The sequence below is a fragment of the Labrus mixtus genome, chromosome 24 (genome assembly GCF_963584025.1).
Source record: "Labrus mixtus chromosome 24, fLabMix1.1, whole genome shotgun sequence".
Taxonomy (NCBI): domain Eukaryota; kingdom Metazoa; phylum Chordata; class Actinopteri; order Labriformes; family Labridae; genus Labrus; species Labrus mixtus.
In genome coordinates this window covers 1,733,305-1,877,483 of record NC_083635.1, presented here as the reverse complement: position 1 = coordinate 1,877,483, position 144,179 = coordinate 1,733,305, and the positions used below count along the sequence as shown (strand labels likewise).

At 41.4% G+C, this 144,179-nt stretch overlaps 2 protein-coding genes and 1 long non-coding RNA gene across 5 annotated transcripts; 2 read left to right on the top strand and 1 right to left on the bottom strand.

The window, feature by feature from the left end:
* The first annotated feature begins 56,064 nt into the window (after positions 1-56,064).
* On the top strand, positions 56,065-120,601 carry kcnh7 (potassium channel, voltage gated eag related subfamily H, member 7). Of its 3 annotated transcripts, XM_061032179.1 has the most exons (18): positions 56,065-56,290; positions 57,201-57,431; positions 78,690-78,845; positions 86,641-87,120; positions 88,547-88,567; positions 90,677-90,700; positions 91,424-91,638; positions 96,252-96,677; positions 102,184-102,415; positions 102,496-102,663; positions 103,066-103,265; positions 105,284-105,527; positions 108,413-108,618; positions 109,858-109,939; positions 111,084-111,365; positions 113,240-113,399; positions 116,352-116,541; positions 117,997-120,601. In XM_061032179.1, the coding sequence occupies exons 1-18, from the start codon at positions 56,215-56,217 to the stop codon at positions 118,288-118,290; spliced, it is 3,687 nt and encodes a 1,228-aa protein (XP_060888162.1). In that variant the 5' UTR covers positions 56,065-56,214; the 3' UTR covers positions 118,291-120,601. The 3 variants fall into 3 exon arrangements, with proteins under 3 accessions (XP_060888162.1, XP_060888163.1, XP_060888164.1); XM_061032180.1 differs by lacking the exon at positions 90,677-90,700; XM_061032181.1 differs by lacking the exons at positions 88,547-88,567; positions 90,677-90,700.
* A 4,610-nt stretch (positions 120,602-125,211) lies between these two features.
* On the top strand, positions 125,212-126,147 carry LOC132959655 (uncharacterized). Its single transcript, XR_009667056.1, has 3 exons — positions 125,212-125,377; positions 125,766-125,988; positions 126,093-126,147. It is a non-coding gene; the product is annotated as an uncharacterized LOC132959655 (long non-coding RNA).
* An 8,236-nt stretch (positions 126,148-134,383) lies between these two features.
* On the bottom strand, positions 134,384-140,611 carry LOC132959489 (grancalcin-like). Its single transcript, XM_061032526.1, has 8 exons — positions 140,447-140,611; positions 139,166-139,393; positions 138,213-138,282; positions 136,707-136,750; positions 136,364-136,511; positions 136,065-136,178; positions 135,802-135,860; positions 134,384-135,254 (listed from the first exon to the last, which is right to left on the bottom strand). The coding sequence occupies exons 1-8, from the start codon at positions 140,468-140,470 to the stop codon at positions 135,228-135,230; spliced, it is 714 nt and encodes a 237-aa protein (XP_060888509.1). The 5' UTR covers positions 140,471-140,611; the 3' UTR covers positions 134,384-135,227.
* Between the last annotated feature and the right edge of the window lie 3,568 nt (positions 140,612-144,179).

Genomic DNA, 144,179 nt, shown 5'->3' with positions numbered 1-144,179 from the left:
AGGTCTTGTTTACTGCAGTTGGTTTCAGTCAAAAATAGCTGTAATGGGTATCACAACTGGGATACAGAAGTGTGGATTGTGCAAAGTTGCCCTGTCACTCACAATGTTACCTGTATTTGAACTGGATTAGCTGTAGAATGGGATTCAACTGCTGTCATTTTTATGAGACTGAGTCACTGGTCCCCTACATCTAACATACCTATATTTATTACACAAGTGGAAAATCAGGAGTAAATTGATGTTTTGCTGGAGACCATAGGTCATTTGATAATAGTGATTCTAATTGATTGACATCTCTAAGTATTGGCATTACTGCTGTCCAACCAGTGCTCAGCTAAACTGTAAAGTTGTATTTTATTTGTGATCAAACAAGAATGCCCCAAACTAACGAATCCGATTCAAACCCATGTCAGTATTCTTTTTGTATGCGACTGTTTTTTCAGAGTGTTTTCTCTCTATTTACACAGATGGCACAAAACATGCATTCAAAATGTATCTGAACGCATCGTTGACTGAAAAGCTTTGAAACACGAGTAAGGAATTTTGGCATTAGTCTTAAAAGTCATTCATCCCTGAAGGCTACCCTTCGCCCATTGTATTGCTTTGGAATGTATTTTTGTCTCTTCCTTGCCGTCCTTTAGCACTGCTGTGGTGACATGGAAATACTTAAGATAGTTTAATGTACGTGCACTAAAAGCATTTTGTGTGTAACTTTTGTTTTCTGGCTGCGCTTGATTTGTTTCGTCTGGTATTTCTTCCTCAAAGAGGTTTCATTTGCCAGTTTAAGATTTTCATTGCACATCCTGTTGTATTTTATTTTTTATCATTGTAGAATAAGGAGCCACATATTGTACTTTCAGGCCCACTCTGTGTTGCTATCTCTGGTCTGAGCACCATCAGTGCAGCACCTGATGGGGGGTGGGTGGGGGGGGGTTCTGCTGAGCGTCAGCAAAATTGACGGAAAGGAAAGACAGCCAGGCAGCGTGGCGGCAGCACAAGGGGAAAGCAGAGTGGTCCGTCAGAAAAGCACCCTCAAAACAATCTGTACCAGAATTCCTTCTGTCAGCAAATCCTCTGGAGAGAGAGTCCCTTTAGACTGAAAAACCTACTAATGCACTTCAGAGCACACATCAACAGCACAGGCGTCTCTCTCTCTCTCTCTTTCTCTCTCCACAGCCGACGAACAAACGACTTGAAACACACCGGTCAATGCTACGCTTGTTTGTTATGTGTTTTGTGGTCCTTCTTTTGTGTCTTGACCTTTTTTTTCTACATCGTGTTCAAATCTAGCTTTTTTTCTTTCTCTGGAAACCTTTCCTCTTCAATGGACGCTTGAGCTCCTCTTTAAAGCATTTCTACCTCATGGCTACAAAACACACGTGGTATTTGATTTATGTCTTTCCAAATGTCAGACATTTGTGAAAAATGCATTGAAAATTTCAAAAAAAAAAAGAAAAAAAGAGAAGAAGAAAAAGAAGGGGAGAATAACACCATGAAGTTTTGCGCAGTCTACCTCAGATGACTGTACTTAAAACATTTAGCTGATGGTGCAACCGCAGGCTGCAGCATTGCCTATAGCGTGTGTGTGTGTGTGTGTGTGTCTCTGTCACTGTGTGTCAGATCCCAGCTATAGGCGAAACACACACACACACCTGATAACTCTGACATCAAACACACACTCACAAGCGACTTGTGAGGAAGGAACAGTTGGGGTCGACCTAAAGGTGACCCGGAAATGTATAATCCAATACATTTGCTTTAATCTTTTGTGAACTACTGTGGTTGTGCGCGTGTGAATGTGTATATACGTGGGCACACTCTTCTTTTTTTTATTTAGTGTGTTGAATTTTATAAATTGTTAGTATATATAACACACTTGCACAACTTTAAACCAGAGTGTAACGTGTTTCTGTTGTACATACCTATACATACAATACAAAATGCACCACTTGTTTATATGTGTGAATATGTTGCCATACTTGCAGTCAATGTATTTTCATGTAATCTTAGGTACAAGCAGCAACAAACGATTCATTAAAGACATTTTCTTGGGAGATTATATTGTGTATATCTTGTTTTTTTTCATGTCCCTTTAAGACTCTGAGAAATTAATAAAAAAAATAACAATTTATTTACAAGTAGATTGGAAAAATAAATGCATTGTCCTGCCAAAAAATAGCCCATCTGAAAAATCGCCTTAATGAGCCTTGAGTTAGTCACCCTTGTGTGCAATTATAAAATCATCCGTGTTGCGCAGGAAGCCGGCGCCGTCGCTTCTCTCATTAAAATGTAACAATTCATTTCTCTTGCTGTGGTAAGAGTGGCAAGACTGAAAAACATTAAAGCATTAATTATCGTCCTCCATCACAAAGAATTCGGATTATGTGAGTGCTCTTAATGAAAATGATGTGCATTTGCCCACTACACCGCCAAGGTATCATTATATAGCTGGTAGCAAGGTGTGGGAAGCTGCTGTATAGCCTCTATAATTATCTGTGGAAACTCAAACGCTTCACAAGAGGTTAGAGTGCATCGAGGGCCTCTGTTTTCTTGATTTTCTCACTTTGAAACATGCTATAGCCATGATCAGAAATAATTTGTGACACATGCTTTTCCACACAAAAATGTGGTGTTATCCTCTGGACTTGAAATATATAAAACAGGCAGAGACAGAGAGTTGATAGTTTCACTCCTCTTGGTTTGCTCTAAGCTTCATAAATACTACAGCAGCAGGCTGGTCAGTAAATGACCTGTATCCACAACCCTGCAGAGGGTCTCAGTGGGGGGAATTAATGCAGAAAGTAGTAGCCACAAACTGACCTGCAAATCTTTACTCTACATATAATGGAACAGCTGCACTGTCACGGAAATTGCATGTAAATTGATTGCATGTAAATGCTAAAAAAAAATGTAAAGGTTAAAGAGGATCGAGGGCTGCTGTGTCTTTTCTCTTCCACCTTCAAAGTCATGATCAGAAATTATTTTTGATTATAGTTTCCAGACATAAATGTGGAGTTTTTCCCACACACTTCGAGAGTATTTAAGAAGACGTTTGATTATCATTATCACTGAAAACTACCGTTTTTAAAAAGTTTAGAGGTCATTTGGGGCCGCTGTTTTCTCTAATTTCCCACTTGAGAACTAACTGGACACATACTGGTTTTTCCTACAGATTTTATTTATTTTATTTTATTTATTTGTTAGGGACAGTGCATATTAATGAACAGCTGTAACAATCACAGCTGTAAAAATGCCAGATTGTAGCAGAAGTGTTAGTTTCCATCTGTTGTCTCTAGGCAGGTAACAGAGAAAGACAAATTACAAATAAAATACAAACACAAAGGCACAAGTGACACAAGACAATAATAGAGGTTAAAGGGTAAAAGTGGTCACAGACTTGGTTTTCTTTTATCCACTGTTTGAGGTGTGTTTTGAAGGATGCATATGTTTGTGAGTCTCTTATTGTGAGTGGGAGAATATTCCAATATTTAGTTCCTTTGACTGACAGAACAGTTTCTCTGAATGTAGTGCGTCTGTATGGGACCTCACCGTCTCCCACTGGCAGACTTCAGCTTTATAAAGTCCTTCAAAGGAGGACACAAGAAAGTAAGAGACTTAAAGACAGGGCTGGACACCCCCTTCCCTCTGTGCCCCCTCAAAAGCCACGCCCCTCACTTACATGCACGAGCTCCAGAGGCGGACCTCAGCTCATCGCTTGCATTGTGTAGAAACTACGTCATCTCATGTGTCATTCAGTGGTAAGTAAACACAAACCTTTATTATAATACATGTAAAAAACAACTATTTTACTAATCACAACCGCCAACAACAAACTCACAGTATGATCGGTGACACGCTTTCTGTGTGGTATGGTATAGGAGCGTAGTGTCTGAGGGAACTCTTGTGTTATTTGACTGCTAAGTGTTTCTTTAAAGAACCGAGTGCGTGTGCCGAGTTCAATCCGTGTGTGTCCACCCCGAGGTTATCTGCCACACCACCACTGTGTCCCCTTCACTTTAAAGGCTCCTCCTTCCATAAGCCTTCGCCTCACACCTCTGCTCACTCTTTGCACGACAATTAAAATATGCTAAGTGATCATTTTCCTTAAGTAGTCTTAAATGTGCAATCCATTCAAATATGAGAGGAAATTGCCCACAGCTCGCAGAAAAAAAACAGAGGTGGATGAAGAAGTAAGGGGGGTAAAGAAGGAATAAATTATGCAAATAACACAAAGGACTTTACCACTTGAAAGCCTAATTTTCCTATAATCAGCACACTGTCGCCTAATATTCTTCCCCCCTCCTCTTATTAAAAGTGACTGTTCTTTTGCCGATCATCAGATGGCTCTATCTGTCACTGCTCTGTGAAATGACTGCAGCCTGCCAGACTAAATGCTAAAGCATTTTGCCGGAGCTTTTAGATGATGGTTACATTCCCACACAAGTAATTATGCGTCGCAGAGTCCAGAAATAAGGTTTAATTATACAGTAATCGTCTGTGATGGACACTAGGAAGTGGTGAGTAGCGCCAGACTGCAATCCATCAATGACAAACCTCTGGCCAGTTTTAATTCCTCCTCATTTGCATCCTAACCTCCACACCAAGTTGCGCAAACGCTGTTAAATGTTAATAGGAGCTGTCTCGCCACTCAAAACGCTTAAGCCATTTTTAGTCACTTTTCATCTCTTGTCCTCTCTTTATCTACCTCTAAAACCCACTCCTTTACTTTTATTCCTCCTCTTTATGCTCCTCTCCTTTCCTGTCATCCCTCCTACAATCTTTCACTCCCTGCAGCCGCCTCCTCCCTCCTCCCTCCTCCCCCTCCTCACGCCGTGGAGGAGGCACAGAGCGGTCACTGATGCACTAATTGGGAGCAACACTTACAGTTTTATCTCCCCCCGCCACTAATAGCGGTCTGCACTGAAGCAACTCACCTTAGGATGAGGAATGAGTGGATGAGTTGGGGGTAGGAGGTGGTATTTTGGGGGAGGGGGGTGGGGGGAGTCGAGGCCTTCAATGAGAAATTCCTCCATGCAGACCGCGGTGCAGACTCAGTGTGGGATTGGGCCCTGAAGCCATCACGGTTAATCCATATCCCGCTGGACCTCGGACTCAATTCCCTGCTTCATTAATTGAAAATGATGGCCTTTTTTTTATTTGGTGTGAGTGAATAAAACTAGAAGCCATTTATGAAAAAAACAAAACATTTTGTCTGGTTTTGTTCCTGAAGTGGCTGCAATCTCATTATGCCTCTGTGCTGCATTTCAAAACGTGCTATCATCTTTGTCTTGATTGTCTCCCAGCGTCGAGAGAGAGATAAATACACGGCCGCGCCGACGCCAGGACTGTTTTTCAGTGAATCATTTGAAGTCTTATCAGCCTTTATGGAAATAAAGCCTTTGCCTAATAAACCGTTCCACGCAGGCTTTGGAAGAGTAGCACATAAACACCTTTTTTCTCCCGACAACGCCATCATTAGCGCATCTTGTTCAATGCTTTACACATAATTGGAATCAACATCTATTGTTCGTGTTCTTGACCTTCCACTTGTTTTCCAGCAGACACTCAGAAACATTGTATTACTGCTGAGAGGGAATCTTAACTAGGAGAACACATGCTAAGTGTCTTTGCTCTGTTTTATCAGGGGCACATTGCTTCACTTTGAATATAACTTGAAAACCCAAACCTACTTGATTTTAATGATAACAACCCCATTGTGTATCCCTACACACAATTGAAATTAATCACATTGTCTATTTTCTGTCACATGTTGATGACATCTGTCCTTAACAGATAACAGTAGACCCTCACAGTGCAGTAAAGTAGCCCATTACTCGTATTAAAATCTCATTAGCTGCACCACAGTGTCTCAGAAAGGGGAAATATTGACAGTTTTACTCTACAGCAGGTCATACATTCAGTTGTAGGCGTCCTACCTGTTAAGGAAAGCACCTGTGAGGAACTTGTGATGCCCATTTTGATGACCTCTTTGGACATAGCCGTACCTATATCTCTTTGCTGATTCTGTACATGTATGTTGTATTTTTAAACACAAACTCTCATCCTACTTCCCTATATCAGCTCAGTGAGAAGCTTTAAAGTGGAAATAAACTGTCAGTCGAGGTACCTTAGAATCGAATGTTTCCTGAGGAGACAGATTAAGAGATAAAGGGAACAAATAGAGTCTTGAAAATCCTTCAAATGACTCGGCCATTGCATGCCTGCTATTTAAACTAACACGCATTAGTTAAGCAACACATTTAAAAAGGAATGTCGATGTTGTCTTTGCAGACAGTTGTCCCCCAAAGTGGTGGCCACGAGTGACAATAACTAGATACTAAATAATGCTAAACCTTGTATGTGTGTGTAACAGCCACAGTTTGAGACGAGTCATATAATCAGGAAACTGCTAAATGTTTGCTAATGTTAAAAATAGCAGCTGTTAGCCACCGCTAGCTAATACCAAGTAAGAGTAGCAGCACAGTAGCTTGTGGTCTTTATTAAAGGCTTTATATGTGATTTTTTGATCCAGCAGATGTCGCCCTTGAGCACCAGCATGAAACCAAAACAACTCGCGCTGCATTGTTGTGTTAGCATGCTAATGCTAGCGATCTTTATTATGCTCGTATCTTCACACTCCATGTAAATTTACCTGAAATGAGCGTGATCTAGAAACACAGTTAAGTAGTGAGTACAGTATGTTATTCTTCTTTTCTCTAGTCCCTCAATTAAACAACTTTTATACACGAGGGAGGAGTCAGCCGGCCGTCCGGGCGATGTAAACAAAGTGAAGAAAGGACTCTGAAAACTCTGAAAACAGTGGGACTCGGGTGTTACACCCATTGTAGACAGTCATGACTCACAGAGATATTTTCAGAGGAGATACTTGATTTATATTATATTTAAGTGTGAAAAAGTGCGCATATAAAGCCTTTAAGGAGGAGTGTAATTATTACATTATTTCATTATTTCATTTGTCTTCTTAGTTAACGGGCTCTTTTTGAAAATAAGAACTGACCCAGTATGGAGCTGTTACGTCATCACTGTAGATTGCATATGATTGATTTTTTCGTTATGCATCATTTTCAAGTCAAATTTGGGATTAAAGTTAAATTAGTTAAAACTTTGTTATATTTTGTTACATGCTTTAATCGGGTATAATGCATTTGATGTTCTGTGTATTTGTACGTAAAATCTAAACCTGAAAAATAACATCTGTCAAACAGAACCACTGTGAAATGGAAAGGCTCAAGTCAAGTGTAGTTAAAAGCTGCTGTAGTGCTGGTGTTTCTGTTGGAGCGTATCCTTTCAGGCGCCCTTTCCAACCCTCTGTGCAGTAACTTAAGAAATCTTTTTTTCAGACAAGACGTCAAGCAACAATGGTGCGAGGAGTACAAATTCAGACGAGCAGACACTCTAAACTCGGGGTCTGCACTGCCTCCATTGAAACAGGATAATGAAAGAAGGAAACTAAGCCGGGCTGAGATTTTACAAAGCTGTGGACCTGCTGCAGATGAAGATGTCACACAGACTGAATCGACTTCACCTTTTGCTGATGCATGGAGATCCTGTGTGGTTTACAAGCACACTTCCCATGCAAATTCTGCAGCTTGATTATGCTAATATATTATTATGCAAATGGAGTCTATCTTTAATAATGCATGATGTTGGCATATTGATAAAGCATTGCATTTTTTTTGTCATGCAAATTACATGTAAGAAGGCAATTAACTGACACTTATTAGAGATTCCGCTTTGATTTGGTTACAAATGATCATTAATAATGTGATTTTCAAATAAAATGCACGTCTGTCCATTTCTGATCACAGTAAAGTCTCCCATCATGCTAGATTCATTCATTTATTGCTGCCTTGATTCAAAAGGTATCACTCATGATTCCAGATTGTTGGAGATTCAAAGGCGCCAAAAAAGCTGATCCATTTGATCGCTCTGCCCCCACGCTAACAGGGAGTCAGACGTGACTCATCCTCTCTCCCATCGCCCACCTCCCCTCGGCTGGAAAAACTTAAAACAAGCTTTTTTTTCCCCCGGCCTCACAGGAGGGTACCTTCAGAAACACTTTTGCTGTGTTTTTTTGTGGTGTGTGTGTGTTGTCAGATTCACAGGCACTTGGGGACGGGCTGTCGTGTTAGCGGTGAGTGGCAGACCGACCGACTGACAGGCGGCAAGGTTGTCTCGAGAGGATTCCTGCTGAGGAGGTGTCGCTGAGTGAACTATCAGGGACTGTGATGTGCATTAAGAGACCTCCACAAGGATTTTATTAGCAGGTTTTTTTTTTGTGATAAATTCATTAGCTGTCTACCTTTTCCTTCAGATCATTACTCATCAAAGCATTTCCTCTTTCTTGACAGTGATTGACATGTTGAAATAACCCAAATCCTACCTTTATTTGATTGATTTTAGAGCCGCACAAACCGTTCCAACACCTTTATCACATCACCGTCGATTTTATTTTTCTTTACTGGGAGGAAAATCCCTTTTTTTCTCCATAATGTATCATATTTCTGTGCAGTTTCATATGTGATTTTCTCGCCCTACATCTAGTATAACTGAAGAAAAATGGAGACATCCAATTAATAGCCAGTCAGGCTGTGTTAGCTTAGTTAAGAACACACACCTACGCACACACACACACACACACACACACACACACACACACACACGTGTCGCAGATGTATAAACACACACACACATGCAGGAAAGGGATGGATGCACACAGGAAAATGCACACAACCACTTGCTGTTTCCACATGAGTACACTCAGTAAAGATGGGGGATGGGAGACCGGGAATCGCAGCAGCAGTGGCGGCGGCAGAGAAGACAAGGATTGTGGTGGTGTATGGTGGCAATCTCACCCAATCATGTGCACGGGGAATGACTTCATTAGGAGGCCCCCGAAGAAAGTCTGGTGCCCGGGAATTGCGTTTGCAGCGGGGGATTGGAGGCAGGAGCGAAGCAGGAATGAGTCCTGAATCCCCTCGTTTTTATCTGCCGTGTGATGGAGAGATCCAAATCAACAGCTGTCAGTCAGGTGGGCCCCAGGGTGAAGGCCTCCGGCGGTGGAAGAGGGTGAGGGGTGGGGGTAGCATGGGGCTGACGGGGAGATCTGGTGGGAGTCTAAAGGAGGGGTTGGGGTAGGGATGGGGTGAGTGTCAACACTGGTTTCTTCCGCAGGTTTATCACATCATCACCTGCTGCACACAGGTCGCTGATGCTAATCTGCATGTTCTGGGCTTATGTTCCTGCAATGCATTGTGGGATACTAACACAAACATGAGTGGCACAATCCTTTTAAAAGTTTTTTTCTTACATGTTGGGGGTTTTAAGCTTTTGGTTTTTTGGGTTTGAAAATCTTTTGCCAGGCAGAAACCTCAAGAGAACCAGACGTATTCATGTACAGCCATCTGCCACCTTCTTGTTTTTGAACTGTGCCTTTACTAAACAGCTTTCTAAACGCTTATATTCCTCATTACAGTATAAGAGCATCCTTTTATGAACATCAAATATTTCTCTTACAGAAGTTCTTGTAATAAACCCAAACATTCCCTGCCTTTGCTCGGAGATGAGAGGGAGTCGAGATGCAAAAAAAGAGAGAGAGAGAGAGAGAGAGAGAGAGAGAGGTGAGTGTGTGAGGCAGAACGAAGGTCACTCCGGATTGAGAAGTTTGTCAAAATGTGATGACATCAGCAGTCTGCAAACTGTTATTGGCCCTTGCGTCCAAACTGTCTGAAATTACGAAACAAAACACACACACACACTCACACACACACACACTCACACTCGCACAGACTGCCACCACTCTCCCAGAAATGATTGCCTCGGAGGTTTCTTTTTTTTCTTCTTCCCCTTGTTCACCATCCCTCTCCTCCTTCTCCTCCTCCCCTACAAAAACACAACTCCCCATCCCCCTGCCGTCTTCCCTCCTCGTTCTCACACACCAGTACTGTAGGAGCTCAGATATTTGTACGCTTCCAGGAAAGACGGGAAGGAAAGAGAGCTGGATCTGGATTTAATGACATTAAACATGGTTTTTATGCTCAATAAGAGGCCCCCTATTATGATTGATCCGAGACGGTCAACACTTTATCTCGACACAAATGGAATCGTCTGTCACTGAGTCTATTGAGTCATCAATATCCGCTGTAGTTATTCCTCTCTCTTCCCCCCCTCCCCTCCCCTCTCCTCCTCCTGGATCGTTTACAGTGAGTAATCATCTGTCTGGTCGCCCGCGTCTCGGGGGTTTGATCGCTTTTGAACAGCGGCGGAAAACCTGCCTGACAATCCAACAAGCCACTCGCTGAAGATTGAGAGGGCCCCATTATGTCGGCTGCCTGTGGCCATATCACAAGGCTTTTTCTTCTCCCCTTGCTCCCGCTCTCTACATAACACACAGCGGTAAATAAATCACAGCTCCGACTCTGTTTATCGATCGGCCCCGCTCCGAGCTTCTTCTTTTTTTTTCCCTCCCGTTCTTCTCCGCAGGATGAATTGTTGTTTTGTGTATTGAGGAGGGCAAGATTGTCAAAACACGGAGGTGTACTGTACAGAAAGAAGATAGACAGAACATGGATACACTCCAACTGCATGACCTGATGTGAGGCGGCATAGTTAGCCTCGATTAGCTTTGTATTAATCGAAATCATTTCAATTAGGGCAGGGTTTGAGTTTGGTTTCCTGGAGGGGAAGGCCTGCGTCCTGCTGGGACTACTCCACTGCTGCCATTGTTTCAGGCGAGATCAATTAGTGACAGAGAAGTAATTGAACCCATTGTGGAGACTTATTTAAGCGATACATGCGTACAGCTCAATTAAGTCGGCCTCCAGCCAAAAGTGACAAAATCACTAAAAAATGAGAACAAGCTTTGCTGTTTGATTGAGACTGGACATCACTGCTTGAGAGACTTCAGTTTCAGTCACCATCAAAGCCATACATATGATTATTTACTAGTATTAATATTGTAGAGTTTGAAAACTAGCATTATCGTGAAAGTAGCATTTCCTTGTATATCCATAGTTAGGCGCGGAGCTGACTTGATTGACAGGTGGGCGCGATGTAACGGTTCGTCCAAGAGGTTTAAAACCCGCCTCAGCTCCAGCTCTCAGCCTTGCTGTTAGGTTGACTGAAAGTTAGGTTGAGACAGCATTTCCAGCATGGCGGCTGCTGACCGTGAGCCTCAGGAGCCCCCTGATGGCTGACGTCACTCAGGCTCATATTTACAGTCTATGATCTCTACACCCACACCCTCCCCTCTGTGCTCCCTAAAAGTGCATCAGCCAACAGAAAACAATGAAACTAGAGTTTACTGTGCTCATTAGACACTCCTGAATTAGCTACAGGCGTTGACCCTCGCTCCTCTATAGCACCATCCTCTAAAATATGGTAACTTCTGGCTCCAGAAAACCAACATGGCAGCCATAAAATGAGACTCATCACGTCCATGGTTTAGACAAGATACACGAAACTGGAAATGATATTTAAAGTCCTCAAATTTGGTAAGTGGAGTCAAAACTGGATTCATATGAAATAAAATGTTATCAAACCCCCCCATCTTTCTTAACGCTATACTCCCTGTTCATCTGGGAAAGGGTTAAGTAAGGTGGCTTCCCGAGGCAGAAAACGTCCTGTGACTAGCAATCAGCGCTAATAAGATCCATCTCCTCTTAAAAGACTCAGTGAAAAGCCCTAAATCCATTCTGAACACATTCAAAGGGGAGATAGGAGAAGGAGCCATGTGCTGTGATGTTTTTCATGTCCTTTTTCCTCTCTCCCTCTATCTCTTTCTTTCCCTCCTTCCACTTCATTATCATTCCCAGGTTATCCTGGCAGCCTGAGTGAATCTGGAGCACAAATGAATTAAGGGGAGAATTAAGGATGCCTGTGCAAAGTGAAGCCTTTCCAAATCTCTGTGCGGATGAAAGGTAGACCTGGGTACACACTCAAACACCTGCTCTCACACTCACACTACCAGTGTGCAGAATGTAGCAGATATGCGCCTCAGATTTGTGGATGTACGCACGTGTTTGTTGGGAGTGTTTGTCCTCACCTTGCTTCTGGGCCTCGTGCCAAACGCAACTTCCTGCAGTCCTCCGCCAAGGCAACACAATGGCGCTTAACTTCGCCCAGCACCCTCCCAGCATATTGTATCTGCTGAGGGAAAAGTTATTCAAAGAGTGGACAAAGACGTTCACGTTTAATTCTAAAGAAACATGCACAGGCACAGCATAGAGTTATATAAACAGTATTGTACTGTAAATGCAATGTGTTAATAGTGGAGTGACGGCAGTGACAGTGGAAAGTGATAAATAGTGTGTTTTCATTCCTTCATACAAGATGTAGAGGACACAGCAGAGAAGTCTGACATTGAAAGTGTTCACTGGAATGTGACAATGTGCCTTTCCCACCAATGACCTACAGTTTAATTCCCAGATGATACAAGTTTTCGACCACAAAGGTTTCCTAAACATATGCTTCATTTCTCTGAACTAAACATGTTTAAAGCTACTAGACGTGTCATTTGGTCGTTTGTTTGTTTTGTTTATTTAAATCAGGAGTGTAGCTTTAAGGACATGTTGACATTTTCAGATTAAATACCTGGTAAATAACTTTTATTCTATATATAGAAATATGAATTATACTATTATGTTTGAGGGTCTGCATTTTAAAAATAAATAAATTAAGAGGTAAAGTTGTGAGACAGGGGTCAGATCGCTCAATTAAATACTTACATGTGCTTGTTAAAACTGCAACATGCTAATCAGATTTGTAAACAATGGCTCAAGTGACAGTAAATGAGGATATGTTAAGTGTAATAGGCCTCTACTGCTTTCACTAGTGTTGATTGTAACCACAGTAGGCGGCCATTATCATTGACAAAGCTCAGATAAATCCACTGTTCTGTACCTGCTAATCAATAAACAGTAACAACAAAGATAGCAATTAGCTTGTGCATGTTAATGATCTTTAAGTGCCCTAAACCTTGATATTCTTTCAGAAACGGCTGCAGGACAAAACTAAAGCAGAAAGAATGGAGAATATTGGGTTTACAATGTCTTCATGAATGGTAATGTTGATAGCTTAATATGTAAAAAGCCAACTGTTTTGCTATCGTTTTTGCTGGTCCAACTTAAAAGTGGCATGTTTTCTGTTTAAGTCATTTTATAGCAGAGAAATTCAGCCCAAAGCTTTCTAGCTCAGTTTTCCTGTCACGTGAACGCCTCAACACTACAATATGTGACAGTCATTTGTCAAGACCCAGCCTTAGCAGCCACCTCATTCACATCTTTACTCCGCTCAGGAGGAATCAAAAGCAGGAAAACAGACATGGATGAGGGAGCTTGAATTTCTGTAGTTTCATTCTTTCTTTCAGTGTTTCAGACCTCCATGTTTCCCCTGTCTTGATTAGAAAATAATCTGTTTTGATCCTGTGTTATTTCTCCAGTCATTATTATCTCATGTCCTAATGATACAAACGTCTCTGGAAGGGCTGGAAAAAGCTGTTTCATTGATCCTGCAGGAATGCAGATTGATCCGGCTGAATTTGCATGGGAATCCATTCTGTTGGAGCCGAGAGATCATAATCGATCAGATGGGATAAAGTCCGCTGTATCTGGCCCGCTTGCCTTTCAAAGGTTAAGGTGAAAATTAATTTGCTTGTTCGTTAGTTACATTTCAATCCTGTAATTAAGTCTGGCAAATGATTAAAATGTAAAACAATGGAACAATGAATGTGACTTTGATTGCTTGTTTTTTTTATTCGATAACTTGATCTGTTTGCCTGATGCTTACAGAATCCTAATGAAGGCTTGTGAGCTGCTGATGGCTTATAGAAATCCTCTTTCTTCATGTTGTTTTGTTGCTACTTTTCTCAAAGACAATTTTCTTTCAATTTCTCCTTGACAGCAGTAGTTGCAACACGGCTCTAAAGTTTATCTCCGAGAGAAGGTTGCAGGAGATGTAGCAGCGGTGAAAAACAGACTAAAAGTGTTCTCAGTCAAAAACACGGAAATAAATCAAGGTTTTAAAGTGATTGGCATGACTTTTAAATCCCTAAAAGATGTTTGCATAAATTAAAACACATTCCTGCTCTAAGTTATTGGGTTTTTAGAAGCATGGTGATCCAACTGCTTTCCTGCTTTTTAATTATATATTCCTCCACAAATGATCACAGTAAGGTAAAAGTGCATTCAGCAGATCTGCTTAATCCACATGAGACATTCATTCAGGCTGCAGCCATAAAATCTCTTCCATAGCTGCAGCCAGCTACAATGTGGGGTGACCATACGCTCTGATTTGAACGGGACCGTCCTGTTTTCAAGCTTTGTGTCCCTACAAATATCTATAAATCACTAATACGTGTTTGGAACAGTCCCGTTCCAGGTTTTAACCAACCAACACAGTACACCATGCAGCACTGATTTGTCTGTCTATATGTCAATCAGTGCAGTTGCTAAGGCTGTTTCTGTTTTAACCAGTAGAAAAATTGAGTCAAAAGTTCAATACCGATTTGTCCGTCCTTGTTTCAATCCATCTCTGGGTTGCGGCTGTTGCTACGCTAGCCTAGTTTATCATACTAATGTAAGATTTAAAAGTGAAGTAAATTCATGTATTTGAGTTAATCCATGTATTTAAGTTTAAGTTAAAAATATGTTAACATTTATACAGTGAGCTATTTACATATTTGAGTTTACAAAGTTAATATTGATATACTTGTTTTAATGTTTGCAGTAGCACCTAGTAACTGTGACCACATGATATTGAATCTACCAAATCTGTGTTTGTCATAATGTTTGCCTTGAGTTTAATCATCCTAACCTCTGATTGGCTAACGACGGGACATGTGATGAGTAACAAGGAAGTGCTGTGGTTGTTGTGTAGCAGAACAATGTGGATGACAGTGAAGTGCTGCTGGGAAAGTTATCCGTCTCCATGCTTCTGCTTCTCTTAACTAGAGTGATCCATCCAGCACACATCGGACCCTCACGTTACACAAACAGCGACAGGTAGGCTTAGCTGTCATACTGCAACGTAAGTCAGCATTTTCCAAAGAGCTCGAGAAGAGTTACAGCTTTTTAAGGAACATGACTGGAACAACTAAAGCTACATGATGTACAGTTTCACAAGCAGGCAGGAATGTTTCATCAGCTAACTTTTGAATACGGGAGTGAAACCAAAAGGCCGAAGAGGTGTTTGTGTTATCGACTGTTGGACAAACGCCACATGTATGCGAGGAAGTTCTCTACTTTGAGGGTGTGCATCTGTCTGTGCGTGTGTGTGTGTGAGTGGGAGTGTGTGTTTGTGCACAAGCTCGAAGCCTTCTGGACAGGGCCGAGGGTGAAGGGGAGTGCTAACACACTCTCCTTGTCAGCGGCAAGGGTAATTACTCCTGGCTGAAATTACTCAACATTTGTTTATAAGCTCCCCTGAGCACACTGTAAATAGATTGTCTGCTCAAGTCCAATGCCATTGAAGCCCTGCTGTCCCCAGCAAACCCACACACACACACACACACACACACAGTCTTTATGTTCACTTCAATGCCATCTTTGCCCAATCAGTCACATTGAGACAGAAGCTTTTTATGCATTTTCCCTTTCTTTAATGAATTGGTTATGTTAAAGACCTTGGCGGAGCTAAATGTTGCTGCTCTCCTGCGGGGTCGAGTGTCTTTCTTTATCCCCTCATTGGAACATTTCAGAGCTTGGCCAAGGCTCTTGATATTTTCACTCGTATAACTTTGCATGTGGCGGAGTAGAATCTATTAATCCAGTATTGATCTCAGCTTTTTACGCCCTTTTCAGGATTACGCTCTTCACCTTCTCTCTCCCGTCTCTCCATCCCTCCCCTATGTCAGTACCAACAATAGGCGAGATCTTTTTAGCATGTATATGAAGAGAGGAGAGAAAAGAGAAAAAAAATGAAAGTGCTCCAAGTCAAGGTCCATCCATGTAGTTATTGTATGAGATGGTTCCTGTCAAAGATGACAGTTTGAAACACTTGACCCACAAAAATGAATTCTTGGCCAGGGCCAAGTGACAGCCCAAAGTAATTCATTCTTTTGAAATGTTTAGGGAGATGGAGAGAGGAGTGAGGAGAAGGGGAGTGACATGGAGAGCGATAGAGAAAGAGACAGGGAGGAGGAGGAGGAGGAGAAGAGGAGCAGAGAAGATGATAGAAACAAAGACAGAGAGATAATCAAAGACAGTAGAAAAACGGATAGCAATAATGGACGAGATAAATAATGAAAGCAAGGAATCTTATTCATTAAGTTCAAGGTGAAAATAGCTTTACCGTAATCATTTAGCATTACATCAATTTAAGGGTCAATGTGCATACTTTTGACGTTTATTTTTACGTTTATTTTTGGGCTTTTTATGCCCTATATTTGGAGATGGGGAGGGAGAGGGGAGAGGGGGATGGACATGCAGGAAAGGAGCCACTGGTCAGATTTGAACCTGGGCCGTCTGCTTGGAGGACTCTGTACATTGCGCAGTAACCACTTGACTAGTCTACCAGTGCCCCACCTTTGAGCCTTTTATTTGGAGCATGTCCCAGTGAAACATCAGAAAGACTGCCAGACACCAGAGGTTATACTCACTATTAAGAATAAATAACCAATCATTCTATTACTACTAACAATAACCTATTCAGCCCAATACTTCCTTTGAACCAGCTACCATTGCCAGTCACAGTGTATTATGGGTAGGATTGTTGACCTTTCACTACTAAAACAGCAGACTATATGACTACATGAGCTTACAAAGAACAGTGAAATGAACTCGCTCTGATTAATGTCGTCCTTCTCCTGAACTGTCTTGAGGAGCTTTCAGCGACTTGAGCACATCGATGTATTCTTTTCGAGCGCCTCACTTTCAAAGTGGTGTGAGCCTGCAGGGTTAAATGTGAACAATATAAAAAGCGGTAACTGGAGCAAACATTGATGTTTGTGTAGTTGTCTAGCCACTCTGGTTTTTTTTTTATGTCAGTGTTTTGTTGTTTGAACAAGTTTATGTGAGCGAGACAGAAAGAATCAAGTTGTGCAATCCCCGTTGAATCCAACATCACCATCCCCAGCAGAACACTAAGATATTATATCGTGTACATCTGTCTGTTGAAATGTGTCAAACATTACGACAAACTCAAGAAAAACAGAGAAGAAGAGAGAAACAAGAAGGAATGAGGCTAATACATTCAAAGAAATCAACCAATTTATTAATCTACAAGGGCTTCGGGCTGGAAAATGGGGTTCTGTTTACTATAAGTGATTTGCTAATGATGATTTTGATTGTATTCTTCTGTACACAAACCTCCCAACATATGTTGTTGTTATTGCAAGCTGCCATCCGGGCTAATTTGTCTTAATTACACTGAGTGTGTTTGCTGCCTACCATCGCCGTCCACCGAGAGAGACAGACACGTTAGATAGAGTGGAGGGCGGGGAGCGCAACATCTGTCTGCTGAAGAGTCCAGACACACACACACACACACACACACACACACACTCACACAAACATGTTCATAATTTCAGAAACACATGCACTCACAGACACGGGCATTCACAGTAAAATACAAACACACACACACACACACCTCTCTAATAAAAACCTTGGTCTCGGCACCTCACTACCATCCCTTAGCCCTTACCTCCCATGTCCTGCTAATGGTGGCCACCACAGAGGTGACTGTGTGCAAATAGGGCCGTAGCGCCGATGGCCATCCATCACAAGGCCCCGGAGCAACATTACACCACTCTAATGGCCCACTCTGGCCTTCCTTATGATATTAATCCACCGCCTCACAGCACTGATTTCATTTGTAAAGTGGTGGGGGGAGACAAACCGTTCCTTTTTTTTTCCACGGGGTGCTAACGGACGTAGCTGCTGTGGTAGCAAACACCTGCGCTCTCAGACAACAACACAAACATGCAAGCTCACACACATGCCCTGTTGTCACCTTGGTCTCCAGCATGCACAGGTACACACTAATACACTGAGGCATAAAAAATAGACCCTAATCCCACCATTAGAAGGAGCCTAATTATATAAAGTACAACAGCAGGCTGTACACATCGCAGGCTTTCTCAGCAAGGTTGCTAAAGAGAATTATCGGTGTGTGAGAGCTTTTCTTTGCACTCTGAAAGAAGCAAAGATAACAACAATTAAATTGCTTAGTGTTCCTTCGAGACTCCAGGATGCATCCATCCTCACACGAATATTTACTTTTAGAATGGTAGAGGTGTTTGCTGCTAGATTTCAGACTGGAGGACGCTGTAACATGCATTTACACTTTACATTTCTGCTCTTTCTGTTTCTCTGTAAAATAGAAAAACGGCTGCAAAATGTAAGAGCATTCGACACTGCTATCTTTTCTGTCTGCACTTTCTTCACCAGGTTGACAAATAAAGGACTCCAGGTAGCCTGGTAGCCAGTGTTAACCTAGCAACACCAGCAGCAGTGCAAAGTAAAATGTGTCCAATATGTTGGTATATGATCAAATATCTCCAGAAGAAGCCGACTTTGTCTCTAGGTTTAGTGTGAAAGTGTTAGCTGTGAATGTGCCACTGATGGTAAATGGAATTGAGTTTATAGAGCGCCATTCACACCCAATGATACAATATGTAACTGTATGGTGCGGTGCGTTACAGTACGATATGACGGCCTATCTTACCATGTGATGCGATGTAATACGGTATGTTACTGTATGATACACGTGTAATGGTCGAATATTACAACAAATAAAAAGAAATAGAAATGGGGGTTAGGGTTAGTCCTGTCTGGCGAGACTGGATTTCAAAGCAGCTAAGAGCCTAGCAGTAGTCTTAGTCTACTTTAGCTAGCTGAAGCTCATCACCTCAGATTTCAGCATTTGTCTGTTATCAGCTGAAAATAAAGGACCCGTTGTAGAGAATTGTACATAACAAATCTGAGGTTCAGTGGTCATTGTGATGTAGATCCATGGTGATGGTGTTTTTTAGTAAGAATCTGTGTCCTGACAAATGCCTGCTCTCAAGGTTACCTCAAGGTGTTTTTTTTTCGGTAAGTTGCCAGACAGTACAGTCTCGTGCACTAAAGAGACGTGTTTAAAAAACGGCTGTTTGGGGGGACAGTTGAAGTAGACTGAAAATCAGAGCTCAGTCTCTAAGTGCTTCACACATCAGTGCATATTGAAACCAGTTACTAAGCTTGCAGGCAGGAAGGGGGGGTGGTTGGGTGTGGGTCTGGTGACCTGGGGAGCAGATGGTGGGCTGGGAGGACGGTCTGCTGGCTGGACGTCAGAGCTTGAGACGTTCTTTGTTGCTTTTTTTTTTTTTTTTTTTTTCCTTCACCAGACCACCGCTGGCACCGGCAAGACGTACACAGATACAGACACCTAGTTTACACTGCCACACACACACACACACACACACACACACACACACACATGCACACACACATGAATGTCAAAAGCTAAAAGTGTCATCCTAAAAGGACACAGAGAAGCAAGCCTTCACGTTTCCCTCAAATATCACTGTACATTTTGCACAGGGGGCATTTTATGATACAACCCCCGACACACATGAATCCAGGTATCGTCCCTCCTCACGCACACACATTGAAGGCAAGCCTTCACAACCACAACGACAACCCGGCAGCGTGCATCTTTTTTTTTTATCAAACATGAAACATAACATCACACTATCGTCTTAGCTATCCGTTCCTGCTCTCGCCTATACTGTGATAAATTATAAAGCAGCCGGTCTGTCCTATGTAAAAATTTCATCGCTGGCTGCGGATGAACAGAGCGGCTGCAGACAAGCGGAGGAGTGGAAATGAGGAGAGCAGAGGAGCGGTGATGTCTGGCGCTGAACGTGTAGAGCCAGAGGTCAGCCCAACTCCGGCGAAAAAACCCAGAAACAATAACACACAAAGATGTGCACACACTCACTCTCACACACACACTCACACTCATATTGTGTGCTTGTAAATTGTTCTATTCACTTACTGAAAAACACAGAAATTTCAATAACCCCTGGTCATGAAAACAAACTTTGTGAATACTGAAAGATTTTGATGCCTTTATTAAGGATTGACTACGCTTTGAGTTCATCTTGTATGATGTCCATGAAACTTCTAATATGTTGTGAATACTAATGGCTCGGTGGGCAGTGTGTGATAAGCGATGAAACATCTTTGAATGCAGCGCCGTCCTTGGCTGACTGTTGGGTGCTGTTTCATTATGGTTTATTCACTGTACTTTGAAAATTAGCAAAACCTGGCAGGTATCAACAGCCTCAAAAGCTGTGTCTTTAAGCGCTCCTCTGTGTTCTTCGCAGCCCTTGAACTTAAAAAAAAAAATGGAGTGGATTGAAGACTCATAAGAGACTGAAGTGATATTGGTGAGCAAAGAAAATTAATATAAAAGTGAAACACTTAAAATACAAAACTCTGTTGCCAGAGGTAAAATAGCTGTCAGGGATGGCCTTCTAGCCTTAATGACAGGCTGGGCTCATGATGAGAGAGAGACAAAGACAAACACAGGTGGGGACAACACATTTCTATAGACATACTAATGAAAAGATGAAAGAAAGAGGGAACAAGGGAAAGAGCTGGCACTTTACTGTAGTATGCTACATGCGAGACATGCTACAAGAGCACAAAAGAAAGCAGTGACAACTGGAGGGAGGATGAAAAAGAAGGGGATTAGTTGGAAAATATGAAGGAAATTAAAAGTTAGACTGTACTATTGAAATCAGAGAAACCCTCAGCAGAGAGGCCAGGAGGCCAAACCAAATATTCCTTGACTTAACGTCTAATTCTGAATCTGAATATCAGCCAGCGAGGTTTAAAATGTAAATATGCCATTATGCTGTCATTACAGTGTTCACATCCGCAGGCCCACGGGTCAGCACAGCCACTGTTAATTTTGCAGGCGAAAGCTTTTTTTTTTTCCTCCCTCTCCTCCCCGCGCTCTTGAAATGTTAATAACTTTCTATTAGTTAATGTAGCGTGACTAAAATTCCGATTAGATATAATTCATTTTAATATCTGTGACTGGCCGGGCCTGATCATTTTCCGCCGCGTTCCGCCGGCCCGCATTACACGATTCTAAATTGGACTCATTTACATTGGCTGGTTAAATCAAGGCCTTTCTCTTGCAATTTAGCTGTCATCAAATCAATTTTGTAATTTTCTTTGCTCTTTGAGGTACGACTGTTTCCGAATTGAATAATACCAGCCATCACATTTAATTAGCCGTTATAGCATGTGTCAGAACAGGAGGGGATGCAGCAACGCCTCAAATGCAACGAGACAGCGTCGGCAGCCACAACTTAGACCGATTAGATACTAGATTGCGTCGGACAGGCGTTATTTACCCTTCATTTGAGTTTAACCAGCAACTTCTGCCTAATTATGCAGAATGTGTTGCTTTTTCATGATTAGAAACCTAGATTTTGAAAAGTAAAGTCAATAGGTAGGCTACAGCTGAACACTCCTGGTCCAGTCTGACCTAGTCCCTTGTCCATCTCTTAGTTGACACTTCTTCTCTAGTTCCACAAAAGAACAACACACCGCACAGCTGGCGTTCAGGGAGTTTCAGCTAGGAACCTCTGTGGGTTAGGGGGACGCCGGAGTGGAGCTCCCATGTGGCTTTGCTCAATGGTGACTGAACCATAAGAACAGAGGGACAGAGGGCTTGCACACCGCAGGGACTCAGGGAGAGCTCAACCTTCTCTGGGAGGACCGCTGCCGTGGGTAAGTGGTCGGTGTCGCTCCAGATCAGAGGACAGCGAGGCTCCAAGGGGGGTGGAGCCGTGGGGCAGGGGGGGGAGATGAGGGTTTGCCCCAGCAGTGAGGACTGGGGATAGGAGGGTAAACCACATAGGGAATTGCAGTGAATAGGTTGGTTTTTCTCTGACTGGAGCTGGTCTTGTATCTGTGGCTGATAATAGAGCAGAAATTGATATGCAGGATTTATGAGAGAAGTATCATGAATGTTCAAGCGGCACAATAATAAATGACTTATTCAGCCTGTGAAGTCGGATTCACTTTTCAAATGTCACACCAAACATTTCCTTTTGTTGCTACAACACAAAGATTTATAAAGTTTACCAGGAATGGACAAAATGATGCGAACACCTTGCAATGAAACGTAACCTTTTTGAAAGATTCTTTTTTTGCTTAAAATCCTCCTCCTGTGGTTATTCAGGAATGCCTGTTGATAATGGGAACATGGCAGTCATTACAACTGATGACACCAGGGTCATATCCATAGCAGCTTAAACTAAAACTTAGAGACTTGTTACACAAACTTTGTGTTGTGACTCAAAGATTGGGGAATGTAGTAATTTAACCGTTCAAGGAGAGTCCAGAGAAAACTGTATTTTGTAGACCCTGACCCATACAAAGATCTACAAGTGGAGTGATTTTGGCCTCTGCGGCTCCAATTCTGACTATACTAAAAAGCAGTCCACTTAATAGATCCTTGGATTTAATAAGAGTACAGCGTTGAGGGTGCTGGAGTGCTTTCAAATGTATGCCTAGCTGACTGTATTTTCTAAAAGGAGCATGTAGCTTAGTTAGCAGTTAGCTCAGTCCTTCACAAATATGCATGATGGGAAATAGGCATGATGGGCTGACTCCACATTATACTGCTAAACTGAAAAATTACTACAGAAAAAAATCTTATTCCTCAAGTTACTTCCTGTATTTTCTGTATAAAATGTAACCCCAAGATTTGTAAACTAGTATAAAGACTACTAGTGGAAAGTGTATTACATGATTGCCCACTTAGCTTTGTGAAGGACATTTCTTTAGATGCAGTATCCCTCAGTGTTTCAGTCAGTGAATACACATTAAATGTAAATTGTCACACCTATATGTACCCTTTAACATAAAGATAACTTTATTTCTTTATGTTAATCATAGTTTGACTTCCCTTTGTAATTATGATTTGAGTTGCTTCAAAGCTCAGTTCCCATTTCAACTGGTTCAGCTATGTTACCTGTGTCTTTCAGCTTCTTGAACAGTATGCACCTGGGCTCATTGAAGCACTTGAGGGATTTGCTATCTAAATCTCCCTTCACTGAGATACATATCAAAGCCACAAATGTCAAAGGAGATAGCAACATTGCAGCGCTGGTAATCCACTGGCTGTTGTAGACTTACGCAAGACGGTTCGAGCTTTGTGAATATTCGTGTGACTATTGAAAATGATCCTATTCCCTCGTGTGTATACAGTTAGTGTGTTGGGGATATTATGTACAATGAAAGACAAATGAGCCCCTCTTCTGACGCCTTATTCCAGCTCATAAAATGATGTACAAACCTCTCTTTTAATCAAGAACATAGGCAGCTGATAGAACTAAACTCTCAATCCCTTCATCTTTTTTTGTGATCTTGCCTCCCTCCCTTCTTTTTCTCTCTTTTCCGTCAGCGTTGCATAGAGAGCGGCTGATGTTTTAATCATGGCCGCGGGGCTCATTGTGATGTGCAGCCACCTCTGGGGTCTCTAATTGTCTCAGGCCAGGCTGGCTCTGCTGATCACCCTGCGTCTGGAATGGCTAATGACTCACAGCAGCGAGGTAGAGAGACATATAGAGCTCTATCTGTTTAGTGTGTGTGTGTGTGTGTGTGTGTGTGTAAGGGAAATCATTCACCATGTGCCTATGCATGTAAGCACATAATGGAACAAAGAATTAACTGCTCACAGGGCTTGATTACCGCCACTCTCAAATCAAGGCCGACACAGCAGCAGCAGCAGCAGCAGCCCTGGATTTGACGCTCCCTCCTGCTGCAGACTGACACTGACATGCTGACTTGGATGACACTTCAGGTGGGTTAACTTATGACGTGTACTTCACATACAGAAAAAGGAATGTATTTTCACTCTTTTGTCAAACATGCTTAGACAAGGCGTTCCCATGGAATAAAATTAAATATGTTCATTGCACTTATTGAGGATTACATGATTTAATTAAGTCAACAAAGAAAAGAGAAAATAATGTAAATCCCGACATAAACATTAGACATGTTTGATGAATTAGCTGTTGAAGGACATTAAATAATTACATTTCTTACATGTTTTCATTCAGGGAAGACCTCCAGATCAACATTAGCTATAATATAACTGTAGATCTGGGGTTACCAACCTGGGGTTTAAGACCCCCATAAAGGTCACAAGTTGAATCCAAGGGGTCGCAAGATGATTAAATGAAACAACTTTAAGGTCATTGTTTCCTATTCAGGGCAAAACAAACTATAAAACAACCTGTCGTGTCATTTCAATAAACAGGCTCAGAAATGTTCTTAAACAGCTTGAAGTTGTTTTCTTGTAAAAGGAGGAAGTTGTACATTTGAGGTGGACTACTTTCAGCTGTGGATGAATCTACATTTGGTGCTCTGGTGAGTATCTGTGGTATCTGGACGATGTATTTAAGACTGAGTCCAAATAAACTGCTATCTGTTTAAAATGAAATCAAGGAACAAGCCGGCTAGCTGAAATGTGTGGTAATCTTTGTGTTTTGATGAATTGTGGACAGCAGTGGACATGTGTGGAAAAGATATAAAAATACAAAAGGTTGGAGGAAAAAATCCTACACACACTGTGAAATTTTAACAGCCAGACTAGAAGTCAAATGAATTCGAGCCAGGGGTTAAATGGTTAAGACATTGCTGCAGACATCACATTAGGAAATGATGCTTTATGAATGATACATTTCCTCCTACACAAGATCCGGACCTTAATCTCCATCTAAGCTCCGAGTGGCACTCCAGGTCTGCACGACAGACCCCGCAGATGATGTGGTCTTACGTTAGAGGGCCTGTTGCTTATGTTGCTGATTGTACACCTGTGAATAAGGCTTTCAGGTGCTGCATACAGAGAGCCCTAAGCCCCTGGAAGCCATCGATCACAGAATATAGAGCTTCCTCCTTACAGCTTATTTCAATTGACCATATGCTCATGATATTTAGAACAGTACTGCTTTATACCAGGTCGTTACAGTTAGCTAGGAGTTAGCTTAAAGCCTACTGTCTATCACTGTTTGGTATAGGAGAGGCTTAACTTCCCAGCAAACATGAATTTGACCTGAGAACAAATCACAAGTAAATGAACATTCTGGTTAATGTAATTATAGCTAACACTGTTATAAAGGGCTTGCTTGAATATTTGCTTTATCTCTCCCTGTTTACTACTGTAAAGCATCCTTGGGTTTCTTAAAGGGTGCTACAGTATATAAATCCAAGCTATTATTATTATTATTATTATTATTATTATTATGGTGGTGACAACTTTTGTCATGTAACTTTATTTATAGTCACATACAACCTGGACTACAGCAGTACGACGTAAGAGAACTTCCTACTGTGAGGGTGAGGTTCAGAGGAAATGTCCAGCGAGTGAATACGGTGAATTGTACAATATCCTGATCCTTTCTGCATCATTTGAAACCTCTCTTTGGCTGCGATTCTTCTTCCACATCACGTCTTCTGTAGCTCTTTTTCTTGTTCATACAGCACTCAAAGCAGAGCTCACCTGAAGAAAGGGCTCAACAATAAATCTCTCGATACCTCATGCTGATTTACCTTCGAAAAGAAATGCAATTTGGTGAGAAAACATCTCATCATAGTGCAAATAATGTCAAGTTTTTTTCTAAAGATTGCATTTAAATTCAAACCTTTTTCAAAGTCGTAGTTACTGGACAATACTTACATACCACCTTGTTCTGAAAAACCAACAAATTTCAAAACCATTCAAGTGTTAGACCCTGAACATTAATAAGCAGCAGCAACTCAAGTGTTGCGTACACTTAATAACAAAGCATGTCTCCAGTTCCCCCTTCCCTCCATCGCTGCCCTTATTAGCATACAATCTGAATGCTGAGAGCGCCGACAATGGTGAGGTCAGTGCCGCTGGATGGGGTCAACTCTGAGGACGGCTTGGCAACACGCTCTGTATGTGTCTTTGCATACTGTAGGAAATCTATTGCGGTGGAAAGTTAAGTGGCGTTGAATGCCAATGGTAGACCTTCCAGACTGGCTTCTTGAAAACACAAAGCATGGACCCCGCCAATGGTGTTCTGCTTCATTTTACCTTTTGAAGAGGCAATCCAAGAGTTTAACCCCCAGAATATTATCTCTCTCCCTTCTCCTATGAGCAGAATGGCCAGCACTCATCACTTAAAAAAAAAAAAAAAAAAGGAAAAATACAATTTTGTTCTGTCCAGCCTGGCGATAATCCGAATCCACTTTTCGAGCACTGATAAGACAACCTATTAAATGTAATTATAAAGCGGGTGGTACAAATTGTTAGCGCTGTAGCTATCTTCAAAATGTCTTAATGTCTTCAAATAGCCCTGGTGATTTAAATCATTTTAGCATTTCCTTGCAATTAGCTTCCACATAATAATACTGAAGCTAATTTCTGCACCACGTCTGACATTATAAATGTAATTGGCTCCCATTCACATCCCCACTGTGACACATCTATCAAGCCTCATGGGCGACATTTATGTGTGTGTGAATGTGTGTGTGTGTGCAGTGGAAAAAAACAAGCGCTAACTCTTTCCTCTTTGCTCCCCTTCCATAAACAGTCATCTCTTTTTTATTTTTTCACCCAAATCCATCACTCTGCATCGTTATAACGACTCGCCATTGATTGCACGCGCTCCCTCTTTCAATTTAACGCTCCCAATAAAAATAAGAATCCACAATGCATTCTAATTACACTTCTTAGGTGACCTATGTAACGACTGTTTCCCAATGAAGGCTCATTAATTGGCCTGTCACAGTTCAGTTGGAGGCTATTGTGGCACTGTCCTTTTCATAGGCGTGCCGGCATGACCAGCATCACTGAATGCTCATATATAAGAGCTCCAATAACAGTTAAAATGCTATTAAAGAGGATGAGGCACGGCTATGCTGCTGCTCTCTCTAATTTGAGACACTGACTGGAGGGCTGTGTGGAATACCCTCTGGGGAAAACTATTCCCCACTGACTCCAGCATATGTTGTGATTGCACACATACACATGTGCACAGTATGCACACACAAGCAGGCTTTAAATTGGCATTGGAGTGTAAACTGCAGCTGATAATGCGATGGGCATAACATCTCTCTCTTAAACAAATAGTCCAATGCGTTTGCACACATATGCATGCTTGTAAACCAAGCGACTAAAAGTCTACTTTTATGATGGAAAAGGAGTTTTTCTTTCAATTGCTAAACAGCCATCAGCAGCTTAATATATTAATAAAGGACAAATAAAACGAGTTGAATAGATAAGAGTGTATTGAGTAGCCGCCGATGGTTCAGGGACAGCATAAATTAAAGGCTTCTCATGAGTAAACAAGTGATTTTTCTTCACTAGACTACATCTTTCAGAGATTTTATAACTTCCAGAGGTTTTTTTTATTCTACAGAAATGAATGGTCAAATAATGTGGGTATATTTGAATACAAGGCAAGGTAAGCCTTTGATACAAGGTGGAGCTCTTTGAAAAGCACTGGCTCTTGATGGATTATTGGGTAATTTCAGACCGCTGTTCATAGAAGCTAGCCTTGCAAGGGATAACAAAGCAACGCTCTCGGCATATGAAAATTATTCTGTTTAAGGGCAATCTGGGACCAAGTTTTCAAATGAAATGAATAAGAGAAAGGAAGGTTGTTTCTCTAAGAGAGATGCCAGTTTTAAAGAAGCACTCCTTGCTAACCAAAGCTCCATTTCCAAAGGAAATGTCTGTCTTTTATTTGTGATTTGAATGGAGCTCAATTGAGTTGATGTTGACCAATTGATTTCAACCAAAGGATGTGAATTACTTGTTCCATACTGAGAAGAGAAAATGTGAAAAAAAAGTTTAAATAGAGACAATTAGCTATTATAAAGATTCAAATCTAACCTTAGTCCTCCTCTCGTCTTCTCTAAAGAAAAACACACGGAACAAACTAATTATTTTTAATGTGTATATGCTTGGTCTCATTTCAGTATCATCCTTTAATAACACAGATTTAATGGACTGGTATTTAGAAAAAGGCTACTCCATACATACTTAATGCCATTACTGACCAAATTAACCCTAAGTAGATCTTAATTACATTTAGTTCCATTTGGTTGGTCATGCAATTCACACAGCTCAGGATATTTCAGATGGACAGGGGGATGATTCCTGTTTTCCATAAAGTTTGCTTTGCACTCATTATATAAGTTATGAGTAATAAAAGGATAAGTCTGGTCAATATTTTAATTGTTGTCAGCAAGTTATATGCAGACCCTAAACTTTAAAATGTACGAATAAATGGAGCTGTGTTGGTATCAAGACCTTAAACACCTCCTTTCTCTCTGTCATAGAGTTCTATTGTTGTCCATAATGATGAAAAACCAACAAATCTATTCTAAATCTGTTCTAAATTTCCAAATTCAGACTCTAGGTGTCACTGTTGTGTCACTTTGCCACCTGCAGGCCTGTATGGTCAGGTAACTTAAAAATTGTGAGACTTCAGTGAAAAGCATCTAAGATATCGATAATAAATTTGCAACATCCACTTTCAAATAAAAGCTTTTTTTTGTTTGATGCAACAATCATTTGGACCCCAAAATGTACTTTTAAGTTCCCCTCTGATAAGTCCAGCTCCTAAACTCCCATTTTTTTGGTAAAAATATTTATAATTCATTGTGTATAGGTTTATACGTAAATACATGAGATATATCAACTTTTGATTATGTAGCCGTGGTAAACAAAACCATTTGAATACAGTAGATTCATCCTATGCAAGAGGAGGAGCTTAAAGCTTTTAAGTCCCCTGTGATAATGCTAAGCCCCGCCCCTAAGCTCAATCTCCAGTAATTTTTCTTGTAAAAAATATTTAGACCAAGAACTGTAATTTATAATAATGTAGACAACTATCTGGCTTATTTTATACAAACAAAAAAAGTAATGTTTTTGTATGTAATGATTTTCAAGTGACGTACGTGATGATGACGTTGACCTCTCCTGCTTCCGGTGTTCCTTGTTTGTTTTGTATCCTGCCGGTCGATTGTGTCTGTGTGACAACAACATATGGTTACACTTCACTATAAGTTTCTAGTCCAGAAGTTTCCACAAGTGTCGAATCGTTCGCAAAATACAAAACTTTCGTGCTAACCCGTCCATTAAGGACCTTGTTGTTTTTAGTAAACAAGCGAGATGCATGAAGCTAATTCAATGATGCTAACATGGTGGAAGATATAGTGATGCTTCACATGAGGATAAAACGAAAGATGAGGAGGACTATGAGGCAGATTACTGTCTGACCAAGCTGCATTAAAAGTGAGTACTTTGTGAGCTGAAAGCAAGATATTCTGTCTGTGCTGTATCCCTAGCTAACGTTAGCTGTTAGCTAGCAGCGGCTGTTTGTTGCTGTGTCGTTATAATTCAACACAAAACAATATGAAAGTTTATGTTAAAGCTTCTTTCTGAGTTCAGCTATTCCTTTGTTATTTTTGTATTTTTGTTATTTTGGTATTTTGTATTTTTTGTTTGTACAACCCCTCACGGTTATAGCAGGGGAAAACACACACTTGGACTAAATCTTAATTTTTCCCATCTGCACAGCTGTCCCAAAAGTCATCCTCTAGTTTGACCTCAGTTTACCTCAATTACTTAAATCACACCTTTAATGTTTGCACTGCCTGTTATTTAATGTCTGTTTTGTGATAACTCTGCACTATCTGCTTTTTAAACATTGCTGTACATATATAAACAACACAACTTCAGAAGGTCAGCACTTTTTTATTTTATTTTTTTATTTTCAGGTCTAATAAAATATTTTTTTCCTCAACTGTTTAAAGGTTCTTGTTTAAATTACACATATATTTTTATCCCTGCACGGGTTATGTACATTTCTTGTATAAATCTATTTTTAATTGCACAGTTTAAGTTTGATTCATCTAGAGGTATTCTTCAAATCTTTTTTTTTTGGGTTAATATATATGGGGGGGGGGGGGGGGGTCGGTTTTGTGGTTAATTTGTAACAAATGTTTCATGTCATGTACGTCTTTGTAACCTGCTACTGGATGCTTTGAATTTCCCTCGGGATCAATAAAGTATCTATCTATCTATGCTTGCTTAGTTCATACAAACTTTTCATTTAATACTATTCTACTATTGATTTGTATTCTTACTACTAAATTTAATATATTTTACAATTTTCCTGGTTTCGAAATCACACAAAATATAACTGCTAAACCAGTCAGTGTGGTCTATTTCTAACATAGCACTAGCTAGAAGCAGCAGTAAACATATAAGCAGATTAGTTCTCAGACAGATTAACTCACTAGCAGGTTAACTCATTAGCTGTAGTGCAGTCTCAGCTAACACTATTAGAGTCTCTCCTAATTGTGGCTGCTGGCTAGCTAACTTTGCTAATGGCATCTGCAGATGTAAACAAACACCAGAGGAGCTAAAGGTGTGTCATGACATATTTGGTCACTCTCCCTTCTTTTACAATTTATCTTGATTTTCCACTTTTACATTTTATCTTTAGAAATGTCTTTTGTTTGTTGATTAAAAAGTGTACGTTTCTTACTCTGCTAGTGAGCTAAGAAATCATTATTACCATTGTATAGTCGATGATTCCAGTGCTGGAAGGTTGCTAACTGGATTTTGGGTTTTTATGAGACATAAAAGAGATACAATGGCAACCTTAAAGTTACTAGGCAGTGTTAACGTCTTTATGATGGGCTGAACTAAGTATTATTAGACAAAACAGGAACATGCAGTACCAGTGGTTTGCCACGCAGACACATCAATTTCTGCCTGACACTATCCCCCCCTTTGATTGAAATTCACTCCATGACAAGCTCTCAACTGCCACTCACCCGGTCATCTGTCACAGTGATTCAGTACTATACAATATCATTCAAAAGCATACTTGAATCCTAATGAGAATCCCATTGACAAGTTATTGCTGGACCCGCTGATGAACATTGATTGAAAAAAAAGGCTCTGGTTTGGAGTGGTGCCCCGCTTGGTCTAACCTGAGCTTGAACTTCAGCAAGGGGGGGGGGGGGGGGGGGAAAGAACCGCCTACATCAGAAAAAAAAGTCTCTGCTTAAAAGTCAGGGTGGATGAGATTAATGATTAGAAAAATAGAATTCATATTTTGTTTTACTTTATTCAACTTTCTTGCAAAAATACTGTTTCAAAATCATTGCATTTCTTGTGGTCCTGTTTGTGTATCACTCTGAGTTTACATGTGTGTTTGCTTACAGCTTGTTTATCTGACTGCTTGAACGGGGTGTGTTCTCATACTTATGGCCCCTCCAAGTCCAAGGCTGGCGTGCAATAACGAAGACAGCACTTTCAATAACCTTGACGGACAGATTAAAAAGAGGATTCAATAGCTACTCTTCCCCATGAGCACTCCATCACCGAGGCGGCTATCCTTCAACGCCGCTCCTCTCTCCCTTTATCGTCAGCTCCTGTCAATCACACGGTGGCTTGGCAAAATGGCCTCTGCTGCGTCTTAGGAGCTGCTACTGTGTTCCTCTCTTATCCTTTGGTTGTGGGTTAGAGAGAGGTACAAGAACAGCAGGTAGAGCCTTATCGTTGGACTGAAGGGCTGGCGGAGTGTCTCTCACCAGGATATCACCCCACTTACCACACACAGGGGGTCATGATGACGTTTCTACGTGGAGGGCAGCTTGCACAATCATATTTGTGCGCATCATGTCCTTCCCATGCAACTGCGGACTCCTTCTCGCACGTGGGTGGCCTTGTCAATCCCCATTACGAGCCACAATTTCTATAGTTTCTAAACAATCATAGCCTCCTCCCCATTTGCCATCCCTTTCAGCAGCAGAGCTCCGCAGCTCACTAGGCTTAGATCCCCCCTCTCCGAGTTTTTCTCCTTTTTTTTTTTCTGCGGCTTTACTTGCAGCCTTTGAAAGTTCACAGCCTGGCTTGGAGGCAAAGAGAGGAAAATCAAACTGCTCAAGGCGGGCTCGGATCACAGGTGAAACCCTCTGAAAAAAAAGAAAGAAAAGAGAGAAAAATCTGATGTAAATTCAGGAGACACATTGCCTGAAGAGGGGGCACAGAGTTGAAAGAGTATTTCTCAATTCCAGGCAACGTCTCAAAGGTTCGATTACTTATTTCTTATTGTCTGCCATTATCATTTGCAAGAGTGTTATGTCATTTTCCAATAACGTTTGGGTTCTTTAAGGTGGAGGACTGAAGCAGAAGGTGGCAATTATAACACGTCTTAAGCTTTATTGGAAAATGATGAGGAAGGAAAGTTGTCCAGAGGTTATTTCCACCTTATAGTACACATTCTATACCAACAATAGTGTAAGTGATATATCGGCTAATTAATGGTTCCAACCGCTCCCTAATTGCCGTGCCCCCTGACCCCACTGTTACCTCCTAGGAACTGGACTCCGCCCCAAGGGCATCAGAGACGCACACGCTCAAGAGGACACACTCAGGAACACTCACACACACATACACGCGCACAGCGAGCTACCCCTGTGATCCCTGAATGTCAGGCTAAGGGCATCCAGAGGCCAGCGGTCCTCTCAGCGCGGCATACCAGGAGTTGATAAAGAGCATGAAAACACACAGTGGGCAGTTTAGCCACTATAATCTTGGGGATTACAGGTCAAAACGATTCCAGACACACGGGGGAAAAACAGATTTGAGACACCCTTTGCTGCAGAGAATGAATAAAATGTCTGATGCCACATACTTCACTCTTATCTGTAGTTATAGATGATCAAGTCAGAGCTGAAAGTAGACAATAATAGGTTCACATTATACTTAACTGAGCTAAGCTAAGCTAACCACATTCTGCTTAATTTGATGCATAGACATAAGACTAATAGTACTCTCTGCAGAAAAGCACATTAGCTTATACTGAAAATAATTCCTGAAAGAGCAGAAATTCAATCAATCAATCTTAACTCGTATAGCGGCAATTCAAAACAAATGCAATCTAAAGACACTTTACTAAAAGGTCCAGATGTTACTCTTTGTTATATTATTTACAAAGACATTGATCCAGTTGGCAACATTTAGTAAAGGCAGAAACCTTGAGCAGAACCAGACTCATATTTAACAGCCATCTGTCGCGATAGGATTCATAAAATTAAGGTTAAATTAGATTTCTTGCATAGTGGCTCAACAATAATACAAGTTATTAAATGTACAGCAAGACATTAAGAGTAATGCTCAAGATTGATTTGAATTTAAAAAAAGACTGCTGCTGGAAATATGTCCGTGTCCATTTTCAACCCCATTAGATATCACTGACTGATTACATTCTGCTGTTTATGAGAGCACTCATGGGATTCAATGCATTAAACCATCCCTTCAAAACTTAATCTATCGCTTAATTAAAGTTGTCCAATGTGAAAACGGGACCAGCCTACTAAGAATTAACTTCAACTCTCCATTGTCCCCCCATCCCGAGCCGCAGACACTCGTGAACCGGCTAATGAAGACGTGTTAAGATACAGATTCAGGTCCATTTGCATGCAATTACAGCACATTGCTTAAACGCCATGAGCTGTCAGCATCCATGCGTCCAGATATCCTGCATCTGCGGCTCTCCGGAGAATTACGGACAACCCCCCCACCCCACCAATCCTCCCCCATGTTCGCCAAAGTCATTGCTCTGCCTCTGCAGTTTTGTGGCGAATGGCTGTAGTCCATTCAAACGTGTGAAATTGTAATCATAGCTGTCTGTGGATGGGTGTAATTAATGTGCTCTATCAGAGAGATTTTGATGGCCGGCGTGCGAGTATGCGGGGAGCCAAGCCAGCGAAGGACATCGGCTAAATGATGTGCTATTATATGGAGTGTTTGGTCATTTGTAATAGCATGCAGTGTGGAATGCATGATGAGCAAAGAGGAATGTCCTCACGGCGCCATCATCATTGTGTTCATTAATTGCTTTGTTGATGGTGGTTGGAAACACAGCAGGTCAGATGTGATGAGTGTTTATGTGACAGGAATAGCTCACATTCCAGGTAATGTATATGAGAATGTCTGCGGGGGAATTTACCTGGCATGTTTTCAGATAACTCTTGATTTCTTTTTTGCAGTTTTATTTCTCAAGATCTCCCTAGGTGTCTGCAGATTGATAGATTTTACAGCGCAGTCATTAGTTGAACAGATATTAGAGGATGTTGGGTTTAACTGATGGTGTCAGTAAACAAGGGTTCAACTCAGAGATAAGAGGAAGACTGATAGGACGACACACAAACAACAACATATCCCATCAGTCTGCGTGTCGGACCCCGTCCGAGCTCAGACAAATTAGGATTTGGCGTCCTGAGACAGAATAAATACATCTTCTCTTTATAATGGATTCATCACCCATGGGTGTACACTTGAGGAACAAGCATTAGTGTCATGAGAGCTGAAGGGGGGATGTAAAGGAAGATAAGGATGGATGGAGGGCGGTGTTCAGCTGCAGTTGTGTGTGTGTGCATTGGTGTGGAATCTTGATGTGTCATGGAGGTAAAAAAAAAAAAGATTCCAGGTTGGAGGGGGTTTCAGTGGATGGTGGTCAGTTATGTTACATCTTGAGTCTCATTCATTGATTTCATTTGCTAAAGCAGGGTAAAAAAGGGAATTACCGTGGGACTACTTTCTGTGACAATTAATCCATTTTTGGTGCACTAGTTAGTATTTGGGGCAGCAGGATGGTTTATTTAAGACTGAGTCAAAGTCAATTACAGTGTTTTGTTTTACGCATCCTGTTCTCACCCTTGAGTCAAATATGGCAGCTTGATTATGGGCCTTATGCTTCAAAAACGACCCAGGCACACCTATAGCATAATTATTTTACGCTGTCTTTCTGCTTATTGTTTTATGTCATGTTCAGTCAGAGGCTTACATGTGTGGGATAAAGGTTACTACAAATGTGACATTGAACTCCAAAATGTTTGTCTGTAGTAGCTGATTGATTATAAACACACTTTTCCTTTTTCCTGTAATCATGAGAGAAAGAGGATGATGTCGGTGAGGGGTTGACGACCACGGACTGCTAACACCAGCAACAAGTGTGCTAACGCTGTGCAGACTTCATGGTACCACACATGGAGGAGGAGAAGGATGATGATGATGACTGTGAGTACGCATTATGAGCTGAATTTATGTTGCAAGCATGTTTTTTTTTTTACTTAAGTTTTGGATGTCCTACATTTCCCAGAATGCCTTTTTAAAACAAAGCTGACGGAACCTGCTGCTTGAATCTGTGAGTTTGACACAGAGCAGTGAGCAGCAGTGCTGGTTCTAATGATGGCAGAAGTGAAACCTGTGACTCAGAACATGTCTTTGAGCTGTGCTGCATGCTGCATCATAAAGGCTGCTCTCTGTGGATACATTTTTATCTCTGCCTCCTCTCTGATCTGTCTCTGTGTGTGTGTAATTGTTGAATGTTGGTGCAAAAAAAAAGTGATGAAAGAGGCCATTAGTCTTTGATTCTGGAGGACTGACACCAAAAGCTGACATTTACAGCTGATGTTAGGACGAATGCAAAATAAAAGAATTAATAAAAAAAGCCGTACTTAAAACATCTAACAGTCTAACAATGGTGAGAGGTCTGCAAGAATAAGTAAATAGGCAATAGAGCATCCACATCGGGCAGCAATGGAGGACGTAATGAGAAATTGGGGTTTGAAATTTTCTTACTTGGAGATGTAATATTTCTGTCCCCCCCAGGTTTGGAGCCATCAGAAGAACGGAGGCTACATGAAGGAGTGTGGTGGTGTAGGAGGTCAGTGTGTGTGTGTGTGTGTGTGTGTGTGTGTGTGTGTGTGTGTGTGTGTGTGTGTGTGTGTGTGTGTGTGTGTGTGTGTGTGTGTGTGTGTGTGTGTGTGTGTGTGTGTGTGTGTGTGTGTGTGTGTGTGTGTGTGTGTGTGTGTGTGTGTGTGTGTGTGTGTGTGTGTGTGTGTGTGTGTGTGTGTGTTCTGTTGAGGGCTCTGTGAGTGAGGAGAATTGAATAAGGGATGGGACAGGGAACCCGTGGAGATTTTGACAGACAGGTGTGATGTGGTCACAGGAATTCTGACTGTATTGAAGTTTATTTAAGACTTTGGATGATGTGCTGTAAAGGATTGAATCACAGAATTCTAGTCTGGATGTGAAAAAGGCATATGTTAGTGTTTCATCAACAGAGAAGGGGAGTAAGGGGCAGAGGGGGGGGGGGCTATGTTTTTAAGGAGGAAATACGCTGTTCTTTGTGAGCTGGTATTAAAGGAGAGCGTGTCAGAGTGAAGTATTTATTACTGCATGCTTCACTGCATTATAAACAAATATAACACACAGCTTTGTTAAAGATTTAAAGTGTAATCAGGTCACCAATGTCAGTATGAAGTTAACTCAGGCATTCACTTTTTCTAACTTTTTTTTTAAACCACCAAATGGGTCTACAAATTATGAAACACAAATTTGATCATTGTTAAAAATATAAACGTGAATACATTTTTGATGAAGAGCTTTTCTCCTTCTTCATCCTTCTCCCGTCTTTACACCACAACCCCGTAGATTTATCCTGTGACCTTCTGATGCCTTGCTTGGGAACAACTGGAATGGACTGGTTTAAAAGCTGTAACACAATGAAGTGCTTCATTAATAGTAAAATTATAACATATAAGCAGGGAGTCCTTAACTTTTTCCTCCACCTTACAGTACATTTAGCTGATAATTCTCCAGTGTTTTTCTACTTGTAGGATTTTGAATCACTTCTTTTAATGGCGTATTTTGACATGATTGTATTACTGCTATTACTTTTATCAACACCTGTATTGTATAGAGTTATCGACACAAGACAGGCAGAGCAATTTGGACCAAATCAGATAACGGTTTAATTTCTGACCATCAAAAGAGACGAAACAAAGCCAGAGTTGAACCGACTCTTCCTTCAACAGCTTCAGCTCCGGCTGTAACAAGTGACACGTACGGCAAAGGCAATTAGGATACCTGATCTCACTTCTGCTAATAAAGACGGTCTGCCGAGGGTATTTAGACGTCAGTGGGATTAGGGAGATCTTTGTCATGTAGATCTCTGAAACGGCCCCTGGCGTCGGAGATAAAATGAAGACGAAATCCTTAGTAGAGCAGGAAGAATAAAAAAAAAAAACAGAGGGAAGGGAGTGGAGGACACAGAGCTCTCAGCTAATGACAGGGCGACTCTGCATCACTGCACTGACTAATGAGCACTCCAACAAGGGGTGAGCGCCAAGACCAGAGTGTGTGTGTGTGTGTGTGTGTGTGTGTGTGGCCTGTGCAGAAATATCCTATAGTATATGTGCGTGCATGAGAATCTTGCAAACTTCCTAAGAAGGAAAAAGAGAGAAAACAAAAGGAGGGAGGAAGCTTTTAATAATTCACATGATATTGATTTTGCTACCTTACTTCCCGCCTCACTCCCACGCCCTGGGAGAGAGAGAGAGCCCACCTGTAGGTTCCTGCTTCCCCCCAACCTTTACAGGAAGACTCACATTAATGCAAAAAAAAAACCAAACAAAGACAATCAGCTTGATGACCAGGAGGATTCTTTAAATTGCACCTGTGTGGTGAAAACGGCGTCATTAGCTTGATGATAATAATACGCACCATGCCAGTAATCATTCTTAACGTGTCACATTATGGCTTTAATGGCATCTTAGGGTGTCAGAGATGCAAATCTGTCTGCTTGTCTATATTATTTCTTTCTTTTTCTCTTTCTAGTGAACTCTTAAGGCAGATGGCTGACCGCAAACAAATCTGCTCACGATATCTAGTTTTCACAGCTGCTTTTGCAAAGTGTTTTCTAATAGTTGCATTCATGTTTGGTCTTTGTAAACAACATTACAAAAGTGACAGCCTGGAGATGTTTTTGGTTGTTTGTTATTTGAGTATTTATGTAAAATTTGAATGGTTTACAGTACAGGTTGAACTTGATCTGTGCATCCTGCATACCGTGCTAGTAATCATTGAACATGTCACATTATGGGTGTCATGACGTCTCAGGGTGTCACAGATTGGAGTTAGTCTGTTGTTGTCTCCCTCTATTCTTCTTTCTTGGCAGATGGCCGCACACCAACAAGTCTGTTTGTACTGGAGGTCTCTGCCTGTTAAAGGTATGTTTTCCTTTCTTCTGTTGCAAAGTGTTTGCTTATAGGTGGAGTGGCGATTGCTCTCTGTGAATAATATTACAAAGAGAAATATTTTAAGGTCATTTCAGTTTAAATGTGTGTGTATGGATTTAAAATGTGTTCATTTCGACTGGTTTTAGTGCGAAAGAAAAACAGAAACAGTCTTAAATCTCAGCTATAAAATCTCCTCTGTCAACATGTGTTCTCCATCCCATCTCATAACTTCAATGTTGAATTAGTTAGCCTTTAGCGCCTTATGAATGCATCTCGCTCGCACATTAGAGCGGAGTTTAAGGAGGACTTAAAAAAAGTATCATTTGTCATTTGACTCAAGTATCAGCAGCTCCTTATTCCATCCACTCCTTAATCGCACAGGAAGAGATCAGGCATAGGAGTTTTTTATCCACTTTTTTCTCTCATGTAACACAAGTGAAGCAGTCCTATTTGGCCACTTTGTATCCTGATGTCTATCGCCACCTTCAGGGCATGCTGGTTAAGACTTCAAGTGTAGCAGGGCCTTTAGAACACTAAATACACCATTTGATGGAGATGAATGCAGCGTTTCAGGGGAGTGTTTCCAACAGAGTAACTCTCATCTACCTCGAGTAAAGACACCTCTATATGTGTTGAAATTGCAGCATATTATTGGCTGTTAGTGATCTTTAAATAAAGCAGCATAGATAGTTTAGTACAGCTGCAGAGCTCTCCATGTCATAAGGTGTATATACCACTCTTCTTCTCGGGGAGTTAAAGGACTATTATGTCAATGTTGAGCAGAAAAACGCCCGTTAAGACTTTGAAGCACGATTCCTGAAAGCTGGGAGTGTAGGACAGATTTTAGCAGACATAAGAAGGAGAAATTCCTACTAATCAAATTCAGTTTGCAACACCAATATACTGAGCTTATGGATATATTTGATAGATATGAATAGATTCTTTATTCACCATGCAGCGTGCAGAACATGTCTACTAAAAGCAGGTTGATGTGTTAGTTACTGTGGAGACTTTCTATTTATTAACAATATTGTCTTCAAAAATGTATGAAAGACTGTACATAAAAGTTGCAATGGAAATGTTTTATTAGAAAATAATGAATGCCAAGCTATTGTTTTTGTTTTTTACAATAAAAAAATGTCTCTATACTCTAAAAATGTAACCACACAAAGCATGTGACACATGCTTTGTGTGGTTCTTTGCAGAATGCTGCTTTATCTGCTCAACATGTTTATGACTGTATATACATATATATATATATATATTTATATTATAAGCACATTATATGTAGCAATTACATGATGAGTTTCTACAATGATAAATGTCAAATCAAAGGATTTATTTCAGGAGATACGGAGGGATTTTCTTTTTAATTGTTCAAAATATTGTTGCAAATTTTGCTCATGGCAGCCATTAAACCTTTGTTTCAGTTATCTCTTGTAGCAGGAGTAATTCAAGACAGGAACAGCAGCTGCCTTCCAATCAGGTGAGCTAGTTACTCTGCATGCTGCCTAACTGGAGAGGCTTACGTGGAAACACTAAATATATGTATTTATATAAAAGAATAGAGCTAATGTCTGAATAGAAATAAATAAATAAAAATCAGTTAGATGACTGAAATCAAATCCTCCTATAGAAGGTATTTAATATAGTTGATCATTTCAAACATTCAGCATAAAGAACAGAATCTTATGGAGCTAATCGTATCTGCAAAACAGCTTAAAAAGGTCAGTTCATAAACCAGGTATCCTTCTCTCTGTATTTACTTTAATTTAATTTTATATCCGATTCCTATTATCTTCTTTTTATACATGGTTCATGTATACACAACACAGATTTTAGAGGACATTAGAAGAAGAACATTTTCATATTCAGTTCAGTTTAAAGAAAAGTCTGAATTTATTATGTGCATTAAGATTTCAAGCTATGGTGTCATTCTGATAACACCAACATGCATTCGGTGGATTGAATCCTTTTTTATTCTGCTTGTGCATCATAATTACTACAACTGTACGGGGACATTGTTGCACGGAGCAAATCGACCTTAAACACAGGCTCCAAAATCTGTAAATCATGAATATGAATAAAGAAGAAACGAGTGTGTAAAAACATCGGTACACACACATACAATTTCTAATAACTAACTCTCACACTCCTAAAACAATATTTATACACCTCATATTTAAAAGATAAATCAAAGGTCTTATACCCAGAACAATGTGCAGCCCTCTCTCAAGATGTCACCAATGTTTGTGTTCTCTTCCTCTGATGATGATCATTTTCTTCAGCCCTTAATTAATGTCACTTTTACTCTTTAAGGTTTCCCATCGCCCTAAAAGAGCAGCCACACCAAGCCCCTCATTGGATTGCTTTGTTTCCACACAGGTATGATGAGAAAACCTGATACATCTTTATTTAAGCTGTGGCACTTCTAGAGTGTTTCTTTGTGTAAGTCAGTTGTTTGAGGGTTCAGTATTTCATATTTCAAATGTTTTTATTAAGGTTTAAAACATTTACAGCTTTAAACATGTGAAGGCAGCCGGTGTTTGGACACAAAAACACTCATTCATTTGTATTTTAAAGAAAAGAAAATAGCATCGAAGTTTCTGAATTTGGTGAAAATGTTCGTCCTAGGCAGAAAGAAATAAAATAAAAAAGCGAAGTGTTGGTATTTGAGGTGTTCTGTTACAAGATGGCATTGATTGTTTTCTTTATCATTCATGCTAAAGGAGCGCCATCTGCTGGTGCACAGTGTAATGGACAGTCTTGTGTTTAAATCAAGTGCAAAACAAATCAAATCATATCTTAAACTTCACTCTAATTGTTCTTCTTTTATTTAATTGAGCTTCATTCTTTCCTTTATCACATGACATTTTCTTTAACCCCGTCAGTCTTCAGTAGTCACAAAATGAACTCATTTCTAAACGGCCTTATGACCGTCCAAACGCTGAGTGATTGACGGGATGTTTTTCGCTGAACGAGGCAAATGTGAAGAGGTTTATCATGCTAATATTAGATGCATTGTTTTGTCATTTCTTCGACATCTTTTAAAGAACCCTTGACATATTTTATCGTACGTGCACAAAATAGCCCTTTGAGCTTTGTTCTCGTACTGCTTTTAGCATCCTAATTGATCCCTTTTTTACAACTTAAGACAAATCAGCTGAATTTAAAGTTGTGAGAACGCCTTTAATGATTCTCTTACATGACATTCAGAGTATTAGAAAGATGTGACAGTCAGACTCTGGTTTAATGCAACTGTCTACGGTTAAATCCTGCATTGTGCTGTGTTGTGTATACTGTATTAATCCATGAGGGGAAAGTCTGGTTTACTCTCTGTTACTGAAAGATATCACACACATAGGTCTGACATATTCATGTGCACAAACATAACCAATTGACATGCACTAAATGAGAGATGTCAGAGAGAAGGCTGCACACAAAGGGCGCCACCAGCAGTCGAGGTTTGGTTCTTTGTTCATGAAGCGAACTGGCACCTCTCCAGTAACCAATTTACATACTTTGGTCAGAACCAGGACTTGAACCAGCGACCCTCCAGTTCCCTGAGCTACTGCGGCCCCTACTCAGGAGTACTGATGCATGAATTTTTGAAAAAGAATGGAGCAAAAGTTTATTATTTTGCACTTTAACGCCTTCTTGATGGTTGAAAAAGTCACACGTTTTCCATAAAGCTGCAAAATTAGAAGAAAAATAATCTCAAAAATATTCCACAGTTAAAACTTGTTTTGTCTACAGTTTAAATATTGAACTCTGAACTCCACACTTCTTTTTTTTTTGCAGAGTCTAATCCAAACACAAACAACATCACATAAGCCGCCACAGCCCAGATTAGGTTCCCTTTCACCTCTCGGGCCCCTTCTCCATTTGCCTGAAAGTGACTCCCACCTCCTCAGATCGTTGGAAAGAGAGCTTACATGCAAGATTTTGATTGACAGGTGTGCTCCAGCCTGAAAACAGACACGTTACAAAGTGAGGTACGGTAAGCATTCTTTTTAAAAATCTTTAACCCCTGGTCACTTAGACGTAACCCAGGAGGATTAGTGTCAGTAAACTTATAGCCCATATACTGTTAGTGTGCATGTGAGGGGGAGTCAAAGGAGCAGGCAGTGTAGCAGGAAGGAGGTAGAGTTTGTTTACTTTCAAAATGACGAAATGTAACATTAGAGCAGGCCGCTTTAGTCTGCCTTGTGTTTCTAACTGCCTCAAAAGAGACTTTCCTTTTCCTTTAAAAAGCTACATTACATCAGATTATTTTACATAAAAAACCTTGATTAAAAAAAAATGTATGAGGCAAAAAAATATTCAAACACTCGTCACCCTCCTTCTATTACCCTAGATCATTACTTTAAACCCAAACCTATCCGTTTAACCAACATCAGAAAGTGTTACTGCATATTTTCTAACATAAACGCGATTACAAAATTGGTTTGATAGAGATGCTATGCACCACCACGCTGTTGGGACACAGCCACAGACCCACAAATAGGTTTTTAAAAATAACCTTAATATTTAGTATGCCTTTGTCTTTATCTTTGAACTTGAGATTTAACTGCAAACAGGACTACATCATGTTTATAAAGACTCTACTGAGTGACACAGGGAAACTAAAACAGAACACTTGACTCTAATAGCTTAAAAAACGCCCTCTGTGTCTTTAAACCTTCACTTTAAGAGCAGTTTGATGGGCTGTAACAGGCACTGATACCTGTAAAGCTCCCAAGTGTGACAAATGTGTTTTTCTCAGCTCAGCTACTTTTGAGAGGAGGAAAAAAAAGAAGCTGCACAGCTTCTCTTAAGAGGCTCTTGGGAATCGAGCTTGAAGGGTGGGAGATAGAGTGAACTAACAGGGCACTTAGGCGCTATCTGTGGCTAAACAGGGCTACCACAGGCTCTTATTCTCGGCAGAATGCTGCGCTAGGATGTCTTGACGAGAGCTCAGACCAGTGCTCATCCTCTAAGTGGTTTAGATCTCTGCAGACATGACAAGGCCTCTCATCCCAACCGGGTCCTGGTCGGGGTCTACGGTGCAGACACACACACTCAGACACACAAGTGATTCAGGCCGAGTAATGGAGAAAAGGAAGCAGACAGAGTGAGCAAGCCAGTATCAATCTGGCAGGTGTATTCCTCTAAGTTTACTCCTCTAGTTCCATTCCTCCCCTGCTCCTTGGCCCTTAGTTGTTTATAGTTAATGACATCAAGTGACACTCAGTCACATTGGCAGTGGGCCCGGGACGACACCAGGTATACTTTGACAAGGTGCGCTAAATGTTTGATTGAGACACAAGTCATATCTCGAAATCAAGCTTGCCCTGAATTGTGTCCTTACAGCCGAGGTCAGCGGACACCTGTGATTGTGTATCCGCGCTGCCTGCCCTTTCAGACGACGTGAAAGTCGTGGCTCCTCTTTCAGACGGGTCGTATGACGGCTTATTGTGTTCCACCTTGAGAACAAGGCTTGTAAATGATCGCAATTAATCAAATTAAGGCAGCAGAGATCCGGGTCAGACTGCTTTCAGAACCTTTTTCAGTGTGCTGTTAGGTGTCTTGTTGAATGCAGTTGTGGATGTAAGATATGTTTGACTAGTTGCTGGACCTTTTAAGTACCTATACTTAGTTTATTTTTTCCCAAGAGTTGTAAGAAGAATGACACCGCTTTTAAGGCTGTAAACTAAATATTCAGCTTCAGCCTGCAGAAAGTAAACTTAGCTTAGCATAAAGCTTGACATTTTGGGGAACAGCGAGCATCATGGCTGTTAGACCTAAATGACTGAGAACCTACACAGATTTCCCATGTTTTGATCACTGCTTCCTTTCTTTATGTTTATGTAATCAGGTAGTTGCTCCAGCCTACTAGATTTTTTTTAACAACCAGCCCGTTCTACGTGCTATTTATGTACTTTATAGCTTTAAAATGTTGCATATGGAACTTGATGTTACAATAAGCCCTGCCTCAGCCAGCTGCACCTTTTATAACAAAGTTGCATGAAATTATAATAATAAAAGACTAATAAGGGCCACGCTATTTTTCTTTGTGCTCCCCGGATGCACAGAAGAGATTTATTTCTCAGTTCTGATAGTTGGAAACAGATATTATTGATATAATATGAGAAACACAGAATGATAGGTGTGTTTCAAAATATAACCAACAGAGGGCGATATATACTTATTGTTTTTCTATTAGATGATATGTCATACAGCACATTTCTCTTTCTACACTGAATAAAGCTGTTAAATTCATACCTACCATACATAGTCACCTGTAACTATTGCAGTGCTTCCATTTCCAGCTAGATTGTTTCTCCCAACAAAGCCTTAGGTTTCACAGCCAGACACCTCGTGCTTCATATATATATATATATATATATACACTGGCAACCACTTCATAAAATATTTAAGGTGAGGATAAAACCATACAGTTGGTCATCTTTATAACTACCTGGAGACTTCTTTAAAGACTGATTTGCTTGAAGCTCATGGCGTTTTAAAAAGCAAAACCACAGGTGTGTAAAATGATCCTGGAGTTTTTCCAGGTGACATCCCTCCTTACCTCAATATAACTTTGTAACTTCTAATGAGGCCAGCTGCTCTTGGAGGTGCCCTGTAAGAGAAACTGAAACCCACTGGCGCCATAGAAGTCATTGTCTAAATTTATTGGACGCTTCTATAGTTTCCTTTGCCCTCGATAAGCTTTGGCTGATGCACAGGCTCCTGTTACAGGGAGGCCGTTTGAGGTGCACCAATGGCGTCACACCATCAGATGCCGGCAGCTCTAATTAATTGCATTTAATTACATCATTATAACTTGAGTATAGGAAGATTTAGAGTGAATGTCTTTGGTTACAGACAACTGGTTGTTTTGCCCCCTTGTTTAACTGACACTGGGTTCATCAGACAAATTAATTGCCTGGTGGAAACAATGGCCGTAGAGGCTTCTCTGCCTTGTCTTTTAGGCACAATGTAGGATTTGTTGTTTGAATAAGACACCAACAAAATGGACCAGACAACTTCACCTGCAGCAGAGTAGAGAATGGTAATATTTAGGTGGTAGGTCAACACATTTGTGGACACTTTCTTGCTCAGTCATAAGAACAAAATCAATACTACTGTAATGTATGTACACTATATAAGAGCAATACCTGTGTACTTTAGGTTTATCACAATTTCTGTTTACAACATGTTTTTTCTAAATCCAGAAAAAGCCAATAAGCATTTTTATGTCCACTAAATTTACACCATATAACCAGGGGTAGCTGATAACTAGCTTACGCTTCATCTGACGGCATAAAAATGGTGGGAAACATAGCCATGCCTGAACCCAATGAGTAAAATGTACGCATGTGGATTAGAAAACATTATTTTCTTATTTGCCAACTTTTTTTTTATGTATTGCAAAAAGTAGTATTTTTGCAGCCCTATCTAGTTAATAAATTTTCTTATTCAGATGCACTAAAGCAGTGTAGACATGCTGAGGTTTGATACCTCCTTATTCACTGTCCCAATCTTCCAAATCACTCAGTCACTGATACATTGTAAAGAGACATCCAGAAGCAATCCAATAAATGTCCTCATAGATTAAAGCTACATTCTATATTAAGCCCTTTATACTGTCAATTAGAGGGCGGGTAGCTTTACGATCCCAAAAATGATTCTCAGTCAGCTGTCTGTCACTCGATACATTCTGTCAATAAGCTAAATGTAGGAGCTTTTTGCCGTCATCTCTCAATGTCATTAGCCATAAATCAATGGAGGAGATCGATCAGTGGGCAACTTCACCTTGTATGACATCTTTTAAATGGATTGTCTTGTCAAGATATTAGACAGGTTCAATGATTAGTGTGTGTGTATGTGGAGTAGTGCATAGTGAGAGATTAGTGTTTGGGTTATTCAGATATTTTTTTTAAAGCCAGGAAAATGTTTCTAAATTGAGATACTTTTCAGGAACCCCAGGTGATTTGATTTGTCAGGAACAACCAGGCACACATTCAGCTGTTTCATTTGGACCTTGGGGGACCGGTGTGTTGACTCCCAAAGCAGGGGGTGTTAAATTGATGCAGCTGAAGCCAGCACACGTATACTCACTCCCAGTTCTGTTGGGCCTAATCTAAAGTGTTGCAGTGATCAAAGTCCTTTTTATACACAGTGTAGAATGGTCTTTGCTTTGAACCTGCGCGCTGTTGAAAATATATTCATGCGCCAATTAATAACCTTCTTCCAACCAACTTCTTTGATCAGCCAAATTCATCATCTGAATTTGGCAACGACACTCATAGTCACGACATTTACATGCAGTCAGAAAAAGTTGATTAAAGTCTTCGTTCAACTAAAACTGCCCTTTTAAAATGCATGTAAAAGTGTTAGTCCAACGGAAAAGTCAGACTAACACAACTGAATAATGCAGTTAGGGATCGATTAACTCTTGCAGGAATACACCTCAATTGAACCCAAACCTGCCCTGGCGTTCTGCACACTCCACAGTCACTGCACAGGGCTTTGACCCAGAAGGTTAAGAATGCAATGATGCCATGGAACCTGCAGATTGTTAGCATGCTGAGCAGCAAACTGCAAAAGTAAACATGCCAATAATAGCATGTTAGCATTAGTATTTTTTGAGTCTTTGCTTTTGCCCATGCATGTGTGTGCCATCCACATACAGTATCTACTCATTAGTAACCAGTCCTGAAAGCTACAGGTGGCAGGTATCTAATTCTACCCTGGAGAATTCCATCCAAAGAAGCCACTGACTTCAGACTAATGTCTTGCCAGAGGAGGAGGCCTGATGGGATATCCCACTCGATCGGGCTGACCCTATAGCTCCACTTGCACAAGCTGATGAAAAGGCTTATTTCATCTGACTCTGCTAGCCACACAGTATGTCATCTCCTCAACCTGGCTGACTCAGGGAAACATTGAGACTGATGAATAGAGAGTGAAGAGAAATAGAACAAAAGGATAGATAAATCAAATGGCAAATCGAGGCGGTAAAGGTGTGCATGTCCTGTGTGTGCATCAGGGGGAGGGAACACAATCAGGGGATGATCCATCCAGCGATAGGGATAGGACAAGTTGCCACGGCAACCCTGGCTCCTGATCCCCTAGACCAGCTAGAGCTGGCAGAGAGTGAGAGCATGCATGTAAGTGAGCGAGAGAGATAGAGAGAGAGAGAGACCTGAGGAGAGGAAAAGGATGTAGGAGAGATGGCTTTACAGGGCTGGATTCTGCCAGAGATTTTGACAATAGTGTGTTAATGAAGAGGACAGATGGAGCCATCGCTTAGAAGGCCAGAGACTCTAGAGGACTAACCGCTGAACAGTTTGGTCATCTGAAACCATCAACCCTTCATGTATTGATCGAACAAACACACATCAAGTACACATGTACTTTGACAGAACATGACATTTCAAGTAGTTGCAAACGGACAGACATTTTATTTACAAATAAACAAACAAATCTCTCAGACAGATTTACAGAAGTATAAGTACACTATAGCGGCCAGCGGGATATGGGTCACGGGCAAGCAGCAACCTCTGTTCTTGAAAAGGTAGCCAATGTGGGAATGCAAAAGATTACATAGCCACAGGAACATTTTTTCTTGCACAGTCTATTTTGGGAACACACACTATAACCACATGAGCCCTAAATATTATTTTCACTTTGAGATTTGCCTTAAATGTGAAGTGCATGTTGAAAAAATATCAAGGAGGTAGATTAGGAAAAACTACTGTACTGGCTTCAGATCATAAGGGAAGTACAAGGGATTACAGGGATAGAGAGTAATTCAATAGGTAAACAAAATCTAAAAATACCTCAGTCCCTGTGTGCTCTGTCAACACTCATTGCAATTCATAATGATGTTGGTCTACTGTGTGTGTGTGTGTGTGTGTGTGTGTGTGTGTGTGTGTGTGTGTGTGTGTGTGTGTGTGTGTGTGTGTGTGTGTGTGTGTGTGTGTGTGTGTGTGTGTGTGTGTGTGTGTGTGTGTGTGTGTGTGTGTGTGTGTGTGTGTGTCTGTGTCTGTGTGTGTGTGTGTGTGTGTGTGTGTGTGTGGTATGCGCTGTGCTGAGAGTGTGCCGTAATATGATCCTCATTCAGTCTCATGAATTTCTGGTCAGTTTATTGGGGGGGGGGGGGGGGTCACCTCAATTACTACATAGTAAAAAAAAGTTGAGTGAGCTTTTCATATATTTTACAGGCTTATAACTATTCATTTTCTGTTTTTGTAGAAAGTAGGCTATGTTGAAATTTTGAATGTTTCCCAGAGTAGTTCTGGTGCCAATTGAAGAACCTTTTTACAAGACTTTCTAATGCCAACTCACTATAGTTGCCAGAAGATGATTCATGTGACTTCTTAGCTGTCAAACATCCAGCTACTCTCATAAATAGATGCAATTGCGCCATCTTTAATGGCAAGAACTGCTTTGTTTAATGGACTGCAACTAGAATGAAAGTCAAGTGATCACCAAAGCAACAACATTTCATCTTTAAGGAGGCATGAATGTCTGAAGAAGACGTTACAGAAATTCATCCACTAGTTGTTGAGACATTCATTGCCCAGTTTATTGACTACCATCCAATAGTTGTCGTAATATTCAATTCCCAAGAACTCAGGGTTCTGACAGCTTTATTTCCCTGGGCCATACTCCAAATATACATTTTTAAAAGTGTGTTTTATATCAATTCAATCAGTGGAGACACAATAAAACTGAAACAATATAGTATTCTACTGCCTGGGTGTGTGTTAGGATAAAGCTGCTATTTTTAGTGTGCTGTTGTCCTGTACCTGATTGGAACTTGCTAGATGGACTAAACAGCCAATTGCTGCACTTGGGCCCAATAGTCTTGCCTAAATAAAAAAAAGTCAATGTGAAAACCAAAATGACCTTTCTCAAATGGACTAAAACTCATATCTTTTCTCACAAGGACAGCCTCATAAAGCACAGACACACACAGCGATACAAACACACACTTCTCTGAGTAAGAGTCAGTTCATTTTGCCACCTCAAGTGGACCAGCAAAGAGACGGATACATGAGCAGGGTGATGCATCTCGGGATGACACCTCTTTTTGGTGATGAGCTGTGTAGTCACAGGCGTTTAGCTGTGATGGCGACACTGACAGAAGACAAAGCCATGAGTTTACAGAGAGCCGCCGGCGGTATCTTTGAGTGACACGTGGGTTATCGTTGACACGCCAACACCGCGTCCCTGCCGCGTATTTCCCATGAACCTCTGAACTGAACTGCCTGGCTCCCAAAAGATAGCAAGGCAGTAGATGAGGAAAGGTGAGACATTTATCTGTAGAAGGGGCCTGCCGTGGAAAAAGTCTGGGACAAAGTTGAATGGCTGACTGCAGAAAAAAAAAAAGAAACTCCAACAAACGACATTGGCTAATTTTCTTGTTGGTCCTCTCATAAGTACCTATACCCATCTTCTACATCCATTCTGTCCACCTTACTTTTGTTCAGCTGTGATGTATCTGCTGGTCAGTCTTTTCCTGGCTACGGGCCAGAGCAAAGATCAAGGTCCAACAAAAACAAGAGCAGGCAAAAAATAAACTGAGAGACAATAGAGAGACTGTAAGAGTCATTCCTGGATGTAAGAAGCCATTTGCCTGGAGTGATCCGTGGATTAGGGGCCAAGGCCTGCCCGCCCGCTCTAAATTGCTCCACATACTGAGGAGATTAAGCTAAAAATGAATGGACCTGATAGAGTCAGGCTTTCAGGGGGATATTCTCCATTCAAAAACACTCCCAGCAGCAGGGGCAGTAGCACTGAGGCGAGAGGCACATATCATTTGTGAGAACAACAAAGATGGGATTTTCTTTTCTCACTGAGGAATGGCATCGATGCTACTTATCTAGCATCATGGTTATCCCAATTACTTTCACCATCAAGATGGATCATCGATTGTTTAATGCCACAATTATCTTGATATAGCTTATCATCATTGAGACTTCAGTCACCATGGCCAGTGGGTTTATCTGTTGTCTTGGCTTTGATACTGAAGGAACCATCTCAAAGACTATTGGAAAAATCCCCACATCATTTTTAAGAAACATTCATAGTCCTCAGAGGATGAATCTTTCCGATTTTGGTGATCCCCTGACTTTCCCTTACTGCCCAGTGTGACCTTTATGTTTACCTTAATTCTCAGAAAAATACGTCCTGACAATTATCAAATCATTTATGGTCAAGACATTTGGTTCAGATTTCCATCGCACCCTCAGTACAAATCTTGCTGACTTTGACAGTCCAATTTGTGTGTTCACTAAGGCCACCAGCTGGTCAAAGTTTTCATTTATTTTAGGATTTAGGTTTAGCACAGAGATGTGTATACAGTAGCTATTCATGTTCCTCCATAAATGTATCATTTTGACTCTTTCTGTGTGGCCATGATATTCAGAATTTGGTTATCACTGAAACGTCTTGGCAACCACTGAATGAATGGTCATGCCATATGGTGCAGATTTCTACGGTGCCAAGGGGGTTGGACCTTATAAACTTTGGTGATCCCTTGACTTTTTGTCTCTTGCAACCTGCTGGTCCCTAAGTTTCCTAACCAAGTGTAATATCTCAACATCCTCACTATGGATTGACACAATTGTTTTCTAGATATTGATTACCCCAAGAGGATTGGTCCTAATTACTTTGATGATTATCTCATTTCTCTTCCAAGGCAACCATTACTCTGACATGTATTACATTTTAGTGGAATGTCTTTTAAAAAAGATTGAATTGACTGCTCTCACATTTTTTGCAGAAATGTATGTTACCATAGGGATGAATTTTAATAACTAGTGATGTCTTGTGTTTTCATCTACAAAAATAAAATACATTCTGGCTTTGATTTGTTCTTTTCCTTTGGGATTGAACAAAAAATATTTCTCACATTCGTGCTATTTGTGTTAAGAACATTTCACTTAAACAGTTATTAGTTGTAAAAGCAAATGTACACATACGGTATATATCACATATATAGATGTGCTCACTATGTATTCCATTTTTTTTCAGATTATATAATGAAACTCAGTCTCCAACATGCCACCCAAAATGACTTTCAGTTGGGCAATGAAATTGCAGTCAAGAAATATCCGGATTCTCTTATTATAACCAAATGCTTACAAATTGGCATTACCCTCACTTACACATCAACTATTCATTCCTCTCTGTGGTCATGAATGAGCTGATGCTGAGTGGATTATGCCACGTGGGGTTTATTTAATGACTGCTTCACAGGCTACAGTATACACTGAGCCTCTCTCATGGGCTGAGGTCAGAGAAAATGCCTCATAGTAATACAGATCTTTTACAACCACCGGGGGAAATCACTGTGGGTTTGTGGGCAGCCCATGTAATTAACTGTTAGATTTCTTACACTCACAAAATCTGAAAAAATAAACCTGACAGGTCTTAACCTTTATATCCTGTAAGTCCATTGGGGGCTATTTGACAGCAGACAGCAAACCTTAATTCCGCATGACAAAGCTAATTTTAAATGATTTAGCACTGACAGTGGAGGAGGAAATGATGTGATATTCTATTGATTGAAGGGGAAAGTTCTCATTTGGCTGAACATCTTTGAGGAGCAGGTGGGAATTCAGTGTCTGCTCTTGCCCTAGGATGGTTCAGCAGGATGGATGTTTGCTGTCAAGTGGACTTGAACCCAGGTTGAAGGACAGTCTCCCCACTTGCCTACACACCGTCTGAATCGCTGTAACAGTCTACCACATGTAATGCTAGATGTGGACCTTTTGGCTACAAGAGTGACAGCCTGTCAGGAGCTCACAGTATTTGGTATTAGTCCATCTAATTAGAAGGGCCCAGGGCAAGGTTGGACTCTACAGTAATAACCATTTTTTTCTTTCTGCAATACATCATAATGATGGTGATGATCCCAGAGGGCAAAGTTGTAATCATTCACCTGCTGACTCAGCTCCAATTATAAAACTCTGGTTTCAGCGCTATCCTTTTTCAGACTTCGGCATGTCCTACAAAATCTCTGCAAAGAACATCAATCCTTGTTGAAACAAAGCCTTTGCCTGAAACCAACTCTATAGATTTTGCCCCTGAAGGTCTCATCAGAAAATGCATTCAAAACCCCCACATTTTGACAGAAAATTCTAAGTAAGTAAGTACATTTTATGTATATAGCACTTTTCACAGACATTAACCACAAAGTGCTTTACAAAGACATAAAATACAATAAACAGTAGTAATAATGGTGTAGTTAGAATTACCATTATAGGAGGAATAACAACAAGAGCACATAAGAAAAAAATTAAAAGTTAAATAAATAAAAACAAAAAAATTGTTTTCCCAAAATTGAATGAACAGTACGTTCACAGCGCATTAATTGATTCTGATTCTAAATTAGTTAGTCAGAGGAAGAATTACAGCACAGAGCAGATAGATATAAGCTAGCAGAGTGTTCATCGCTTCCTACACTACTTGACTCCTGAGAAAATATCCCGACAGAATAAAAGGGTTTTACCATGTCTTGTTAACAATCACCTTGTACTGCAGCACGTAAAGCTGAACTCAAAACTACATTAAATATCTCTCCTGAAATATTCTCCAATTGTATCGCTTTACTTCAGAATGACATCACCTGTATTACTACTATGGCAGACATCCTTCTTGCATTGTTTACTTTTTATTCCGGTGTATTTCCAATTAAAGGTTGAACCCAGCGAACTGTCTACTGTGCTGAAAATGACTTGTAGGTTGTAGCGTCTAATGCTTTATTGTGGTCTTTTTGGAGGACCCTATGGCAATATTGGGTTTGTTTACTGAATTTTCCCTTGGTTTTAGTGTTGCAAGTAATGACATAATAAAGTTTAAAATTGAGTTCTGGGCTCTGTGAGCTTTTAGTGCAGTCATATCTCTTCTTGATGGCTTGTGAAAGTGTCTGAATGGTTGTTTTGTTCGTCTTTTGGAAGCAGGGATTCCCACACCAGTCTTGCAATCAAAATTCGATATCAGGGTTTTCTCCTAATTTAAGTCGATGAATTTTAATGTTTACAGCTATATTTAATAGGTAAATTCAGTCTACTTTGTTTATATTCCAAGAACAAGAACATATGCATTTCTACTGTGCTGAAGTACAGTAGTAAAATAGCTAAGTTAATTGTTATTACAGGAACTCCACTCTTCAAAAATGGTTGTCACGACCACCTGTCCATCCAGTGAGCATATTATGAGCTAGAATACAATTAAACTATGTTGTCACTCCCTTAAATGTGAATATGACTCAAGGGCACGCCTACCCTTTATAGAGTCACTGCTGTGAATCAGTGAGTCGTGCCTGCTATGTGACAGAGACAGAGAGAGTGGGAAATGAAAGAAACACTAAATGATTTGTGATATGGATTTACATGCTTCATGGATTGAACTATCATTACTATAAACTGCTTTGAGAAATTGGATGTGTGCAGCAATCAAGAGATTAATACTGATAAATATGCAAAAGCAGCCAATAGAATCTTTGCAATATGCAGGCCACGAGCCACAGGGGGGGAGAAATTACGCATGCTGAATCCAAAGAAAGCTGTCGTGTGGGACAGAGAGGAAGGTGTGAAACAAAGGCTGCCTTCGCATGGAAGCTACTGTATTCATGGTTAAGAGAAAAGGTAGTAAAAGGAGCATATGCCACCTTCTCTCCTACCCCCCCATGCCTGTGTTGTGTTGAATCATTTTCTCAATGGAGCAGATGGAGGGAGAGCTGGTGTATGGCCAGGACAGATGTTTCACTAGACACTAGGTGTGTGTTTGTTCGCCCGTGTGTACGTCTGAGAGTGAAGCATCGCAGGAGACACAGTGGTGGAGAGAAATTGAATCTGAAAGGAGAGTGAAACTAGGTGAATCAATTCAGAGGAAGGGCTAGATGCATGTTTGATTCTCCAGTCCAGATTGCATTCCTTTGTTTAAACAGTGCAAGAGGATCATTTTTTTTACACACATTTTATGTCACTACAATTATCTGACAAATAGTTTAGTAGTAGCCAGTTGAATTCCATTTCCATGTGGAGATGTTATTACTATGTATTACCATCTCTTCACACGTGTAATTTACGGATATTTGACTGTAAAGATAAACTGACTTTGTGGGGGAAGTGTGTTCATTAAGCTTAAATATATCACAATAATCTTGATGTATTAGATCAGGGATGGGCAACTTTGGTCACAGCAAGGGCCACATTCATTTAATTCTCACTGCTAGAGGGCCAAATTGTAGGATACAAAAACGATTACAGTCAATTTTGTCTCCAATTTAACTCAACATATACCAGTGATCAAATATTATTATGGACATACTTCTGGTTTTCATGATTTCATGGCAGATTTAGTCATGTTTTCTTCATATTCCCAATTAATTGATATGTAAAAATTGACCTGAGGGCCACCTTGAGGGTTGATAGGGGCCCTGTATTAGATGTTCTCCTTTACCAAGCAAGAGCAACAGCTGTTGGCTTAGTGCTTGTTGTGGGACTCCAGGTCTCATCTTAAAAGAATGCAACCTTACAAGTATTCTATCGATTTCATTATGGTTTGCTTTATTGCCCTAGGCCAAGTCACCTAGCTCGTATCCTGACTTCCTGAAACACCACTGATGGGAGTGAAAGTGAAAAGCCTCGGCAGCACCATGGCCAGCGCCCCTCAACTCTGAAAGCAAAGTCAGCGGAAACTCTGTCACGTTTTATGCAAACAATGTGTGGAAAGCAAAGCGGAACACTGGAGGCTGGAGAGGACATTTAAAAACACGTCCGTCCCAACTAATGGTGGCCACGGGCTGTTCTTTAATGAGACACGCTGCGATACACCTGCGTACGTCGCGCTGACGTCACTCCTCTGACACAACTGGCCTCACAACTCAGAGAAAAGTCAAAGGTGCGCTAATTAGAATAGAATTACTTTATTGATCCCAAACTGGGAAATTGTGGCGTTACAGCAGCAGGTTATCCAAACACACAATATTAGCAAATAAACACAATATAATATTAAATACAAAGTAAATAAGCTCTAAAAATATCAAAACTAAGAATGAGAATATATACAACCAGGATTTAACTTAGCATTACTAGTCTAAAATATGAAAGATTAAATGTAAATGTGCAAAAACAGAGTTGTAAATGGACAGTATTGACATAAGTTAAAGTGCATGAGTGTAGACATGTTATCAGCAGAAACTATTCAATATAACGGCGAGTAGACAGCCAATAATGAATTAGTCATTACTGTGTTGTCTTTTTCGTGAAAAACGCAGGTGTTTGGCATCATTTCCATCATAAATTAAAGCAGGAGTCTTCGACAGGTAAAGTTAATTTAACTGGCAGATACACTTCAGCTCAAATGTCTCTATTTACCTGGCTGTGTGATGATATAGTCGAGAATTTACAAGAGGTGAGGTTTTTTTTTTAATTAATAAACTTAATAAAATAAAAGAAGATGGTTTCAAATTGTTGTAGCTGTTAATTATAAGCTCGCTGGTTAAACAACATATGGGGTATGCTTGTACCGCGTTACAGTAATTCATTACGAGTCAGGCCAGCCTCCTCTATCTCTCCGTCTGCCGCTTTGTCTACGGATCCATGTGGGTTTTCCCTTCTCAGTGTCGCTGCTGCGCCTCTCCGCTCCGCCAGCCTCTCAGCCATTGGCCTCAGAGACCATCACTCTTCCTTTCACAACAATAGACCCCCGAAGCGCGCACACACGCACAGCCACTCACGCACCGGCACAAACGCGCAGAGAGCTTTCGAGGAGCGACGGTGAAATGTTGGTGAAACTGCGCTTTGCCGACTCCTTTCTTTTCAGCTTCACATCGGCGAGGAGCGCAGGGCAGCCTCTGCGATGCGCTCAGGCGGGGACGCGTCGGAGTTGAAATAAGGGAAACACGGGGGGTTTTGGGGGGAAAACAAGGCAGAGGGGGGGGGAGATTTTTCTGGCGAGGATGACTGACTGGTGACAAAGAAAACGGGGAGCCCCTCTGGCTTCGGTCGCTAGAACTTGACGGAAGCGTTTAGGGGGACCGGCTTGCTCTGACTTGGACAGCCAAAGGTTTTTTATCATCACTATTTTTTGGAGGGGAACCATGCCTGTCCGGAGGGGTCATGTTGCGCCACAAAACACATTTTTGGGAATTATTATCCGGAAATTCGAAGGACAAAGTGAGTACCTGTCCGTGGTGCCCAGTGCTGTGTGTGTGTGTGTGTGGGGGTGTGTGTGTGTGTGTGTGTGTGTGTGGGTGCGTTGTTTGGTGCTGCCTCTCTTTTGTGTCTGTCCTGCTGCATCCTAAATCACGAGAGCAATTATTGCATCGTTTGTATATAGGCCCTATTTTTTTTCAAACAGCAAGGCTTTTGATGCAGATACACTACAACAGACTCATTCCATTTTCCAGTCATTTTGATAAAGCACATGTCAGAGGTCCATTAAAAGTCATTACAAGTTAATTATCCTGCCACCTTATCGAGCCCCTGGTTTGTTTAATAGTAGTGCTGTACCCAGTGAAAACCGTAGTTTAAAAAAGCTGCCTGAGAAACGAGGGTTAAAGGACTTAATTACTCTCAGATCTTATCCTACAAATACCTTTATTGCCCATATTAAACCCTCCACTAACGTTTAGAATTTTGGAGTGTGTGCAGAGCATTGATGCTGCACACCTATTAAAAGAAAAAGAAAAAGACAAAAACATCTTCACCTGTGCAGATAGAATCTGTAAATATGGGGTAAATGGCTTTTGTTATCGTTATAATTAACATGAAAGGTCAAATTGAATGCTGCCTTAATCATATAAGATGTAATATCAGGCTTTGATAAGCACATGATTAGTGTCAACAGATATAAAACAATCTGCCTCAATCAGCCGGCTTATGTAGTTAATTTTTTTTCTATATTAATAAGGGATAATCTCATGTAAGCTCATGGCATCCACCTACCTACCTGTTTATATAAAAGTGAAATGGTTTACTTTTTCCTGTTTATATTGAGCATTTTAATGCATTCAATTATTCCACTTGTGATTCACCACAGTAACATAAATTAACATTCTTCCTCTTCTAATTATCCCACTCACAGATAAGAAATTCATCATAGCCAATGCCCGGGTGCAGAACTGCGCCATCATCTACTGTAATGACGGCTTCTGCGAGATGACAGGCTTCTCCCGGCCGGACGTCATGCAGAAGCCGTGCACGTGCGACTTCCTGTACGGCCAGTTCACCAGCCGGCACTCGGTGGCCCAGATGGCCCAGGCGCTGCTTGGCTCGGAGGAGCGCAAGGTGGAGATCACCTACCACCGCAAGGATGGTGAGCGTACAAAAGTCTCCTTCCCACCATTACACTTTAAAAAACGTGTGTTATGTGAATGTATGCTGCATAATACAGACCCACCTGCACGCTACTTTTAAGTTATCTAACACTCCAGGTACATAGTGGGTCATTTTTAGTTCTGAGTCGGCTCTATCTGGAGCATTTTGCAGCTGCAAAGCACTGAGTGCACCCATTTAGATCTCATAAGGGGGGGGGGGGGGGGTTGGAGCAATTGTGCAGGTTTCCTCTGCTGTGAAGTCCAGTCTTGAAAGGATGCAGGCGCTGGGTATCTGTGAGAGATGTTCATTAGCCTGCAGTGGATAGGGCACCCTGCGAAGGATGTAGCTCACTTCCCTGTAGACTGCTGTGAGGATAGTGAGGCATGTAGTCTTCCTCCTCCTTTTCTCTTTCTCTCAACTAAAACACACAGCATAGTTTCTCTTCTGTTTAACGTGCAAAGTTAGGTTTATGTATCCTCATAGATTGGATAGTCATGTAGCATACATGCTGCTCATGAATACCTAATGCAGATCATGACTGAGCATGACAGCTGCTAATGTTTCAGAGTGAAAGTTTAAACCAGTCGCATCATTGTCCTAGCTTAGGGAGAGTGCAGGTTTTGACCTCTAACAATGACATATGTATTCAGATGATTAAGCCTTCTTGCATAACGTTTAAAGACTGTTGACGTTTCACTTTTTTACAAATAAGGATTAATAGTTTTATAAGACCCGTGTGTGGGAATCGCCCGTGTGTGCTCCTGTGGTGTTATTGTGTTTATCATGTGTGAGGTCTATTTAGGTTTCATTATGCATGTCCAAGGTGATCATTAAAGTGATAGTCCTGATTTTTTAAAGGGGGGTTGTGAGGTACTTATTAGTTATGTATTGGCTTCATTAGATAGCAGTCATCACGGCCCCTGTTTGGAGAGGCCCTCCAGAGTACAGATAGAAGTGTAGAGCTGTGTGCGTGGTCCCTTTTCTTTAGCACGACATTTCCTCAGCTGCACCTCTTCTGTGTTCCTGTGAGTGCAGAACACTGATTTACGTTGCATATCGGCTTTTTTCTGTCAGAAGTGCTGTTGCAAACTCAGGCTGAAAATGTTTTCTGATTTCAAAGAAGGGCCGTGCTTTAGTTTCTTTCCCGGCTGTTCAAACTATAATCGTCCTGGTCACATATGGATTTGTTCTGCTGATATGAGCAATAACAGCTTCATACAGCTGTGACTAGCTGTGCTGAATATAAACATTTATACCTAAAGTTCAACACAATCAAAAGCTCCATGTTTGCATCGGAAACTTTCCTGAAGAGGATTATGCAAACCGTGGCCAAATAAGCTAGCTCCATGTAGAGAAGATACTGACAAATAAGAGGGGGAACTTTCCCATCGCTCTCTGTAAGTTAGTCATCTTTATACTGTGGTGCATTACATTATCCTCTTGTCTCCACTGTGAAATGCATTTATTCTTTGCTGTCCTAATAACTCATTTAGTATTTTCTTGTATGTGTTTTATCATCCTTTAACTGCCCAGATAGTTGATCTATATAATAACACAGTGCACTGCACGTGTAGGAATACATTAATTTACATTCAAGGAAACATGATGCAGAAGGAATGTGCTGTCTTCTGGCAATATATTAATAATAGCATACACAGAGATTCATTTATTTTAATGGGGATGTACTTTGGTGGCTAAAATACGTTTTGCAGTACACGGCAATACGTAGCTTCATATCTCCTGCGTCATTTCTCTACACAAGGGACCACAAAGACTAATGAAAGTCCCTCATACAACCCCCTACCTAAATATGCAGTGTGTGAGTTATTCCTCATCAAACAACAATCAATTACCCGCTGTGCCCATGGGGTACACCCTTATTTACAACACTGCTGCACAACGACTGCTGAACACTGATTTCATACCAGCCGTTCGGTCAGAAGCACTTCAGTTTTTGTCAGGATGAATGTTTTTGATCTTTGCAGCAGAACTGAAAAGTGACCTGAAGGGATGCGTTCTTATCAGGAGAAAGGGTTTTACTGTGTCTCTGCCTACAAACAGATGGATTCTCTGGTTGATATATGAAACAAGATGCTGTCTGCGGGATGTGTTTTGACAGTTGATGTGTGACGGGAGCTGCGTTTGCGTTTTGGTAATTCATACTCAAGCAGGTATAAGAGAACCGAGAGGGAGAAAGGTGACGCACATTAGGTCAAAAAAAGGTTTACACACCAGGAGCAAATGACAGTATCATTGGATACATGGATGTGTAGGGTCAAAGGTTAAAAGTGTGGGGTAAGGTTATGGAGAAAAGCGTGTGGGAATAGACAGAGTGAGATGTCAGCTTAATTTTCTGAGTGGGCTTTAGTCTTGTTCTCCTGAGACTGTCAATATGTCACCCATGGCCTTGTGTTATGTTGTTCTTACTGAACTTTGAGGAGACTGATGAATAAGCAACATGAGGACCTCAGTCAGGGCCGTGAATAACACAATTTCCCTGCGCTAGAGGTGACTTCCTGCCCCTGTGATTGGAGTTTCAGCATGTCTTATTGTGTTGGTCACACATTTCACTTTCAGAGGTGGAAATGTCCTACGTATACTCACATACTCTGCTGCATATCATAGGGGAATTATGGAATTTTTTCAGACATTAACCGACAGCTGAAAATGCTACAAATGTTGGATCAAGAATAAAGACTACAGAAGCCCTCATCACACATGCATGAATACATTCATTGTACTCTGTTTTCCGGTGATGATGAGTGAATTCAGTTTGTTTTGGCGAGATCTCGACTGATTCATCTTGTTATCTGGAGAAAACAATGTTGCTTTTATTAACCAGGACATTACATCCATCTTCTCGAGATCTCGAAAAAATGATCTTGTTATCAAAGAAACCCAGACCGTTGTCGATCAGCTCTGATTTTACAGAAAGCACTCAGAGATTTTACACATAGAGTCAATTGGACAAACTCCGATGTAAACATTTGGTAATCATCCATAGGATTGTTATAGTCATACGCCTTTCATATCATATCATTGGGCAGCTGAAGAAAGACAGGAAAGGTAGGAGAGAGTGGAGGGGTGACATGCAGCAAAGAGCCGAGGATTGATAGCCTCAGGGCATGTGGCGTGCAACGTAACCACTAGTCCATCTGCGCTTCGGCCCATTACTATTTGACGTTGTTTATATCAGTGGAGCTGAATTTGAATTTGTTGTCCACTTAGAGCTACTTTTTGATGTGTCAGCACGGCAGCAGGCTGGGTGACTGTTTGCTTGCAGGCAGAAGGAGGGTGTCGAAGTGTCGGCTCATTGGGGGAACCAGTATTTCAATCTTGCTTCACCAAAAACTCCATGGCATTCCTGCAATGTTGTAACGAGCTTTTTACAATGTTAATAAAGATACTTTAAAGAACATGCCCAGTCCGTTTCACACAGTGCAGCATCAGATTTGTACTCTGTTTCTGCTGGTGACTAAAATCGGGCATGGGTATTAGTATCAGGAACTTTACATTTTGAATACGCGCTTCCCTATTTACAAGCATCTTCCTGAACCCCTTTCCTTGGATTTTTTTTCCTCTGGTGTGGAAGTGTTTTCTAAACTCAGGATGCAGGAGCTAAAGTATCAGTGCATTCCCCGGAGTAAACCGAAAATAACGATATGTAGAAACCATCTGGGAATAAATGTTGAACTAATTAATTTAACAAAAATGTTTGATCTCTGAAGGCCACAAGAGAAACTTGATTACACTTTTCTGAAAACACTTAATCAAATCAAGTCAGTTGTAGTTTTGACTGGAGGATGTTTTCATACAGTACTATAAACACAATTAATGATTTAAGTACTCTAAACTAGACCATTACGGGTCTGAAGCCTCTACTGGCCGGCGTATTGTCTGCCAAACCAAGCTTGGTTCAGTCTGCATCGATCGGCCGAGCAAACAGCTTTAATGAGGACACAAATACCTTCATGTTGCATTGATCTTCAAAACCGGTGCATCGGAGAGGGGAAATCAATGACGGCCAAACGCCCTCCCTCCACTCGCCGGCCCACAGGAGACTGGAGTAAAAAGTGCTGGAGGGCTCCTGACTGTTGGACCCTGCAGCAGGGGAGAAGGCCTCATTACCAGTCTGTATGCTGCCCGTCTAATTACCTCCGTGTTTTCTCACCTGACTCAGAGCCTCTCCAGGGAAGGTCATACACGTGTTTCCACAAGGCAGACTGCTCTTATAATCTCCTTTATAATAAGCAAGTATGGCCGAACAATTTCATGAAACTGGAGATCATCCTTTGAGAAGATTTGTTTCAAGACTTTGTTGTCATGTAACTGAGTGACAAGGAAGCGGTTTGTTTATGTTTTACAGAAAATCCTGGCAGGTCCGTGTCTATCAAACACTTCTAGTGTGTATCTTTGACTCTGCAGCAAGACTCTGATGAAAGTGTGAAGAGGCAAGCAGCTCAAGTGGGAAAGTAGAGACGTTTGAAGTAGTGCATCTATGAAAAGATTGCAAAGTAGAAAAACTGGCTCTTAAGGATTTAGAAATGAAATCTAGGAAACTCAAAAATGTCATAAGGTTAAATATGAAGTATTTCAGGTTGCAAGCTTCAAAAGAAACCCCGTAGTTTGTAGTGTAACTAGGTCTTTCAGTCGGTTTATCCTCCACACTTAGCTTTCAGCCCTTATCTCTTATCTCTAGTGCCTCCTGTATTGGAATTCTTGGGAAATGTCATTGCAGCAAGCTGATTGCTCTTCTCCTGGTGGACCGCTGGGGGTTTCTGCCAGGCAATCTTCCTCTTCATAATCCTGTCCCGGGTCTGCATAAACGCATCACCCGACGTCCTTTCCAGTCCGTGAAGGAGATTCCGCTCGTCAGCACAATCTCTGGCACATTCTTAATGCTATATGATTTGTGCTTTTTCAAAACCGCTGGTCCGTTTGCCTTCCGCTGCACATATCTCCATGACCTCTGTGGGAGCAGAGGCTGTCATTAAAGTGGCAAAAAGTTTGTTCCAAAGTCCCTGGGCTTGATATTTAGATGAGTGCAGTCCTGTGAAGTTAGTGTGGTTCAGATTTTCTCAAATTTGACTTTAGTGTCATTTTGATTGTGTCTATTACTTATCTTTGTGATGATTTTTTTTATGATTAACCCAGGTAAGTTCTGCACAACAGGGCTTGTTTTGAACTCTCCAAGCACCCGGACAGAGGGTGCACAAGTAATGTTTTGCTGTCCTCATGCCACGAGTAGTCAGAAGACTAGAAAAGCACTAACCGAGCTCAAGTCCATTTATCATTTACAATAGAACAAGATGATTCTGCAGTAGTCATTGTGGATAATGTGATATGTGGCAGATATGAATAATGGTGTATGTTCCCCCCCACAAATTTATTATGAAGAAAAGCTAAAACTGTAAATCAAGCTAGTTGAACTAATTAGTTCATGACCCATTATTCTACAAAAACAGTGACTATTTCAACAAAATACCTTGAAACAAGTTTAAACATTGGATATATGGCCCATCACTTTGCAGAATAGAATATCCTCACCCCTCATGCTATAATGGTATTTACAAAGCAAAGGTGAGAGCAAAAGGGAAATATTTGAACATACTTTAGCGGCTTTCCGTTCAATTAACTCTGCTCTGATGAATGCTGAAACGTTGCCAAGTTTATGGCTGGTCTTAGTTCTCCTGTGTTGTAAAAGATACTCCCTTTTTGAAATGCTAATGCTCCACTGTGTAATGAGACAAAGTGGAGAGAAATTGCATTTGCAAGTTGAGACGATCCCTTTTATCTGAAACAAATGCAAATGATGAAGCAAACACTGGCCAAGAAGCAGCAGACCTTATTTAAACCTGTTTCTTTCTGCATTCAGTGCCTATTACTCCACTTTGTTTTATTATGTCTTCATTTATTGATTCACTGCAAATCAATTGGCCATTTACAGATCAAGTATTTAAACCTTCTTGTTCAGTCATCACTGAGTAGAAATAAATTGTTGTAACAGACACAGCATGTAGTTACACATTTATTCAGCATTTTCTGCCTCAGTCATGAGACAAATCTCTGCATCCAGCTCTCCACACTAAAGCGTCGGCTCTTAAGGTCTTTGGTTGTTAAAGAAATCCATAAGCTCAGCTCATGGTAAAAAAAAAAAAAAAAAAGCCCTCACTTGTAAATAGCAAATGAGTCTGAAAATGTCACGCTATAAATAGATTAAAGTTGGATCACTGCGCTTTTTTCTTCCTGGCATTTTAAATGAAATGGATGACAACAATAAGAAATGTACGCTCCCGTGACTGAGATGTCACACTTGAAATCATATGGGTAATGGAAACATAACCAACAGACCGTGTTACAGATGAACCAATCTTTTACCAGGGCTTTGATGCCTAACTAAATCTTGTATACGGCTGAAACCAAATTTGCAGATTATCCTCTAAATCAGTGCACAATTATAAATGAAAAAAAACCAACTAATTAACCGTTGCATTTAACAGATTTTTAGCTGACTATGTTTTGGATTTTTTGAATTAAAGACTTGACTTGATGAAGACTTGTTAGCTTCAACTTTGAACTACAATCACACCATTGTAGGAATCCCATTGAACCTCCTCCTCATTGTGTTGTGCCTACATTAACCATCATGCCTTACCACTTAGCACTAGTCTGGACAAACAACAACCTCCGGTTTTGAAAAATGAAGCCAATGTGGAAGTGTGAAAAACTGCAGTTCTTTGATTGTCCACTTGAGGCTGGCTGTTAAATCCAAGGAATCCCCATTAGGTCCCATGTTAAAAATGCTTTTTAACAGCAAAGATCAACATGTGGACAGCCAGGTCTGGGTCTGACTAGCTCTTTCCTTTATTGCTTAAAACAGAAGGTGGGTGTATAAATGTTATAACTCATCCGCTTTGATGATATTTAGGACGAGAGTTGTGCATAAATCTGCATAAATTAGGGACAGGCTGAGTTGACTGACAGGTGGATGCTTTGTAGCTGTTTGCCAGGAGGCTCAAAGCCTTCCTAAACTCCCCCTCTTTGCCTTCTGCTGCTGTATTGATCTGAAGTTAGGTTTAGCATTTCTGACATGATCGACCACCATCGTCAGGCTTCATCGACTCAGCTGACATCACTTGAGGCTTTTTTTTGTTATCAGATGAGTGATAGCTCCCTGTGTAGCTAAAGAAAGTTTCACAAAGCTTTTTTCATGCATGCATTAGGACTGCCCTCGAGAAAATGCTTTGATGTGCAAAAGCAGTGAAGTTCCCCCCAAAGTTACTTTGGCAGTTAAAAATGATTGAAAAAGTGGAATCTCCATGGGAACCAGTTTAATATTTCACACCCTCGAAAAGCGAGTTTTATTCAAACACAGTTAGAAAATTGTATTTTTACTCTTTTAAAGCGGATTTATAAACAGATTTTTGTGTCTCCTTTTGATGGACATTGTGCTTGCAGCACAGATGCTGCTTGATGCAGGTGTGGGAACTGCTCTTAAGGATAACATGTCACATGTGAATGAGGCTCTTAAGCCTCAGAGGAGACCAGACATGATGACCGGTGATAACAGGACTTATTTGCCTGAAGCAGCCCGAGTTGGATGGTGTGACTCTGGAATTGTAACGGCTCTCCGTACAAAAAGAAAAAAACAATTCTTGTACATCCGCGCCTGTGCAAACAAGATAAGCTCTTATTCTGTTTTGCCTGCAGTCTCTTCCACATGCGAAGGTTCAGCTGTGTTTGCGAGCATTCAGTGGACAGCTTGTGTCTGTGGAAGACATATGCATGAGGGGAGATAGAAGGAGAAGAGCAGATGTTGGGCTGGAGAGAGAGAGAGGGGACACAAAGCGAGAATTTGGCTCATAAATGAGACAATGGGAGAAAGAAACAGTACATTTAGGTGTTAGAGAGGGAGGGCAATCAGGTGCAGATCAATATCAGATGGGACCACCTCTTGAATCCAATCCAGCACCTTAAGCTTCACTTACAGCTGGTCTCCCATCCTCTGTCTGTCTGCAGTAATTCTCGTTTCCAACTTACACTAAACCCATAAAGGATGAATCCAATGAAGGGGTTTCTTGGCAAATGGTGTGTGACTTTGAAAACGTCCGCCTGGCTAACTCTCATCAGTTCTCATGAGCCTGAGAGAAAGCAGCGTAATGAGCAAGGCCCCCACTCTCAATCTAAAGTGACACGGACAGATCTGTGTTGTTGCGAAGGCTTCGATTTCCTCTACGCTCATGCCTCACAGAGGATCTCATCTATAACCAGTCTCATTTGGCCTCTCCGGGCTGCCAGCTAAGAAGAGGCTCCAGGATTACAGATTGGTCATTTTCAAGAACAGCACATTTTTAGTTCCTCCCCGTGCTGGTTGCCATTAGAAACCTGAGTGATGTAAAACAGAGAATAAGCAGGAACATCACAAACAATGGTTACTATATATATTCTTAAACAGTTCATATGCATGTCTCCTGTTTGTCACACCGCACTTTCCTATACCTTTTATAGAAATGTGCAGTACACCATAGTGTTGTCCTGGCAACCCAAGAAAGAGCCATGATGTATCATTGCACCTCTCAAATTCATCCTGGCACATCTGCCTGTGGGGCTCAAAGCTGGAGAACAGAACAGACTACAGGGACCCGTGTACACCGTCCTAAAGATACTAGCAAAAGCATATTTCAAGTACATTCTTTTGCCAGTTGGAACTGGTACAGGGGATTTTAAATTGGTGATACTGGTGTTTGACTGTTGTCATCCCTGATCGAGGATTTGTCCAGCACCTGGCACCATAGTAGTATCTGTTCACTTCCAGTCTAACACCTGGTCTAAGTCAAACCGTGTGTCTTGTTAGATTCAAGCAAACATTTTTTACTTGCTTTTCGTTTTTTTGACGGGACTTGAACTCGACTCTTCCAGGTGAAGGTCATGTGTCGTCTCGACGTCTACACCAGGCAGACTTTCGCTGTCTGTTTTTGTCACAAAATGCAGTTCATCTCAGTATCTTATAGGCCATGGATTGATACAGTCTGCTGAAGGCTCAGTGCATCATCAGACGCTACTTAATGCATATCAGATGCAAAATTCCACTTCAGTAGCCAATGGGTGACGTCATGTTTTATAGATACCTGATTTAATATCTTTTAGATAATTTTTATTATTATAAAATAATACCTAATCTCACAGAAAGCATCTTTAGAAATGCGCAGAGATACATTTAAGTCTACTTTTTATGCATCAATCCATCCTGACTCAAAGATTAATCCAAGAGAGGAGTTTCACCTTAAACAAAGCAAAAAAAAATCAGCTCAAGTAACAGTCAGTTTGTCTTTGAATTAAAATTCATGAATCCTTGCACTCGCTTTTTAGGTCACTCTGATCAATAACTCATTCCCTCAGGTCCCACCCTCCTTTCATTGTTCCCTCGGTGGCTCATTTTTTACAGTCACACATCTTGACATCATCTTCTCCTCAGTCATCCCGACAAGTTAAATGAAGTTCACGGCTGCTTTAAAAAGCTCATTATCACGATGTTTATGAAAATCCAGACACTATTGAAGATAAAATATCCCCAAAAACCTGATCAGACATGTCTCTCTATTCCTGCAAGTTGAACACAATTCTTCTGGCATATTCAAAAATTTCTACAGAATGATATCCCATTAGGCAGCGTAATCAGGCAATATAGATGAGCCTCTTTAGTTTCAGCATTTATTCTCTTTTGAAAGGACAACGGAGATTTAAAAACCAGCTGTGGATATCATATCTGCAGTCAGCCATGTATACAATATTTCATGATTGCCCGGATCAACCAAACATATCAGTTTAACCTCTGCTTGTGCTTATGAAATCCATTTTACGGCTTGATCTGCAGGCACAGTGCCAGGGACTAAATATAGGTCATTCTCATGTTGGATCTATGGATTAAGCCCTCACACGCTACCATTATGTGATGGCATTACCGCAAACAGACAGTAAACAGTCTGACAGCCCCCTCCCCCAACCTGCTGTAGCTCCAGCACGGCGCTCTGTGGCTCCCCCCTCCCCCGTGTCTCCTCTCATTCTTTGCATTATAGTGGGGCTGTCACCTATTCTCACCCACCATCCACAGCTTCCCGTGTATGGGAGATACGGTTCATCCAGCTGGAGAGATTAATGATGAGCAGTATCCGAGCAATACAGATTATTCACCCAGATTATACAGCATTTTTTCTTTTATGTTAAGCAATCCTAGAGAGTCTCACGCGAGCACACTTAAGAGGTTTATTATAAACATGTTCACTGAGCCCCCCTCTCCTCTTCAGTCCAGCGCTCATATTTATCAGTATGTGATTTCCAAACATGATCCCTGCTTTACTCTCATTCACAGATCCAATCTGTGAGCAGCCATTCATTTTTCCCGCTCTCTCCCCTTTCATTCATCAGATCACATGCTAGCCTGATTGTTTTCATTCATGTGGCCGTTTGTTTTTACATCAGGTTGATTTCCAGATGCAAATACTCATAAAATATCATTCAACTCACATGTTTGTGATTAAACATGATTAAATCCACCTCTTCCTCTTCTCAGAAGGTTTATTCATTTTTCTAGAATACCTTCACAGCTTTCTAAAGGTTTGTTTGACCCATTGTTCGATGGGCAACACTATAAAAGCCATGCAGTGATCATCCCTCTGCGGCACCCGCACAGTCACTTTGATGGAGATTGAATCAGCAAACTCTCAGAGTCTGAGGGGACAGCCTACGGCCTCTGGTCTGTTTCATTACAGCCAGTTGTTCTGTCAACGAAACCTGACATCCGCATACTATCAAGGCGCTGGACCACGATGGTTCCACTCTGACATTTCTCTGACGCTTCTGATTTGTCTTTGTCCACTTGAGTATTTCTATCTTGCTCTGACACAAAACTTTCATGGTTTTCTATTTCTCTTTCCATGAGGACAGAGAGATACATATATTTATTAATATATAAACCGTATAGCTGAGTTCTTGACAATTTGACAACAGTAAATTAATATTGCCGTGCTGTGATGAGACAGAAGTGACAGGAACAGCTTTTACACAAAAGCTTTTAGAGTTCTTTAATCCAATTTGTTTCAGCATCTGCAGGAGCGCTTACACCACCTCCCTGTGAGGGTGTAATTGCTTTAGCTTGTATATGTCAGGACATTCTGTCAGCCTGTTCAGTCTCAAAATGATACAGGCTTTAGTGTTTAGAAGTAGTCTGTGGGGTGTTAAAGTTAAAAAACAGTTAGCATGGAGTTTAGTCAGATCAACTTTATTTTCAATCTTTTACATGAATCAAAGTTTAGTTCATGTTCATTACCCAATCAAGCTATTGACTAAAAATAAGCCAAAACATCTGCACACGTATTGTAGCCTGTAGTATTTATATGGTTTTAAAATACAGTCCTGGTTCCTGTTATTGAGTAATGACACTAGAATATACCTATTACTCTCTAGAAGCAGAAATTAACTCCAGCTTTGACCTTCCAAATATGGCATACATCAGCACAATCTTGTGATTATTGTTCATGTTTCTGGTTTGGCTGTACAGCTATGGCCACGTTTGTGCTGGGGGAAAACATCTAAAATATGTGTGGCATGTAAATATGTTTGCAGGACTTTTTTCAAGATAACAGATCTATGAAGTCAACTTCTGTCGTCCAACACCTCTGATCAATTAGCTTTTTTTGCTTGTTGTACCACCTGCCGAGTCGGATTATTCCACATTAATGATAATGTAGGCTATTGTACCCCCGATGTATATACACCACTATTACAGCTAACAGTTTGATAGAGTCCACAGAGCCTCCCGTCTCCCACCATCATCTCCCAGATAACCTTTTGCAGTGACACCGCACGGCGCCCAAAGCCTCAGACAGATTATTCCTGTTAATGCTGCTACTAGGCTTTGTTGTATTCCCTGAATTGCTTTGTTTCTGCTCCGTGACTTTAGATTATCTCCTCAGTCAGCATCATGAATCTGACGTAGCGATTCAACAAAAACTACAATTATGTCTGAATTTACCACCAGAATAAGTTTAACAGAATAAGTTAAAAGAGTCATATTTCGAACAATTTGATTAAATTTTGTCTCTTCTGTAAAAAACATTTAAAGGTATTTAAAATAATTGAAGGTTAATTAATGAGAATGAAAAAAGCCTTGCTCAACTCTGAGTGCACTCAGTTGAACTGTTTTCATCCGATCATTAAGCGACTCATTGAACTGTGACAATAAAGTGTCTCAATCAGATTCTCATGACTCAAACCGCTCTTTAAAGGCTCTTAACTTAAAGACTCATCAAGTCCAAAGTCATTATTTTAGAACAACATCAACAGCATGTGAAGGGTTAATGCTCAGATTCTCCTCATCGTGTTCTCCCCACATTGATTTGCAAGTCTAGTTCTCTAGTGGAGGCAATATGGGCTGCCTCCACATCCTCAAAAGGCTGCAGTGGATCACTTTATAACACCCACAGGTCCTATCGGTTTAGTCCAGGCGGTTGCACAATGACAACACGGGAGAGGAGCTGCAGTAGTATGGATTTTTCAAACTCTGATTTTCTATAATTCATCAGTTCTTCTGACGTAAGTCGAAGGAAAAAGCCATTATATGTCTTTCACATTCTTCCATATGGGGCTCTACATTGTAATGGTGGAAAGACAATGAAAATAAGACACCGTAATTATTTTTGTAAAGTGTCTTATTGTAATGGATCGAAGAACTGGAGGGGAATCGCATTGACAAAAAGTTACATAAGGACTAATGATCTCGCCATGAGAGCCGTAACCTCTGAAGCTCTAAATGAGTTTATAGATGAAATCGACATTCAGTCAACTGTACTAAAAAAACTGTTTTTAATATACATGACCGATGACACCAGGAATGTTGTTTTCCGTCTGCAGTAATGAAGACGGTGATGCTTCATAATGACAATAATTCAACATATTCACTGTGGACTTTTTTACGGAGCTTAACAGGGTTTCCTTGACATATGGAGCCATCCTCAAGTGGACACTTTAGGAATTGCAGGTTTTTTGCGCTTCCTTATCGGTTCCAGTTTTCAACACTAAACATTGCTGCTTGATGGAAATAGTTGCTGATATTTCCTGACGCTGACTTGTCTTGAACAAACGACTGAATGCTAATTTATGCTTTTATGTAGCATAAGCTGATGGGTATCAAAAACAGTACAATATGTTGATTTGCCCAAAACTACGACCCCATGTACATACCCATGTACCCCATGTTTTTACTATCGATTGTTTGTCAGTTGTTGATTGATCAGCAGGAGATAATAATTTAGGAGGAATTTAATTAACCTTTCATTGAGTTTCTCACCCTGCGCTTAAAGTGCAAATTTCTTGCATTAAGTGCAAAAGTGAAAACGCTGAATAAAGCAAATGCGAGTGTAAGGTTGGAGATTTTCATTGATTCGTCCGTCAATGATTGAGCTTGTGTGTTGCAGTAATTTGACATTTGACCTTTGGGTTACCACCAGGACCTTCGTGCCGCCACTGATGATATTGTTTCCCCGGAGGATAAAGTCTCCCTCCTGGATTAGAGAGCTGGCTTCTGAGCTAAACAGCTCTTAGTACAAGTGAATGTTCCCGCCGGAGAAGAGGAAGGGATCACATTTCCCGAGAATGGAAGGCAAACAAATAAGCTGACAGAAGGTCAATCCTACTATTTAGAGTTTTTATTTTTTTCCAACTTAATAATCCTTGCCAAGAGTGTCAAGTCGAGGGAATTACTGCTTATTTTTTAGTCCGTAAACAAAATGATTTTTTACTATAAGGTTTGCATCAACAGATAGAAAACCAGGCTGAGCAGATTTTAAGAAGAGATTTCTTCCTCATTCAAGGTTACATGCCTCCAGAAAATGATGACATGTTGCTCACCTTTTGATGTTATGTCAAAGAGGACATGATTATATTGGTGCTGATATTGACTCAGGGTCAGCGAGGCGCCAGGATAAGGATTCGATGACAATTAGCCATGGAAAAGACAGATACGCTCCCTACTGAGCTATTTGACGGAGACAGAAAGAGAAAGCTGCAGGTCTAACAATGAGGGATATGTCAGTGCAACCCTTCAAGCTTTGGAGCGCTGACCAACCGCTCCCTGTAGCTGGACGCATTAGTGTCACTCACTTACACACACCCACCTTACTCATACACACATGCACACACAGTGGCTATTAGTCCAGGGCAGGAAGCACAGGCTGCAATTTAAAAAGATTTGACTGGGATACTCTTGACAGCGGTTTGAGAACTATCAGGAGTCTCATGTGCCACCATCCCACAATCACTGCCCTCACTGTGTGTGTGGGTGTGTGTGTGAAGGACAGAGAAGACACTTGAGGGATGGCATTTATATTCCACTTCCTGATCAGTGTGAACGTGTGTGTGCTGCGTTAAAGCTATCCTGCTAGCACATGTTGGTCTGCATTGTCTTAATTATTGATAGTGGAAATAGAATCTAATGACATTTCCAGCATGTTGAAACTGGAACTCGTCTCACTGCATTGCCTATGAGCACACACACACACACACACACACACACACACACACACACACACACACACACACACACACACACACTCTCAGGGATTCCTATTTGTTCAATAATTGAAGTTTCCTCACAGTGTGCAAAATGTAGTGTGTAATAACAGTCAAAGAAATGTGGCTCTGCTTTGATGAAATAATGGTGCAGAAACTCTTTCCCACAGTGCTCAAAGTCATCTGTCCTCCCCCTCTTTAGGCAAAACTGTAATTTGCACCAACTTTACTGCATATTACACTAATAAAAGCAGCTTCATTTACTCTGTTACATTAGCTTTAGTGACAGTTCAGAGTGACATATTTTTCCTTGGTTATATTCATGCAGTTGACTTTGACATGTAAAGACATGATGCATTATTAAAGATTAAAGGACCTGTATAGCCCTGCAGGAGTTTTGACCTCCTCTGGTGGGTGTTGTGCGAAGCTAAAAGGACACATGTATGTATTAGAATAATATAATTGTAAACTGTCCTTAAGTAATACTAACAAGACTGACCCTGATAATAATCACCTTTAAAGCACACTGAAATGTATACTTATGCCTATATATGACCCGCAAAAGCAATTAAGACCCACCAATGATTGCTGAATGAATTGATTATATCTGAACGTGTTTTATTCCTGCCTGAAACCACTGCTGCACTGTATCACACAGAGATGTGATGCAAACTGCCAGAGAAGCCTTATTTCATACATTTTCCATCGCAAAGATTGTCACTAAGTGGTACATTTAAAATCAGGAAGAGTTTTTTTTAAAGAAAAGCCATTTTGGATGATTTGCAAACTTTAGTAAAGAAAACAGTTATTTACTTAGATTGTTTTCATTACAAATGAAGCAGTTTGTTTTCTATTAATTCACTGATTGAAAAATCTGAAAGAATGAAAACACAGAACAAAATGTCCTAGAGGTCAAAATGTCTTGTTTGGTCTTATATATATGTGGCACTTTATGAAATTTAATAACTTTTAACCCTTTAAATGTTTGGCCTTTTTTAAAAATCAAAGGTCGGAAATTGAGAATCAAAATAGTTGCAGATTTTGACCTCCAGGAAAGACATGCACACTGACAGTGGATTTAACAGTGACAGAGGAGACATGTTGTGTCTCCTGGTGAAAGTATGTAGTTTAAACAAAATAAATCAGACAAATTCTGAATTATTAAAGAATAATCCCAACATTTCTGGATGCTAAATTAACACACCTGAAGATGTATGTAAGAAAAAAGGTTGAAATTTAAAGTGTAAAAGTTTTCATTTGTATTGAAATAAGTGTTGTTTTCCAGACATCTCATTCCCCACTTTTAGAAAAACTTTATGGAATCTAGTTAAATCTCAAATGAAATACTTTAATTGATAAAGTGTCCATAAAATATTCATACAATTTCAACATTAGTAGAATTGTTCTGCCTCATCTCCATAAAACGAGCACATTACTGCTGAACTATTAATTCAGCGGATTGAAATGAGAGTAAGAGGAGAAGGAGAGGGGCGAGCATCACCTTCAGCACAGAGGAGCTGTGAGCTCTCAGGCTGAAAATGAGCTTGAACTGACTTCACCTTTCATAGAGTGCAATTAATATAACTTTAGGAGAAGAATGTGGAGGCAAAGGGTGAGTGAACCCAGGTTAGCAGAGAGGTAATTTCAAAGGTGTGTGTGTGTGTGTGTGTGTGTGTGTGTGTGTGTGTGTGTGTGTGTGTGTGTGTGTGTGTGTGTGTGTGTGTGTGTGTGTGTGTGTGTGTGTGTGTGTGTGTGTGTGTGTGTGTGTGTGTGTGTGTGTGTGTGTGTTTGGATTGCTCTGTCTGATGAAGGCACCACTCTGTGTGAACAGTTGGTCGGTGGTGTATCAGTGCAACATGAGTGTCCTCAAGTGAACTTTTTTCCTGATGTCCGACAGGGATGCTGCTTTCAATCCAAAGCTCAAGGTCGAAAAAGGCAAAAGAGATTCTTGGCTTTTAAAAAGTGAACCTTTATTGTGTCATTTTTGCAGAATAATAACATTTTTTCTTAATGAGCAGCAAAATGTATCTTCCTGCAAACATAAATGAAGAATGAATTCCATGAAGAATGTCTTTAAATTGACCTATTATACAAGTGCTATAAGAGGAACTCCCAGTCCAAAACAAACTGGCATGTTCGGGCTTTGTGCATGCTCAATTGCACGTTTTCTTCAACGCAATGAATTTAAGAGCAAATCCAAAAGTAGATATATGCATGACGTATATACACTAATGTGTACACCAGTAGAATCATTTTTTATTGACATGGCACCAAATCACAACAAGTTATCTAATGGTACTTTGCACCAAGAGCAGTACCTGACTCTTAGTGTTCTTTTTTACAAAGACCAAACATGAATCCACCAATGATCATCAAGGACTTGGTAACAGTGGCAGAAAAAAGTAGTCCTTACACATTATAAACCCTGGTACTATTGGGATTCTGTCTTAATGCCATTATCGAGCCCCCCAGCATACTGTGATTTGGCATTTTTTGTGTATGCACTTGGTAGCACGCTGCTCCGTCATCCTGCCGAGCCATCTGTGCAGCAGCAGATTACCAGGTAGCCCTATTAATCCAGGTAGGCTGTGAGGAAATGAAGCCGAGTGGAAAATGTTTAAATCGATAAGACCCACGTTTCCACTCGGGCTTAAAGCTTATTGCTTGACTTTGACAAAGCAGGGTGGTGCAACAATGCACTGGTATGCAACGCAGGCGGCCTATCAGGCTGTTATATACTCATGGTTTGGTGGGAGGATGTTTCTGATGTTTATGTGGATGATTGGCAGCTTTGTGTTTTATTACCTCCCTTTCACCTTGCCAAAGTTTGAGATTGTTTGATTCTCTTTCAAACTGCAAGTCAGCACTCTGTCCTCCCTCCATCACCCTCGGAGGATAAGAGGACCAGGAAGGAAAAGATTGTTTCAGTTTTAGCCCATCCATCCGTGAACGTACATTTGAGTTTGAGAAGGAGAACGCTGAGTCAGGCAACAAGATTTGTTTTTCCTGAATTTATTTTTAAAGAAGGAGGAAGAAAAGGTGCCACCTTATGTATCACATCCAGGATGCCTCGCTGTGTTTAGCTCTGCATGAATATTCAGGTCAGAGATGCTCTGACTAAAGCTGTTTTAGTGTCTTTCAAAGGTGCATCATCTCATTACACTGCAGCATGTAAACCAACTCCAGTGCCTGCTTGTTAGATTTAGTTGGACACAGAACATTCTGCTAATTAATGCTGCCGGCAGCCTGTGTGTGAGCTACTGCATGTTTGTGTGTAAGCTGAACTGAGATCTGTGAGCCTTATTAGTGTTTGTGTGCAACTGAGAAATGTAAATGTCATTTCTGTTTGTGTGTGTGTGTGTGTGTGTGTGTGTGTGTGTGTGTGTGTGTGTGTGTGTGTGTGTGTGCGTGTGCGTGCATGTGTGTTTGTCTTTGACCCTCAGCTGAGGCAGGATATGCAGGCAGGCAGACAGGCAGAAAATTTGCATCGGCAGTAGCAGTGGGGACGTGTTTGATCTGTCCGCTTATAACACGTCAGGTGGCCTTCCTGGGCCGCAATCTCATTCCTCTTCGGGAGAGACATGCAGGGACAGTGAGAGAGAGAGAGGAGAGGCAACAGATCAAGACACAAATGTGGACCAGTGTTGGATTTATAACAGTGAATAGGGAGAGAGTTTGAGACATTGAGTGGAAAAACATACAGCATAATGGGAAATGGAGGAGAGAACGAGGGGGAATAAAAACTCCTATTAACAGATTTATCTCGTCTCATTCTGTTGTGCCTCATCACACACTTACGCTGGTGTCTGACAGTAATGGAAAAACGGAACAAGCGCACTTCGACTCGGCTCATCACAAGTACCGGTAGATACTGTCATCGGCATCCAGGCGCAGATTTAAAGAGCAAATACACACAAGTCACAGTGGAGGTTAATACAGAGGACACACATGCTACAACTTGCACTTGTCCTCTCCGAAATCTCTCCTCATTTTTTCTCCATCCCTTCTCTTACACAAACAAACACACACAAACACAGAGTCCCTCATCCTTGTTCGCTTTAAACCACTCCCTCTCTCTTTAAAATTCAAATAAATTTGCATGACATTTGGTTGTGTTAGCTGCAGTTCATGATATGAACAAACAGCACATGCAGGACCAAATCATTGCCTGACCCTTTAATGTGGGAAAGAATCAAATAATAATTTTATTTTTCAGACAATTTTTGGGACAAAACATCTCAGATATATGTGTTTTAATACCAATAAGAATACCTCCAATACCAATCTCTCTCTTTCATTTTCTCCGTCACACACACTCGCACACAAACACACACTCACATACCCACAGAGCCTCCCCTCATTCTAGTATTGCAAACAAGTCCAACCATTATACTTTCTAGAACATAATACTTAGCTCCCATGAATTATAAATGCCTATGGTTTCCAAGCGGCGTATTTTTAGAGTGCACACATACATGTCCCCACATACACACACACACACACACACACACACACACACACACACAGATTGCTTTCCAAAGCTGGGGTGACGGCCCCTCCTGAGGCATGCAGAGGTTACACTAAGTGCTCAGTAGTGTGCACATGCAGGAATCTTGTGTTAGACCCTAGTTTTTTGTGAATGATGTGAATTGTTATGTCATGAATTAAACGAAACTTTGCCTGACCGTTGATGCTGCTTTTTGTCAATGGATACACTGCACAAAATGTCTCTCGGCTTGTTCCTTCATTTTGAATGAGTGTTTCTCAATGAGAACTTTCCAAATTGAAAAAGTGCCCATTCTAAGAGGGACATTTCGCTTACTTTTGCCAGTGTTCACCATGCTTCTCTTTTGAGAAACATCTTGCGGTTACTCTGTGTTGGAGACGAATGAAACTAAACTTGGCACTGGAAATTTTTTTTTCTTCTCCTAAGTGCTCGCTTGTTTCCATGGAGATGGACGTGATCATTTTAATTTTAATTTGCAAACAAAAGTGTGTTTCAAAAAGTGGGATGCGCATCAGTGTTGTTGCACCTTGCACTTATAGACACAGTAACTCTTAAATGAACAAATAACCTGTGGATGGAGGTTACAACAGTGAAATATTATACCGGGACTTTAAATTACTTCCAAGGGGGTTTGTCATGGAGAAAAACAAGTCAAAATAGTACAAACTAAACCATAGGATTTGTCAGTTTTCATTTGAACCTCCCTGAGCCCCCGTACTGATGCTACTTTCAGATAGCGTGTTTCCTGCAGTACATTCAGAGACACCTCCACCTGCAGAAGAAGCTCCTTTAGCATGTTGTCATGAAAGGCAGACGATGCATTACACTGCTCCCCCTCTCTATTCCCTCTGACCAATATTAATGGCTCCATTCACACCCAGTGACACTGATGTACTATTAGGGGCAGGTTACTGCTTAGCCCAGCGGAATAAGGCCTCCCCGATACATAAATCAAACCCCAGTCTGATGAAGTGGTGGCTCTGTAACGCTGCTGCACGATAAGGTTTTAGAGTCTTACGATACAATATGAGGGCCGAATAGAGGACTGGAATTGTGCTCTTATTTTTGATTGTGTAATCCTGTATACAGGTATGTGCAAGTACTTGTAAGTATTTGTAAGTGGAGTTGAGCTATGTGCGGCGTGTCTGTGTCTCCATGTTCCCCCCAGAAAAGAAGTGCTGTGGGCCGAATGCCTGCTGGGCGAGCTATAAATAGCCTCCTGGTGACAGCAGGACTTAGCGCCTAATGTGAGGGAGAGCATCTTCCAGAGATGTCCATGTTCATTATTCAAAACTTAATTTACATTTCATGTACTACACCAGTATTCCTCTGCAATAGCTCCTCTACGTCTGATCCAGCCAACGCTTGCAAGCAGAGCTGCCTTCTATTCTGTGTATTCAATTTGACTCTTAAGACAAGACGTTTGGAATAATCATCTCTGTTAACCTCTCGTGTGCTGTTTGATTCATTAGGAACATTTAGATATGAGGCATTAGCAGCGAGCAGGGTTGCATTGAATTTACCTCCCACTGTGCAGCCGGCGGCAACACTTCAGGTTCAAGAACTGAGACAAATTGATTTTTTCAAGAGAAATAGGAATTGAAAGACAATTCTTGTTGCTGTATTTTGTGGAAAAGCCTACAAAGCACAAATTGGGTTGCAAGGTGGTGAATTGTCCTGTCATGTCGTGCAGGGTTATAGAGTATGGAAGTCATAGGATAAGACATGGAGGTGAATGGATGTTGTACTGGGTTTGACTGTACCGATCTGTGCAGTCCCACCACCTGAATTTATGAAATCATTGGGCTCCAGAGGCTCTGCTCTCAGTGGACCTCTTGACCTTCTCACCCTCATTTCTCTGCCCGGCCTCTTCACACACACTGCTTTATCTGGACTAAGATGTTTGAAAGTCAAAGAGTGTTAATGGAAAGCCCCAGGGTCAAACTGTACTCTATCTAAAAAAACTCCTTTACTCAACTCTCTGAAGTTTTACCATTTTGTTTTGCACAGAAAGTAATGAAGTTATGAATTTTAAATGAGGCAAGCTTGCCTGTGAGATTGATGGGGCCTGTAATTTCAGGGTTCTTTAAGTGATTGCAGTGGGCCATGTATCTTACCCATCAAACATTGAACATAAAAGTTTATTACAATCACCTAAACTTGATTTAATTTCCTGTCGCTTAGGTTCAAACTTCCTGTGCGCCACCCACGTCATCCCTGTGAAGAACGAGGAAGGTGTGGTCATGATGTTCATCCTCAACTTTGATTACGTCCTGGACGAAGGCAGCAGCGACTCACTGGAGAGACTCAACCACACCTCGCCATCAAAAGCTGTCCAACGTGAGTACTCCAAAAAAGATTGAGGCGGGAACAGGGCAGCACATATACATGGAGTTTCTTGGATATTTTCTTTCCCCAATCCTTTCCCCATTAGTGTCTTTTAAATACAGCTATTAAAAGGTGCAATTTTGTTGCTCTCTAAAGAACTGAAGGTACTCTGTAAAATGCAAAATGAAGCTGTCGCAGGATGAGATAGCAGGATTGTGATGTGGTAATAACGTAACAGCCAGTTATGACCTTTTGCTTGTAACCTTTTCCTACATCCACATAAACGTTTGCTTTAAACCACTCCCCCACTGTGTCCAAAGAACTGAACCTGAATGTTGCATTAATGCTACACTCCCTGCTTGATGCTATTAAGGATGTGTTTGTCTACTTTATTGCTTTAAAACCATAGACTTGCAGCCATATCCAGCTTGCTAATACAAATCTGAGTAGGGCTGCCCAATAAACTACATATTTATTGTCATTGAAATATCAACACTGGCAATAAACATTGCAAAAAACCTTCACTGTTATCAGTGGCAATTTGGTGGCACTAACTAGTGAAATCTCAAATGAGCACTCACCTGAGCTTTGTGAAGAAAGTGAAGATGAAGAGTATCTTAGCATTTACTTCCCAAACAGCAGCATTGTTGTTGGGGTTGTATCAAGTAAACTTTGGTTATATTCTTTAATAATTATATTTAATTATTAATAATATAAATAGAATATCATTAAACTATGTTTAATCTCGTTTTGGGGCACCAACCTGTACTCAGGTAAATATAACCAAAATATCACTCAAATCAGTCTGAAATTAGTTATTTAATTACTAATATTATTAATAATTAATAACTATATTTAATAAATTGAAGGCGTGAAATCCGTACACAAAGCCTGCGCACCCAGCTTGTATCACAATGCAAATACACCAGTAATCACAAACAACTGCTCTCTTAAATTATAACAGAATTTATTTAAACAAAGCAACACCAATCCAAAATCAATGAACTTAATCAAACAAATAACTATCATAAACTAATCTAAGCAACAAACATTATCAAGCAAGGCTTGTGGAAGGGGTGTGAATGTGTGTGTGTGTGTGTGTGCGTGCGTGTGTGTGTGTGTGTGTGTGTGTGTGTGTGTGTGTGTGTGTGTGTGTGTGTGTGTGTGTGTGTGTGTGTGTGTGTGTGTGTGTGTGTGTGTGTGTGTGTGTGTGTGTGTGTGTGTGTGTGTGAGAGAGGGGGGGAGATGGCTTCGTACCCACGTGGTCGCTCACAATGGCGCACACCTAACAAAGACCTGGGTGCGTGTGTGTGCGCGCGTGTGTCTGTGTCTGTGGATGAAAGAGAGAGAGAAGGGGGAGAGGGGGGAGATTGCTTCGTCCCACGTGCACACACACCTAACAAAGACCTAATGTGGCCTTAATGTCTAAAAGACCGAGTTCGGCCCTACACGATCTGTGTCTCTGAGGCGTCTGGATGGCCGCGAGTGTATAGATCTCTCTGTGTGTGTGTGTGTGTGTGTGTGTGTGTGTGTGTGTGTAGCCTATGTGCGTAATGGCGCGGTGGTGGAGTTAGTCTCCAGATGTACGTCTACCCGGGAATATGTGTGTGTGTCTGTTAGTAAAAGGGGAAGAAAAGAGGATAAAAGAGGAGCGTAGAGGAGGACAGAAATGTGTGCCTGAAGAGGCCGGATCACAGTCCGAATCCCGCGCCACAACTCGGAGTAATTCCCTTCATTCACAGAAACAAACCAATGGCCGAATTCAAGTTAATACGGCTTACACTGGCCTTTCTGATCAGAAGAGTAATACCCGGTTATAACGCTGTTACGATAAACACATATAGGATGCAGCGGTCCGAAACGGGAACAACAAGAGTTTTAAACAGGTAAAACTCAGGACGCGACGGTCCAACAAAGATAAAAATTACAGTTTCTGCATCAATCAAACAATTGTTAAAAACACTCTCTAAAGCTAATTCTGCCCAGACCTAATTAAGCCTCACTTGTGAATCGCTTTGCCCGCGATTGGTGAAGGGAAAAGGAGTCCGGCGATAAAACATATCTTCTGTCCGTCCTGGTGTAGAGGCGTTTGAGGCGTAAGGGTCCCTTACGGCAAGAGCGGCTTCGTTGGTTCTCCGTCAAGTGGAAAGATGTCCGTTGATGTCCTTTCGTTGCAGGACGGAATAAGACCGTTATCTTTCTGATAATCTGTTATAGTCTGACGCTCTCCAAGAAACTGAGATGTGTTCACTGGACAATCCGAGCTCGGGATTTAGAACACTGCCGGGCGCGGATTACCTGCGCGCCAAAACTTAAAACAAAGGAAGATTGTTGCAGGAAACAGGAGGTGAGCTTGGGTCTCCGAACACTTGAAGTCAGCGGAAAGAGGAAGAGCAATGGAAGTCTCTGAGTTTTGTCACCTGGCCGCCTTCCTGTGGGGTCTCCCTCAGGTTCCGGTCCCCCCTTTACGTCACACGTAGGTGTGAAGTACCGCAGGGGATTCTGGGATAAAGAGTCCTTTTAGGCCTCTTTGTGATCTCAGTGAATAACTCAAAGACCCAAGTCCATGGTTTGACTGTCCTAAGCCTGCGTGGCCCAACATTGTTGACCCAGCCTCGTCGAAAACACATTGAACTTTTTCAGGCTTTCATCCTGGTGGTTGTGTTAAGGAAAGATTCTCCACTAAATGTATGTGAACATCCCCGTAGTGAAGTTCTGGCAAGAAAAGTTCTGTTTTTAGGATTGTATTAGTGTCACAGATGCTGTGCAAGGGTCGCAAGTGGCCAAACGTTGGCGTTAAACTTATTATCTCTGGTTTTCTGGCGTTGTCAGGTGATGTAAACATTATCAAGCCTGCAGCTCCATAGAGTGTTTGATAAGGCCACCACTTTCCCAAGCTCTTTCTGCCCTCCAGGCCTCTGCGCCAGTCACGTGACTGAAAGCTATGAATGCAATCGTATCATCAATGAAATATTGGACCATGTTAATGCACTAAAGCTTGCAGCATTGTGGTGCAGGAAATCCCAACAAGACATCTCCTCTGGCATGTTGACACCATCGTTTAGCTGACACTGATATGTTAGGCTGCCATCATTTTAAAGGTCTGGCCCAATTATAGCTCGTAGCCTGCCGGGATGGCCTGATGAACTACTGGAGCAGCACTGGAGAGCACTCTGCTTCCCCGAGCTGTCGGTGTAATAGCGTATAATGCCATTCCCCTGCGGTGCTCTCCAACACGCTCCTGATGCCTCCTCCCTCTTCTTTCTGTCTGTGACATATAAAGCAGAAGCATGGAGGAGCAGAGGTCACCTCTACATGACTTTAATTGGATGAGGCCCCTAACAGGCTGCTCGGCCTCATGGGGGAGTGTGGTGAAAAGAGCGGGGATGTTGAGGGTAGACGAGGGTGTCGTCTGCGTATGTGTTTACGTGTCATTGTTTGGGCCTTCATCCGTCAGTCTCCTGTGGGAGCTAATTGCTCCGCTTGAACTCAAAGGCAGTTCCTGATTGTTAGGCCTCTATGAGTCAAAGTCTACTCTTGTCTATCTGGATATCTAAGTGGGCGCCACTGGTCCAGATTTGTTTACAAGGTTGATTTTCGCTGCTGTACACGTCTCTCTCTCTCTCTCTCTCTCTCTCTCTCTCCCCTCCCTCTCTCTGCCTACACACAACCTCTGTGATCGTACTGATGATTTCTGTAGAGAGTTGGCACTTCTTGGCTTCATTTCAACCCAGCCCTCCCTCATCTAACTCTAGAGACCTAGTGTTGCACTTTTTTACTTGCAGATGAAAAGAGGACACAAATGATGAATAACTCTACATACTTAGAAGAACATCACAGATGAACAAAATGTTACAGATGTAAATTTTGCTCAGTGAAACTCCCTTGTGTTACAATTCTGAGGCACATTTCTGCAGTATGGGCAGCATGGTGCAAGGTGATGATCCATGTGTTGCATTATGTAGACTCCTTCTGGGGGAATGAGCAGCCACGCATTAAGTGCTGCTTGTCGATTGCCTTCGCTGCTCAGCGAGAACCCATCCATTCTGCGGCCATCTTTGATTGTCCCATTTCGCTTTGACGCGGCTGAGCAAGGCCACTTCCCCAGATCCATAAATTATACAAAAACTGAAAAAAAACAAGAAGGTTGAATTTTTATGTGGAGGATACAAGCCCAGTCCAACACTGTAAATAGGATAGCAGTCTGAGAACATCTGACTGATTTCAGAGGAACGCAGGACTATGCATTGGCATTCATGTCTGATAGTAGAGGTGTAATGTGTAATGTTTCCTTGCACATTTACTGTTCCATGTGAATCAGACAGCTTGACAAAATAGAAACACCTTCTTCGACTGCTCAGAGCATCAGTTTCATAATAGCCCTTAGCCATGACAACCTCACATGACCTGAACTTAAAAGAAACCAGAAGGTGAAGGTGGTCATGCACCTGACCATGTCCCGCCCTGCCTACCAGCTCTGCAGCGCAGGGTGCTACCCTCAGGGCAGGTTTGCAGCTGCTGCTCTCTCTCTCTCTCTCTCTCTCTCTCTCTCTCTCTCTCTCTCTCTCTCTCTCTCTCTCTTTCTCTCTCTCTGTTCTCACAGGAGCAACCTGCTCCTTCATTCTCTCCCGGAGCAGAAGACTATGAAGTGAGGATTTTCTATTTGTATTACGTTCTTCTACAGTGGTTGGCCTTAAACTTGTTCAGAAATATGCTCTCTTTCAAATGTTGTTTCAGCCAATACCAAATGACCAGTGCAACATAGAAAAGGAGCCTACACCAAGAATTCACTGAGTTAAATGTAACTGTAAATCACTTCTCAAGGTGTGCTAGCTTCACGTACTGTTTGGTAATCTACTCGACTTATTTCCCTTGATGTTGGTGATGTGGGCTCTAGTTTTGCTTTGTTTTCAGCTGTGTAGCTGCTACATTTAATCAATGGGACATTTTTCTTGATCATTGAAATAAAAAACTAGCTTTGAACAAATCAATATTTGCAAAGTATCAATAAAATATAAACCTTAAAATTATTTTGTTTAAAATGACTCCAGTTTAAAGCAGTTCAGAAGTTTTTTAAAGTCAAAATTTTTTTAAATTCTACGCTGCAAAATAACATGTAAATAAATGTCAGGTACCGTGTAGTTCTCCAAAGAGTGAGCTGCTCAATGGATCTGAAGCAGAACCTGAGATTGTTCCTTTTAATTTAAAGGACGTACAATTAGTTTTGTTGAGAAGATCTATGTGGGACTAGAAGATAAGAGAAAGAAAGCCAAACTCAAGTGCATACAGGAGCAGTATTTCTCCCTTTTGTCACCTGAAGAAAAAATAACAACAAGGGTTGTTTTCCATGTGATCTCTCAGTCTGAAATGTGTGTTCAGGTGTGTTTATATTCCATTAGGAGGGACCTGAAAATATAACTACACAATCAACAGCCTGAGATACACACAATGTTTTCACTATTCCTTTCCCCCCACTGACACATTACGCTGACTAGTTAATTAGAAAAAAGTGACAAAATATTGAATAAACTATTAACAGTATGTCAGGCTCCTTGCAATCAAGCTTGAATTTGCTCTGTTTATAAATGAGTGTGGGGACACAGCAGAATCATCTGTGTTAATCTGGAGAGCAACAAAGTAATAGGCACACAGGGAGCCCAGGTAAACACTCCTTAAGGTAAAAGCACGCTGTATGCAAATCAGTTTGAGCTTTTGATTTTCATTCAACACCAGCAGAAGCAATAAAGCAAAACAGAAAAAAGGACACAAAGCCGGTTTTAGCCAAGGGTCACCCTGTTTTTCTCTATGGCTACTTCGCCTCTGACATCTGAATCATGCTCACGTTACAGGAAGATTTTTCATTCCCCAACATGGAGATCCGATGGGCGAATTAATATTCAATGCAAATATTACTATCTGGTATCATGGCAACAAGGGCCACAGTGTGTCCGTTGGTTTTGTTGAGTTTTTGCAGGCAAAGAAGGAGAGGGCTGGAGAGGGAGAGTGAGTGAGCACACGAACACACACACACACACGCACACACACGCACACGCACATGTACACTCCACAAACAGAGTAACAGCACTCAAAGGGCAATATATTCCTGCAAGGTTCAGCCCTTACCATATTAAAACTAACAGTAGCTACACACAATGTTCTCAGCATGATTACAAGCTAATTATAAGATTTGTGGCGTATATATTTTTACCCTCCAGGCTCGGTAATGACAAACAGCTCACAGCTTGTGAATGGCAGCCATTCATTTGTTTATTTGCAAAGGTGTGATTTTAACAGTAGAGGTAAGTGTTTAAAAATGTGAATCCAAGAGCTGCATAATCAATTGTAAAAACCTCTGCTGTAATATTGCAGTGTTGTGATTGCAAAAGGGAGCAATCTTCCATTGGAGGGGAACGTGTTTGCAGCCACTCTAAACAGGATTTTGCAGCATTGTGCAGACTCTTTGGCATATAAATTGGCTTTGCTGGTGTTGGAGCAGCTGCAGACTGATGAATCAGAAGGTGTTTTTGATCTGCAGCCTTATTTGCCTCACAGCACTCATCTCAGACGAAGAAGAACTTTGTTTACGATTCTCTTCCAGAAACAAAAAAACGCCCAATCCAACTCCATTTCATGCTCATAAAGAGGACTTGTTTAGTCATACCGGCTCTAGACGGCGCTCAGAATCACAGATGAAATGCAAATGTGTTTTTTTCTGGCTTCATCAGCATCTGTCTGGAGACTTAATTTAAACACACTACACTGACCCGAGCAAACATGGAGCATTGTGTCTAAAATTAGTTTTCCTTCCCCCCTCCTCGCTCTCAGTCTCACCTCAGTAGAAGGAGCACTACTAAGGAATATCAAGGTGCATGCTGCTCCCTGCTGAGCCTCAAACATTAATTCTATTCTCTATTTCACCACCTATTGTGCCTCTGATTACGTCGCCAGCTGTTCTGCTCTTTGGAGATAGTGGAGTCAGGCAGAATATGTCACATAAAATGCTTAAGAAAATGCACTAAGGAGATTTAATGATGATGTGATCAGGTTTGCATGAAGGCAATTGGTTATCACTCCGCCTCATGGCAGTGAGACCATATTGATATGTACGGCATATGTTCAGGCGACTAAATGATTCACAACATGCAGTCCACGCTTTGCAGTCCATATGTGACTTGTTGTGATCAACCAAATGGGTCTATTTCTGAAGGGTAAACTCCATACAATCTTTTCCTTCTTATCTTGCTTCAAAAAAATCACTTCATATTATGTTTACTATCACCTCCCGAATAAGCTATCAGTCACTTTCAGCCACTTAAAATCCTGCGCGTGATCGGTTACCAGCTCCTCATCAAACTATAATATTTCAGCAATCGTCCTCCCCCATGAATAATTGAAGGAAACTGCAGATTGAGCCAGCGCCTGAGGTAGATGGGGCATTTGTTTTGATCTGCCAGGGTCTTTTCAAGAAAGCTGCGCTGGCAGGCTTCATAGTGCTATTGGCAAACAAGTACGATATATCAGCAGGGATGTTTAAGACTGCAAGCAAGTTGTGCTGCATACACACCATGAAAACACAGCACAAGGACGAGGGGGTTATGTCGATCCCTCTGGCTCATTAAAAAGCAACATACACTCTGATTTGTTGCTGTTTCGGGATCTCTAAGCAGTCAAATAATGTCAGACCTATGACTTTTCATGATAATTGAGTGACTTAGCGGCCCGTCACCAAGGTAATGATGGCTATATGTGGTACCAATTGTTAGTAAGCACTCCAGCTTTCATATATCTCGATGTTCCTCTCATTCAGGCAAAGGGAGATTCTTTCGCTTCCGTTTCCCGGCCTTACCTCTCCTGGGCATCAACAAGCAGTCCCTTCCCCAAGAAGACCCTGACGCCGTCATGGTGGACTCACCTCGCCACAGCGACGGATCGGTGGCTACGCGCGACTACCAGCTTCCCAACACCCGCGAGAGTTGCAGTCCCTCCTACGCCAACGACACCCGCGCCCTCATCGCCCCCAGCCATTGCTCCACCCCTGTGTCCGGGCCTTTGGACCACTCGTCGCCCAAGGGCCCCTGGGACAGGACGTACCCGGACCAGGCTACCGCACCGACCTCACAGCAGAGCCAAGAGGACACGCTCATCGCCGCACCGTCAATCCCAGGACTCACTCCAACAGCCTCCAGAGAGAGCGTGTGCAGCATTCGCAGGGCGTCCTCCGTACATGACATAGAAGGATTTGGGTCCAACTCAAAGATGGCGTTCAGGGACAGACACGCCAGTGAAGGTAGGAATCTCTTGCTCTGCTATTTGACCCCCTTTTTGTGTAAGTTTCCCATGCAGCCTTTGGTGAAAATATACAAGAAGTAACCAAACAAGAAGTAACCAAACAATGGAGATCAACCAGCAGTAAAGCTGAACCACAGTTATCCATATGCGTGCATTGGTTTGCTTTATCTGCTTTAGTTGAGGTTGTAACCTTAGCAGCTAGCAGTCCAATCGATAATCATTGCCTCTCTTGTACAACTTCAACTTTAAACCCTTTGCCAGAGCTAATTGCTGTCATGTTGACACTGTGTACTGACAGTAAGTAAGCGTCAAACTATCACGTCTACATTCAGTACGAATGCAGTAACAGCAGCCTTTTTTTTTGCATTTGATTACACCTCCTAGAAATCTCCTCCATGTTTAATTTGAACCTGGTTTTCCATTCCCTTAAGGTGCAAAAGAAAGCAGTTTTACATCTTTGAACTTCCCGATTTGCATGAGACTTAAACCTCTGATAATATTTAATCTGCTTAGTCAAACAGGTATACTTGATGGGAAAAAGGCTGAATAAGACAGCTTGTACTGATTTTTATGACCATCTTACACCATATGACAGAGATAAATGCAGCCACCACATCTCCGTATAAACTCACAGGATTTTATTTGAGCATTGCTAAGTTGTCTCCAAAAGTTAAACTGCTTCGTTTGGTCGATCGTTTGCTGGTCTTATATGCAGCATACTCGTGTGATATGAAAACTTGAGGCCTCCAGGGTAAAGCACACATTGAAGTAATAAAACATAACTTTTCAACAACAGAGAATGAGTTGGATACATTTTCTAAAAGTGTGAATTGGATCTTTATATACGGTAGACATGACCGAAAGGTGACAACTGCTTTGAAAAGCAATAGCTCCCAAGTGTTGTCAGTATTAAAGAGTCAGATGTTGCCAAATTGTTAACATGACAGGCTTGAGAGAGGATGTATTACTGGTGACAAACACCCACTATAATTTGTCTGTATATTAATTACAAAAGCCCTGCAGCCCCGAAATAGAAGATGCAGAATGTGGTGTGGTGTGCCTGTATCTTAATCAGCTTTACATTGAGTCACCATCTGTACTGTGAGCTATCGATCTTTCTTTGAGTCTAAATCACTCATTAGCCTATTGGCCCCTCATTTGGTGGAGGGTAGCAGTGGCCCGGACTCTCCCGGTTTCCTCCAGGCCAATCAGTCTACCCCCATCTTATCTGGAATCCTTATTCAAATGGCTTCCAGTGGCTGACACTGTAATATGTCTACTTCACGGTAATGAATTGTTCACAGGGGCAGTAGCAAGGCTTTAATGCCAGCCCCTATTTGTCATCATAGAAAACCAGAAATTATTCTCTCACCTACACTCCTGCTTCTTCTTTCTTCTTCAATGCCGTGTTGCTGCCATCACAGACAATGGTCGCAATATCAAAGGTAACAAACAGCATTGTGCATCTCGAGCTGTTTGACTTCTATTGAATTCTCCATGTTTACTGCACAAAGCCTGCTTGTTGCATGAGTTTTCCACATGACTGAGGTTTATGTTGAATGCAAATGCCTTGGTGGGTGACTTGACAGCGTGTTTGTAAGGGGTCTCCAAACACTGGCACAACACTAAATGACTCAGGGAACATGACCCACAGATGCAGAGCCAGTTGCCCAGGGGAAGACCTGGTTTAAAAAAAAAAAAAAATAACACTGACCTCTGCACGCGCATGCATGAAGCAACACATCACATCTCTTTCCCGCTTTAGTTCATTGAAGAAAATCAATGACGCTTTACAAGATGATACCACCCACTGTCTGTAACCTCTCTTCTCTTCTGTGCAATCTCTTATTCCTTGTTTCCGTGTCTTAGTGAATGAAAAGAAACCCGACTTTGTTTCCATTTGAATCTTTACTCTCCCTTGTGTCCCTTTCTCATACTGATTTCAAGTACAATGAAACCGTAGCAGTGCTTATGCTGCATGCCTTTCACACGATCTCACAGAATAGACTTCATGCATTAATGTTGAGCCGTTTTAAGTGTGAAAGTCCCAACATTTCACTGAATGCTTTTGGTGTTTGGTAACACAAGGATTAGGGATGGGTATCTTTATGAGGTTATTGATACAAATATTGATTCTAATACTCCCTATACTCCCTGTTGTTCTTGTTCTTATACTGCTCTCCAAGATTTCCTATAAAAACAGACATGACACAAAAAGATGACTTAAGTGCTTCAAACCAAAGCTTACTCTGTGCAGACTTCAAAGTGAAGTCAGTTGAACCAATGCACTTTTGTTTTTAGCGGCATCATTCTAGTGAGAAGTGCAGGTGAGACTATCTATAACAGGCTGTAAGCTTCTTAAACGGAGTCCAAAAATAACCATAAACCACAAACATACTGTGATGAAGGATAGCAGGCTGATTGAAACAGAAGGCAGTTTGATGCTAGAAGGTCTCGGAGCAGCCAGTCCAGTTAGGGAGCTGCGTCGGTGCTCTCTGCTCCTGTGGAGACTGTCAGTAAAGTCAGCTAAACCCCTGAAGAGTGGTGCAGTTGTAATATTGGGTTAAAACCTGCTTTGATTCCGTCCACTGCGCTCCACTCTTAGGCAAAGCTGTCAGCAGCCTGTCCTCAGAGACACTGTGGTTTGAGCATGACATATACTTAAAATAGGCAGGAGGAGATGTTTAATGTGGAGATGAACTGGGGGAAATAGCTTCTGTGAGGACTAAGTTGCAATAGCTGTGAAACCAGGGACAGGCCTCCTCCTCCTCCTCCATTTAAAGCAGCCGTGATGAGCTCACCAATACTTCCCGTTGGGTAAAAAAAATAGTAACCCATGATGAAATCTTTGTTGAAGTTTGCAGTATAATGACTAGTCAGCAAACTCAACGAGGTGACACAACGTCACATTATAATGTGTTCAAGGTCAGGGCAGTAAAATAGGCAAAGGTAAATAAAACATCACCATGATGTGTTCAAATGTAACATCAACAAAAAGAGAATTGAGGCCTTGGTGAAAACACTTGAATGAATACATTTGTCTGGAGGAGGGGCCCAGCATTGAAAGTAGATATACCAGTTTTGTAAAAGATGTATTGTTGTCTCATCATTCCACCAAACATTAGACAAGTATCAATTGTGGTATAAATAAAGACTCAGACCATTAAAGAAGTCTGGATAGTGGTATTGATATCAATGGACATTAACAGTCCCAGTCCATAGCAGTTCAGTAACTGAAAAATACAGATGGTGGCACCATTGTCATTATTAAAGTTAAAGTAGTACATTGTCCCTGCTACAGTCAGGTAAGTTTGAAGTCAGGTACCTGAACCAATAACTTACCAGTCCTCGATGCCCATCCCTAAGTACTATCACAGTATTGGTAGTTTTAAGTTCACTTGCAAAGCTGCCAAGATGCTCTTTATCCTGCTTAAATGTGATTTTATAACTGATGTCATTTGCACCCATATCTGCTGAGCCTACAAAACAATCCGCCCTTCCATATCCCCACTTTCCCCTTTACCTCCTGTCTCTTCTCTCTCCTGGTTTGCTAGTGTCTCGCTCCTGGATGGCTGGGGGTATGGCTTCAGCTTTTCCCTTTTTTTCGGTTATTTTTTTGTGACTGCAAAGATGTCTCCTTACTGTGGCATGCATTGAAGCTGTGCATGCAATCTTTCATCCTCAGCTGTCTGTTTCTCTGTCCTTGACTCTCAATCACTGTACTGTATTTTGTGAAAAGGGGGAAAAAATGGAACCCGGGCTGAACCAGCAATTCTCTCTTTTTCACTTTTTATCACCCACATGTCAGCGTGTGTCACAGTGCTGTCACATATTGTTGCAGTGTTGAATGCTTTCACACAAAGACAGGGAGATAGTTCGCGAGAGTCACTTTATATTATTCTAGAGAAGAGTGCGTGGTGTGACGAGGGAACATTTTGTGAATTCAACACACTGGTCACGTCCATCAGAGGGAGATGGTTTGAGTAAGTGTGTGAAGTCGCATTCTTTGATGTGCATTGAATCATTCTTTTCTTTCACCTACAGTGTTCTTCATTATCATTTAATGAGTGACTTTGAAAGACCTGTTCACCTTAGACGAGTCCATCAGACGTTGTAGAGTATCCGTTGTATTCTCTGTGTTGTGTTGTTGTTCTCACTCCAAAGTAACGGCCACTCCATGTTCACTACCCATGTCACAACAATCACAAATGATCGGTTCTCCAATGTCCACAAATCACCCCAGCAACCGCAGAAGAAAAAGGCTCAACTCTATATTGACAACATCCTCCTGTTGCTTTCAGGTCCGCTCAGTCAGATCAAATCCAGCCTGCTGGGCTCCACCTCCGACTCCAACCTCAACAGGTACAGCACCATCAACAAGATCCCCCTCATCACGCTCAACTTCTCCGAGGTCAACAACGAGAAGAAGTGCCCCTCCCCTCCGTCCTCCGAGAAAACCATCATCGCACCCAAAGTCAAGGACCGCACGCACAACGTCACCGACAAGGTCACCCAGGTAAGATGCTAACCCAGCGAATACTCCATGATCAATTAAAATACTTCTGAAAAATCGTATTCATTGTGAAGAAACTATATCATTATTTGGAGTTTAAGTCGGGGATATTCATTTGGTCTCTCCATTACCAAGTTGGCTCCAGGAAGCTTTATTGTTGCTGAGGGAGGAGAAAATAAAACGTATAATTATTTCTCTAAATGAGGCGTGTGAAGAAATTAGTTTTGGAATTAGCCTCTATGATTTTGTTAATTATTCCAAGGACATCATCATCATTTTTACTATTATAGTGCTGCTTTTTTTCAGCCGTGGCTTCTTGTTGATTGACTGATGATCAAACTGCTTCAGTCGGGGTCTGTCCAGGTCAACCACATTTTGGATTTGGTTGCATTATTCTCCGATGGTCTGTGTCCGAGTTGGGCCTGGCCTGGCTTTTTTTCAAAAATGAATGAATGCATGTCAGGTTCTGAGTTATGGGTAAAACATTTTGGCACACACACATGCTCTGCAGTAACAATGTGTCCAAGTAATTATTTGAATCCCATTGTTTGTATTTCAAACAAATTGCTCCCTTCTTGCTCTTGTGTTTTTTATGGTTGTTTTCAGGATTTACAGAGGAGGATGTTGTTTAGTGTGCAGGCTGGATGGATGATATCTGATTTTAGGGTCCATGAACAAAATATTCCCATTAAATGCAACAGATTTAGCCTTTCTTGTTAAATGTACGACGTGTGAATCCCTTTTCTCCCATTTCAATAAACAGACATAGTGTGACAGAGGGTATTCCTATGGTGTTGTGCTAAAAGCCTCATGCAAACATCTTTTATTCATTTCTTTATCTTGACCGTTAGGGGTACTTTGCTGCAGCACGACATTGAAAAGGCAGACGATTAAAAACAGGAGTTGTCACATTAAGTTTGATTATCAATTCACCGCACAAAGTGTGTTTGGACCGGGGTCACTCAAACTAGAGTGGAGTGGCATCGTAATCCAATAATAATGCGTATCATAATATAATTTACAACCATCTCAAATCACCCTGAACACAGACTGAGCAGCTGATGAAGTCAGCAGATTGCTTCTACAAACCCCCTCCCTCCTCCACCTCCTCCTCCACCACCACCACCTGCCCTCTGTGAGCCCGGGGATGATTAATTGAAACTCTAGGGGTCTGATACGTAAAACGGCCGAGGTGTCTATCACTTGTGGCGGATAATCAGGGATACTCTTACCCTTGCCAGACAGCATCTACAGCTCGGGCCAAAATTCTAGAGTTACTGACAGGGTTAGAGGTCGTTCTCACCTTTCCCACCACGCCTGAGCGGCAGCACAGAGAAGACCAGAACTGTAAATTAATGCATTCCCAGAGGTAGGACGAAGCTGCCCAGAAACACTGATAAGGTCTCGGTTTTGCATTATGCTCCATTAATGGTGTAACAGATAGAGGGTGAGGAAATTGACCTCCGTTCACTCTCAAAGGCAACTTCAGCCTCAGACCGGAGCTGACCACACTGACCTCTGCTTCTACCATTGAAGTGTTTCAGCAGCACCGAGAGCAGGCTTGTTAGTGGGGCTTTAATGGACCTGAAAAACAACTGCTGTGAAACTTCTACTTTGTTGTTCGGTGGTGACTGTACACAGAAACAAGCGTGTAAATTGGAACATTACTTCAAAGATACAACCGTATAACTGTCATCTCGGCTTTGATTCTGGTTGGGGACATTATGCACATGTCACTGTCTCTCTCCCTCGCTCTCTCTCTCTCTCTTTCCACGTAATAAATCTGTCGTTTTTTCACATCAGTTGCCAAAGACACATTAAACTGCTTTATTCCAGTCGCTTATTCTTTGAACTGTGTTGTGTAGGATGACGTTATGGACATTTCTGTTGATTCTGATGGCGTGGTGTTTTGGAGGGAAGGAGGTTTATGTTGTCACACTGAAATGTCTGGTTACAAGAAAAAGCTTTCCACTGTTTGTTTTGTGTGGTGTTTGTTTGTCATGTTTTGACTTCAACTCTGTGTTAAATGTAGTATGAAGTTGTGTTTTTATAAATGAAAACAAATTGTAACTGTGTACTTCTTCTGTGTTTGAATCAGAGCTGTTGTTTGGATTGGATGGGAAAATGCTCATTGAAGTATTTATTCTCAGTGAACTGCAGATACATTTTACTGGGGTTTTCTATGGTTAATATGTCGTCACAATGTTTTCTTCTGCTTCCTCGTGTTCACTATTACAGCTCAGCCAATGCATGTACACATGATACACTGGAAGCTGCACTCGTTTCTCTTTAACCCCTCTCCCCTGGTAGTCCTTCTGCAACACAGCACATTGTCATTTCTATGTTTTGTTTGCTGCAAGCTGTGAAGCATTAACTTTATCATAGTAAAAAAAAAAAAAAGAAAAATAAGCCATGGGGGGGGGGGGATCATGCCGTTTCCCAATTTCCACAGTTTAAATCTGTAAACAGTTCTCCAGACACCTGACTGTGAGGAACACAACGCGGCAGCAGATGTCTTGAGATGGACTCCGGACTCCTGTTAGTTGATCAGAAGCTGCGATCAAGGCGTCTGAACAGACCCGCTCTCTCCTGGCCTTGGCTCCCTAACAGCCAGCACAGCCAGATGGAGGGTTCAGCGAGAAGGCTGGTCAGCTAAGACAGAAATCCACATGCTGTTTATCACGTTTCAAACCTCTCAGCTTTCCCTTCTTATTTTTAAATTTCTTGGGTTATGTGAAGTTTCATGTGGAATCAGACCAGTGCGCCATGGCTCATTTTTAATGATGGGCGCCACGTGATCGGTCACAGAAACATGAAACAACACTCCGCTCCTATAAATTATACCCTGAATGTGCGCAGCAAAATGAACCGGAGAAGGGGAGAAAGCAAATGCTCATTTGCATACCATTTGAAGCCTAGCCAAACCCACCAAGAGCCTTCCATTATCCCACAAGAGAGCGTTCATTTGCACCAAGTGCACATAGCTACAGTAGGTAGGTTAAATAATTAAGATGGGATCTTTTATTTAGACACAGATTGGCTGCAACACATTAATCCAAAGCAGTTATTGTGCCAACCAAACGACGCCTACCAGGCTTCCCAGCAGGCCGAGGGGGTAATGTATACATGCATGCTGAGCGCTGCTGACAAAGGGCAGCGTTACCATCTTGTTTGTAACGTCAAAACATAAAATGCATAAGAGCAGAGCAGCGTTAAAACACATTGAGATAGCCTGGGTTGTTTTTTTTTACTACCCCAAACAGTCTTATGTATGAGCCTTTATTTAAATCAATGTAAAAACATGTAACTCGAAGCACTGTTATTTGAAAGTCACCACGATTACACACCGACCTGTGACTGTAATGAAAACAAGCATTCAAAACATCCGCTTTTAATGAAGTGGCAGCCTGATGAATAATAGAACACCTTCCCCTTTGTCTGTCCTTCGGTATCTTATCGATTCCAAAGGTTAGCCCGTATCAGAGGGTAAAAGCTTTTGACCCTCGCTATCGCACAGAGAGCAGGAGTTTCTTAAAACCAATTTCATTATTAACACTTCAGTGTTTTCTCTTGTGCGATACATGATCTTTCTGCGTCCCAGTGCTCTCCTCTTGCTTACAGAGGTTATAAAAGTTGGCTAAAATAGTAATTTCTTGTCTATTCTCGGTCATTGTCTTCCTGCCCTTGTATCGAATGTACATTATGTCTGTCTTCTTTTGCATTTCCTCTGTAGAGCTACAATAATCAGCAGTGAGAGCCATAGCCTGCCTATTGAAGTGTCAGACACTTGGATGAATAGATGAATCCTCTCCCTTCACCTATAATTACCTGCAAGTCATCAAGACTCTTATCGCAAATGGGCCGTGACGCTGCTGTGATATTGATGTTAAAAGCTATGGGAGTATGTACGGTAACTGCAATAACAGAGATAATGATGGAGACGTCCCGGCTCACTGGAAAAGATTTCACCTCCGTCCTCTGTGAAAAACACTGATAGGATTTTATGCATGCCGTTGTATAGGGAGCTGTTTTCTGAAGACCTCTTGTGTGGTTTCACCTGAAGTACTTCTGATTTCTTGTCTGTTTTAAAGCTTTGCACCACTTCACTGAAAATCTTAAAGAAGCAGTGCTCCAAAGTAGCTCACTCCTGTATGGATTATATGGAGAAGAACATATGCAGAGTCACAAATGTTAATTATTCAAGAAAAAGCAGTTTTTCACCCTTCACTAAACAAATGAATGATTTATTCGAGGGAGTGGGAATTATGTGCCTCAAGTATACTCCTCATGCAAGATTTTCTTTTTGTAAAGATATTATGTTAAACTGTATGAGTACTGCACAGTTTATATGTAAGACATGTACAGTCTTCATCACATGTCAGCAAACACAACCTTTACTTGACCTAATCTTCAGTCATATGTCATCATGCAATTTCACATACTAGCATGCACAACATTGTAAAGGCAGAGGAATGCTTATTCATGTCAGCTTACTTGACACAAATACTATAAACTTGCAATTCTTTCATGAGCAGAGCAGATCGCACTCTAGTACGATGAGTATTCTATAAAATGTGTTTGAAATAAAAAGCTGTATTTGCTCTCCTCTGCTTCAGGTTCTTTCTCTGGGTGCAGATGTGTTGCCCGAGTACAAACTCCAAACTCCACGTATGGACAAGTGGACCATCCTTCACTACAGCCCTTTCAAGGCCGTCTGGGACTGGCTGATCCTGCTGCTGGTCATCTACACGGCCATTTTCACGCCTTACTCGGCTGCCTTCCTCCTCAACGACATCGAGGAGCAGAGGAGGCGGGAGTGCGGCTACTCCTGCTCGCCGCTCAATGTGGTGGACTTGATCGTGGACATCATGTTTATTGTGGACATCCTTATAAACTTTAGGACCACATACGTCAACATCAACGAGGAAGTGGTCAGCCACCCGGCCAAGATCGCCATCCACTACTTCAAAGGCTGGTTCCTCATAGACATGGTCGCTGCCATCCCATTTGACCTGCTCATCTTCGGCTCAGGATCAGATGAAGTGAGTATCTTACTCTTCACATCTAAATTAACTTGAAATACCCTAATGAGTAAACTCAGTTTTCACTTTTTAGGCAAAACGCCACCTTCACAATACATCCACCGTTCAGTCAATTCAGTTAGACTTGACTGTTGACAGCCAGAATAATTCCTGTCGATCTTGGAACGAATCTGTTGCCTGTTTAATCTTCATATTGCGACATTAAAATGATGATGGATGATTAAAAATGTGGAGCTCCAGAGGACAGTTTGTCCAGCCTCATTAAAAAGCAGATGACACAGCCGTTTAAACAGTTACCCAACATTTTGGTTGGAGCCACAAGGGGAGGACTGGCAGGAATGGAAGACCCTGAGGGAGCTTTTAGTGCAGAGAGAAGTTTGAATTGATCAACAGTTTGTCAGAACTGTGTATCTGAATCCAATCTCTCTGATTTGCAGTAAAAACAAGCACATATTTAATTTGGATGTGCTCATAAGCACACGGGTTTCTGCGGTTATATTTTAAGCAGCAGGGTGCTTGTTGTGGTGACATAAAATGCGGCCACAGCTCCAGCAGTCATATTTCCAAGCTTTTCTCTCCAACACTTGGACCGCTAAACCAATCTGACGCTCGGCTGTCACAGCTGCCTCCCTCCACTTTCTCCTCATCAGAGCCAGACTGGAAGGCCCCTGGCAACCCGAATCAGTTAAAAAGGTCTCAGCCTCCCAAACCACTCTGTCTGTGAGAAACTACTTTGTTCATGTATGTGTGAGCGAGATGGCTGAGAAAGTTATCTAATACTCGGAGAGAGCAGGGACAGCAAAGGAAGCAACTCTCTGCACGAGCTTCCTCAAATGTATTCTGCTAGATACTCATCCCACTAAAGCAAAACTATAGCATCTACTAGAATATGTTTACTGCTTTGAAAACTCAAATCAGAAACAGCCTTCCATAAGTATAAGACATTAGCTATTGGGTTTGAATCGGTTGTTATTAAATCATGATCACTTTTAATGACATGGCAGCTATTTAATTATTTGATGCCCATCATTAGCACTAATATGGGCTGTTGTACTAAACAAGATATATTAGTCATTTGTAATTTAATTGGTTTATCAACATCCTCATTTTTTACACAGTTGATCATTCTTTCTGATGTAAATGTACAATTTGATAGTCTTTCCCATCATTGCTGTGCTCAAGTTTTGTTTGAAAATAATTAAAGGCACGTCTTATATTAAAGTCTGTCCCAAATAAGAACATGGTGATTTCATAGACATTAAGTTATATGCTATTTTGAGATCACAGGGCTTCTGACTTGGACTAATCCAACATACTGATTAGTGCCTCTCTATGGTGATTGTCACATGTGCTGTTGTTGTGGGCGGAGCCAGGGAGAAGTCAATCAAAGTGTTATTGGCCAGGTGCTGCCATGAGAAGTTCTTGATAGCAAAATAACTCATTTGGACACATATTTTCTTGTAGTCTTTAACGTTTCATTTAGTGCTTCATGAGACTTTCAACTTTGATATCTTTTTTATTTAAGACCAAATAACTTTAAAATAAGGAAGGCCAAGTTTTCACACCCATAGACACACACACACAGAGCTCCCAGATTGTTTTGAGTGTTGAGGTCGAGGCCCAGATGTCGATCCGTTTGGTATGCAGAGTCATTATTTACCATTAGGTTGGTGCTCCTGTGAGGGACTCCATGGCTGCAGGCTGGCAGTGAGTGACAGGCGGAGAAAACCGAGCAGACAGCTGAGCGACAACACAGCACAATGTATGTCCTCGTCATACAGCTCGGTGACTGGTGCACTGACAGAATGTGTGTTCTTGTTTCAGCTTGTTGTCCAAACCACACAGTGACAGGATGACAAAAAAAAAAAGTTGTATTTTTAGCTTCTTCCAATCATGAGCGGGATCTGAAAATAACATCCACGTACAGTTTTAGCTCTCGTCTTGAAGAAGTGTTATTTTAGCTCCTCGTGCAGAGACAGGGACTATTTTTAGAACTCAACTCGTGCACCTTTGTTGCCTGGAAACCATCTCTGACAATATGTGAAGTTTTGTTTTTTGCAGATTTCATTAGAAACATGGCACGTTGAAATCTTCTGTGATTCTCAGTCAGTGAAGGATTGCAGCTCTGCAGGCTTTTACATGAAAAAGAAATGATGCGGTGCTGAATTTACCTACAGGAGTCATCAGTCTCATCCATCATTTTCATATGCGCGTCCTGTTGTTATAAAATGAGATTATTTGCCTATCATGTGCACTCTCTCTTGTACATACTGTTATGGTTATTGAAAATTATGGAGGCTGAGATTTGCTCAAAACCACAATTCAAATCAAATTTCCCCGGTCAGGGTTGAGATTGATTGATGCACATAAACAAGTGCAACAAATAGCTTTGAAGTAAGCTCAGATAAAGCTAAAATGTGTTGATGCTTGAGTGATTTGACTTTATTATCAGTCATTTCATTTTGGGTTTGTCGCGCTAAATCTCTTTCCCTCACTTATGCATAAACATAAAAAATCTAAGGAGTTGGGCTTGTATTTGTTGTCAATAAAGCAGATTCTGAAAGTTGAACATAGTGGATTATTACTAATTTGATTGCGTATTGATTTTTCTCTCAAATATTAAATGAGCTTTCAGAGCTAAAAGTGAATGACATGCATTGATGCCTTTTTCTCTGCTCTTTTATTGCTTGAAATCAGCTTGTTTTTGTTGAATTCAGCTTCTTTTTCTGTCCTGATTAGTAAAATGCTGCATTGTTTTTGCAGTCTATACAGGAGCGTACTCCATACTCTTATATTCTTCTGCAAAAAAAAAAAACCCTGCAGCAGCGGCTTTGCTAAACAAAGAAGAAAGAGGAGGCAGGTACGTTGTAACAAGCGGCCCCCTCAGTCTCACTTTTGCCCTGCTGTACTGCACACAGTCAGAACAGACAGACTTGTTTTTAAACTCTCTGTACTCTGAAAATCATGCAGTTGTGCGCAGTGTGTTTGTTTATTATAGGAATCAGCAGAAACAATATTTTTGGCTTGTTCTATGACCTGTGCAGCTCTGTTGTCAGGAGGGAAGTTAAGTAAGAGTAAGGAATATGTTAAAACACTGAGCAACAGTTCCATGTTAACAAAGGAATACATGAATATGTTTGAAAGGTGTGCTTCATAAATAGATCTTGATTAAATGTATTGTGTTATGAGCACTTTTACTTGACAACTGCATTATTTGAATGAATTTGTCCATGGTCAGAAAGTTGCATCAAAAGCATGATTGACTCTTGGTGTTTTAAAGTGGCCGAGCTAGCCTAGAAATCCACAGCGGCAGATGGCCAGAGGGATATACGGATATGTTTTATACAGCTGGTTGCTAATGGGAGCTTTAACTGCGCTCCTCAGCCTTAAACGCCTCCGACTTACTGTAAGTCCAGATTTTAATCAACATCACACTATGTGGACCACATCATCCAGCAGGTGCTGTGTCATCTGACAAAGTCAAGGTAGTGCACGCTCAAAGGCCACGTTCAAAGGATCATTTAGAGCTCATCTGTTTCTATATGTGATTCATTCACTGGTCGCTCAGTTGTCAGAGAAAGCGCCCGCTCTGCCGGATGCTCAGCAGTGAATGATGGCGGTGATTTAGGGGTGAGATTGGGAGGACGGAGGCTCTTTAATTGACCCATCAGAAGCAGCTACAGCGCTCTTCCTCACCATGACGGAGACACTCTCCCTCATGACTCATCTTCCCTCGGAAAAAAATAAAAATCCACCAGCCCCTGCATTCCTTTACTTTGAATTGTCACAGTTTCTCACCTTTACATGAAGCCTAAATAAGCAAGTATAGATGTGAGGAATCTCAATTACTGCAGGGTAATGATTTCCCCGGGGACATTAGGTTCATTTTCACCTACTAAAGGGAGTGGTAGTAGGACCTATTAGATGTCTCTAAGTCTCACTTTTGTGTTTACAGATATGGCGACACTAATAGGTCGAAGCTCATGTGGAGGCTGAAGGACCCCCCCCCCCCCATCTCCCCTCACTTATTCTGTGCATTAAGTTCACCAGACTAGAACATTTAGATGGGAGGATTAAATTGCTTCGATTAAACGGAGCAGAAGGCAGCGTCTATATTGCCATCGATGCCTGCAAGTCGGCTTCTGTCTGCATCTAAATTTGTGTGTTTGTTTCTGGATGCAAAGATACTGTTAATATCCCATCGGCTGGTTCCAAGCTGCTGATATTTATTTCCCCAGAAGTAATTCTCAAATGATCTTAGAAGTGCATCATCGAACGCCTCCTTTTTTTTTACATGTGTTCTCTTCTTATAGCCCTTGTATTCAAAACCTAGCTCTTTCATTCAATAATATACGATGCAATGCAATGAACGACTCGTCATGGCATGACACGACATGAAATTACTAGATATGATACAACACAATACGATAGGATACAACAGGAAAATGTGTCTTGGGCTCAAGTGCTGCACACAATCAAATGAAAAGAAAATAACCAGGGAAATTTAATCATAACGTGCACATTTCCACCAGATCGCCCATGACCTGCATAAAACACAACACAAAAGTGAAAAACACAGGACCACCATCACGCTATTGGAGAATGCATACAGTCTTCAAATAATTATTTAAAATGTGATTGAGTGGGCAGAAGTATGTTTTCAAAACGGCTCTGTAGTACTGACTTTGATGATGTAGATCCAAAGGCAGCTGCACATAAGTCAGAGAAGCTGTGATGACCCTGAGGGATTCTGCCGAGACCTTGAAACATCTGTTTACACCAGCAGGAATGATCCCCTGTCTAGTCTTTGAATCTACTATGTGTGGGATGTGTGAATAAGATTAAGCATTCTTAAGCTACATATGTTTTTGAATCTCTAATCCTGAGCTGGTTGTTCCTCCTGACCCTGACCTTAACCTTTGACCCTGACAGGAGACAAACAACTTGTTCATTTTGATTGCTGGGAAAAGGTTGTTGTTATTTAACAATATGAAGTAATATACTGTTTTCTTATGGTGGCAGTCAGATTAGAAATATAACAAAAATACCAAGATGCACAGTGTGTATATTACAGCATAACCTTTATAGAAAATGGAAATACAAATCCTAACCCAAAAACAGTCAAAAAGATCAACAATGTTACTACTACCTCATGGCATACAGCTGGCAGCAATATCATGTACAAGAAATGACTTTAAAAAACAATTCTGGACCAACTCCAGACACAAATATCTTGCAGTACAAACAATCTGGGTGTATCGGGGAGAAGGAACATTTCCAAAATGTGCAGAAGGGCTTCATATACCCCCTGATGGTCTGCAATTGGCTGAGGCGCCCCACATTTACCAGCCAATCGGATGACAGGAGGGGGAAGAGGAGACACACAAAGCCTGAGAGGAAACACATCATAAATTAGCACATTTTAACATTAATGCATTTTAGCACCGATGGACAGATTGTACACAAACCAAATCTTATCTACATTTCTGTTTGGTTTTCACCCTAGACCACCACTCTGATTGGTCTTCTAAAGACGGCCCGCCTCCTACGGCTGGTGCGAGTTGCCCGTAAGCTGGACCGGTACTCGGAGTACGGCGCTGCTGTCCTCATGCTGCTCATGTGCATCTTTGCCCTCATCGCTCATTGGTTGGCGTGCATCTGGTACGCCATTGGCAACGTGGAGAAGCCTTACCTCGAGCATAAGATCGGCTGGCTGGACAACCTGGGGGTCTCGATAGGTAATCCTCTTTTAGTTTTGTTTTTTTAAGCAACATTTTGTGAGCTTCATTGTCATTTTTATGCAATTGTTTTATTGTAGGAAAAAAATACAACTACAGTGACCCCAGCTCCGGCCCGTCAATCAAAGATAAGTACGTCACAGCGCTCTACTTCACCTTCAGCAGTCTGACCAGCGTGGGCTTTGGGAACGTCTCCCCCAACACCAACTCTGAGAAGATTTTTTCCATCTGCGTCATGCTTATTGGATGTGAGTGACAGCTGAGTATACAGTATTTAAGTCTGCTGTTACTGAAACCATTTTTAATCATTTGAATCAAAAAGAAATACCCCAAAGCGCCAGACATTCAGGTATCAACAAAAAACCTATAATCAGACATTTATGATTCATTTTACAGGTCATATAGCTTTTAAATATGAAGAATTCCTCAAAACCTTAAGAGAAAAACACTGAATTTTAAATGTACTATAACTACTTCCTAATTTAACCCAAAGAGTTGATTCAACTCCAAGTGTACAAAAGAGCAGATAACCTTTGAGACCTTTTAATTCTTAGAGAGAATAATGACATACAGAATGAGAAGAAATGATGAAATAGGTTTTGTGTTTGAGCAACACAGCTCAACGGTCACCTGTATGGCTTCTCTCCCAGCTCTAATGTACGCCAGCATCTTTGGGAACGTGTCCGCCATCATCCAGCGGTTGTATTCAGGTACGGCCAGGTATCACCTCCAGATGCTACGGGTCAAAGAGTTCATCCGCTTCCACCAGATCCCCAACCCGCTGAGGCAGAGGCTGGAGGAGTACTTCCAGCACGCGTGGACGTACACCAACGGCATCGACATGAACATGGTACGAGAGCCAGTGTGGGCCTTTTATTAAGCTAGTTTTTATTCAGTGCCGACTTAATTTTAAGTTTGTTGTTGTTTTCTTCAGTGTTATCGACTCTATTTTCCAAAAATCATTTGTGTGAGTTAAATGTTTTGAAGTACCCTGTCCCTGAGAATCGCTCTTACATTGTGAGGCAATAGCGCTATGTCATCAGCATAGCGTAACATTTACGTCACAATTAAACTGTGCAATGTTGAGTCACCAGATATCGAAAGCCATAGTTGCTGTTTACACATTCAGTAACTCTGGCTTTCCTCGTCATGAAACTGTTCATGGTACTTATATAAGTTTGTCTCTTCCATGTCTGCCTCATGTCAAATGGAATGACCCCAACACTCTGGTAAGAGCAGGAGGTACATGTGTTAACACAACTAATGTTGATATGAATGTTCCCCGGTGGTAGATCTACACCTAGCTCATATTAGCCGTGTTCTTAGCATGTAGTCACTGTTTAGAATAGCTTCAAAAGTGTAATATGCCACTGTTTAATCATCGTTCCCAACATGCATGTTATTGGAGGATGTTCCCTCAGTGTCTTATCTGTCACACAGCTCACTGAACATACATGATCACTATACTGTAAACACATCATACATGGGTTTACAGTATCTACTTGTGCATGTCAGTTACAGCAGAAAGCTCACACAACAATGAGAGTTCCCCTCAGGCGACATGAATTGTGTTGCACGTGGCCAGCCCTCAGGTCCCTTTTTGCATGAAATCTGGGTATTCAAACACAACCACCATGCTATTGATCTGTTACCAGAGACAGAGTGAATCACGCCTGTGAGAGTGGGCACAGCCTCGCCGGTGCACTGCCAGGTTTCCCTCCCACCGTGGGAGGCTTGGCTGCACGCCCCGCTGTGGCCCCTGCGCTTGCCAAATGTTGTTCAGTCTTTCCTTTCCAAATCTACTGATCAGTTTCTGTCGCGAGCAACAAAAAAAGAACCCAGTCAGAGCCAGAAAAAAATTACGCACAGGCTACATTTTTCTTTTGCTGTGCTCGTGTCATTAGCACATTGTATTTGATGTGTTAATGACAAAGATAAGAACTGTGTTTTGTGGATCCAGCTGTCCCCTTATGTGCCCCTGTCCTCGCCCCTCAGTGTTTGTTCTGGTGTTAAAGTTTGATAATGTGCTTTGTCGTAGTTCATGTTGTCCCAGGATCACTAGTTGTTTTGTCAGTAGTCCCTGTGTCTTTGTCGTTAAAGGGTAAGTGTATTACAAGCCTTTTTTTTATGCATCAGCTAGTCCTCACAGAAGATGTTAATGTTAAAATGACCTTTTTAAATCTTTGTGATTGTATTTTTAACAGTCCTCCAGGCTAACACGGAGGGGTAGGAATGCATAACCAACGGTTTGGTCCAGTTTCAACTTTTGTTACATTTATTTCTGTTTTTTCCAACTACGCTGCAGATAAATAAATATAGAAGTATTATGGAGAGTATCAGATTCTTAAGAGATAAGCTTGAATATTGTTCCTGTTTTTCTGTTTGACAGTACATTGTTCACAGAGTAGCTTCATCACCGCAGTGTTTAAAGGCCGAGACATTCTTTAAAAGTACAGATGTGTCAAAGTAAAACAAGAAGAGAGAAGATAGAAAATATGGAATCTGTTTTGCGTCTGTGATGTTGTTTTTCTGCAGCTTCTAAGTCTGTTAATGTGCTGTCTTGTCTCTCATCTAAAGCTGCTCAAAGGCTCAAAAAAGCAGTAAAAAGGAGTAACTTTGTAGAAAGATGTGGCAGGTTATTTCTACTGCAGGGTGAAATAGGTTTTGAGAAGAAGGAAAGAACACAAGTGGCAATTGTATCAAATCTCTCTGGAAATTCAGTCAATTTGACCTGCGACTTCACCCCAAACTGAAATCCAACACACATTACAAATCTCTGCACGTCAAATCTGTGATTTCAGGTCAAGACGTCACATCTGATCACCATCACGTCTGCTTTGACCCGTGTTTCACTCTCAGGTCCTGAAGGGTTTTCCCGAGTGCCTGCAGGCAGATATCTGCCTCCACCTCAACAAGAACCTCCTCCAGGGCTGTAAGGCGTTTCGCGGAGCCACCAAGGGCTGCCTCCGGGCCCTGGCTATGAGGTTCAAAACCACACATGCGCCCCCTGGAGACACCCTGGTCCACGGCGGAGACGTGCTCACAGCGCTCTACTTTGTCTCCCGTGGTTCCATTGAGATCCTCAAAGATGATGTCGTGGTGGCCATCCTGGGTGGGTCTTCCTTACACTCTCTCTCTGTGATAAAGTGGATTGTTATGCATTTTTTATTGTTCTTCATGTTCTTCAATGTTGTTCTACATTACACCATGCTCTAGTTGTAAGATAGGATAGAATGGATCTTCTGTAGCTGTCCATGTGAAATCTATAAACTGATTATTTTGGAACATTAAACATCTTTGTGTTGCTGGATCTAATGAGGATACATGCAGAAATAGATGATCATAAGTAAGCACTACATTTCACCTATCAGCATCAACAACAAAATTAACAAGTAAAAATAAAATGGTGTTGCTTGTTAGCAACAAAAATGCTCCACAGTTATTCAAATATCAGCTGGATTGAAGCAGAGAGTAAAGTGAACTAATTAGTGATGAATGCTAATTAGTGATTACTGTACAGATATGGGTTTATTATATTTAATTAGTTTGACATGTCAGGAGCTCAGAATCAGAAAAGATACCACTCTCAAGTCCGTCAATATAATACCACCAACTCTGAAACACACAATATGACATGTCCATCCTTGATGAGAGAGAGAGAGAGAGGTAATTGATACAGAGTGAAATGAAGGAGAAAGACTGTTAATACTAGAAACCATTAAAATGATTTAACATGGGGTTTATGTCCTCTAAATAGTTCTTGTAGTAGCACTGTGACCTCCTGGAGATGAATTTCTCTGCCCCCCCCCCCCTCCCATGCATACATTTGAATTAAACTAAGTAATGTTTCTGGTTGCCTCAGGCGAATGCCCCTCCATTGGCCCTGACATAAGCTGAGTTGCTGTAAACTAGGCACTCTTAATGCCTTTTTTCTTGCACACACCCACACCCACACACACCCACACACACACACACACACACACACACACACCCACACCCACACACACCCACACACACACACACACACACACACACACACACACACACACACACACACACACACACACACACACACACACACACACACAGAGTTAAAAATCATGCATTAGTTTGTCTGGTTGAAGGAAATCAGATCTGAGGATGCAAGGAATGCTAAAACTAAAGAGAAACTCAGTGACATTTATCCAGCGTTCCTGTTCACAGAACGTCTAAACATTTTCTAATTGGTGCTGTGAATTCTGTTGTTGAGTGGAGAAGACACAGTTCAAAGACACGTCTGGTCGTCCTGTCATTCAGCCTGGTTTGCGTTGCCTGAACTCGGCCCCATTAGCGCAGACGCGGGTGGGCCGACTAAACGGAGATGACTCCCTTGTGCAGCTTGGTTGGCAGCTGAGATCCCTACCGGCTACGATGTAATAACTTACTTCAAAGAAGATTGCGATTGCCGCCGCCTCACAGTCGTGTCTCAGATGAACGGAGAGGACTGGAGAGAGTGGGGGAGGACACATGGTGGGACGAGTGTAACAGAGGATCTGTGTTTGTGGGGGGAAAAGGGAGCATGATTGCTTTCAAATAATGATGGATGACGGTAGAAACAGGAAGGGATGGAGAGCAAAGCAAGTGGGTGGGGAGGAGAGAAAAGACAAGTGGAAGAGGAGAAGAGTAGAAAGTGGGTAGATTGAGGATTTCAGTGGAAACTTGAAGGGACTGAAGAAGGAGAGAAAGAGTCTGTGTGTTAAGGTACAGTGTGAGGTGTAGGAGCCACTGAGCTGTATGCTATACGTCTCTCCTCCTCTCCTCTCCTCTCCTCTCCTCTCCTCTCCTCTACTCCTCTCCTCTCCTCTCCTCTCCTCCTCTCCTCTCCTCTCCTCTCCTCTCCGCTAGGGGTGACACAATAGGGTCGTGATGAGCAAGAAGCCTGGATGTAAACGTTATAGGTTACACCCAACTCAGCACCTTTTCTCTGCTACAGCAAGATAACTGCTGATGACACTACTTTCACACCAATGTGCCCGTGCACCACTGTGACATGTTCATGTGTTACCCTGCATTGCACTGCGCATGAACATGGCTCACAGTTACAGTAAGTTACTGCCTTCACACATAGCCACCAATCAATGAAATAAATCAGGAGCTCACTGCTTGAATCTGTTGTTAATGCTGTCTTAAGACAGACGTGGGCTGTGATTGGCTGAAAGGTGAGAGGGCGATGACAAAACCACACTCTTGCAAAGCCACATATAGTTGCTAAAAATGGGGAAACCTGAGGCACCGGTGTGGAGCAGGCCCCCCCACCTATACACACAATAGTCCTTGTCATGCTAATCGCCGATTTGACTCCCACTCCGGACGCATGGGGAAAAAATAAAAGTTGAAAGTTTGCAGGTAAAATGATCAAATATAAACCTTAAAGGGTTTTTAATTGAAGATATCTTACAAGTCAGTGTAGAAGAAGAACGGAAGAAAGAGCCTTGCATAGAAATTGACTAAATTTGTGAAATATTGTAAGAAAGTTTTACAACTCTGCACTGTTTGTTTTTTTCCATATTGGACACTTTGGGACTCTATAATCCCAGACTCCATGTTCTCGTCCACAGCAGCAGCGAGGAAACCCTGCAGCCAGTCCATGTAGGTCATCACAAACTAAACAGAGGCAGGAATGTTTGGCGAGTGTGACTTCCATGCGGACTCTCTGGCATTGTGTAAATCCTGTTTTAGTTGACTGTGATGCCCTTCAGCCTTTTTAACATTTGCACGCTCTCTGCCAGGTGGCATGTCTCTTTATAGGTCATCACATCCTGTACTACACACTGTCTAACACCATGTTCTCCTGGCTGCTGATTTAAATAAGATCCACTTAAATCGCTGCTTTCTCTTGTGTGGATGTTCCTTAAGGAGCCAAAAATAGACGAGGAGAAAAGCTTATGTCCTCAATTAGCTAAAAGGAGTCTTATGTTTGATTGCTTTCCCTCCCTCTCTGTCTTTTTTCTTTATCAGGCAAGAACGACATTTTCGGCGAGATGATCCACCTCTTCTCCAAGCCAGGGAAATCCTGTGCAGACGTGCGCGCTCTGAGCTACTGCGACCTTCACACCATTACGAGGGAGGAGATTCTGGAGGTGCTGGACATGTACCCCGAGTTCGCCGACCACTTCCTCACAAACCTGGAGCTGACGTTTGATCTCCGGGATGAAAACCCCAAGGTAGTGAGAGGCCCATGTTCCCGTCTCTGATTATAGGATGGGAATCAATCTGCTTTACTGCTCAGTAAAAGAAAAAAAGCTCCATTAAATCGAATTAAACAATTTATTCCTCCTCGTTCATATCTCCGCCCTGTCCACTTCAATCGAAAAAGAACGTCTTATTTTAAATAATTCTCTTTAGTGCTTCAATTTATTCACGGCTGTGGGAATGAAAGCACGAGCGCTGATTTCAACATTTTGTCTTTAATCTTCCATTTGTAAAAAGACAAGAGAGAGAGATAAAGAGTATTAGTGGAGCTCTAAGGACGGGTGGACGGAGGAGACCATGTAGGCTGTAATTATGATGAATGGAGCGCAGGGGGAAGATTTGTACGGCCTTGAGCATTAAATGAATAAGAATCGGCATTAGTCAGGTCTTTTGTTTATCTCAAAACAAAGCTTTGTGACTTATTCAGAGAAGAGAGAATTCAGACAGTCAGAAGAAGGAGATGCACGGTGCTCCAACAAGACGTGCAGGTGATAACGTTTCTTGGTTAAGGAAATGTTCGGTTTAAATCTTGGAATAGTCATCACATATGTCATACAAATATTGATGAGATAACAGCTCTGCAAAAAGTGAAGCCAAATCATTAGGAGCTGCCCCTACTGACTGGCTGTAGTATAGATAATAAGGCCCGCCTCCTCCATGTTAACAGATGAGACATTTCATTCAATCTACACGTCAAATATTTTTTTTCTGCAACATGCCTTCTGCCATTAAAGTTAGGTCTTATCATGCTGATACTTTCAGAAAATTTTAGTTATTCGTTTTTTGACGCTAAGAAATGAGTATGACGCCATGATTGACACCTTTGTTGACAAATCCTGCATCTGATCTCGCAGCGCTGTGTGCAGGTGATTAGCAGAGTCGTGTAGAAAACATCAGCACTAAAACATAGCCGTAAATCTTAAGTTAGTGTCAAGAATGTGATCTGCTGTAGCCTGTGCCGACCTGAGGGGTCTTTGCAGCTTTGTTCGTTAGTTAAATGTGAGTTGTAGTTAACGAGAAGGGGCATGACATACTCAACTCTGGCTCTAAATAATGCCAACAGCTCGTTATGTTGGCGCCTGCTGTAGGGGTATTCTGGAGGAGAAGGAGACGTGTCTGTAATCTTTCTAAAACAGTCAAGGGTTCAAATGTGGAAGGTGTTTAATTGTTTTTGACATGGTTAACTCGAATCATTCATTTTCCATTTACAGGCGAACAATCAAGAAACTGATTCAAACATGGACGACGTAGAGTGTCCAAGACGAGTGTCCTACAGAAGGAAATCCTCCACAGGTCAGAGACATCAGTTGTTTGATTTATTGAATCATAAAAACATGTTAAATGTTCCCCAGCACTTCCCCTGCTCCTCATTATTTGTTCGGATGACTACCTACATGTCAGTCCCTCTGCAGCTTCATTAGAGAATTAGGACCGGGCTTTCCAAAACAAGTCCTCATGGGGAAGAGCTCCACCCATTTTCTGTGCACAGGTGAAGGTCGATGATGTCATCGTGCTAGTTGTGTCCAGAGTAGCTTATTGTCTTGTTACATCTAATAAACATTTTAAACACTGTGGATATAAATAGAAACTGTCACATAGGTCCAGGATGACATTACTACACTGAGCAAACTAACAGGCGCAGCAACAGCAAACCTACTGCAATAAATTCTCTGTTTTATGTTAATTGCAGTGTTTTTAGTTTCAGTTTGTTCGGCTCCTTTAATGAAGACTCTTAACAATAATCCTGACGTTTCCTCTGCTTCTTTTATTAAACTCAGCAGCTGTGTGTTGAGGTTATCAAATCTCCTCAGATCAGTAACAGGATAGATAAACACAGCCGCCTCACACTGTGTGCGGCCTTCAACATGACAGTGTTCAATGTGTTGGAGGCCGAGCGACTCGCACCGCGGGAACTGTTGTAATTTCACTTCTAACAGCCCGGGGACTTGGGACTCGGAGACGTTTCCTCAGCACAGCAGCACTCAGCAGTTTGGCTTCAGTTCAGGCAAATCTAATTGGTCACCATGGTTACAGGCTGTCTGAATACAGTATCTGCAGTCTCCGAAAATAACACAGGCGAGGACACCTCACAGTCCATCTCACAGTCCAGCAGCCAACATATCCTGCTTCCATCCATCAGTTGTGAAGATGTAGAAATCAGTCAGTGAGGACAGGAGCATTACTCACTCACTGTTCATCCAACTCACACATTTGAAGAGGCTGAGTTACACAACATGATCCATTTAAGGAGTGTATAATATTAAAGACTGGCTGTTTATCTCCATTAACATTGTTTCTCCTCACATGAACCCTAAAGCAAAACACTCTGCACCTGTTGTCAGAGATAATGAGTCAGCTGGCACATCTCCAGAGGAAGTCGAAGCACAGAAGTCAGTGTTCCCCCAGCAGACCTCCTCATTACCATCTTTCCCTGTAGGCGCCCACAACACGGAGCCAGCGGCCGCCTACTGCGACGCCAAGCAAGGGAGGCAGCTCTACGCCTCCACGGCCGCCGAGGACAGGAGAGAGTCCGCCGAGCAGGGAGAGGACGAGTACGAAGAGGAGGAGGAGGAAGGCAGGGAGGAGGAAGAGGAGCAGAGGCCCTTGTGTTCTGGTGTAGTGGGATACCCGGTGGTGAGGGACCACACCCTGAGTCTCGGGCTTAGCAGCACTGCAGACGCACAGGCGGGAGACAACGCGCAGAACCAGGCGTATAAACGTGAGAACAGCAACATCCACACATAGACCGTGTGTAAGAAATGGAAGTAGCCTCTGGTTTTTGAAGTGCCTTAAAGCTGCATTCTTTGTAATAGACAACAGGGAGCAATTCCACTCATGCAAAACTGAGCTATTATTATATTACACCAGATTGTAAATGGTCTTTCTCACTAGTTTCTATCTTCTTTTATACAGAACAATGTTTATTTAGTAAATGATGGCGCCATTAATGGTAGAATCATAGCTAAAGCAGGGTATGATTCAGGGCATGGCCACCACACCTGTCATCATCACTTCAGGCTCGTAATAAAACAAGATGGGGATTCCTAAATTGCTGGACTTAAGGCTTGAGAACGTCATTCAATAAACCAATTCAACATATTCAAACTGACCATTTTTCACACTCAGAGTCATCCAGAATGAAAATAATCTAAACAAAGAGTGTTATGTCAGAGGACAGGGGCCATTCTATGGATGTGGTTAATTGGTGTTGCCATGGCTACTTGTACTTCTTATTTACAGTGTGTTCATCCACCTTGTTTATTCAAACAGTGCTTTAAAGATGCCTTGTTTATTATTTGATATTGAGGTAAATTATGTTTTGACTATTTAGAAGAGAAGCAGCTCCAACAGACCTTTTTACTTCTTGTCATTTAATTACATTTTGAACATTATCAGATCATTTTTCACCACACATGACAAGAATTGAATTCAAATAAGCCTCAACCCAACAAGCAGCCAGTTGTAATGACATTTACACAAAACCTACCGTTGTGTTGTTGAAATGGATTTGAATGTTGGTGTAAATGTGCGAGCTCGTCCTCTGAACTTCTCGTCCACAATGCTAATTGGCTCAGGGATTTTTTTGGTAGCTTTTCTAAATTAACTCCTAAGCCCCGGAGGAGGAATTTCACACCTATTAGAACTCCAAACAAGGATTATATGTCATTATGGTGAAACCTAAAACCCACTCAGTAATACAAACATAAGAGGATTATGTCCCAGCTACCAGTCCGGGGTCACCCCCCTTTTGATCGCAGGTCATGACCAAATAATGGATTTACTGAAATTATGTTTTATGACTGTATCCGGTGAGTAAGGTCACATCTTAAGATTGTTATGATATCTTTTTAATTATTTCGTCAGCTAGCATGAAAATTCAACACAATACTGAGACACTACATTCATTCAGACTAAACAAAAGTTATTGGATCCTCCTGTGTCCTCAGAGCTGTTTAGCTTCACTGAGCAGCTTCAACACACAGAGAGCAGTGAAGAGATCCCAGAAATCCTCATTTTTACCATCTGCCCGCTGCTACACGTTGACCCTGTGTAACTTCCCATCGGAACATGCAGTTGTGACAGCTTAAACCCCTTCAAATCACTGCACACACAGTAACACAACAATAACCTTTTTCTGCAGGACTCCTCTGTGTGTTAGCTGCCAAGTGGGATTCTGCTCTGACACGGGGAAACTGTGTCATGTCAGTGTGTTGATTTGAAAGTGATATCCCATATTCAGCTGCTGCAGCCTTAAGAGGATTTCTGCCTGAGTGGAGAGTACTATAGATTCCTATAAACAGCCGCCGATGACAACATACAGAAAGTTTCCATTTAATCTCCGGACCACTTACAGAAAGAAGAAAGGAGGGAAATAAAGAGTGTCAGGGTCAGTCGTGGGATTTCCTCTGCAGGAGAGATGTTAGGAGTCAGGAGGCGCTAAGCTGATCACAGCTCAGTAAAGCTAAATGATGAGACGGCACGACATAGGGAGACGCTTCCCCCGAGGCCCACTTCTAATAACACAGCTCATTTACGCTGCGTGTGTGTGTGTATATGTGTGTGTGTGTGATAAAGTCTCTCTGTTCTCTCCAGAGCTCCACACAGAGGAGTGGGTGCAGCAGCGTGCTGGAGAGGCCGTGGAGGAGTCGACCCAGTGTCAGGGGACGCCCGCTGGAGAGGATGACAGTGACACAGACCTCACCTATGGAGAGGTGGAGCAAAGGCTGGACCTGCTGCAGCAGCACCTTAACAGGTATGGAGGAAATTGAGGGGTATTTTAAACACCTCAGGTTGAAAGTTAGAAAGCTCTTTGCCTCATGAACATCCAATGACACATCAGACACAATTCAGCACTCTTCACTTGGTATCTTAGTAAATCAGACCTATGGGTGATATTTTCCTGACCATGAGCGTGCAGAAGTTGATGATTTGTGGCCTCATTTATTTAATCCCTGTCAGGCTTTAGCTGAGATCCCATCATATCATTGTTTCAAAGGATATTTTTAAAGATCAGGTGACTTTTCACTGACACAAACACACCTTTCAAAGGGAAACTCCACCACACGTCTGTGTGTGTTTCCAAAGGCTTGAGAGTGCTCCTTCATATGAGAACATAGTTTGAAAAGCATTTTGACGCTCCAGATGGAACTGTTTGAAGAAAAACAAGCCTCAAGTGATGTCACTTGAGGATTAGTCAGTGAAGGCTAAAAACTACAGGTTTGAAAACTGAGAAGATCAGAAGTCTTAAGAAAGAAGGGAGCTTTCCAGTCCATCTCACTTCTGCTTGAGTCGACGCTAGCTGCAACTAAAATAACACCGCCCAATCTCTGTCTGTGTCTGAACGACATCAACCGTGACATCAGATTTAGTATGTAGTGTGCTATAAATTCATAGAATGCAATTTTGTGTATGTTCTCCGACCGGGAATATAATAATAATAATAATAATGATTGAGGACATGCAGAGGTATGTAGCCATCAGGTCAGTATGCAGCACATACTGTACAGTATGTTAGTATGTCCTTTCAGACACAGCCAACTGTTGGCAGTTGTGTTGCACTGTGGGTAATGTAGGCACCAGTAAAGAGCGTAAAGTAAAGTGTATAAAAAAAGTGGTTCTGCTGCATCACTTCTGCATTCCTTTCACTTTCCTGCTAAATAGACGAAAACTCTTTGAATACATGAATGAATGGAAATATTTTATTTTACTTTGGTGTCATGTGTTCAAGTCTTGAGGCTCTTGACCTTTAGATGACTAAAAACACAGAGATCCTGTTTGTCTCAGTTCTCTGTTCCAGGCTCTACATTTGTCTTCATGTTTTTATCCGTCATCCTTCAGAGCTCTCAGTACAAACCTTCACAATGCCACCTATAATTAGCTTTAAAAACCTCACACAGAGACATTTTAGAGCAGACACCCGCTGGAGCTGTGTTAATGTAGGGAGCGGACTGTGTGAGCAGCACGTGAGATTCTCTGCTGGTGCACTGATACAGATGAGGGGGAGGCAGACAGGCAGCGGCTGTCTATTTATAGCACGCAGCCACGAGACGCAGACACATTGCAAAGACTCCTCAGCGTCATCATACATGGGATAGTGTTTCAGGGTGAAGGTGCAGACTTTCAGTTCAATTATGGAGGAACAGGTGCCACAGCAGTCATCATTCATCCATGTCTGCTGCTTTAAACAGTGTTTGTCTGAGGCTGCAGGTATGGCCGCTGCACCGCCAGCCCTCATTTTACAGAATCACACTGCCTCCAAAGTGTTTATTTGCTCTTATTGTCCTCTAAAGAGCCAAACAGGCACCTGGCAGAGCCGCAGAGGCACGCCTGCCAAACTGGGGACTCTCTGCTCGCTCTGTTTGCTCTCTCTGTCCGTGTGTCTCCTCTTTGTTTTGCTGATGGACAGTAAAAACAGGAGTGTGCAGAAAAAGAGGTGATTCACTCTGATGTAACCTGCTGCATTACGTGATGACACACAGTGCAGGTGTTTGGTATTCTTGTACCTGGAAAACACAAACTTCTCAGGACATACCAAAGACTAATCCTCCGTTTGGAAGTTTAATTCTTGATCAGGATTCTAAAAGAGTCATACATTTACTGCTCAGACCTCGACTTTTAAAGTTTAAACTTTAACCTGATATCCTGCTACATTTTAGAGCTGAATATTTCATCTTTCACTCCAGGTGTAGCTACAGGTTACTTTGCACATGTTAATGAAGACATAGATCATATTGAAGATGTATTGTTGCAGATTACATTACATCAATGCATAAAGTGTGTAATATATACTTTCCTCAGATCTGCTTTAAAATGCAAATGAAACCCTTCTGTTTCTGGATGAACAGCTTTGTTTGTAATTGGGTGATAATGATTTAAATCAAACGTTTACCTTTGAAAAGTTCACTAATAAGTCCTTTAGATTATTTCTAATGTAGAATCTTTACTCTCAAATGATCATTTTTATGACAAAGTGAGGTTTTATTCCTGTTCATCTTCCCTCAGGCAGCTCTCTATATAAACAAGGATGAGGCTCCCCCTAGTGTTTGGTCTTTGTATTGACCAATCATCCACCATCCTGTATCAGTATGTACTGTATATAAGTATGTACAATCAGAAAATAAATTTTCAGGCTGTTTCTCGTGTGGGTAATCATGCCTTTAAACACTCAACATAAAATCTAGTGTGAGGTAAAGAATTGTTTTTTGTTATAAGAAAAAATAGGGCAACAGCTAATATCCATCCTCACATGAATGGTAGTTCTTGTCGGTGATGATGAGATGAACTTATTGATCCCTGTGGTGAAATTAGGTCACAGCAGAAACAAGAAGAAACACGCTGCTGACAGATCTAACATCACTGCTCTGAAGTGACAGTGAACACATCACAGCTTTTATCATCAGTAGTATTGATCAGCATCATTAGAAGAATAATTATCATCATTAGCTGTAACAGAATGTAACAGCAGATCAGATGAAAACAGGAGCATTGAACTGTCCGACTAGTGGACTGAGATTTATGATAGAGCAGCTCATCAACTGTTTGTCATCAATATGTGAATCTGTGATGATTAAAAACACTGAGCATTTATTCATCAATGCTCAGGACTACTTTTGATGTTAATATTTTGCATATAAGCTTAATTTGTAACAGACATAAAGTAATACTGTGTCTTCTGTTCCATATTTGATTATTTTCCATCCATCAGACTGGAGTCTCAGATGACTTCTGACATCCAGGCCATCCTGCAGCTCCTCCAGAGGCAGACCACAGCCGGGCCCCCCGCCTACAGCACTGTCACCTCCAGCCCCGAGTACCAGAGGCCAGCCATCAGGGTCCAGCCTGTGTCCGCCATCCAGCCGGAGCTCAGCCTCGGCCCTGCTCCGCCTCGACCGCAGGTACACTACACTCTTTACTGAAGCTTCAAAGCAGGAAGGAGAGGAGGAGCTGATCTACACTGCTAACACCATGCACTATCTGAAAAGTTAAAGATCTCTTGTAGGTCATTTAGACTGAGCCCAAGCTATTTGAATGATTGTATTTGTAGCACATAGCAATCAGTATAAGTCTTAAACCTGCCAAGCTAAATGAGTCAGCAGGCAGGGCTGGATGTAATCTGCAGGGTGTCTGGAGCAGACTGACATGATACCTTCATGTTGTAATAGTGTCACTGTCCGTCACATTTGAACTGCCGGAGGATAAGAGAAACATAGTAATGACCTGGAGCTCTCATGTATTTATTTCTGCTCAGAACAGAGTTTTATGAGTTTTTATTCAAGCGTTTCAGATCAATAAAATACTAAATGTAGAGTATGTAGGGCTCAGAGTTAGTTTATATAGAATATACTGATTTACTGTGAATACAGATGACATAGTATACAACTACAATCCATCCATACAACCAAAACACAAGCACAGGTTTATTCATCTGACATACAGTACGCTCCAACAGTGTTAGAGAGTCATCATTCTCTACCATCACTGAGACATATTTATAACTTCTAATCAAAATAAATAATAGTCTGAAATGAAAAGCCGGGCACTCAGATGAACATTGGAATGGGTTTTGTTTGCTGTTAATGAGGACCATGGAGATGTTCCACAGTCCTGAAGCTTCACAAGTCTGGTTCAAACAAATCAAGTGGACGTCTCACAAAGCTCCAGTTTTTAGAGTATAAATCATTTTTATTTTCACTTTTTTTTATATACTAGCCAGTCCTTTTAAGATTAAAACAGTCTTTTTATTTTGAAGGTTTTTATGCCTTCATTTGGAGATAGGACAGAGAAAAAGTTAGGAGCAAAATGCGACAAAGAAGCCACAAGTCCGATTCAAACCCAGGCCTTCCGCTTGGAGGACTACAGCCTCGGTACATGGGGCGCACACACTACCCACTAGGCAGCTAACCAGCGCACCATTCTTGGGCTTTTTAAAATTCATTTTCTTTAGAGGGTAGGACAGTGGGTAGAGTGAGAAACTGGGGTGATAAAGTGGAGAATGACATGTTGGAAAGTGCTGACCCAAACCCACCATAGCCTCTGTACATGGGGCGTGTGATATTACCATTAGGCCCCATATAAGGTCCATCTGGTGCGCCTTTAAACAATCTTATACAAGAGAAGAATGGAAACAGAGTGTGACTGTTATGAAAAACTTACATTGTATGATACCTTCTTAATTGGTTTGGTGATCTGTCCATGTCACTCATCAATAGATATTCCAGAAGTTTCTAAAAAATATATTAAGCATATGTGTATGGGGGCTGTATGCTGTTTCTTTCCTTTGTTTACTTCCTCAGTACTTTCCCAGATGAATGGCTGCTGACTCCCTCTGTCCTGTTCTCTGTCTCCCTCAGAGTCCAGTCCTGGAAATGTCCCCGAACAAATCCAAAGAAAACTCCCCGGTCCTCCTCAACACAGAGACTCTTCATGACGGCAACTTTACTGGACTGCTGGACGGCGACATAAACACAGAGCAGAGACACACGCAAAACGGAGTGGACTCTCTAGAGCAACAACACAACCATCAACAACACGAGGCGCAGAGGTTTCCCTCGAGCCGCCAAGCGTCGCTACCTGACGTGCCCAGCAGCTCAGGAATGTTGGGACTCCACAGGCCACTTTCTGACCCGGGGCTTCCAGGAAAGTAGTCTTTGTCTGACGCTCTTCTCTCACGCTCAGGGTCTAAGAAAGAGACTGAATATGCAAAGGAAAACAAACTGTAGACTTTCTTCCATTCCTTTTGGGAAAATGTCCCCTGCCCTTCCAGCTCTCTGATTCTGATGTATAAAGTCTATTTATACAGAGGTATTTATACACGATATTAATACCTACACCTACATACTTCAATAGAACACTGCCAGCATCATGAGGCACCTGATGTGCTTTTTCTACAGCAGATATGCATGTTTCTGTTCCTCATGGTTCCTTTTCTGTTCTGTGGCATGTTCCCTTACACACACTGCATCTCAGCGGGGAATCAGGTGTGTTCTCAGCATGCTCACAGACCACTGTAGCTATCAAGTCTTGTTTTCTATGACTTCTCCCTCCTCACGGGGAAAACAGCTACTTGAAACTCTTTCAGAGGCATTTCTATATTCTACCCTGCAGCTCCACACTCCCATTAAGATCCCTCTGTTTTTACTGTACACAGAAACAGCTCCAAATTCATTCTTAAACTCAAAATCCAGATCAGAAAAAATAGAGCACAACAAGCGTTTATCCCTCTTTGAGCAATAATAATGAAATCTTGTGTATTTTTGGAGTTCAACAGCTCTGGAGATCATTTTATACAACCTGAGTGAGGGGAAGAAAAAGTTTATGTTGATTTACTTGAGTGCTCAATCTTCACACGCAGAGCGTTTCTAAACTTCAAAACTACTAAATGAATGCTTCAAGTTGTGGATGTAGTAGATTTGTAACGTAGAATTCCCTTTTTCAAGTCACTGCATCATATCAAGAGTACACTGGCATGGGGCTAGCTTTTATCTAAAGGAGGTTTGGGAGTTTGAATGTTACCTACATTTAATATTACTGTGACACAATGATGCATAAATGTCATATATTGTTGCAAAGGAAACGTTGTGTTAGACACAATATAAGGAGTGGAAAATATCCATTCTCAAGTTCCAGAATTTGACTTTTCAAAAGATTATCAAGAGTCTAAATTGGCCTTTTACATTTCTTAAAAATGAAGAACATTTGTACCACCTACACACCATGTACTGGTGATCTTCACCTCCTAAACTTTCAGTGCAGCTCGTTTGTTTAGCCATTTGTTTAGCTGCAGTCCCAAACCTCCTTTAAAAGTGTATTGAAAGGTAAACGTCCAGAACAGGAAGGCTGCTCTTAAGGCTGTCAGGATTTCTGACCATCCCAGAAGAGTATTTCATCGTATGCTTTAGGTCTTCCTTCATCCTCTTGTAAAAAAAAGTATTTAAAAATTCCTGTTGAAATCAAAAGTGTAACCATGTTTTGGGCTCACAGCTCAGCCTCTGATAGCCTTAGCTTTCTAAGCCTGCTCTAGCCTTTACGAAACACCATCCACCCGACGCAGCAGAAACCCGCTTTTCCACCGTCACACATGTAAATGTACTTAACTGCATGACCAGAAATTAGTCATTTTAGTTTTCTAGACACATGAACTCGAGCTCACGTATTGCATGGAGACTGCACTCGACTAAATGATCAAAGGTCTCAGTCACCCATCTGACACATATTTAAGGGACAGCACAGAACTCATCCACAGAGATTTAAAAAATGACGCTTAAACCTATTTTTCTAAAACTCAAGTATTTAATTCTTTGTTCTTTTTCTATGTAACTTATTTGTTTTGAGAACTCCCTGATGTTGGACTACTGGTTGATGATGGGAAGAAGATGAATGCAATGCATAGCCTCTCAATGTAGCAAGCAAGACATCAGACAGGCCACACTTTAAGCTGTGTGCTGCATTTACTGTATGCTGTCCTAGTAGTCTTGATTTCAAATTGCACATAACCATTTTAACATTGACATTTCCCTCCCAACTCTGAGCTCATGTCTTTCCATCTCTTTGTAAAGGGAGCTTGAATATATCAGTTAGACCAGATGGGCAGTACAGATGTTTCTCGCTCTCTTTTCTTTGGTAAGCTTCCTTTCTCGAGCACACGTGTAGATCAAAAGTTGCTAACTCGAGTCGTCCACTCAACTTTCATGGGGATTTGCAAACTTTTGCACAGAGATTAGAAGAAGAAAAAACTTGCTGTACTGGATCTAAATGTCACTTTTTAAATCTAGTGCTGTTCACAATTGTTTTTATGCATTTTTTAAATGTTTGCCACTGTATTTTATACAATGCAACACTTAACAGCTAATTTGAATGTGTCTGTTCTTAACTATATTTAAAGAAATGAACTATATTGTGTAAATAGACTTGGGGCGCAGTTGTATGAATAAATAAACAATGCATACTGATTAACAAGTGTTTATGTCGAGTAATATGAGCTCTACCACAACTTGGTCAATGAGCAGACTCAAGGAGCAGAAGATGGACCAAGAAGAGGTTTGTCTCTCAGCCTATGAAATACAAAAGAAATATGAAGTATTTTCATTTAAATCATTTTTGCATGAATTCACTCTGACCCCATGTCCCTCCCAGGAGGAGCTGTGCCGGCTGCAAACGGAGAACCAGCTGGCCAAGGAGGAGGTGAAGGAGGAGCTGCAGCACAAGACGGTACAGATATGTTTAAAGTCTGCATGTTGAGTTCTGCAGAAACATACAGATTGTTTTACCTGTGTGTGTGTGTGTGTGTGGTGCAGAGGGAGCTGAGTCTGAATGGTCTGCAGAGAAAGAGAGCTACCGAGGACATCAAGGTGAGGACACAAACACACTTTGTATTGTCTGTTATCCGTTTATACATCTCCACAAAACTCTGGAGGAGCAAGCAGCTCAGACAAGCAGAGGATGATGGACGAGCTCATTCATTTACAATCATAAACTACTTCAATTAGAAGTGCCAGATTTTATACACTCATGCAGACATCAACATTAACTCTGGCCACATTATACATTTTATTTTCCTCGTTTTTGTTTCATGTACCAGCTAACACATCACATCTCCATTATTCATTAGTATGTGTGTCCTCAATTCATCCACATGTTCTGTCCAGACTGCTGAATGATCAGAGGGAGCAGGCCAAAGAGGATCTGAAGGGCCTCCAGGAGACTGTGCTGAGTATTTCATCCCTCACCGCACTTCTACCTGTGGAACAAGGCCCCCAGGTCCAGGTACCGGCCGCAGCGGGACTCGAACACCCAACCCAACAGCTTTTGGTCCTCCCTGTCTGCAGAAGTCTGAACTCTGCACGCATGGCAAGGGTACCCTCCGTCTGCCAGGATGAACTGCCCTGGAGGAAGGTAGAGTGCCCGCCTGTAGAGTGGGCTGTGGTGGAGCACAGAACCAGGCCAGCCCACATAGGTGTCAATGAAGCGGCCCTGATGCTCACAGCCTGCAGGATAATGGAGGGGAACAGTTTCCTGTTCCTGTAGCACTGACCATCAGGGCCGCCTGATGGCTTGATGCAGACATGGCAGCCGTCGATAGCTCCAGCTGCTCCTCTGAAGGCTCTGTGTCTTGCCAGCCCTGCAAAACCACGGGTCACAGCTTCCAGGTCTTCGGGGGTCGTGGGGAAGTGGATGACCTGGTGGCCGAATGGCCACCACCTCCTCAGTCATCCGGTGGACAATGCAGAGGACAGTGGAACGAGGAATCACGAATGCTGTGGAGACCACCCTGTATGATGTTTCCACTTGCCAGCCGGAAGAGGAACACCAGGGTCTCAATTTGGGTACCCCATCCATGTCTCCGATCCTGGTGGAGAAGGCCCCACAGCACTTCCAGGGCCTCCCTGCTCAGTCGGAAATCAGGCCGTGTGTCCTCCTGCTGGTTAAAAAAACCTGTCCAGCACAGGTACACTGAGGTTTATCCTGCAGTACAGGTATCGGTGGTTTGCCTATTGTAAAGACAGAGAAGGAAAATAGTTATATAAACAATAACTAGACAGCTATTAAATGTGAAAAGCTTAAATAGAGAAGGATACTTAATGGCTGTCTCTATCTATCTATCTAGTTATTTGTCTAACATTACAGTTTTTGATACGAAATTGTCAGAGGTAAATTATATTATTATGATTTTTCTTGCCTCTGTAACTTTTGCTAAATGTTGCTAAGTGCTACGCTCATGATGGATTAACGTTAGGTCTTAATATAATATAGCAATGAGTAAGGAATTTTCGAGATAACACTTGTTAAAAATAAAGTTGTATTGATTGATTAGTCCAAATAAACCACGTTTGTTGTTGTTGTTGTTGTTGTTGTTGTTGTTGTTAACTAACTTGGATTAAAATTAAGGCTAAAGTACAAACAGGTTAATTTACCTGGCCATGGTGATTTCTCAGCTGGAGATACATGACTCTCCATCTCTCTCTCTCTCTCATCAATAATAATTTAATAAACAAAATAAATAAAGTTCTCTTTCAACATTCGTTATTCGTCTCACTATGGGACACGCCCCTCGCGCTGTCCCCAGAAGCAATATTACATTACGCCAGTCTTGACTGGCAGACAGACGTGACGTCTGCTCTCCAGAGGAGGGACTTCCTCCTCTTATAAAAGGCATGACTTCTTCAGTCTTAAACCTCTTCTCGCTCCTAGAAGCAACCTCTCAGACGGCAGGTGTAGCTGACGGGCTAGCTAAACTGTTCACAGAGCGAGTTAACCCCTCGGTCGCCGAACGCTGCACAAGCCAGCTGAGCCAGTAGCTGGTCTGTTCCCAAACAGTAGCTGCCACAGTTAGCCACCATACTAGCTGCTTCTCGCTTCTCAGCTTTTATTGCCGAAGCATTCCTGACACGGAGCTTAAAGCTTTTTTCTCACCATGGAAAAGGGCAAGCTGCCAGCCAGGCTGTGTACATGTGGTAACAAGATAGCCGGGGCAGACACCCACTCTGTATGCAGTGCGTGCCTTGGGCTGCAACACACCCAGGACGCGCTGACACCCCAGGCTACTTGTGAACATTGTGCTTGTTTTTCACTGAAAACTCGCCAACGCAGGCTGGCAAGCCTGTCGACCGAGGATCCTATGATGGGGGTGTCCACGCCACCACATCAGGAGATTTCAGAGAGCTCCCAGGGTGACGCCATCCCTCTGGGCACTACCGCTAGCTGGGGCGAGCAGCTCGACGCCGTAGCCCCGTTAGCCGACGATCTCGAAGCAAGCCAGAGGGCAGAGCAGGAAGACGTCGAGGATAGATACTCCGACTCCGGAGAAGAGTCTCTTAGCCTCAGTTCTGACGAAGACGTTGAGGACTATGCGGAATCTTTCATAACCTCACCGGGTGCAAAGCCGGCGGCTGAGGTTGGTGCGTGCAGCGGCCCTCCAAACCCGACTGCCAGCACTGACCTGCACGAAAGCGGCTGCAAAGCTGGGCATTGCGTGGCCTGAAGTCTTCGCCGAGACCACCACGTCTCGCTACGAGGGAAAAAGGCTGCCTAAGGCTAAACTCTCTGCCAAGCAGGTGCTCCCGGTCTTCCCGGAGTGCCAGGAGGAGGCTACCCAGTCCTGGAGCAAACCCCGTCCAGGGAGGGTCAGCGCTGGACTGGGCCGATGTGGAAGAAAGAGGTTTCTCACACCTTCCTCCACCCTCACCTCCACCCTTCACAGAAGTCCACCATGACCTCTGCGAGCCCCTCCCTGCCTTCTAAAGCCGATTGTTTCCAATCTTCACTGACTGAGAAAGGCTATAAGGCAGTGGCGATGTCGGTGAGGGCCCTGAACGCATCGTCGCTTCTACTAGCCTACCAGGCGGAGTTAGAGGACGACATGACGACCTCACCCACCCCGGCCCTGTGGGACGAATTGTGCGTGTTTACGGACCTCTGTGCGCTGTACAGACCTCCGGGAGAGCTATGGCCCTGATGGTCTCTCAGGAGAGAGCGAGATGGCTCAACCTGTCCAGCCTCTCTCACAAGGAGAAGACCCAGCTTCTCGATGTGCCTGTGCACCCGAAAGGCTTATTTGGCCCAGCGGTAGCCACGATGCAAAAACGCTGCGAGGAAAAGAAAACGAGGGCGAAGCACTGCAGCTGTGTCTGCCCAGAAAAGTGCCACCCTCCCAAACTCCTGCAGCACGGCAGACGTTTGCCCAGGCAGTAGCGAGACCAGCTTACCGCATTCCCAACTGCCAGCCTCGGCCTCAGACAAGCGGCCGAAGCCAGAGCAAACCGCCTGAGCTAAAGGGTGCTTGGGCTAAGAAGCCCTTCGCTGCCAGTGTGACGCCAAGGGACCAGGTGAGAGGCCCGGTCACTCTGGGGGCAAAGAAGAAGCGACACGCTACCTAATGCGCTGTCGGACAGGTGGGACAGCGGGCTCAGCCAGACGCTCGCCCCGTCCCACTCAGAAAATGTTCTGTTCCAAAATATGTTCAGAGAGGCATATTCCAGGCCCTTCAAGAGGCGCGCAGAAGCCATGACGGCTCTCACAGTTCACGGCCGTATGAAGAGGAGGAAGGTCGGACCTGCAGGGAGCGCCGAGCTCCAGCCGAGTCCCACAAGCACACACCAGTGTCTTCCCTCTCATATAAAACATTTAATAAACATGTTTTCTTACGCGCATCCAGGCCGAGGGTGCTGAACCTTTTAAAAAAGGAAAAAAGGAAAATAATAAAGGAACAGAACGGGGCTGTGCAGCGAGGCAGCCTGACGGCTCCTGTGGGCACTATAAGCGCTGTGAAAGCACAGCCCACCATGCCCGGTCAGCCCGGTGCGTCAACTGGACTACCTCTGGGTCCGCTTTTGCAACGTGCTCAGCAGTGGCGTGCGTGTGGTGTGTCAGATTGGGTATTAAAAACTGTAACCAAAGGCTACAGGCTCCAGTTTGCATGCACTCCACCCCGTTTCAACAGGATACTGCAGTCATCTGCACAGGGAGAGAAAGCTCAGGTTTTGCAGGAGGAAATTGCCTCCCTGCTAAACAAAGGGGCTATTCAGAAAGTACCGTTAGAACAGTGTCAGAACGGATTCTGTTCAGGAGGTCTGCGGCCGATATTAGATCTGCACGCTCTGAACGAGTACATGAGGAAGTACAAGTTCAGGATGCTGACGCACACAGCTCTACTGCACTTCGTGCGTCATGGAGACTGGTTTGCTTCAATAGATCTAAAGGACGCCTATTTCCATATCCATATCCCCCTCACAGAAAGTATCTAAGATTCACTTTCCGTGGCATAACGTACGAATACTGGGTGCTCCCATTCGGACTTTCTCTGAGCCCGCGGGTATTCGCAAAATGTACCGATTTGAACCGAATACCGAATTGCACCCCTGAGGGAAAAGGGAATGCGCCTCGCAACATACATAGACGACTGGATTCTGGCGGCACAGTCTCCCCGGCAGACTCAGGCACAGATCAGACTGCTCACGTCACATCTGGCAGCCCTGGGTTTTACAATAAACCGGGAAAAGAGTGTTTTGTCCCCAACTCAAAGCATCACATTCATAGGCTTGTCGCTGGACTCAGCCACACTAAAAGCACGCCTGTCCGTGGAAAGGGTGAAAGCCTTTCAGGCTTGTCTGGCACTTTTTCACAGGGGGGCGATGCTAAAATTCAAACTTTGTCTCAGGCTGCTGGGATTGATGGCGTCGGCACTAACTGTCATCTCTCTCGGCCGCCTACACATGAGACCATTTCAGCAGTGGGTTGCGTCGCTAAGATTGAGCCCCACGCACCACTGCCATCGCCAAGTGTCGGTCTCCTTGGCGTGCGTCCTGGCACTGCGCCCCTGGAGACGCATGGCTTTTCTGACTACAGGCGTTTCCATGGGAACGATCCCAACAAGAAAAGTTGTTACCAAGGATGCCTCCCGTACAGGTAGGGGAGCCACGCACGAGGGCAGGATTGTGAACGGCATATGGAGCTCGCAGATGCAGATGTTTCATATAAACTACCTGGAAGTCCAGGCTGTCTTTCTGCCCCTTCTAAGAGGGCAGAATGTTTTAGTCATGACGGACAACACAACAGTGGTGGCATATATAAACAGACAAGGGGGACTGCGCTCACGTCATCTGCACACATTAGCACGCAGACTGATTTTGTGGAGCAGCTCTCGCCTCTACCCATGTGCCGGGAATATTGAACAGAGGTGCGGATCTAATGTCCAGAGGCAACCCTCGCTACAAGGACTGGAAGCTCCACAGCGAAGTGGTGGCCCAGATATGGACGATGTACGGTCGAGCGGAGATAGACCTCTTTGCATCAAAGGAAAACACTCAGTGCCCGCTGTTTGATTCCCTGACCGGTCAACGTACTCCGATGGGACTGGATGCTTTAGCGCACGAGTGGCTGCATGTCCTCCTGTACGCTTTTCCCTCATTAGAGCTGATCACTCCTACTCTCGCCAGAGTGCGGGAACCGCTGGGCGGGGAAACACTGGTTAGCGGAGATATTTCAAATGCTTTGGGGACCTCCGTGGCCTCTGCCTCTCCGCAGGGATCTGCTGTCACAGGCACGCGGAGAGATCTTCCATCCCTACCCAGAGCGCATGGCTCTGTGGGCTTGGCCCGTGAAAGGTTAAATTTAACTGCTGCAGGGCTTCCGCAAAGCGTAATTGCAACCATTCAGGGCGCCAGAGCATCATCTACACGTTGTGCTTATGATGGCAAATGGCGTGCGTTTGATGACTGGTGCGTAAAAGCCGGGGTGGTTGCCTTCCAGAGTTCGGTGTCGGATGTTTTGACATTCCTTCAAGAGCTGCTGGATAAGGGCTTGGCCTTCTCCACTGTCAACGTGTATTTAGCCGCGATATCGGCTTGTCACATCGGCTTTGGGGATAAAACGGCAGGTCAACATCCTCTCATAAGTCAATTTATGAAAGGAGCGCAACGCCTTAGGCCGGTGTCCAGAAACCTATCTGCCCCCTGGGATTTATCCTTGGTGCTTGATGCACTGTCTCACCCACCTTTTGAGCCGTTGCAACAGGTAGAGCTGAAATTGCTCTCCTTTAAAACGGCCTTTTCACTCGCACTGGCCTCAGCGAAACGTGTGAGTGATGTCCATGCGCTGTCGGTAAATCCGTCATGCATGCAGTTTCAAATGGGGGATTCTAATCCCGCTTTTGTGCCTAAAATATTGAACCCGGCGCAGTCATACCGCCCTATTGAGCTGTCTGCCTTTAATCCTCCTCCGTTCACCACACAGGAGCAGGAGCGGCTGAATACGCTTCGCTCGGTGCGAGCGTTACGCATGTACGTGGCAAAAACAGCTGGATTCAGGAAATCGGAGCAGTTGTTTGTGTCATGGGCGACCAGCGCATTTGGGGAAACCTCTCACGAAACAGCAGCTATCACACTGGATCGTGGGGGCAATTGCCATGGCTTATGACAGTAAGGGCATACAGGCCCCGACGGGTCTGCGTGTTTATGATTCAAAATGTCCACAGAAGTGACCATCCGTGGTCACCGGCTCGTTGGCGATTAATGACGTAGTTAATGACGTATTTAGGAATTTTCAAATTCATAACCAGCGCGCGCGGACTGCTGAACGGCGGGAAGTTGTACTGATTTTTTTTTTCCAATTTAAAAAAAAAAGTCTGACAGTGTTGACAAAAACTCCGGACACATGTTCATGTGTGTTATTTAGAATAAAAACAAAATGTAAGACAACATCAAAACGTACTTTGTTGTGCTACCCTTTTCCTGTTTAGGATTTTTATTATTATTTTCTAAATATATTTTGCATATTTTAGCTAAAAAACTGTAATGTATGTCACGGACATGTTTTGTCCCAGTTCTCAAGAAGCACTGTTTCATACATTTTATTATATTTCAGTTTTGGGAGGTGATCAGTGATGAGCATGGCATTGACCCAACTGGCACATACCACGGTGACAGTGACCTGCAGCTTGACAGGATCAATGTCTACTACAATGAAGCCACAGGTAATGTTCATTTGCTGTATTGTATTAATTGTTCTATTGTATTAATGAATTGTTGTATTGTCCCTAACCCTGATGAAAAATGTTTTTTGAATCTGAGCCCATTTCTTATTTGTGGTTTATTTACATCACCATCGTGTCTGCCAGTGTCCTGACGCCGTTTCTCTTTCTCTCCAATAGGCGGATCATTCCTCTTCATTTAACCAACTTTTGTTTTCACAGCAATAATGCATACAATGCTTAGGAGGTCAACAACAGTGAGTACTGTCAGATGGGGCCCCCTTAGGGAGGTTTCTTACTGTCATTTAGATTTAAAGTTTGTCAGCCCTCAGGGGCCTCTTCTGGCCTGGGGCCCAAAGCAGTTGCCTGTTGACCAGCAGCACCTTGGTTTAGCTATTTTTCTTGAGGAGGTTGTAACAACACCACAGTCTTGACTTGAGTCTAAACTTTAGTTAAACTCTAAACAACTCTGAAATGAAGGATGTTATGATGTTACAATTCTCTTAGCAGAATATACATATATTATTTAAATGATCATATACAAACACTTTTTAATGTAAAAACTACCTCATGTTTACTTCAGCATCTTTGCACTATTATCCTATTTAGCCTTGTACATATTAGTCTTTATTTATTAGTTTATTGTTGATATTTAATATTATACCTTTGTACAAAGAGAGCTCAGTTTAGTAAAGTGAAATTCCTCGTGTGTTGAAGCATACCTGTCCAATAAAGCTGATTCTGAAGGATTTCTGTGGCTTTGATAACTGTTGGAAATAAGCTCCTCATTATTATTAACATTATTTTGTCAATTATTTGGCCCCTTTATTAATACTAATTGGTGTTGTGTTTTATATCGTTGGAAAGCCTGATCGGTCACCTTTACAACGAGGTATAACTTGTAAGCATCGTGCATTCATGGAATGTGCAACACAGCTAAACGTGTGAGTAGCACTCTAAAGAAATGTGCCAAAGTGGACACAGCAGTAGTTTTATTACAATAAAATATTGAACAGACATGATGACCTCATGATGACACGTTACATCAGCACAATACAATAAGGTGTCACAGGTGAGGGGGTTACTACACTACTACCCCCACTATCCTCCAACCCCATTGGGTAGGAGCTCAAAGCTTTCTTAATGTTGTTTTATTATGTTCCAGGTCTTATCGATGTTTAGACTCAGTTATTTTAATCATTTGACTGAATCCTTTTTGATCAGCTACTAAGAAGTTCATTTAGAGTGGAGGAACATCAGGTGTTTAATGTAAAAGTACATTTTTATAATCCTTAGGTATCATTACTCAACAGCTAGTGTTAGCTACATAGCGTTATCAGTTTTGTATGTTGAGCAGATTTAAGGAGTTATGACCTCCTTTAGACATGGACATACAGCGCTGGTATTACTTCCTGATCTAGGTAGCATCAGTGTCCTGTTAAAAGTTAAACTTTCTTTAACCCGTCAAAGGAGAAGTGATTCAAATCATTTTCAGGGAAAATAGTTCACTTTAACATTCAGGACACTGATGCTACCTTCAGGATAACGTTAGATCAGGAAGTAATACCAGCACTGGATGTCCATGTCTAAAGGAGGTCATAACTTAAATCAGCTTTAACATCAACATACAAAAACACATAACACTGTGTAGCTAACATAAGCTGTCGACTAACGATACCTAATAGATTAAAAAATAATAATGTAGTTTTACATTAAACACCTGATGTTCCTCAACTCTAAATCGACTTCTAGCTGATCAAAAAGGATTTAGTCAAATGATTAAAATAACTGAGTCTAAACATCTATAAGACCTAAAACCTGGAACATAATAAAAGAAGAAAGCTTTGAGTCTCCTACCTGAGCAGGAAGACGGCCATCGACGGGGGATCCTCCTGGAAGACGTCAACAGAGTTCCTGTTGGAGAAGAAAAACACATTTTAGTTTCATTTAGATTTCAGTTAATAAAACTCAGAAAATGTTTGTGATCATACAACATTGTGATGATTGGAATAAACCTGGGTTTTATCATTCACTGTAAATTATCTGTGTTTAACTTCACTTTAAGGCTTTTGGATGAAGCAAACTTAAATTCAAAGTTTAAATGTAGAATATAATATAGAAACATGAAGTATAAGGTCTTAAGAAACATCTTAACACATTTATCTTCTATTATAAGTTCTACAAGTTTGTTTACCTTTAACCTGATCGAGGAGAAAGAAAATGCTCTATACATATATATATAATATATATTCAGAGTTATAATTGATCCACAGATCAATATTATCAATGAACTTAATATAATGGAGCACATAAGGTAGGTGAAGAAGAGTTATGAGCATATGAAAGTTAATCAAGGCAAGGAAGAAGAATTTTTAAACAACCTTTTTAACTTGTAAATGTTTCCTTTAATTTATGTTTAATCTGAACTATCTCATTGAGCTGTAAGATGTACTCGTATATCAAATATTTGAATCCTAATCAAATAAGCAGATTTAATCAAATTGATCATTTCAATTAATCAATAAAAAGGTTTGTGGTATTTTCATTAAGAAAAACTAAAAATTAATTTAATTAACTAAAAGGTAAAAATGCAGCTTTAATATAAATAATTGACCATACAATGATGTAATCTTAAATATCAAATGACTTTATTGACTTACAAAATTAACTGTCACAACAACAAAAACTCTAATTAAAGTTATAGGTTGAAAATAAATACTTTTATCGTTTATAAATCACTTTATATAGATACATATTTATACAGAAGGCTGGATGAAGAGCTTTTACTTTTAAATTAAATAAATGAAGTCTATTCATATTACTTTATCAAGATCAATCAATCAATCAATTTTTATTTGTATAGCGTCATCTCATAACAAGTGTTATCTCGAGACACTTTACAAGAAGCAGGTAAAAGACCTTACTCATTGTTATGTTACAAAAAGCAGGTAAAAGACCTTACTCATTGTTATGTTACAAAAAGCAGGTAAAGGACCTTACTTATTGTTATGTTACAAAGATCCGGCCTATCCATCATGAGCACTTTAGCAAAGCAGCAAAAGTTACAGTGGTAAGAAAAAACTGTCTTATTAAAAGGCAGAAATCTTCGGCCGGATCCCCGGCTCATGACGAAACAGCCTTCACAGGCCTAGACTGCGCCGGGCTTGGAAAGGGATAGGGGGAGAGATGGGATAAGATGCAGGAAGAGGGATAGAGAGCAAGGGGGTGGGGGGAGGTAGACCGTCCATCAGCAATCCGGTGGGGAGGGGAGGTTGTTCTGGCAGGCCGTCAACCGACGATCTTGAGGAGCCTAGGAGAGCTCAAGAGCTCCCAGGAAAGTAGGTGGTTAGTGACTGAGATTTATAGATAGATACATGCAGTAATATGATGTACTGTATATGCACAGAGAGAGAGAGAGAGAGAGAGAGAGAGGAGCTCAGGGTGCCAGTTCCCCCGGTAGTCTAAGCCTATAGCAGCATAACTAAGAGCTGGTCTACACCAGCACCAGCCCTAACTATAAGATTTATCAAAAAGGAAAGTTTTAAGTCTATTCTTAAAAATACAGACTGTGTCTGCCTCCCGGACCCCGGCTGGAAGGCGGTTCCAGAGGAGAGGAGCCCGATAAGTGAAGGCTTTACCCCCTATAGTACACTTAGAGACTGTAGGTACCACTAGCAGGCCTGCACTCCGGGACCGCAACGCTCTCGAGGGACAGTACGGCACTAGTAGCTCCTGAAGATAAGATGGTGCCTGGCCATTTAGAGCTTTGTAGGTGAGAAGAAGGATCTTGAATTCTATTCTAGACTGTATAGGGAGCCAGTGCAGAGAAGCCAGACAGGAGTGATGTGGTCCCATTTCCTGGTTCTGGTCAGTACACGAGCTGCAGCATTCTGGACCAGTTGAAGAGTCTTTAGAGATTTACCAGAGCACCCTGACAAAAGAGAGTTACAATAATCCAGTCTGGAGGTAACAAATGCATGAACTAGTTTTTCTGCATCATTTTGCGACAGGATATTCCTGATCTTGGATATATTACGAAGGTGAAAGTAGGCTGTTCTTGAAACTTGACTGATGTGAGAGCTAAAAGACATATCTTGATCAAAAAGAACTCCTAGATTCCTAACAGTGGTGCTAGATGCCAGGCTGATGTCATTAAGGACAGTCACATCACTAGAAAAAGTCTCTCTGAGGTTCTTAGGGCCTAGCACAATAAATTCAGTCTTGTCTGAGTTAAGTAGCAAAACATTTCCAGTCATCCAGGTCCTAACGTCCTTAAGGCACGTTTCTAGTTGACATAACTGACTGGTGCCATCAGGCTTCATTGATACATAAAGCTGAGTATCATCTGCATAACAATGAAACTGTATGGAGTGTTTCCTCATAATATTTCCCAGAGGAAGCATATATAATGTAAAAAGAATTGGTCCAAGCACTGAACCTTGTGGGACTCCATGGCAAACTTTAGTGTTTTGAACATTTAATCTCTGAGCTCTGTGAACAGTAATGTTTAGAAAATCATTTCACCTCGGAGCTACAGCACAGAGCGAGGAAACACCTGCACACACCTGTACAAAGAAACAAGAAGAAAACCCTGAATGTTGAGTTCAAACAACAACTTTCTCTTCCCGCTCGAGTGGTCCAGGGTCGATATTAACTTAGGCGCACCTGAGGAGCACACCTGAGCGTGATGCGCAGCAGCGGAAGTGACGTTGGCCGTGTCACTCCCAGGTAAAGGTCGTATCGATGTAGAGAACTCATTGTGAATTAGGAGACACAATAACAATCACAAAATTAAGTAAAACACCGAAAATAAATAAAACATTCATTTTTAGATTTCTAATCGACAAATGTGGATAGATACTGTTGTTTAAATGATTTGTCTATTAGTGAAATTATCCAAACACTCCTGCTCCTCCTCCTGTGTTTCCTTCAGTACCAAAGGAAACACTAATATTTTACTGACATTACAAACACATCTTGTAGTAGTTATAGGTGTAGTCACTTTAATTTCCAATCATTTACATATTATTAAGTCTGTTTGCTTTGTTATGACCAGCTCGTGTAGGCCCTAACATTCAATGGAGGTCCACACAGTCAACTTCCTTCTTAAGTTTTAGTTTATTTCAGAACAACACAGAAATACAAGGGCAGAGGGAAATAAATCCATTCTGTCCAGAGGAAGAGAGAGAGAACGCTATGGCAGCCTGGCTTATATGCCCTTCCACTCAGGTGAAGCCCATCTGCAATCAGCAGGTAGGTGGGCGGGTCTCCCAACGACCAGCAGGCATGCCACCAACAACCACCAGATGACGCCAAACCCTGAAACACAAAACAACAGCAGTACCAGGCCAAACACCATGGCTAGGGCCGTCACAGTTTTAACATATTCTTAGATAAGTATAAAAGACGGTTGAAAATAATTTTCCTATTATAAAAATAAAAAATTATTTGAAACAAAGTGTACACAGTGCTTTCCATAAAACAAAAAATTAAAAATAAAACAGATCTTGTGGTATCAAAGTATGATTAGCAGTACCGGAAGTGACGTCCCATTGACAAACGGAAGTCAAGGGCTAACAAACATAATAAATACGGTGACAAAACTTTTTTTCTCTTATATTAAAACCCAATATTTTCAGTCTTTGATTAAAACAAATTACAAGAAACTCCCTAATCTTTTCACAATAAGTTTTCTTTTTAATTTGTCTGACTGTTTATTCTTACTGTTTTGAATATACATACCTGCAAGCATTTGGGTAGAAATCAGTTCCATGCTGTTTGAAAAGTAAAAATATATATATTGACAATAAAAACGATTACTCCAATAATAAATTGCTACCTTGCCATTATAAATCATATATTTGGACCCTTTTTATATTAAGATGTAGTGATTTCATAAAAACACATTAAAATGCTTCCAACATCACTAAAAATGCAACAACAGAAAAAAAATCTGTAATTTTCACATCCAGTAGAAAAGGTGTTTTCTTAATGTTTTACTGAAACACATCATGGACTGGTGATCTTAACTTTTTAGCATTTTCAGTCAACAGAACTGGAAAGCGGTTCTACAAAGGGGTAAAGTCCCCAAAGTGCCTCAAATATAACATCCTTTATATGTGTTTTCAACCTTTTATTGGAACTGTATTTTATACAATGCAACAGTAAACAGCTAATTTGAATGTTTCTGAACTATATTGTTGAAACAATATAGTTCAGAAACATTCAATAGATTTGGGGTGAAAATACACATATACATGAATAAACAGAATGTATACAGATTTAAAAGTTTTTATTGTCGGTAACAAAATATGATCTGTGACAACATTGTTTATGAGCAGAGGTCGAGTTCACTACAAACTGGAAAAGTGCAAAACTCTGTTGTGTTTGAATGGAAAACAAAAAACAAAAAACAAAAAAATCGCACTTTAATGAACATATCATTAACATGAATAGGTGTGGGTTAATATCAGCTCACATTAACTTTGGCGTGTTAGCATGTAGAATACAAGTTTTATAAAACATGAATGCACATTATATGCTGTAAAAATATCACCATTACAAATAAAGCACATGAGAGAATGTACTGGCTGTAAGTCATGACGGGATGAAATTCAGTGTAAAAGAAAGGTGAAAATGTTAACTGATAAATGGTTCTGTTATTACTATACAGTTATATATTTCTAATATATTAAACAATACATTCAGAGATTAAAATGGCACATAGGTGTCTCACAGGTCTGTTGATACAAAGCTTAGTTCTTACATTGTTCCACTGACACTCAATAGCCCCTCCTCTCCAAAGTCCCTATGTGTAGTTCTAACTTGTTTATAGCATTATAATTATAGACTTTATTAATCCTACACATAAGGGCTCTAAAATCACAGAAAGGTACAATCTTTCTTTCAAATTTGAATACATAATATGTATATATGTATGCGTGGTCACCTGATACATCTTCAGCAAGACTAAAGCATTACAGCAAGCATTACAAGCAATTGGTACTGTCCTATAGCGTCTCAGCTCAGCGCCTCCCTTTGCATTCCTGTGAGGCGGCAGTCAAGAATCCACCACTGATTAGTCCGCCTTCATGGTGGTGTGGGACACACTGAAAAGCTTTACATTGCCATTGTGCACTGGATGAACTGTTAACAAGAGAGAGAGAGAGGATACAGGATACAGGATAAACTAGTTTGAAATGATGTCAAAAAAGTTGGAAGAACACATGGTGCTGATGGTTGACATGCTGAGACTGTAGTTCATGAAACCCAAGACAAACCTACTTTTAATGTTTATTTAAATAACACAATAAGACTTCGAGGTGATATAAGGGATTGTAATAGAATGATTTTAGGGTCAGGAGAGGGGTGAGGGTATTTTATTTCTGAGTCAAAATGGAACCAGTGCTAAAGTTAGTTCAAGAAAAAACAATACATGTGTAGCTTATCTATTCTTTTTTTTTAACCGAGCAATAGTTAAATTTCTTTATTCAGCATAGAAGCAGCTGACACATATACAGGAAAATCAATCTGCCTACATTACCCACAATGCAAGTCAACAAGTGATAGCTGAGTCTTGTTTGCTGTTATAGACTATATATATATAAGTGATTTCAAAAGTGAAGCCTTTATGATGTGCCTCAAACCTGCATTCTTTCAAGGAGTGAGAGCTAAAATAAAAATCAGGACTTACGTCATCATACTGGAAGGTGACCGCCCCTTGGTGCATGGTGTCTCTCCTCCTGAAGCTATCTGAAAAAGGAAAAGGAAAAGCTCACAGGACTGAAGGGTAAAAAATAAAACAAAATAACACCTTGTGAAACAGCACTTCAAAGATAACACTTGTTACCAATGAAATTAAACTTTCAGCAATGTAGCTTCCTGCATCTTCACACATGGTTGTTCAATTTGGTAGTTTGGTAACTTAAAACTGATGCTAGTTCTGTTTTTCTGTACCTGTGAGAGCCCGCAGTTTAACACAACAGGCCACATAGTCGTCAAAGAAGATCCTTCCTCCTTTGTTGTAGCGCTTGACAATGAAGTTAAGAGTCTGAGGACTGACACGATAGCCTAGGGGGGAGAAAAAGTCATCTTTTATTTTTTTTATCTAATGTGGAGTTAAACATGTTCCTTACATGACTGTAAAGTCTTAAATATACAAAAATGTAACAGTTTGTGTACTTCCTGTGTCTCGGCTGAACACTTTTACTAATTGATAAAGTTTCATTCAATCTGCATCATGTTAGTTGTCTCACCCATAGCATTGACTGCCTGGTTCATCTCGTGAGGTTCCACAGTCCCGCTGCGGTCCCGGTCGAACATCATGAAGTTCTGCTTCCAGCCGTTCAAAGCCTGGAAAAGTTCCTTGAATTCATTGAAACCCATCTTCCCCGTAAAGTCTCTCTGGTGGAGGCATGGTTAAGATGTCATAACTGCTGACCAACGTCAATGAAGACTTCAAGTTGTGAATGCATGCTGGTTGAACTAGTTCAAAAGGGAACCACACCCACTGTCCACACATTTCAGCAGTGAGTATAGAGATGTAAGAGTCTGCTCTGACTGTCACAGAACTTCACCCCAGTGTTACAGAAAGGATACATCTAGCATTGCGATCATGATCCTGCACGTCTCCAGGCTGAATGCTGTGTGGAGAATAAAACATGTTAAGAATGGGTCATTTTGTGTATTTATTTTAACCTAAAAAGAAGAAGACATAGACTTGCATGCCCTTAAGCAAAGCTGACTTCATCTATTTTACTGTTAAAGGGACCATCATTTACTAAATGAACATCATGCTGTGTTGAAAAAGGTTTACAACTAGCAACTGAGTCTTCAAACTTATTAGGATAACATTTACTGAGATAATGAAATAAATTAAAGAGTCTGGTCATTTCCACATCAAGTTTCTATCCATCCATCCATCCATTATCTATACTGCTTATCCCGTTTAGGGTTGCAAGGGGGGGGGGGGGGGGGGGGAGCTGATCCCAGCCGTCATTCAGGGAAGGCACCCTGGACTGTTGTCCCCCTGTTGGTCATTTTAAATAATGCAGATTGAAGCCACGTCTGAACTGGCACCACTTTCAAAATAATAATAATAAACTTCTCATATTTCATATCAAATCTATGATATACACAAAAAAAACTAAAATGGTGACAGTGTCTGACATAGAAGGGTCAGTCCAAAACTTCAGTCTTTAAAAAAAGCTACAACTTAACAAAAGACAGAAGCTGCTCGACCTGCTTCTATACCTCGAGGCATTTTCACTTAAACATCCTAAAAGGTGAACATTTTTACTTAACAGGCTCAGTAATCAAAAAGCCTAAGAATTAGAGTTCAACCAGTCTTTTTATTTCACTTCTAGGTTATTAAGATGTGCTCAGTTGGCTGTTTCAGGTTATCACTCATTGCATACATATTTTGGAAAACTCTGATACAGTTATTTATTTGTGGTTGGTATATTAAAAAGGATCCAATCAGCACACAAGACTGTGCACAACTCTTGACTTCAGTGACAGTGGAAAAACATGTTTAACCAAATATTCTGACAGCGGAAAAAAAAGAAGAATGATTTCATGGCCAAACTTATGCCATATGTACATTCAAATAGAAACTGAGATCACAGTCTTTGTATGCAAGTGGTTTTGGAGTGCACATAAAATATGTGTCAATATACAATATTTAACTCATATTATATATTACAGATATAATATGTAATATGATATAATATAATATTTTATACACTGCTCCTATTTGTTGGTGAACATTTATTACGCCTTCACTGCTTACAGACTTGTGAATCAGCCAATCTGTGTAGATGTTTCACAGTGCTTTATGCTTTATTAAGCCCCCACACACTTCCCCTTGAGGAAATCCTCATGTTGAGACATTTCACTGCAATGAAAGGGGAAGAGGCCATTTTCAAACCCTACCTATCACAATGATGGCTGCAGTATGACCAGGCAAATGTTGGACATTATTAACTGATTTGACATGATCTTTGAGACTTTAAATAAATGTTGTCATTAAATGAAGTGCCAGTAGCTGGAAAAGTAGTTAAATAATTGACATACATGCAGCTTTTATGCCTGCCGTGAACTTACGAGTGTAGCTGCCGTTGAAACCAGACTGGGTCAGACACCTCTGGAGCTCCTCAGCATCGACCTCACCGTCCTACACAGAACAGGGTAAGACAGTCATGTGTGACTCTCAGTGGAATAACAAATGTTCTATAGATTTCAGTGTGCTAGTCAAAAGGAAGTGTTAGGGGAAGAGAAACCCACAGACCTGTGTGGGCTACAACTAACAGTAAGGGATAACAGACAAAGGGGGGTTCATGTACAATGTGCATCTAAGAAAGCTGTAATTTTATAAAAGACCTGAAATGACTCAATGAAAACAAATAACTATAACACAATGTTATATTGTCCCGTACAAGCTGCACATACAAACCCCTAGCAGGAAGTGTTGACAGCTTATTAACTTACAGTAAAAACCGGTTTAGTGGAGAGGATATGCTAATGCTAACAGACGTCCACAAAGCAGGGATCAAAGAGCTCAACATGAGACGACATGATGGATACGTTCTGCAGCACATAACATTACTACAACTAATTAAAGCACAAAGAGAAACAAGTTATTTAATGTTTTAAATGTATTTGAAAGGAAAAGTTATGTTTAGTTAGTTATGCTGTAAATACAACAAATTATTTATATTTTGAAATGTCTTTTTTTATATACTCAGGCATTATGAATCTTCTACAGCTGTGTAGGCCATTGGATAATTAAACGCATGAATGGAAAATGTATCAAATGTTTCAATCTAGCATAAACTATGTTACATATTTTACTGTAAAACTGTTTCTACTTTAAACCTGCAACTGTACAAGCAGTTTGTGATCAAGTTAAGACTGAGCATAGAAATCATTCAGCCATTAACGATATTAAAGAGGACTTTCATATCCTGTCAAATCTTAAAAAGTGAAAGTGAAAGAAACTCTGCACTGTCAAAACGTGGCTTTATCTTTATCAGGCTACATGTCTAATATGAACTTGCCTGGCCTGCTATGGCGGTAAAGTAACCCCACATTGGATCATTGGCAGCTGGAGATGGAGCACCATATGTTCCTGGAAAGCCTCCTCCATATGGGGAATATCCTCCCTGGGGTGGTGCACCCCCCATCGGCCCACCCATGTGCCCGGGCATGGGGCCGCCCATGGGTCCGCCTGACATTCCATGAGGAGGCATACCCTGCGCTGGCATACCTGGCATTTGACCCCCATACTGAAACAAAGAAGAGACCACAGATTGGTGTCAGAGCGGATTCATCCGTCCTTACATAACTAAATGAATTCAACTGTGTTCAGACTTGTGTCAACTTCAAAATGATATCAGATAACTCTACAGGTCTCCTCAGTCAATACATGGACAGAATATAGTTGTTAAGATACATCCGGGACAATACTTACATCAATGCTTATGCTTATAATATCAATTTAGCCGATACCAATTATTTGGTGTAAGACTCCCAACATGCCAATAGTATCTCTCATGTAACACTAATGATCATACATTCCTAATGTATTGTAAAGTCAACACATTTATGATGAGCTGTGAAAAACAAGACTGAGATTTAACAAAACAGGGATCATTGTAGACAACATTCAAGGATCATACTTTAACTTTAAGTCACTTTCCACTACTTTATGATAAGTTTCTAAATGTAGAAACTTATAAGCAAATAATGGAGGGTCATTCTGTTTGTATTTCTTTGGCTAATGTGGTCTAAAGGAATCTAAAGGTCCAGACAAAAGGATAAAAATAGAAAAAGGTGTGTCCATTGTCAGTGTAATTACTAAAAATGTCCAGCTATGACACTTCAAAGAAGAACTTCATTTGCATAACTTCTCATTGTATCTCATTCCTCTTTTCTATGCTTTTCAATACACTTAGGTTAGTTAACGTCACTGTAGGCTTTAATAGAGGCTAATAAAGCTAGGTAAAGTCTTTTATTGTATTAGCAGGCTAAATGTGAGCGCTGGTTCTGATAAGCACTCCAAAACTAGGACTGTTTTTTTAATTATCCCGGAAGAATGTTTCCATAGTTTTTGTCATGTATCTACACGCTAGTGATTTTATGGTTCCTAATTTACATAAAACACAAAAAGAAAATCACATTAATCGGTAAGACAGTGTATAAATAGTAAGAACCAGTAAGGGAAGAGCTTGTGAGAAATTATCGGGAATTCACCGAAACAAAACCCTGAGGCTAGCTTTCTCCTGCTAACAAATGAGGCCAGTTTATCACTTACATTTCAAAACAAATAATTCACTCACCGCGCCGTATCCTGGATAAGCCATTTGGTGAAAATACAGTAAACTTTCACGGTTGTAAAATGTTTCAGTGTGATTAACGCTACTTACAGATTACTCTGCTATACTGTTTTAACTTCCGACTAGTCAGAACAGATGCTACATCATATCCGAGCCATCAACTTGTCGGAAGTTCGTTGAGTGATTTCAAAAAGAACCAATAGGTGAGGAGAAGTAGTGAAAGACCCGCCCACTAGTTTACTTGCTGCATTTAGGAACTCCTCGGAAAATATAACTACAATAAAGAGACGAATGACATTTTTGGATCTCTATGACACGTACTACACATATGCAGCTAGTTGTTTTTATAATTGTATCTTATTTTTAAATAATAAAGACTGTTGACAAGTATTTGTATATGTTTGATGGTTGGATGGGTTTTTGGCAAGTAAACATTACAAATTGTAGGATGTTTAGGAAGCTCCACTTTCCCATTTTATCCAACACATTACCGAAGAATTTAAGTGTTATTTCCTTCTATCGTTTTCTAATCTGCAAATTCTATGGTTGTTATAATTGTTTTACATATTTACATCTCTAAATGGCGTAGGTTTTCAAAGATTTCTAAATCGGCGTTTTGATATGATTCTTGCTTTTATAAATTGAAGAATCAGATTACTTGTAATACGCTATCATTTCAAGATTATTTAGCTGTCCTGCACTACTTTCTTTTGCCACTAGATGGTGCCTTTGAAACTTTTTCTTGTGCCATGTAAACAAACACAGTATATTTGATTTATAAAACGTTTGGTGGGGAAAGAGAGTTAATGTGTACAAAAACTTTAACATTAATCAATTGGAACCTCAAAGTGCCTTACCTGTCACAAAACATGGCCTCAATGCTTTAAATATTAAAATAAACTACACATAGGGACCTTATTTAACAACCTTGTCTAGTTTGCTCTTATTTTTCACAGACAAAACCATCAGGAGGTTTCAGTCCAATGAATGTTTGAGGAACGGAGAGGTATGATTATCGACTATTTCTCAAAACTGCCAAAACATGTGGAGCAGATGGCCTAGCGGGTTAGGTCCAAGTGGGCGGTCCTGTCCAAATAAAGGCAAAAAGCCCCAAAAAATCTTTCAGAAAATAAACAAACTGCAAAAACATGAAAAAATATAATCCCTTTTAACTGAACTGGATTACAGTTAAACATTTTTTGCACATGTTCAAAAATACTGCATTTACATGGATGCATCAGTATGCTGATATTGTATTCATGCATTTGTCTTTTATATTGGTATTTTTATGTTAAATGGTGTATCTTTAAACTGACTTACATATAAAATATGTTAAAATAACACAAATAACGGTGGTAGAGTTGTGAATTAAAATGTCCTTGTGCAGAGATAGGGACTGTGTTGACCTCAGCTGCTGCTACTCAACATTAAGCAGACAAACACACAGAGCTGTAAAGATGTTCATAGAAGCTTCACTGACCCATTTCTAACACCAGCGATTTCCTCACACTTCTCCAAACACTAAACTACCAAACTCCAGTGCCATTCAACCTCGAGCCAAGAACGCAATTATAGCTTTGAGACTCAAACACATCTGTTGACATGTTTATCCTGAGATTAAACACTGCACATTTCCCCATGAAGACTCAAAGTGGAGAGATTTTCAAGGACAAATATCCAGCATCTGTTGCAGCATATAAACAGTATTGTGTGCTTAAGTATGACTAATGACTGTATGCTTAACCTCGCTTACATTTAGTCAGGAAGGTCACAAGTATCACAAAGAAACGCTTGTATCGGGGAAAAAACATTAAATTAACAACAATTTTCAAAATGAATGAACTGGTTTGGTCATTAAATCAAGAAAAAAAACAATTTTTGCTGGATATGAATATTAGCTGTTATTAGGTATTTCATATAATGTCATAGAGATACTATTAATGTTTTGATAGTTGGTCAGACAGAAATAAGACATTTGAAGACTTCAGATTGGGCCCTTGTAGACTCTTAAGATATTGATCTTATTAGTTAAATAGAGTATCAATAGAATATATATGAAATGAAAAAAATGATATGGGTACACATATAAAATCAGTAAAAATAATAATAGGCAGGTTTGTCAATTATAGCTAATGGTAGTTGGTGAATGCTGTTTTTTCAGTACGTTTTTTGAACAGCAGCATTGGGTTATTTTATATATATATATGTTTTGTGTATACTCCATCTTCTTGTTTCCTGATTGTTTAGTTATTCATTGCTTTAATATGGATTGATTTGGTAAGAGCCGAAAGGACAGCATTGTATTGTTAAACAACTGATTCACTGACTTATATCATTTTAAAGAAACGGAACAAAAATTACAGGAAACAATTCTATTGAAATGATCATTTTACCATTACCTTTTCATCTCTGTAATGTATAGCTGATTCCCTTCTCCTTCACTCTCCCTGTTATTTTTCTGTGAACCCTCTCTCTCTCTTTATCTCCATTCAACAATCTGTCCAATGAGACAGAATGTGTCCAGTGTGACACCTATAAATGTCTTCGGTTGCCCTTAGTGTCAGGTAAATGGAGGCATCCATGAAGTGACGCTCTTCAAACAAACCGTGCTGCATTAGAGGAGACATCCACTGTCTATTTGTTTGCAGAGGACGTCCGGTGTTAGGGGAACAAGTGCACAATATGATGTCTTTTCTCATAAAGGCACAGCTTTATATTTGTGAAGCTTTTAACAGGCTTTTAGCATTTAGTGTGACTGCTCAGCATTTACTCTATGTACAGAGAGGAAAACTTACAAAGTCTGTCGCAACATGGACTAAAATAGACTGTTATTAGTCTCCTGCTTTCAAGATCTTTCTTAAAAAAACATACAATTAAAAGTAATTTCATCACTCAAAATAGGAATGTTATTTCTTTTACCTTTCAAATGTCCAGCCTGGTGTGCTGCCTTCACTGCCATCATTCCCACACTGCCTTCTGGACATTGACAGAAACAGGAAGGCTATTAATCATTATGTCAATACACTGAACGGCATTTATGACCCTTTATTAGCCTTCCTCCTCGCTGCACAGTCGTTATGTTATCAGACGTCTCATATGTGAAACCATCTGAGGTATTTGTAGACTGTCATACGTGAACGTATTACTTCAATGAGACATGAGAAGTGAGAATTAAGGCCAATAAGTTATAAAAATGTGTGCTAATTTATCAATACAAAAGAAGGCAGTGAATATCTGCAGTCATATTTTATGTTGCAAACAGCTCTGTGAGATTATACTTTGGCATAGTGGTGCTTTGAGCTATACGCTAATGTCATCATGCTAACAGCTCACTAGCACACATTGGTCTTAAGACCCATTAATTAACTTTCTATCTGATTATGATTCTAAATGAAAGAAATAAAGGATAACAACTGCATTTTAACTTGTAAGGAGACTTGAACTAGTTTTGAATTATTGGACCGACTTGTTGGACCAAAGTAATTAACTGGCTTCAAACTTGTTGGAAAATGTAGGAAAAGTAAAAAAAAAACTACAGCAACTAAACTTATACAGCAAATTTTAAACAGAAACAAAAGTGTCACAAGAAAATTGGAGAAAAAGTTGAACATGAGCTGATACACCCAGTTATACTTCTTATCCAGCAAAAGCTTATTTTGGTGACATTAGCCAAATCTAACCTTCGTACTGTTCAAAGAAAACCAAGTAAGGCCGAGGCATCAAAACCATATTAAAG

Bases quoted from the DNA above. Each gene is read 5' to 3' on its own strand.
- kcnh7 (XM_061032179.1), top strand. From the start codon at position 56,215: ATGCCTGTCCGGAGGGGTCATGTTGCGCCACAAAACACATTTTTGGGA. The intron at 88,568-90,676 runs GTAACAAACAGC...CTGGTTTGCTAG, and splicing joins CAATGGTCGCAATATCAAAG to TGTCTCGCTCCTGGATGGCT. The intron at 109,940-111,083 runs GTCAGAGACATC...CTTTCCCTGTAG, and splicing joins CAGAAGGAAATCCTCCACAG to GCGCCCACAACACGGAGCCA.
- LOC132959489 (XM_061032526.1), bottom strand. From the start codon at position 140,470: ATGGCTTATCCAGGATACGGCGCG. The intron at 138,283-139,165 runs GCAAGTTCATAT...TGTTCTGTGTAG, and splicing joins TTACCGCCATAGCAGGCCAG to GACGGTGAGGTCGATGCTGA. The intron at 136,751-138,212 runs GTAAGTTCACGG...TTCTCCACACAG, and splicing joins TTTCAACGGCAGCTACACTC to CATTCAGCCTGGAGACGTGC.